The 137,287-nt window shown below is 59.9% G+C and overlaps 4 protein-coding genes across 18 annotated transcripts in view; 2 read left to right on the plus strand and 2 right to left on the minus strand.

The window, feature by feature from the left end:
• Window positions 1-3,402: 3,402 nt before the first annotated feature.
• Window positions 3,403-5,750, plus strand: LOC118897261 (uterocalin-like). Of its 2 annotated transcripts, none has more exons than XM_036856301.1 (6): window positions 3,403-3,525; window positions 3,634-3,767; window positions 4,026-4,099; window positions 4,431-4,541; window positions 4,978-5,194; window positions 5,675-5,750. In XM_036856301.1, the coding sequence occupies exons 1-5, from the start codon at window positions 3,430-3,432 to the stop codon at window positions 5,169-5,171; spliced, it is 609 nt and encodes a 202-aa protein (XP_036712196.1). In that variant the 5' UTR covers window positions 3,403-3,429; the 3' UTR covers window positions 5,172-5,194; window positions 5,675-5,750. The 2 variants fall into 2 exon arrangements, with proteins under 2 accessions (XP_036712196.1, XP_036712197.1); XM_036856302.1 differs by having other exon boundaries at window positions 5,620-5,738.
• Window positions 5,751-12,192: 6,442 nt separating this feature from the next.
• On the minus strand, window positions 12,193-16,444 carry SOHLH1 (spermatogenesis and oogenesis specific basic helix-loop-helix 1). Of its 2 annotated transcripts, none has more exons than XM_036856365.1 (8): window positions 16,324-16,444; window positions 15,862-15,996; window positions 15,278-15,425; window positions 14,689-14,792; window positions 14,557-14,600; window positions 13,703-13,889; window positions 13,139-13,209; window positions 12,193-12,516 (listed from the first exon to the last, which is right to left on the minus strand). In XM_036856365.1, exons 1-8 carry the CDS (start codon window positions 16,386-16,388, stop codon window positions 12,299-12,301), a joined length of 972 nt encoding a protein of 323 aa, XP_036712260.1. In that variant the 5' UTR covers window positions 16,389-16,444; the 3' UTR covers window positions 12,193-12,298. The 2 variants fall into 2 exon arrangements, with proteins under 2 accessions (XP_036712260.1, XP_036712259.1); XM_036856364.1 differs by having other exon boundaries at window positions 15,278-15,467.
• Window positions 16,445-20,354: 3,910 nt separating this feature from the next.
• KCNT1 (potassium sodium-activated channel subfamily T member 1) lies at window positions 20,355-87,568 on the plus strand. 9 transcript variants are annotated; one of them, XM_036855439.1, is made up of 32 exons: window positions 21,069-21,139; window positions 31,390-31,548; window positions 61,028-61,107; window positions 61,603-61,702; window positions 63,927-63,983; window positions 65,342-65,390; window positions 65,470-65,529; window positions 65,662-65,736; window positions 65,805-65,888; window positions 66,625-66,719; window positions 67,660-67,840; window positions 68,235-68,399; window positions 68,664-68,800; window positions 69,701-69,764; window positions 69,894-70,002; window positions 70,435-70,543; window positions 71,341-71,490; window positions 71,812-72,050; window positions 72,348-72,576; window positions 73,688-73,793; window positions 75,431-75,603; window positions 75,987-76,058; window positions 76,163-76,297; window positions 76,554-76,665; window positions 80,025-80,126; window positions 80,532-80,615; window positions 80,723-80,848; window positions 81,182-81,202; window positions 81,967-82,294; window positions 83,669-83,731; window positions 86,303-86,387; window positions 86,500-87,568. In XM_036855439.1, exons 1-32 carry the CDS (start codon window positions 21,111-21,113, stop codon window positions 86,618-86,620), a joined length of 3,699 nt encoding a protein of 1,232 aa, XP_036711334.1. In that variant the 5' UTR covers window positions 21,069-21,110; the 3' UTR covers window positions 86,621-87,568. The 9 variants fall into 9 exon arrangements, 8 of the variants coding, with proteins under 8 accessions (XP_036711330.1, XP_036711334.1, XP_036711333.1 ...); XM_036855438.1 differs by having other exon boundaries at window positions 21,072-21,139; window positions 72,342-72,576; XM_036855436.1 differs by lacking the exons at window positions 21,069-21,139; window positions 31,390-31,548 and adding exons at window positions 49,092-49,250; window positions 54,339-54,380 and having other exon boundaries at window positions 72,342-72,576.
• A 10,604-nt stretch (window positions 87,569-98,172) lies between these two features.
• CAMSAP1 (calmodulin regulated spectrin associated protein 1) overlaps window positions 98,173-137,287 on the minus strand; it is a 54,707-nt gene continuing 15,592 nt past the window's right edge. Inside the window, exons 3-19 of one of the 5 annotated variants that reach the window (XM_036855119.1) lie at window positions 134,327-134,589; window positions 133,345-133,506; window positions 124,544-124,624; window positions 123,573-123,605; window positions 121,185-121,326; window positions 112,622-112,761; window positions 112,438-112,534; window positions 110,786-110,942; window positions 110,237-110,328; window positions 109,613-109,697; window positions 106,605-108,990; window positions 105,569-105,705; window positions 105,240-105,448; window positions 104,856-104,958; window positions 103,294-103,409; window positions 102,725-102,843; window positions 98,173-99,308 (exon numbers count right to left, since the gene is read on the minus strand). In XM_036855119.1, the coding sequence (XP_036711014.1) occupies window positions 99,006-99,308; window positions 102,725-102,843; window positions 103,294-103,409; window positions 104,856-104,958; window positions 105,240-105,448; window positions 105,569-105,705; window positions 106,605-108,990; window positions 109,613-109,697; window positions 110,237-110,328; window positions 110,786-110,942; window positions 112,438-112,534; window positions 112,622-112,761; window positions 121,185-121,326; window positions 123,573-123,605; window positions 124,544-124,624; window positions 133,345-133,506; window positions 134,327-134,589 (4,625 nt within the window). In that variant the 3' untranslated portion in view covers window positions 98,173-99,005. Of the gene's footprint in view, window positions 99,309-102,724; window positions 102,844-103,293; window positions 103,413-104,855; window positions 104,959-105,239; window positions 105,449-105,568; window positions 105,706-106,604; window positions 108,991-109,612; window positions 109,698-110,236; window positions 110,329-110,785; window positions 110,943-112,437; window positions 112,535-112,621; window positions 112,762-121,184; window positions 121,327-123,572; window positions 123,606-124,543; window positions 124,625-133,344; window positions 133,507-134,326; window positions 134,590-137,287 lie in introns of all 5 variants that reach the window. The other 4 variants (XM_036855118.1, XM_036855121.1, XM_036855120.1 and 1 more) reach the window with 4 other exon arrangements.

The following is a 137,287-nucleotide window of genomic DNA, read 5'->3' on the forward strand; positions in this document are numbered from 1 at the left end:
CAGGATACGGCTCAGAGTATTATCCATAGCCCTTGAGGAGGAACTAAAGGTCCTTGACTATGCTTAATGACTAAACTATGATTATTTGGTCTCCTTTGACTGTTTTCCTTTGCTTCTGCATTTTCTTACTTCTCTGATTAAACTTATTCTTTGGCTAAAGTTTTTCCACAGACAAAAGGCAGGCGGAGGACATGGCGGGGAAGGACCAAGGAGTCCTGCTCCATTTCAATCAGGCATTTTACATTTAGTCATTTAGGGCATTGGGGGTGGGGGTGGGTGAAATCTCATTATAACTTTCATTTCTTGGATCACTAATGGGGCTAAAACACTCTCTCATGGTTTTGGTGTCTTTGTCAAATGATAACTGAGGTCTGTTGCCCATTTTCTACAGTTGTGTCTTTTTCTTGTTGATTAGCAGCTGCTCTTTATATATCGTGGACAGGAGCCCTTGGCTACATGAGTAGTTTACCTCTGCCACCCTGGGGCTGAATTTTTCACCCACTTCATTGTGTCTTGCAGGGAATGGGGCTCTAGTCTCTGACAGTGCAGCAGCTGGTGGCTTCCAGCTGGACTCAGCCAAAGGGAGGCTCCCCAGGGAGCAGGATCGAGAGTCTGGGGTACTCACCCCCCCACTGCCCCTCCCTTGGGCTGCACCTCAGCCACGCTCTGTCCTTCTTGGGGGCCCTGCCTACACCTGCAGCCTAGGGTCCACCACCTGCTCCCCGAGGCCCCTGAGCCCAGGGCGGTAACACCTTCCTTGTGGGTTTCTCCTAACCCTTCCCACCACTTCTTTGGGAGCCCTTTCCCCAAACGCTCTTTCATTACCCCTCTGGATGTGCTCACTGCTCCTGCCGGGACCTTGACCACTATCCTGCTGGAAGTGTGTCCTGCGGCTGCTGCACCAAAGGACCACAGACAGGGCTGAGACGGCAGCCTTATCCTCCTGGTGCCAGAATCCCAAGTCAAGGCGTCTGTGGGGCCGGGCTCCTTCCAAAGGCTCGAGGGGAGGATGGGTCGTGGCTACATCCATCCAACCTCCACCTCTGTCAGCACATGGTCGTCTTCTGGTCATTCTCCCTCTGCATGACTGTGTCCACACTTGTCATCTTTACACGGACACGAGTCACATTGGGTCGGGCCTACCCTGTGACCTCACGTTAACCGACTAAATCTGCAAAGACCCTGCCTCTAAGCAGGGTCCCATTCTGAGGTCCCGGGTTAGAACTTCAACCTATCCCCGGGGTGGGGCACATCCAACTCTTAACACTGCTGGAATTTATCTTTGGATTTGATGCAAGGTCAAGGTCAAGGTTCATTCTTGTCCTTATGAGCATCCAGACGACCCAGCACCATGTATGAAAAAGGCTGCCTTTCACCCCATTTCTCTGCAGAGCCATCTTCACCCTCAGAAGTGCCCGTACGTGGACTCGAGGGTCTGTTTCTTGCTCTTTCGGTTCATTTCTTTTTCAGCTTCACACAGATTACACGCTGGCTTCATCACTAAAGCTCATAATGAGAACAGGAGTCTGGGAAAGCAAATCCCACCAAGTTGACCTTCAGGAGAGTCCCGGCTATTTTTAACTCTCGGCATTTTCATACATCTTGGAATCAGCTGGCGAAGTCCCATGAGACATATACCCTATTGCAATTTTGATTGGGAGCCTATTGTTCTTAGGAAAAGAATTGACATTTTTATAGTATTGAGGCTTCTAATCCAAGTACACGGTGTATGAATGTATCTAGTTTATCTTAATTTCTCAATACTAGCTTAAGAGTTTACTGTGCAGAAGCCTTGCACCATTTTTGCATTGGATTTGTTCCTAGCTAATTGATTTTTTTCACTGAATTGTAAATAAAGTTTCTCTAAATTTCATTTTCTAAGTTTGCAGTGCTCACGTATAGAAACAGTTCATTTTCTTGTATAGATCCTGTGGCCAATCGCCCTTCTAAACTCACTAACGAATCTGAACAAGTTACCTGCAGGTTACCTGGACATCCTCCACACGTGGTCATGTCACCTAGGACCATCTCAGGTTGGTCACTTCCTTGCAAATCCTTCTGCCTTCCCTTCTTAGAAGCTTCTGATGCTTCACCAAGAGAGAGGTCAGTTGCCCTAGTATTTTGTAAACCCCTTAATCAGATGAGGAAGCTCCCTTTAATTTCTAGAACGGTATGAGTTTTTGCCACGAATAGTTGTTGACTTTCATCCAGTGCCTTTCCTGCAGCTAATACCATGATCAGAGGATTTTCCCTCCGCTCTATTATGTGATGGAATCCATGGATTGATTCACAATCCCTAAACCAACCTTGCAGTTCTGGAAGGAACCCTACAGGTTGTAACGTACCTTCCTTTCCACAGATGGCTGGATTCGTTGTATAATGTTTACCTGGGCTCCTGAACCTACATTCATGGGTGAGTGTGACGTTCAATTTTTCCTTTCTCGTAATGTCCCTGCCCGCTTTTGACACCAAGGTGTGGCACTGCGATATCAAAGGAGGGACTCTACCTGGGGCACAGTCGGCTGCACAAGGCCACCGCTTCAGTGGGGGACGAGGGAGGGAGATGGGAGACCCCACACGAGCATCTTCAAAGGGTCTTGCAGCCAAGAAACGGGCCGGCAGTCAGCAGGCAGGCAGTGTCGTCACTGCCCCTTCAAAGGTGAGGAACCTGAGGCTTGGAGAGCTAAGGACACAGCCCTGGGGGGTGGGGGGGGGCAGTGTCTGCACTCACGCTGCTCTGCTCTGTGCCCCACGGCCCCGGGGGTCCCTGTGCAGCACGAGGGAGTCAAACTCAGTCAGGCTCCAGCAGGGGAGTCGAGATGGGGCACATCCCGGCTCCCGCTCGCAGCACCCCCATTCCCGCTGTGCCTGGCTCTGCCCAGATGGCCCACTCCAGGGGAAGCGCCCGGCAGCACGGCCCAGGCCGTGTCACGGAGCCACCCCTGTCCCCCAAGCCAGGGTGGTCAGTCAGCCCCCCGGTGAGGCAGGGCATCCGGTGCTGCCACTCCCCCGGGGCCACCCCCCGAGTCCCAGGGCCCCACGACCAAGCCACACAAACGCTTGGGTGGCCGTCAGAAGGGAGACCTCAGGGCTGCCCAGGGCTGCCAGGTCAGCAAGCGGCTCTGTGACTTGATCATCGGTGGGAACACGAGGACCCTGGAAGCCTGCCCAGGCGGACACACCCGCTGTTCTTGGAAACAGCATGACTGCACCACGGACAGGCAGGGGGGCTGCGGACAAGGGCAAAGTGGCCATTGTTGGCCGCAGGCTCAACAAATAGAAGGTAATTGTGGTCAATGGGAGGGGGCTGGTGACAGCCCGCCACGTGGCCAGGAACCTCTCCCAGCAGGAGACAAAAGGGCCACCACCACGGGCTCTGGACACCTGTCCGAGGTGCCGCCGGCCATCCCTCAGCCCCCCTGACTCGCCATGAACCTCCTGCTGCTGGCTGTGGGGCTGACCCTGCTCCGCTGCCCCCAGGCCCTGCACTGGGGGCCCCAGGACCCCAACTTCAACGAGACTCTGGTAGCCAGCCGCGGACGTCGGGCGTGGGATGGAGCGGCGGCTGGGGGCAGCGGCCGCAGGCACAGGGCCAGCCGGCACCAGCGCCCGCCCCCCCCCTCTGCTCCCCAGGTCAGCGGCGAATGGTTCTTGGCAAGGCTGGCCTCCAACCAACCCAAACTCCTGAAGGAGGACGAGGACGCACGGCTGCTCATCCACCGCATCCAGGTGACCCCCAGGGCCCTGCAGCTCCACCTGCGCAGGAAGTAAGTCTGGGGCAGGTGCGGGCGGGGCGGAGCCCAGGTGAGTCGCGCGACCCTGTCCCCCGCCCCCCTCACAGCCTGCTTCCCGGGCTCAGAGGTGATGTGGGGCGGGACGAGGGGCTCGCTGCCTGGAGACGGACACGAGAGTCCAAGGTCCAGGGTGGCCGGGCTCCCCCCAGTCCCCCCGAGGGGCTGCACGGAGAAGGCCGAGCCCTGCCTTCCAGACCCCGGCTTCCCAGGCGACCTGTCACCCCCTCCCAGGGTAAATGGTGCATGTGTCCCGATTACGATGACGGCAAATAAAACGAAAAGGAAATTTCAGTACCTGCTGGAGAGTAAGTATAGACCCGCCATCCTCCAGCCCCATCCGCCCGGCCCCACTCCACCTCCAGTTCGGGGCCGAGTGTGGCCAGGAGCCCAGCTGCCAGGACGCCCACCTTGAGACGGCGTCCCCGGGCCGGGCGCGGCACCCCCCTGGCACCGGCAGCAGTGGCGGGCACGCGTGGGCGGAGGCGTCCGGGAAGGGCCCGAGGCCCACACCCGGTCCTGCCCAGCCCGGGGCCCGGCTGGTCCTCAGGAGCGAGTCATCAAGCCCTGTGACGGGACCAGAGGGGTCCCAGGGTCTGGTTCTTGCCCCGCCTCCCATCCTGACCCCCGGGGTCACAGATGCCGCCCAGAACAGGGTCTTCCTGGGAAAAGCGGACCCCAAGAGCTACATCATCCTCTGCAACCATCGCGAGGGACGTGAGAAGGAGGTGGTGGCAGTGAGCCTCCTCAGTAAGTGCCCAGAAACCCCCGCCTGCCCGTGCCCACACGTGGACCACCTGCCACCCGCAAGGGCAGAGCCAGCCCCTCCCCCCGCCCCCTCCGGGGACACCCAGTGCCCTGCGGGTCCCAGTCCCCAGGGAGGACACTGGGCCACAGCCAGCAAGACACAGGTCGGACCCCGGCCACCTCGAGGCCGTTTGGAGGTGATGTGACACCCTCAGACGTTCCTGGGGCCCCAGCCCTTTATCCCAACGTGGAGTAAACAAAGGACAGGGGACAGCGATGACCAGGACCCAGAGAAGAGGCCTGCCCCCACCCGAACGCTGGTCCTGTCCCCATAGCCACGCCCACATCCCGAGAGGGCAGCCTCCCAGCCCCCAGAACCCCACCGCCCGTTATCCCAAATGACCAGCAAGAGAGATGGCCCCTGTCACTCTGCCCCCAGGCCGGACACCTGAGGCAAGCCCGGACGCCCTGCTCATGTTTACCGACTACTGCAGAAACCACGGGATCCACACGACCAACATCATTAACGTGACCAGAACTGGTGGGTGCCCACCCCTGCCCCAGCCTCGGGGGGCGGAGGGCACAGCCCGGACCTCCACTCAGCTCGCCACAGATCCCTGCCTCTGCGCCTGACAACAGGGAGGCTGCGGGCCCAGGTGGGTGACCTCTGACCCTGCGGACACTGCAGCAGGGGGGCCCCTGGGGGTAGGGGTCGGCAGCAGGTGCTGCTCAGCACACGCGGGGCCTTGACGTCTCGGAGACTCAGGATGCAGTGCTGGGGGGCGTGGGAGGGACCCAAGGTGGGGACGCCCATCGGGCTGACCCAGGCTGACACGGGCAGGGCCAGCGGGGGGCAGAGGGGCCTGTGGACACACTCGGGGTGGGCCTGTAGGTGGAGGGCTGTGGGGGGCAGACCTTGGGGGTCCAGGGCCCGGCACGCGGCTGCCTGTGACAAAAGCCCCTCCCCATCACCTCCTCTGTCCCTCAACAGACACCCCCAGGCCGTGACCCGGGGGAGGGCCCGGGGCAGTGGGGAGCCAGCTGCCCTGGCTCTCAAAACAGTGCCCCGCCCCTCCCGCAGATCTGCCCCGGCCATCCCACACCCCTGAGCCTGCCGCACCCCCTCTTGTTCACAGGGGTGTCTCCCAGGCACCGAAGGACCGGAAGATCTCGGTTAACCCAAGGAGCCCTTCAGCTGCCCCACCCCCTAGGAGCAGCCTCTGCCCTCCTGGAGGCCTGTCCTGCTGTGTCCAATAAACGATTGCCCCGGACCCAGTGTGCTCTGGGGGGCCTCAGCCCGAACACAAGCCCGGCCGGTGCCAGCATGGTGACCGGGAGCTGCCCACTGACACCCCATCCCAGGCCAAGGCTGCTGGGGACGGGGGATGGGGACCCTCCTGGCGACACCAAGATGGCCTTGGACTCACGTCCACGGGGTTTGGAGAAGCTGCTAGGGGTTCACCGGGACGCCGTTCAGAGCGCAAAGCTGGGAGATGGCGCAGGGAGGGGGCGAGGCCAGGCCCCACGGCCACCCTGGTCCCCTCAGGCTCGGGGCTGCGGGCAGTGGCAGCCCCAGGGCTCACCCTGTGGTGGTGCAGTGGGGTGAGACCCCGGCAGTGGGGTCTCCGGGCAGAGAGCACAGCTCCGGTGGGTCAGCTGGCAGAGCGCCTACAGCTTAGGGGCCCCTTCAGATCACACCCTGGTCTCCCCTAAATGACAGTGGCTGAGGCCCTGGGGGCGGACACGGTGGCTGGGCAGGCAGCAGAGGACGTGTCTTACCCTCCTCGAGCCGCCAGAGCCTGGTGGGTACCCCCTGAGGCCCCCTCCGATTCACACAGTGCCCAGCCAGGGCTCCCACCTGGGGCCAGGGCCCAGGAGGCCCACCTGAGTCCCCCATCAGCCAGGGCCCCCTCCACTGGACCCCAGCCTCAGGGAAGCTCCCTGCCCCACAGCCGGTGAGCCCCTTTGCTCCCCCAAGGGCTGTACCCCTGGCCACTGCCGCCCCAGGCCAGGGGGCTCTCTCCGGTGGCCAAGAGTCCCCCGAGGCCATATCTTGGGCCAGGCTCGGCCGTGTAGCACCAAGGCTTGCATCGGCCCAGGACGAGGGAGAGCTGGCTGCAGGGTCCCTCAGTCAGAGGAAGGGACCGCCCACCTCCACAGCTGGGACCAGGCCACACCCCAGCACCCAGGCAGTGTTGCCCCCACCCTCTCTGCCTGCCCTCGCCCTGGGCTCCCCCAGGCGCCCCGCCCCCTCCACCCGAAGCCCGTGTCCCGACCCACGTCCGCTCCCCTTACCTCCTGCACGCCCTCAGCCTCGGGCAGCACCCACCCCCGGTCCACCCCACGGACGCCCTGGGTCCCAGTGGTCCGGGTCATGGTCTGCGGGTCTCCTCGCTCACTCCCACTTCCCCTCAGCACAAGCCACTCTCACCCCTGAGCCGCCGGCCCCCGCCCCCCTACTCTGGGAAAGGCCTAGCACCTCTTGCCTCCAGCTCCGATTCCACCCCCAGCACACTGGGGTGTGGGGGGCCTTTAGGATAAGGGAGGAGGGACCCCATCCCATCACCAGAGCTAAGCCGGCTCCGAAGGTGGTTTCAGAAATCCTGGATCCCAGACACAACTGCAGTGGCGGGGGGTTCTTGCTGAGCCCCGGGGTGTCCCGTCTACTCCCCACCCACCGTCTCCTGCGAAGCAGCAGAAATTACAGGAGTGGCTGAAGCACACCACTCGGCAGCTTCTCATCCAACCCCTGGGGGCACGGCCCACCCGCTTCACGGATGGCCGGGCAGGGGGCTCGGGAGCACCCGCCTTCCCGCCCGGCCCAGCGCTGGAGGGGAGCCCTTCCTTCACTCCGCTGCCAGCGCCTACCACGGCCAGGCCCCCAGCACCCTGGGGCACACATCACAGGCGGGGGTATCAGCCGGCCAACCCCCAGCCCCTGGCACAGCTGAGCCCGCCCACCAGGCTTGGGAAAGTCAAGTGCATTTGGAAAGAGCCCAAGGGGCCATTTGAGCGAAGCCAGGCCTGCCGGGATCCCAAGGGGCTCACCCCGCCATGTGCGCACAAAACACACACGGGCGCACGCACACACACACACACACACACACACGCTCAGACGGGCCAGGCCAAAGGCATCTGGGGCAGAGGTCACAGCCTGCTTTGGGCATCCCAAATATAAAAGGACATGCTGGTGGCAGGGGTGGGGGACAGCCTTCTAAGCCTGGTCTTTGTCCTTTGAGGCTCCGTGATACTCTGATGGGGACGGAGGGGTGAGTGCTGGGCCCTGACACCACGGAGGAAGAAGCACCCCTCCGGGACCCCCTCCGAGGACAGAGCTCCCACACCCTCCCACTCAGGCCCTGAAACCGCACCAGAGACGTGCCTGGGGGCACTGTTAGCCCTGGAACCCCTCCCCCATTTGTAAAGCAAAAGCCGCTAAGGCGCCCGTGGGTTTAAAGGAGAGAAGAAGACTGGGGAATGGGAAGCCGCGTCCTCCAAAGGACCCTGGGGAGTCAGGCTGCGGCTGTGATGTTGCTGGACTCGTCCCCCGGAGCCGCCCTCCACGAGGGGCGGGGACGCTGCAGACCCCAACACTCCTCCCAAGTGTCCTTCTGCGCTGCTTAGAACCCCTTCCACTACCCCACCCCGGGCACCGGGTTCAGGAGCCGCCTGCCCCAGCAGAGGCCGTGTGCCCGGTAGGTATCCTGACCCCTGGCCCCTCACAGACGGAGGAGCTGCATTCTGAATAAGCTGCCCCCCGCCCCGATTTACAAGCCCCCGTGCAGCACAGGCACTGCACCCCTGGGGTTACCGGGGGGCAGCCTGGACAGGGGCTTCCCAGCCACCTGGCATCTGGGCTGCGTGGACCCACTTGGCCGGCTTGGCTGCATGTGACCGCAGGAAGCGCCAGGACAGGACAGCGGCCCAGCTCGGCCCCGCAAAAAGCCCAAGGGCGTTCTCCAGGGTCCAACGCTCCTCCTCCTTGCTGAAGGGTCTGCGTCCTGGTGGCCACTGTGCCATCACCTGGCCTCCGACGTCCATCCCAAACCCAGGAACAGGGCACTTTCGGGACAGTCCCCGAGCAGGCCCAGAGCAGGCTGGGGGGCAAGGGCTCATTGAGGAACGATACCCTGGGAGGACCCACCCAGAGAAACCCCAGCACCGGGAAACAAACCCACCACTGGCTGCCCCAGGCAGCTTCGCGGCCACTGAGGTCAGCCTGGGACAAGCCCTGAAGCTTCTGAGCGAGGTGTCCCCTCCACCTGCCACCCCGCACTTCACCAACAGCTTTCCTTTTTGGGTTAGGATCCCAAGCGTTCCAAATGAATTTGAGTGCATCCAACCTCCACGCTTACGAGGATAAAATGCAATTTCTAAGGGGTGTAATGGGATTGTTTTCTGCGCCGAGAAGGCAGCACACAGCATCCATCCGTTCAGCGAAACCTCCTGGCCTGACTCTCCAGAAGGCAAACGCAGGAACCGGGAACGTCAGCTCGACCCCATCAGCAGAGACGGGGGAAATTCACATTATCCAGAAGCTTCTCTCCCACCGTTCCTCAGAAGCAGAGACAGCCACGTCCCTGGGGCTCGGGGAGGACCCAGAACCCACGCTCCTTAGAACCGGCACCACCGAGGGCAGCCCCTGCAGGAAGGGCTGGCCGGGCCCTGGACAAACCAGACACCAACTCTGGCCTCGCTGGGTGCTCCCTCCCCTGGCACCCAGGCCCCATCCAATGGCAGGGGCTTTGGAGTGCACGGGAGCCCAGGCCCCCCTTGCCATGGCTCTGCACATGCCACCCTCTCCAGCCCCATAAGCAGCAGGTGGGGCGCTGACCCGCTGGCCCACGAGTGGACACTGTGGGCGCCAGGGCCTCCCTGGGCAGCTGCCTCTGCAGGGTCAGCAGCTCCGAGGGCACCAGCTGCCTGCGTCGAGGGGCTGGGGGCCACCTGCAAGTCCCAGAGGGGCAGAGACGGCCGGACAGGGCGGGCGAGGGAAGGGGACCACCTCCGTCTGCACCCCTTCCGACCACCAGCCCCGAAGCTCATTTCTGCCGAGACCCCTTTGGAGGAGAATCAGGATTCACATCCCCGGGACCTCCCTGGACCCCATGCCTCCATCCTGTGGCTCAGCTTCCCTCGCCCTGTCCCCCAGCACTTGGCCAGAACAGTGTCCCCTTCTCCTCTGGAAGAGTCAAAAAGATTCCAGAAGATTCTGGAAAAAGGAGGAGGGACTCATGGTGGGCCCTGGAAGGCAACCAGGTACAGCACCCACAGGTGACACTGGCTCCCGGCCACGGCGTGAGCTGCAGCTCTGACCCCCGCACAGGAAGGCCAGACCAAGGCCCCCCCCCTCCCCAACGTCAGGTACGACCCTGAAGAAAATGATGAAGCCAGGTGGGCCTGGGCATGGCTGCCCTGGGGGACCTTGTCATGCCATGGGCACCCTGCTGTGCCCAGGTGGCAGGCTGTGGCACCCGCTGGGGGATGACGAGGTGTCCTGGGTTTCAAGAGACCAAAGGCGGGGCTGGAGGAAGACTGAGCCTGTTTCTGGCTCTTTCAGGCCTGTAGAGTCCAGCTTCCAGGGCAGGTGGGGCCTGTCCTTTGCCCAGGTGTCCCCGTGTGCGGGGGAGCACACACGGGGGGGCACAGTGAGGGCAGGCTGGTTGGGTGAGGGTCTCAGGAGGGCTGAGACCTGAAGTAAGGGCACCATTTCTCTCACTCAGTGGGCACCTGGGTGGCAGACGGACAGGATGGGCCTGGCCTCGCCAAGAGGTGGTCACAGCCTGGCGGTGGGCAAGGCCCTGGGACCGTGCCCTCCAGACCCCTGAGGATGAGCAGTGGCCAGCCCCTCCCAGGTGGGCAGGGAGGCCCTTGGCTGTGCCAGGCTCCAGGTCAGGACCCGTGACCAGAGGCCGTGTGAGGCTCCTGGGCAGCACTGAGCACCTTGGCCACAACAGCGATGGGTAGTGACCCAAGGTGGCCTCGAAGTTCAAGGAGCAAGACAGGCAGCAGGGAGGGCAGGAGGCGGCAGGGTAAGCGGAAGAGAAAGGCAGGGCTCAGGGGCAGGTGGACGGCGGTGCTGGACAGAGCAGCTGGTCACCTCCCAGCTCAGCCAGCGGACAATCACCAAGGCACAGCCACAGACACTGCCCAGCAACAATGCCCGGGGCTGAGGAGTTGGTGGACCTGGGAGAGGGTGCAGCCTGAGGGTGTCTGGGGTCCTGCCGAGCCCCACGTCCCCCTCTGTGCAAGCAGCACCCACTGTCCAACTTCCGGGAGCCCCTGGGGGTGGGGGGAGGAGAGCAGGTCACCTCGAGAGCTGGGGGTGTTATGCTGAAACCCCCTCACGCCCCAAAACAAGCCTGTAGTCACCACCGTGCTGACTTTCTAAATCCATCCCTGAACACCCAACTGCAGCCAACAGGAGTAATTTGGTTCGAAAAGGGCCAGAGCAGGGGAGGGGTGGAAAGCAAGCTGTTCCCGGGACCCCCAGCTCCTCTTCACTCCAGCAGCCGCGACAGCCCAGCCCCCACCAGGCCCGGGCGGCAGCCCTTTCTTCTCCCCACCTCGGAGGGGGATCAGCTTTCCCTGCACTCCCCCAGGCAGCGAGGGAGGTCTGGCCCCAGACGGCCGCCCGTCCCGTGTGGCGTCCGGAGCGGTGCCGTCTGATGCAGCTTCGTGTGCGTGGTCCCAGGGCCTGCGGGACCGGACCCAGGACCCTGGCACAGGTACAGGGTTGAAGGCTGCTCTCCTCCCACGATGGGGCAGGCGCTGCTCATCCACCCCTGCTCCGGCCCCGCCAGCCTGCCTGGGCCGCTGGACCCTTCTCAACACCAGCTCCGAGCACCCCCCCGCTTCACGGGCTGGAGGCAGCGCAAGTGAGCCCTCCTGCCACCCGGGGTGGGGTCCTGCCCCTCGCCTTCTAAAGGGCTAAGTGGGGAGTTTAAGGGTCAGGGTGGGTCCATCCACCCGCTGGGGGTCTCGGTCAGGCTTCTGAACAAGCTGAGCCCCAGCTCCCAGGCCTCCCTCCCAGGGTGCTGGGGTGAAGATGCCCACGGCTCCAGAAAGGGACAAGCAGGGATCAGGGTGGGCTGAGCCCCTGACCAGCTTGGGTCAGAGACTGGCACCGCCCTCGCTGTGGCTGAAAGGTGATGGGATTCAGGCAGGGTCACTCCTCACAGGAAGCCAGCGCCTCCCCGATCCTTGGGGACGGGAGCAGCCGTGGGTCCAGACGCAAAAGCCAAGCGACCTCTGCCCCACGCCCCCCAACGGGCCCTGCACTGGGAGCACAAAGGCCACCACCTCGAAGGCAGAGGTGGTTCCTTTCCCACCCTGGTCCGGAAAGAGGCCTCCCCAATGGACCTCTGTGGGGCCCCTCAGACCAGCCTCACAGGCGCAGGGAGTTGGGTCCCATGCCTGCCTCTTGGGGAGCAGACCAAGGACACAATTCTCCGTCTGTGGACCCCTCTCCTCCCTAGCCCCAGGGCCGGGATATTTAGGGATCCCACAGGCCAGGAACAAATCCCCAGGCAGGGGTGCCTGCACTTTGAACAGAAGCGGTGCCATCTGCCCAGTGAATCGCGTTAATTACACGAAAGCTACACAAGTTTTGCTTCCTCCAGAAAAACTGCTTTTCCTCTTTAATATTCAGCCTCTGCTCCTCACAGCCCCACCAGCCTCGCTGGAATTAGAGCACAGCTGCAGCCCAAACCCAAAATATAACGCCCAAGCGTGCCCCGCGGCCTGGCACGACCCGGCCCTCAGTAAGCGAAAAAGTCGGGGAAGATGCTGTCTACCTCGTCCCGCAGGGCCGAGCTGGGGCAGCTCACGTCTGAGCTCCATGGCTCCAGGGGCCCGTCTGGGGGATCCTGGGAGCCGGGCTCATGGTCGCCCAGGAAGCTGGGCTCTGCCCTGTCCAGCGGGCTGCTCCTGGCGGGGACCCGAGAAGGGTCACTACTGCCTCTGCCCTCCAGGGACCCTGGAAGCAGACGGGACACGTCAGCAGAGCAGGCAGGTACCCCAGGGCACGCAGAGTGGACACAGCATGCAGAAGGGGCCCCCCCCCGCCCATCTGTCCCACCCAACCAGGAAGCCCTCTGCTCATCCTTGAGGTGGGAGCAGAGGACCCCTGACCAGGTGGGTGGGCCCACTCCCGCCGGCCCAGCTCGAGACCCAGGAGCGCCAGAACCAGGAAGGGGCTCCCCCACCCCGTGACGCCAAATCCTGCAGAGACGGGACTCATCGCACATCCAGACGCCTCTGTGGGGACAAGGTCTCGGGAGAAGGCTCTGAAACTGACGCGCAGCCGTACACAAGCAACCCCGTGTTGCCGTGCACTCACGCTCACAGGTAACTCCCCCCCAACACGCACACACACCACTTGTCATTCCCACCGGTGGTCCCCAAAACCGCCAGCAGAGAAGGAAACGGGAGCTCAGAGACAGACGCTGGGACCTTAGTGTCACACAGCAAGCTGGACCCCATCCCATCTCCCCAACAGTCCCAGCTGCCCGCCCAGCCCGCAACAGGACCAACCCAGACCCCAAAGCCCGTCCCGGGTTAGGGGAGAAGGTGGCACAGGCCGAGCGTCCCCCACTCACCCAGCCACCAGTCAGGACTCGCAGTCAACAGAAAGGACGACCCGTCTTCGGCGTCACATCCCGACACAGACCTGGATCCAACAAGCACACCCTCACCCTGAGTCACCCCACGTGGACCCCACGCCTTGCACCTCGAGAGAAGAGCGTGGGCCCTGAAAGGCAGCTTTGGGTTCAGAGACAGATGGGGTGCTCCCCCCACCCCGGCCGGACCCTGAGCCCACCCTCCTGCCTGCCCGGAGCCAGCCCAGGCCGCTGTTGCTTCCTCTCCAGCCCCAGCAGCTCCCGGCCCACGCCCCAGCTGGTAGAGCTCGCAAAACACAAACTCACTTACTGTCAACCAAAACAGACGACCGTTAAGGAGACAACAGCGTTTCCAGCAACACGTTAGAAAGCCCCATGGCAGCGTCCGGCTGCTCCAGGACTGGGCCAGCAGCCTGGGCCATCCAGGCAGACACCGAGGATGTGGGGAGCAGAAACTTCCCAGGCAGTGGGGTCCAGCCAGAGCTCGGGCAGGGCTGGGAGGAGGCGTGTAGCGGGTCATGCACACACCACTGGGCCACCCACCTGGCATCCAGCGTTATGGCCTTGTCAGTCCCTTGAGCTGGGGACCCAGCCTGGCCCAAGCAGCTCTGAGACTCTTCGCTCACCAGCGGCGAGGGTGGCTGCCGCGAGCGGGGAGACCACAGCGGGGGCGGCCTCAGCGCCTTGGAGGGACTCAGGCCTGGAGACCGGGGGACCAGGCTGGGCGGCTCTGTGAGGGAGGCGAGGCGTGGGTCAGCCTTCCCCACCTGGAGAGCAGCCCTCCCCTGAAGACCCGAGTCCCTGCCCACTCTGTCCTGCATCGGGAACACGTGAGTTTCAGGAGCAAAAAGCCAGCAAGTAATCAGGAGAAGACAGATGCCCGGAGGTGAGGCACCTGACACCTGGGGCCAGGGAGGCTTCCTGGTGGAGATGCCAACTCGGCCTCAGCTCAACCATGGGGAACTCAGACCTGGGGACCCTCGTGCTACTACCTCTCCCTCCATCTCCATGATTCCTGACCAAGGACTCCACCCTCAGACCACCGTGCTGTATGATCCCTGCACCCTCACACCCTGAGCTTGAGTCCCGACCTTCTTTGGGGGGCCCAGCTCTGCTGCCGGCCCTGGCGACAGCAAGACCCCTCCCCGCCTTGATGGGCACACCAGGGGAGGGGGAAGGCACAGTCTCGCCTCCCGTGGCACTCGGGGACCGGCAGCCACGGTCCAAGCAGTGACCAACAGCCGTGGCAGGCATCCAGCATGAGAGGAGCACAGTCGTCACGCTGCCTTGTGGGCCTCGTCGGGGGCGGCACGACGGGAGGACGAGGACCCGCTCACGCTCCCCAGGCAGGGCCGGCAGCCCACCCAGCACTGCGGCCGCCCCCACGGGGGCCTTACCGTCGTCCACACCCGCAGCGGCACAGCTCGGGGAGGCCCACTGCCTGAACCATGCAAAGACAGAAGGAGAGACCTGTGAACGGTCTGTACACACCATGCCCGGGAGTCCCCGGGCCCCCCAGGGACACTAACATGGTCACGCTGGACGTTCCCACGCCGGGGTCCGGGGCACCTGCTGGGGTCTGACTCGCCAGGGCCAGCTGCAACACGTCCTTCTGCCGCGTGTGCCACGTCTCCTTCGAAGAAGCAAGAATCAAAACGGGAAATAAACACAAAAAACGCAACAGAGACCATCAACCGGAAAACCCACCAAAAAAAGCAGGCTGTGCTCCATCACTGACCACCCTGCCTAGGGTCCCAGAGGTCCTCCCTGAGTGCAGACCATGTCCTCAAGACTGGGGGGTGGGGCAGGGAGGGAGGCTGAAGGCCATGCCCGCCCGGGGACCTCACAGCAATGGGCCTTTTACCCATACCGGCCTGGGCACCATGGGCAAGAGTACAAGGAACGTAAATGGAGGCCACAGCTTGTCCCCGGGGCTCCCGGAGGAGGTGCGGTGCACAAACGCAGGCGTGTCTGCCAGAAATGCAGCAGCCCTGGCAGTGCAGGGCGGAGGGCAGAGGGAAGCCAGGCAGCCGGGTGGTCAGAGCTGCCCGGGGGGTGGGGGGGGATGCCCATGGCTCCTCCCCAGAGGGCTGACCGGGCTGCTGCAGGACAACTCACAGCCTGCTTCTCCCAGCCAGGCACCAGGGCGCTGGCGAGCTGGAGGAACTGCACCGACATCTCCAGGACCGAGGCCATGTCCTCCAGCCGGCCGTCGAACTGGGGCAGCAGGGCCCGCAGGCGCTCACAGCTCAAGGAGATCCGCTTCCTGCCTCCAGGGAAGTGACCACCGACCATGGGGCAGTCTGGCCTTGACCGGGAAAAAGCACTGCAGCCACCAGAACCCCCTGAGCCCTTCAGGGATCGTGTCAGGACACACACGGGCCCAGGGCCCTGGACCCCAAGCTGCAGGCTATCCAGGTGTTTGCCGCGGGCTACAGCCAAGCCTGCACCGTCACTGCCTGGGGGTGTCGGCTGCACATGCACAACCTCGAGATGCCCAGGACTTCAGCTCAAAGAAAGGGCTGCAACGGTGGCCCCTGGGCCCCCCACCCCCAAGAGCATATGTTATATTCACCTCAGGGATGTAGTTAAGCGTTCCCTTACCAGGCAGACGGCACGAGCCTGTCCCAGCCACCTGAAACCAGCTCGCTGGCACAAACCTGACCTCCTCTGACCCCCGCCCCCACTGCGCGGCCCCCCACCTGCGCTCCCTCTCGCTGAGCACGTTCCGCGAGAGGCAGGAGACTGGACCCTTCGCCACCGCAGGGGCCTTGGCCTGGCCTGAACCCTGGCCGAGATCCTCGCAGCATAACTGGGTAGCAAACAGGAAAGGGCCGCTGCCGAGAAAAGACAAGAGCGCCGGGCTCCGGGATCCCAGAAAACGCCCCCGGAGCCCCGAGGCGGTGATGGACATCCTGGGAGGCGGGTGTAGGACAAGGCCTGGGTCGCCCAGGAACACGGCCCTGGGCCCTACCTCTTGGCACCCCTCCCTCTTTCCCCGCAAGGGCCGGGGGTCGGGGTTCTGCCCCAGGTGGGCCATGCTGGGTGGGGACGGGGACTCGGTGCATATGAATTGGATAGAAGCGCCAGGTCTAGACACCCCGAGCACCCCCGGGCAGGGGCGTTCCAGCTGACCCCCTCCGGTGCCCCCCCCCAATTCTCACCTGCACCCCTCGGAGCCGGAGACTCCGGGAAGCCCAGCGTCTGACGCAGGACGCCTGGACGCCATGGGCACGCCGCTCGAGCCGGAGGAGAGAGCAACAACACGCCCGGGCCCCCACGTGCGCCGCGCCCCGCCCCGCGCATGCCGTCCTGGAGCCCCTCCCCCTCACGTGCACTCTGCCCACCCCCACGTGCTTCCCTCCCAGGCAGCACCTGGCCCGCCCCCCACCCCCCACCCCCCACCCCGGGCGCGCCCCGCCTCCCGCACATGCGCTCTGCCCCGCCTTTTACCCACGTGCAGTGAAGCTCCTCTCGCCGAGACGTTGCCAGAAAGCAGCCGCGCCTGGGGTAGGTGCTCAAAGTAGGTGGTCCTCTTCCACCCCTTCCGGGTGGTCGGCCCAGCTCCCGCTCAGTGGGGTCTCCCCTCACCTACCCACCGCGGGCGCCCCCAGGTGCCAGCCCCGAGCTGGGCGCTACCCTCAAGGGTCTCACGACTGGGGGGCCAAGTAGACGACGAATCTGTGGAGGGAGGGGCAGGAGGGTGTCCTCAGGGCGAGGTGGTTTTCAGGACCGAGCTGGGCAGCGTCCCAAGCAGGAAACAACACGAGCCCAGGCAGTTCCCTGGGCTGGCACGTGAGCGAGGTGGGCAGGTAGGATCCCCTCTGTGGCAGGAGGAATTGGTCTTACCTGAGAGCAGAGGGGCCGGGGAGCTACAGGTGTGGGAGGAGAAGGTTTCAGGATTAGTGTGGCCCGCGGGGGACATTGAGGCCCAGGTAGGGGAGCTAAGATGGGAGCGGGGAGGCCGGTCAGCCAAGATCTACGGGACTCCGGCTGGTTAAGGATGGGCAGAGGGGCCCCACCTGCCTCTGAGGGCCTGCAGATCCAAGGTTCACTTGTGCCCGTCCCCCAAATGGCATCCTCTTCCAGGGTATGCTCTGCCTAAGCCAGTGCCACCGCCCACTCAGGAGCCAGGAGGCATGCAGATGCCTCGCAGCCCTGTCTCCGATCCCACGCACCCTCTCTGTGCCTTCCCTGGCACCCGGGCTTGCCTGAAGGCTGGCTGGCCTTCCTGCCTCTCCCAGCCCTGCCCTCTGCCTGCCCCCTGCCTGCCCCAGGCCCGGACCTTCATTCTCGGGGCTGAGCCTTCGCTCCTCCTCTTCCTCCCCGCCCCCCCTCCAGCTGCAGACTCACTCCGCGAAGCCCCTGTCTCCAGCAGGTTCTGGGCAGGGGGCTCCCAAAAAACCTCACTCTGCCCGCTTTTAGTGCTCAGTGTGAGTGGTTCCAGATCTGTGCTCACCTCGCCGGATCTCCAGGGGCCGTCCCAGTGCTGGACATGAAGCCCACCGGGGCTTTGTTGGAGGAGTGACGGAAGGAAGGGAGGGAGGAAGGGGAAAGTGGAGACTGGTCGTTTTTCAGGGAGGTGGACCTTTAAGGGGAGGGGAGAGTACTAAAGCTCTATTTCAGTCGGGAGGACTTAAGAGCAGTGCTGTGGGCTGCCGTGGGCGTGGGGGGCAGTTGCTGGGGGAGTTCACGGGGAGGCGAGGCAAGAGGGAGCTGGGGCAGGTGTCACTGCGGTGGTCGAAGTGCGCCCCAGGTGCTGGGCCTGGGATGGAGCCAGGTGACAGAGCAGAGCCCCTGCCCCCGGGGAAGCAGGAAACCTGTCTCCAACCGAGGAGGGGCTCAGGGCTGCGGGTGGGCATCCTGGGGTGGGGCTTTGGGCGGCGGGAGCACCCAGAGATGGGCGAAGTGCAGCCGTGGGAGGTCCTGCCATTTGAGGGCTTGGGCCCACGTCTCCACTCTGCTCAGCCCCGAGTCCTGAAGGCGGCATGGGGGAGGGGCCGGCCAGCCCAGGCTGGGGCCGCAGGTCAGATGCTGGGGGACTGGCGGGGGCAGTAACGTGGGGCACATGGAGTCAGGCCATGCAGGAGAGGCGGCAGGACCCCAGGAGGCCGGGCCTGGGATAAAGGGAGGGCTGGGCAGGGGACAGAAGTCGCGTCGCGATCGAGGGTGACGCTGTGAGGATGGGTGGGCCTGAGGTCAGGTTGGGGAGCAAGGAGGCCAGGGCCCGTGTGCCAGGCCAGCACTCCCGACAGAAGGGGGCGCTGCGGGGCCCCTGCTGCCCAGTCCTGCTCAGCCCACAGCCTGGCTTCTGTGTTGAGTCCAAGAAAGGCTGGGGATGGCCGGTTCTGCCAGCACGTACGGCCCGGCATTTACAGGAGGTGTGAGAAGCCCGGCTCCTTGCCCTGGGAGGGTCCCCAGTGCCCAAGAGAGGGCAGTGCCAGAGCAGACCCCGCAGAGCATGTTGGCCCGGGTGTCCAGGGGCACAGTGGGGAGCTTTGGCGGAGCGATCCCATCTGCCGGCTGCCTTGCTGGGGCAGGTGGACTGGAAGCCGGGGTCTGGGGCTCTCTCACCTTCCTGCTCCTGGTTGGGGAGGGACGGACACGCCGTTGTTCTGGGCTTGGCTCCTCCGTGGTAGAGAGGGGCCAAGTTTTGGTTTCCCTGAAGCTCTCAGGAATGTTACTGGGCTTGCCAGAGTTTCCCGTCACTGACAGCATGCCAGTCATCTCGTTGACCAGCCAGAGGGCACCTCCAAGGGGCCCACAAGATGGACACACCCTAGCAGGAGTCCTGGGGGAGGGCAGAGACCTGCTGGGGGCCAGGGGTGGGTGGCACTCTTGCAGCAGCACCCTTCTCTCAGGAGGAAGTAGGCAAAGTCCCCAAGATGTAAGACTGCTGCTGAGCCTGAGGACAAGCTGCACTCCTTCTGGGGACTTGGGGGCAAGCCATGCCTTTGCCAAGTTCCCCCCCACACACACACACACAAAGTATCTGTGATCAGCTTGCTGTTTTCTGGAAGTAAACAGGGATGGGACTTGAGACTCGCTGCAGATGTCAGGACCACGAAGTACATGCCATGCACCCTCCAAATCGGCTGGCCCAGCTCTGCCCTGACAGCCCCCACACTGACCACCCCGCGGTGGGTGGCTGGATTGGTGCCCCAGGCCGTGAGATGAGCTTCGCGGGTGATGCTGGCTCAGCTCCGCCCCCCCCCACCCCGCCTGACGCCGCAGTCCCTCGCCCTTCTTTGGGAGACGCCTCCCTTCCCTCTCTGTCTATTCCTCTGTGTTTCCGCCACGCTTATGGTTCACTGAGGGTCAGGCCAGCACTGGGGACAGAACAGAGGGTTCTGCCTGCGGGGGCGGGGGGCAGCTGAGCCAGGGTGGCAGTGTGAGCGTGTGGGGCCCTCCAGCGGATCCCCCTGCTTCCTGGATGACTTCCTTTGGGTCGTGGGGTTGCAGCAGGCTGCGGGCCCTCCTCTGCCTGTTTGCCAGGTGCTCCGTGTGGGGCTGGGGCGAGAGCAGAGCAGGGCGGCCGCGCGCGGCAGAGGTGCCGGCGGCGGCAGGTGGCAGCGTGCAGTCACTCCCGCCTCCAGGGGTCCGACCGCCCTTCCCTCTCCGGGCCCAGCGGCCTCCCAGGTGTGCCGCGAGGACGGACAGACGGGGTCTGGGTGCAGGTCTCTGCAGGAGTGACAGGTGCCGTGGGGGGATGGGGGCGGGGCAGGTGCTGATCGGCCGCCCATCCCAGCGGCTCAGAGCGAGGGCAGGATCGAGCAGCGCAGGCGCCATCGCCGATGCTCGCGCTTTAAACAGGAAGCGCCCAGAGGCCCCCAGCCCTCTCGGAGCCCCTCCCACCATGCACCCCTGCCCCCGGGGGCGCTCTTGGGGTTTTCTAGCCTTTAAAGAGCCTCTGTCCTGTTTCCCGGGATTACGGGGGCGCCGAGCGTCGCGATGGAGGCGGGTCCCCGGGGTGGGATGCGGGCGGACCCCCACCCCGTCCCCAGCCTGGTTCCCGACGCGGCCGGCAGGGGGCGCGCCCGCACAGGCGCCGGAACCGACCCTGGAACAGGCTCTTTTTTTCCCACCCCCACCGTAGCCAGAGAAAAGTGTTTCAGGGCAAAGCGGGGGAAGAAGTCGCCAAGCGCTCCCTGACTCGTTTGTTCCTCGGCTCCAAGTCGCAGCCGCCGCCAGCCCAATGCCGCTCCCGGACGGGGCGCGCAGCCCGGGGGGTGTTTACAGGGGGGCGCGCGGCGGGGGCCACACCAACCGGACCTTCGTGTTCGACGACGGCCGATGCGCAGCCAGGTACGGTCTGCAGTGCCCTCCCCCACGTGGAGGGACCCCGGACGGGGCTCGTGCCACCCCAGGGCCCCTCATCCTGAAATCCCCACTTCCCAGGACTACCTGCCCCCCAGGACCCTGGAGCGTGGGGAGCGTGGGGAACAGGGGTGCCCTTCAGAACCCGGTCGCAGTGAGGGGAGCACTTACTCAGATGACCAGCAGGTGGCCGGAGTGTGGCCATTCTTACATGGCGGGGCTGTGAGCATCTCCCAGGCACCACGAGGCGCAGACCCTGCGGGCAGGAAGCTGGAGTGCCCTACGTGCCAGAGGGGCCAGGTGCTGTGCTGGCCTCCCAGCCTGCTCTCTGGTCAAGCCTGGGGGAGGAGCCCGTGGGGGTGGCAGCACTGTACCCAGCGAGACACAGGGGCCAGGGTTCCCCAGGTAGAAGTGGGTTTTCAAGGGCAACTTCTCCTAAGAAGACCCTTGTTTTGGGGTGTGGGGTGCAGGTGGGCTGTCAGATGAAGGGCAGGAGTCCTGGGTTCTAGACGCTTGGTGATTTTCGGCTGGTCACTTGTCTTTCAGGGTCCCTGTTTATTTATCTGTGTGAGGAGAGAATTAACTGACGGGCTTTCAGGTGGCCTGGGAGCCGACCTTCCCTGTGCCGTGTCCCATGATGCCACGAAGCTCCTGCCTGTCCAGGTGACTGGCACAGAGGGCACCGTGCTGGTGGGCGTCCCAGGAAGGGCAGAGCGGTGACAATCCCGATGGGGGTTTGCCCCAGGGCCCCGTCCTCGGGGCCCTCTCCCCACCCCACCAGCCCCAGAGGACAGGCACACACGTCTGCCCCTCACCCTGCGCCAGGAGCCAGACTCCAGGTCACCCACAGCCGCTGCCCTGTGTGACCCTCCCTGGCTGGGCAGAACCTTGGACTCTGGGTCCCGCTCGGTCAGCTGTTCTAAGGCCAGAGAAGGGGTGGATGCCGGGGTTCAAGGCCAGGTGCTACGGCTGTTTCCTTGTGGGACTTGGCTTCCCAGCTTGTCAAGTGGGTGGCGGAGCGAATGGTCTTTAAGGGCCGTTTGTGGTGAGGGACCAGGATCAAGAGGGGACGCTTCCAGCCACACGTCAAGGGTCAGGGTGGTCCCTCTGCAGGGACAGCACCGGCCTGGCACCCGTGGGGTCCTGGGGGCACAGCTTGGGGTGAGAGGCAGGGACCCTGAGAGCAGGCTGTGCAGGTGGTGTCCTTGGGAAGTGGAGTTCACCCCGTGAGGTGGGCACAGCCTGGACCTCCCTCAGGCTGCCCTGAGGGATCAACCAGGTGGCATCTGTCAGGCACAGAATAAGTGACCAGAGAGGGGTCTTGTGACATGATCTGGCTGCCCCTCTGCCCATCTCCCTGCTCGGACAGGTGTCACCCATCTTTCTGGCGACCCATGTCCAGTTCCCCTGCCCCACTTGACTGCCTGCTGCAGGCGAGGTAGGGGCTTGGTCCCCAGACTCCTCCGCGTCCGCCGGGACAGTGTTCCTCTCCCCCCGGTCGGAGCTGACCTCTGTCCCCGCAGTGATTCGCTGTCATGCTTCAGACACATCTGGAGTGGCTGCCGGGGCCAAGGGTATGTCAGGCAGGCTGGGTAGAGACCCCCCGACCAGGAAGGTCAGGCAGGGTAGAGATCCACCCCCCCACCCCACCCAGAGCAGGGGAGACTGGCTGAGAGGGAAGCCTGGCTGGGGTGGGGTGGGGCAGCGGAGGCCAAGACTGGCAGCTCAGGGAGGTGGGCTTTAGCTCGGAGAGGGAAGACCCCTTGTAGGCGGGTGAGGATCCGGGTTGGGAGAGCTCGAGGGGCGGGTTCCTGCACCAGGCTTCACAGCAGGGTCAGCCCTGGAAACCAGAGTCCTAGCTTTGCGCCTTCCCACTGGAACCTCCTGGTCCCCCAACAGCCCTGCCTACCCAGGGCCAGCATGGGACCCTCTGGGCCCCAACGGTGGAAGGCGCAGATCCAGGGCTGGCATCCCGCCAGGTTGCATGTCTGGCTGGAGGTCACGGCCAGCCCTCCCGGCCCATATTAGGGAGCGGTGCCTGCAAGGCAGCAGGAAGTGGCCCAGGCTCCGTGGGAAAAGGTTCACAAGGCCCGAGGTACACGCCAGTCCTGTCCAGCAGGAGGGACAGCTTCCTGGTCTGGAGGCTGGAGGGAACTTGGGGGTCTGCCTTCGGCCCAGCGTGGCTACGGTCACAGCTCGGGAGGACAGAGGTGAGTGAGCAGGGGATGGGGTGGGGGTACCTGCTCGGAGCTCGGCTTGTGTCCAGCGCGGGTCCGTGGGTGTCGTCCGTGCGCTCATGCGGGTTCCGTCCACCGTTCACACGGGTGTCCCAGACTGTCCATGTGTCTGACCGACCCCGAGTTACCTGGCACGACCCTGCTTCGGCAGGGGTCATGCTTTGTTAGAGGGTTTCATGACTGAATCATGAACTCTCCCCTTAGGCGTCTCCTTCGGTCCCCGAGGATGTGGGGATTTGCAAGCTGCGCCCGGGTGTGTGGAGCCTTTGGGTGGAGCCCCGAGACGGGTGCTGGCCCAGGAGCAGCGCCTGATGACGCGGGCGATTTTAAAGGAGTCGTGGGAACTCTGTGGGCTGTGTGTGCGGATGGGCCACCCACGTTCACCAAAACCTCTTCCTCCTACCATGCTTGGGGATGGGGAGGCCTGGCCCGTAGCTGAGGCCCGTGCTAGATGCTGGCAAGTTTAAACCATTTGCAGAGGACGAGGCAGGGTCAGTAGGCCAGCTCCGGGCTGGGGTTCCTGGAAAGGCCTTTCCCAAGAGGTCTGCTCTGCGGTTTAGACTTCCCACAGGGGGTGTGTTCAGGGGTCCCTTGTGCAGTCTCTCTGGCTGTGGCCAGCTTGTCCTGCATGGGGCAGTGAGCCCTGGAGACCACCCTGCAGTGCCAGCCTTGGGGGCCTGGGGTGCTGCCCTGCACGTTGACGATGACGTGACCAGAAACCCCCCTCCTGCCCATAGGACAGCCCCCCACCCCTGGGGTAGAACCCACGCGAGCCTTCAGCGAGCTTCACAGAGACCCTGGATGTCGGGCCAGAGGCCGCTGTTGGATACCTCTTGGCAGGCGTCTGATCTTGGGAAGAGCTCAGAGTCTTAAATCAGGGACAGAGGCCCCAGGTGCCAGGCGAGTGCGGAATTTCACCCCATCTGGCAGACATGGGGCCTCTAGGTTGTTGGGAGAGGTGAGCCTGGAGGTATTGGCAGATGTTACAGGACAAAGGACAGGGAAGCCAGCCAGGGAGTTGGATTCTCCAGGACATGAGGCTCTAAGGAGAGGGATCTGCCGGGTATGAGGCGTGGGCAGGATGTCCCCACCGGGGCCTCAGCTTCCAGACAAGGCCCAGGGCGCCCCTGCAGGCCGTGCCAGCCCTCGGAGCCTGGCGGCTGAGCAGGGACACGGTGGTACCCCAGTCCCACGGCCGTGGGAGTGGGGCGCACAGGGCAGCCTTCCGCCTCAGCCCCCCGCAGCTCGGCCCAGGCCTCCCCCGGCGCCTCCCAGTGGTCACCACGCATCCAGCCAGGGGACGGGCACCCGGGGGGTGAGTGCTGGGTCTGCGATCTGGACGTGGGCTCGCTGCCCGGCACTGAGGGCCCCAGGCACACTGCGTCCCCCGCGGGGGCGTGCAGCAGAGGGCTCTCCCCAGAGGTAGATCCAAGCCCAGGTGGGCGGCCGGGTAGGGTGGGAACTGCAATCCCCGTGGCTTCTGCCTCCCCTGTGTCGGGGGGGTGGGCCCACGGGGCGCCATCACCACCCCTGGCCACGCCCAAGGCCCCGTGTCCACACGGCTACCAGGTCCCTCCTCCCTGTCCTCTGGGCTGGCTTTGTGCCGGGGGTAGCTGCTATGAAGTGTCTGTTTCAGTAGTTCTCCAGCTTGAATTTGGCTCAACGACGTGTTCTGAGCTTTCCCTTTGGGATTTGATGCAGCTCGGAGACGGCGGTGAGCAGCCGTCCACGGCGTTGACTCAAAGGCTCCTCCCCTAGGGAGAGGGTCGTCCTTCCCCAGAGATGCACACCCACCAGCTCTCGGCAGCTTGAGCAGCTCTGGCTTTTTTATTATGGTGGGAAGGAAACACTTAGCTTTCCTGTCGCGGTCAGCAGAGAGATTCGGCGGCTTTCTGCTTGCCTGGGCACCCGGCCCAGCGCTCGACTGACTGCTCCCCGACCCTGGTGATGCCGTGACGTCTGCAGGACTCTCCTGCGGGGCACTGGGCAGGGATGTGTGCGCATGTGCGGGCAAACACACGTGTGTGCGCATGCGTGTGCATTGTGCATACATACATACACGCCTGTGTGCACGCAGGCGCACACAGGTCCATGCGTACCCACACATGTGCGCACTCGTGCACACATCCCCCATCCCTCTGTCAGTCATAGGTCTCCAGTGTCCTTGGAAATTTTGAACCGAGTGTGAGCTATTGGAGAATGCATCTTAGGAGAGGGAGCATGTCTTTGAGCCAAAGGGGGTGTCCCTCAGTCCTCCTCCAGGTTGGCTTGAGCATTGCAAGCAATCTGGACTCCTTTATAAAGGAGCCTTGGGGGGAGAAGGGACATTTTCCCAGGATGTCATATGCCCTTCCTCCCCAGAGACCTCCCCGCGGCTGGGCCCAGGACAAGGGCTGGGGCTGCGGCTGCAGCCTGGTGATGCGTGGGGAGAGGCAGGTCGTCCCTGGCGCTTCTCACGTCCAGTAACTCAAGTCTTGCTCAATACGTCTCCTGGTGTAGCACCAAGGATGAGTCACAGCCCTTAGCCCACCATTTCCCCCCCGCCCGCCGAACTGTCACCGTGCGGTGGGGACATCCTGCACACCTGGTATGAGCCAGGCAGCCAGAGAAAGCCCCGTCTCACTGGGGTCCCCTCCGAGCCGATTGTGTTTAGTTTCTAACCTAAATGGGATCCTTTGAAAGGGCTGTTCTTTTGTGGAGACGTGTCCACTCGGGTCACTGGGACCTGCATGTTCACAGCGCAGCATGTCCTGCGTAGCGGACGTCCGGGCCGTCTGCGGGGTCATCGTGAGGCTAGGGTCTGTGCCCAGCGTCCTAGGCACAGATGAGGGTGTCCCAGCTGGAGGCTCGGGGTCAGAGAGTCCCCCCCCCACATCGTGGTACTTGCTGGGCTGTCTCCCTAATGGCCAGGGAGGCAGGAGGTCCTTCACGTGTGTGCCGGTTGAATTTTTTGTTTTGTTTTCTCTTCTTTGAGCTGCTGTTCGTCCTTTGCCTCCTTCTGCCTGTCTGTCTTTCCTGCGTGGCTAGCAGGCGTCCTTGCACTGACCTGATTTCTTTCACTGTTCTTCCCTTTCATCAGCGTGTCTTTAAACAAGAGTGTCTTGTTCCCACGTGGAAGCATTTATACGTCTGTCCTGCTAAACAAGAGGCCTTCTCGACCCCAAGCATCTTTGCCCTGCGTTCTCTTCCAGGCTCCTCCTCATTTTGGGGTTGTGAGCTGGGGTCTTTCTTTAGCTGACGGAAGGCCCGCGGCTGGATGGCGTAGCCACTGAGAGTACCTGAGCTCCGGCACTGGCCCTGCCCAGGTAGCTGAGTTACTTCAGTTCTGTGGCGTCTGTTTCCCCATCAGCAAACGGGGGGCGGGGGGGGGAGCGCCATTCCCACCACACAGGATGTTGCAAGCATCCCGTGAGAGGCCCTGAGGATGGGTTGGGCTGCTCTCATTCCAACACCAACACTGAATTACTGATGTCCCTCCCGAGGCCTCCTTTCTCTCCTGAATTCCCCTGCTCTGTGTTCTCTCTCATACCCAGCCCTAGAGATCCCGTTGCTGGAGCTGTAAATTAGCCCTGACAGCTGGCAAGGCCCGTCCCTTCTCTGTTTTTCTCTCACACCCGTCCTGGCAGGTCTTGCATATTTATCCTTCAGCGTGAATCTCGGAAACAGGTTCTGAGAAGATGAGCGTTTGCATTGACGGGAGCTGATCAGCTTTGCCCCTTCCTCTGGAGGAGGCTTGTTGAGCTCTGGGAGCACGACCCCCTCCTGCCGTCAGTGAGAGCGCCGGAGAGCGGCGGGCCGTTGCTCCGAGTGGTCCTGGACCCCGGGGGCAAGTGGGGCCCCGGTTTCTGAGTTTGCACGGCTGCCGTGAGCAGGCCCTCCCTCCCGTGATGCTGCCACCACCTTGTCACTCCTGCCTTCGGTTTGTGCGACCCCGTTAGATGCTCTCATTCGTTCTAATAGGTTTCAACTGATTCTCTTGGGTTTTCTTGGCAAACGGTGATGCCTGCTGCAGACAACGAGAGCCCCATCTCTTCCTTCTCTTACTCTTTGCTTCTTCTCAGTGGGAGCCAAGGACGCCCATCGTGGTGGGCAGACTTGTGTTCCCAACTGGAGCGGGAATGCCTCCAGGATTCCACCATTGCCTGGATTTTTTTGGTTGTTGTTAATCAAATTAGGAACGTCTCCCCCTATATCCAATGTATTAATGGATTTGGGGGTCTTAACAAATCTTTTTTCTGTATCTACTCACAAGATCATATGGATTTTCTCCTTTAATTTCTTTCTTTTTTTTTTATAAATTTATTTGTTTATTTATTTTTGGCTGCATTGGGTCTTCGTTGCTGTGCGCGGGCTTTCTCTAGTTGCAGTGGCAGGGGCTACTCTTTGTTGCGGTGCATGGGCTTCTCATTGTGGTGGCTTCTCTTGTTGCAGAGCACGGGCTCTAGGTGCACGGGCTTCAGTAGTTGTGGCTCACGAGCTCTAGAGCGCAGGCTCAGTAGTTGTGGCACACGGGCTTAGTTGCTCTGCGGCATGTGGGATCTTCCCGGACCAGAGATCAAACCCATGTCTCCTGCATTGGCAGGCGGATTCTTAACCACTGCACCACCAGGAAAGCCCTCCTTTAGTTTCTTTGCATAGTGAAGTATATTGCAGTCTTTTTTAGATAAATCCTATTTGGTATTGCTGGTACGGTGTTGTAATGCACTACTGCATTCCATTTAGTAACAGTTTACTTAGGATATTTGCACTTAGAGTATTAAGGGAGATTGCCTCATATATACATTGGTGTTGTCTGCACCTGATTTTGGTGATGGGATTAGGTCAGCTTAGGAAAATAAGCAGAGTCGCTTCTGTTTCCTTCTGTACTTTGGAATGGTTTGAATGAGGTGGCAGAACTTGTGCAACTACTGGGGCCTGGTGCCTTTGGCGGGAGAAGCAGGTTTTTGACCACTTTACCCTCCTCAGTTGTGCTTGACTCCTTGACCGCTAAGGGGGCGGATTTGGGAGGGAAGGGAAGCAGAAGTCCTGGCCCTCAGAGGGGTTCCCCTTGGCCGCCTGTAGGCAGTGCAGCTGCTGGTAAACAGGACGGCTCCACATCAGGCGCACCTGGCTTCCCCACGCCCCGCCTTGTGGGCCTCTTCCTAGGCTGTGTGAGCCCAGAGGTCCTCACCTCCTATCGGAGGGACGGGGAGTCCTGGCTGCATGCGGGGTTCTGAGGACTCTGTGCCACATGCCGCAGTCACAGTGCCTGGCACACGGCTGGCACTGGGTGCTGAGGCCCCGGCTCTCCCTCCCCTGGGCCCGGAGGGTCAGGGCGCGCGAGCACACGTGCACCAAACTGGGAGATGACTTCCCGCCGTGTGTGCCGGGTGCTGGCTTCCCTTCTCCTACTTAGCCTCCCTTGTTGGATCCTGTAGGTTGGCATCCTGAGTCTAAGCCCCCCAAAGGGGCCTCCGGCCAAACTGGGGAGACCGTGATGGGGAGCTGGCCATCCCAGGAACCTGACGCTTGGGGTCAGAGCCTTTGTCTGCTGGAATTTGGCCAAGCTGCTGGCTCACCAGCCCCAGATTAAAAACTGACGTGGATTACGCACCCATGTGCTAGATACCACACTGCACACCTCAACCTTGCTGTCTCCTTACATCTTTACAATCACCTGCTAAAGGTAGAAGGCATCAGGATATTCATTTACAGATGAGGAAACTGAGGCTCAGGGAGGTGAAGTGACTTTCATGGGGCCACCCAGCATGGACTAATGGGGCAGGACCGAGCCCGCTCAGTCATCACGACCCTTGGCGGCTCCCTGGGCCTGCGGGTTTACGCCGACGGGCCCTGAGAGTCCCCAGGGCCTTGCCTGGGAGGGGGCTGCTCTGCCCTGGCTCGGCAGGGGGTTGGTGAGTCCCACAGATGAAGTTCCATGCCTTGTCCTGAGGGCAAGCAAGGGCCGGGAAGATGGACGCCTTCTTTATACCACCGAAGCACTGAGTTCTTATAGAAATCGGCCGTTCTTCCATGTGGCCATCACACAGAACAGAAAGGATAATGGGCATGGTTTGGGGGTCCCAGACTTCCTCCCGGCCCCTCTGGGCACGCAGGGAGGAGGGAGTGGGAAGGGGAGACGAGGAGGCCGAGGTGGGGCCTTGCTTTCGCCCCACCTGGACCATCTCAGCTCCGAGGGGGATGGGACCCCCACCCCCACTCCCGCATGCCCAAGAGCTCTCAGTGACACAAGCCCTTGGGCTTGGAGAGAGGCCTCAACCAGCCCCTCGACACGGGGAGCAGCTGTCCAGCCACATCCCTCCTGCAAGGGGCACCATTCCAGGAGACCTGGGGCCCTGGTTCTCGGCCAGCACAACAAACACTCGGGTTCATGTGGGCTTTCGGCTCCGCCGGTGCCACGAGGCAGGATGCCAGGAGGCCTGTGGGCTACCTGCTCTCCGCCCTGTGCTCACGCCAGCGTCTGGTGTCCCAGCGGCACCGTCAGGGAAGAGGGGCGGCGTTCCCTGTCGTCCTCCCCAGGCCACAGCGTGCGGGCAGGGGCCTGGCCTTCTGACTCCTGGTGCACTTCTTCCCCCCGCTGTGTCCCCCTGAAGCAAACAGAGGCCCTGGGTTCCGAGCGCTTCCACGGGCCCTGCCGTGTCCGGGCCTTGAGGCCGGGAGAGAAAGCCCAAAGCAGGTCAGAGTGGGGAGGGGGTCAGAGGCAGCCATGCCCGGGGAGCTGGCAGTCTCTTGGGGTTCTGCCATTGAAAGAGGCTTTTGGCAAGAAAGGGGCAAAAGCAAGAAGACGCAGCCCCCAACCTCTGGCCATGTGGTTCCCCCGCCCGCTTGCCCCTACCCACGGCCCCACCAGCTTGTGACTAAGGAAAAACATGCAGCCACGCTGATGCAATTAAGGAAATGTTATTTCTCAAATGCTGCCAGATCCTCGGGGTTGACCCCGAGACCCGGGAGGACAGCACGCAGGCGTGTTGGGCCCACGTGGTCGCTCGCAGCCGCGGCCTGGGACGGTCCTTGAGCAGCTCCCGATGGCCGTGGGCTGGGGGGCTGACACCTGCCTGCTGCTCGTCCAGGGGGTCGGGAGGCGTGGGCCAGGCCCTCGGTGGGGGCCCAGGGAATGTGCCTGCCCTTCCCAGGTTGGGGAGGGAGAGGAGGGGTCCATAGTGCCCACCCGCCCGCGTGGACCTCGTGCTCCAGGTGAGTGGCCCTGGGCTCCCAGCCTCTCGTACGGCCTGCCCGTAGTTTTTCAGCGCGGGAGTGAGTGTGGTCAGCAGACCCCTGCACCTGCCCAGAGGCTGAGCTGGGCTCCTCTGTCCTCCTCCACCTCCTGTCCCTTGGGGGGATGGGCCTGACAGGGGGGAGAACCCACCTTCCCCCCCCCCCAGCTCATCTGCCCTGCCTCCTGTGGTGACTGACAAGGGGCCCAGGAGGCCATTCCCGGGTCCACCACTAAAGGGTCACAGCTGATGTGCTGCTCCCCCGACCCCGGGGTCTTGGCTTTTAGAAGAGTGAGTGAGGGCTCAGCCCAGCGGGCAGAGGCTGCGGGGAGATATTATAATTCCTGCCTCTCCACCAGTGTCCCACCGGGCACTGAGGGGCAGCACCTAGGGGTGGCCTGGGGCTGGACTCAACCTGGAAGGTCAGGTGGTTGCCAGAGGGCCGGGAGTCCCCAGGGTCTGACCTGACTCCCACTTGCGCTGGTGGCCCGGGCCCCCGCCCTGCCCACGTGCACCATGGAAATGAGAATCCCCACGGCTCTAGTTAACGATGTGCAGCTGCTCTGCTGCGTCCGGCACCACTGTGTTATGGCGGGGCTCCGGGGGTAGCTAGCGAGCCTCTGACTTGGAGGGCAGAGAGGGCCTGTTGTGATGTCCAGAGGGCCCTGGGGGCTGCTGCCCTGGACGCTGGAAACTGGGAGCCTCGGTGCGTGAGGGTAACTGCAGCCAGAACTCACCTGGGTGTGGGAATGGGGGCAGGAAAGGGGAAGGAGCCCCGGAAGACAAATGTTGGTGCCCCAGAAGGCTGCAGACCTCCAGGGACCCTCCCGGTTTACCGGGTGTGACCCCTGCTCTACCACTGCCAGGTGTTTGGGACAGGGGCCTCTGTGGCCCCAGAATCCTGGTGACGCTGGGCAGAGGGCAGCTGGGGGCTCAGAGGGATCCTGCCCTCCCCTGCTGACACCCCCTCGCAGGCTCTGATCCGACCTGAGCTGCTTGGCCCCAGGGAGGCCACAGATGAGGGCCTCTTCTTAAGCCTCCTGGTCACTTCCCCTGAGCCCAGCCGCCTGAGGGTCTGGAAGGGGGTCTTTGAGGGGGAGCTAGGTGTTCTGGACCCAGAGGAAGGCTGAGCAGCCAACTTTGGCAGAGTCTGTGTGGGGGGAGCTGGGAGGGCTTCCACGGCCCCCGTGGGGTCGGGGGTGATGAGAGTACCTGCCCCTGACATCGGCAGTGGTGAGCCTCCCCAACGCCCTGGAGGTGCTTGCTTTGGAGTGGGCCGCGCAGCCCGGCAGCAGCGGTGGGGCGCAGCGGCGGGGCTGTACTGCGCGGCCAGGCGCGTGGGGGGCGGCGGGGCGGGCGGGGGGCCGGGGGCGGCGGGGCGGGCAGGGGCTGTGCTGGCCGGGGGCCACTCTGCGCGGCGAGCGCGGGCACAGGCTGAGCGGGCGCTGGCGTGTTCCCGCAGGCAGCCCGGCGCCGGGGACGGCGGCCGCGGGGACGGCGCGCTCCTGGACACCGCCAGCCTCAAGATGAGCGACCTGGACGCAGAGCTGGTGCCCCTGCCACCGCGGTACCGCTTCCGGGACCTGCTGCTGGGCGACCAGTCCTTCCAGAACGACGACAGGTAGGGCGGGGGTCGGCGCGCGGAGTTGTCCGCGGTGCTGAAGGCCGCCGCTGCGCCCACGCTGCCCGGGGCCGGCGCCCTTCAACTTTCCCGGGTTTCCGGAACCCGGAGAAGTTGGGGGGTGGGAAGCATTTTCCCGGGAGGAACCTGGAGGATGGGACGGGAGGCTCTGTACTGGGGAGTCTCCGCAGAGACCAATCCCCGGGCCAGCCTCCCCGGCTCTGCCCACAGGCCCCCAGTCCCGCTGGCAGCTCTGCTGATTTTGGGCACGAGCCAGGGCCGGAAGCGCCACGTGGCGGAGCCCCGCAGGCTGGCTGAGGGCTGGCGTCCTCCAGACGCTGGCTATGGTCATTTATTATTAATTAAGGGATGGTGTCCTTCAAGCTCATGTTGTGGTCACTTACCAGGGATGACAATGTCCCCTCACCTCAGATTCTCCTGGGGGGCACAAAGCAAAATAAACTTGAGTCTTTCGGCAAAGGACCAGCAAAATGAGCCCTTGGTAATAATTCATGTGCTGAGGAGGCTGGCAGGAAGCTGGGAGAAATGTTGCTTTTCTCTGCCCTTTCCCCAAATAGCTGTCTCAGTAAACACCCAGCACTATAGCTCTGTCAGCCTCAGGGGAAGTGCTTTTATGCGTGCAGGGACTCACGCTGGAGCCTGTGGGACTTCGGACCAGAACCACTTCCCTTGCAGTGTGTTGGGGGAGGGGCCCTGGTATCTGCGGGTCTCCTTCCCCACCCAGCCCTGAACTGGGCTCATGAATCTGCAGTTGTGCCAACAGTGCAATTATTCAAGTTAGCACATAAAGTCCATGAGGTTGAAATTCGTCAGGGCACAGATCAGTCTCTCAGAATAATCCACTGCTGAAGCTGCAGCTGGGAAAGAAATCGTGCTTGTGAATGAGACCAGTATATAAGGACTGTGTGTGAGGCTTGTGGAAAGTGAGTTTAAAATCCATTCTGCGTGCCGGAAACAATATCCTTCCAGACCTCCCATAGCATTCAGTTGCATTCTCCAGGTAGAATCTGGAGGAGAAATGGAACCCAGGGTCTTCACCCACATAGAACCAAGGGTGCAAGCCCAGCAGAGGGGCACATTAAGGCCGTGTAGTTTTATCTTGTTGGACTGAGTACCGTGGTAATAGGTAAACCCACCCGAAAACACACACCCAGGTGAAGAGTTCATTTAGCTACCTGGGTGGGCAGAGGCAGAGGAGGGCAGTGCTGGGTGCTTCTCTAAGCCAAACGTGAGCTCAGCACCTTCCTAAGTCAGCACCAGCCCCTCACTGCCTGCTCCGCTGGGACTTGATTAATTCTCGATAACAGCAGCCCCAGAGGTTCTTTCAGAGGCGGGCAGGAAACGGCATCCATCTCCCCGAGTGGGCCTGGGGCCTCCAAATGCTCCAGAAATGCCAGTGACTGCAACTGATGTAATTGCAGTGACACATCCCTTAGATTTTAGGAGTGGATGGCAGGTCCTTGCCGTCAGCCAAGGGTGGCGTGTGTCTGCCTGGAGGGAACTGTCCCTGTCCCCTGGGAAATGGGAAGCTGGCACTGAATCCTCCACTGTGCTCTGGACCTTGTGGCTTGGGGTTTTTTTATTGTGGTAAAATATACAAAATCTAAAATATAAAGTGACATTTGGTGCATACACATCATCACCACTATGTAGTTCCAGAGCATTCCATCACCCCCGACGGAAACCTCGTACCCGTGAGCAGTCACTGCCCTGCAGCTCCTGGCAACCCCCAGTCTCTGTTCTCCTCGGCCTTGTTTTCAGGGGGAAAGTCTCCTGTGTGCTGGGCGCAGGGACTTTGTGCTTGTGTGCTCGTGGTGTTCAGAGACGGACTGTGTGTGTGTGTGTGTGTGTGTGGCGGGGGGAGCCCTCCAGAGGACAGGCCCCCTGGTCCCCGGGCAGGCATGGAGACCCTGCGCTGCACGTGCGGAGAGGTGGTAAGGATGTGTGTGTACGTCGGGTGAGGGAAGGGAGCAGGCACTGGGGCTGAGAGGCTGTGGGGCGGCCGGAGGGCCCGGGAGGCTGGAGGCCAAGGTGGCCAGCCTGCCCCACCAGCAGGGCCATGTGCCCTCAGCCAGTGCTTCCGTGTGCCCCAGGGACAGTCCCACAGAGCCCGGGGCCGGGCTGGGGCCGGGGTCCTGGGGCCGCAGCAGGAAGGGCCGGTGGCCTGGGCGAATCAGCACTGCCGAGCGGGCGTCGTGGGTCCGGGGAGAAGAGCTGTGCTTTGCCCTCCCGCCGCGTGCTCCTGGGTCCCTGCTGCCTGGGCTCCTCTCCAGCCCCGCTCACGCGCCCCGGGGCAGCCTCCGTGGGGTGAGCGGGGGCGCTGCTGCCTGACTCCTGGCAGGCTGTGGGTAGGCGGCCAGGGCTGTGGGCTTCCTGTTCTCCAGGGGAATAAAGCCACAGCCATGAGTCACCACAGCTTCACACACCGTGGCCTTGGGGGGTGGGGGCGGGGCTCAGCCCACGTGAGCGAAGGAGACTGCTGGCCAGCCTCTTGCAGGGAGGGCAGCCAGGGTCCTAGGGGACCCTCATCACTGCCTGTGGCCGGGTCTCGGGGCTCCTGGGGAGCCAGGGCTCTAGCCCTAGGCCTGGACCCTGCAAGGCCCGGGGCGCGGGGCTCCCTGCCCTGTCCCGGGTCAGCTCACTGCCCCTTCACCCCAGGAGCCAAGGGGCAGCTCCAGGAGGCCCCTCCCCGTCCGCAGCGGACCCTCCACTGCGCCTGGTGCTCCTGGTCCCGGGGGCTGGACCTGGGGCTCTGAGGGCCGCCTGCGGGGCTCGGGGACTGCAGGCCTGGCCGGGCGGTGAGCCCCCGCGCCCGCTCTTCTTCCTGCAGAGGGCCGATGGTAGCCCGGCCTGGAAGAGGCGGCTGTGAGGAGAGCGGGACAGGGCTTCGCAGACGGGGCTTTGGTCGTTCTAAGTGTTGCTCCCTTTCCTGGTCTGTAACGTGGACACGAGGCTTCAGCCAGCCACCCACCCCCCACCCTCTCTGCACCGCGGGGCGGGGGCCACGGGCTGTCACACCACACGCTCGTCTCCCACGAGGGGCAGATCCAGCCAGAGGCTGGGGTGGGCAGAGCCACAGGTGAAGAGAAGGCCCGGCCAGGTGTTCTCCTGGCCTGCGTGCCGGGGACCAGCTGCTTTCCCCAGCTGCCTGTCCGGCCAGGACCCAGCCCGCAGCGGGAGGTGACGTCAGGGTCCGTGCCCCCCTCGCCCCCAGGCATCTAGTGGAGGACGGGGTGGGGGGTGGGGAGGTGTGTGCGCCCCCCCTGGGGGCTCCGGGGCAGCGCCGGCTGCAGGGAGGTGAGGAGGCCAGGCCTCCAGGGGTTAGAGCACTGCCCAGAAGGGCCCTGTTCGGTGTTTCCCTAAGCTCTTCCAGCAACGGCAGATGGAACCTGACCGTTCCTGTGGGACTGAGCTGCACTCGGTGTTGTTTCACCCAGCAAGCCGAGAAGTGGGGAGGCAGGCCTGCACTGCGGGGGGCTCCCTGAGGACAGACCCCGGCCCCGCCCTGCAGGAGCCACTGTTGGCAGCCACGGCCCCCAGGGCTGGACCCTCCGACCCCTGGACTGGGCTCCAGGAGGGGCAGGCAGGGCTCAGAGAGGTGCCTTTGGAGCAGGCCCAGCCCCCGGGGTCCCCTGGGTTCCTCCTGCGCGGGGGCTGCGTTCAGGCCCCTGGTGTTACACTTAAACTCCTCGGGCCTCCCTTCTGCTCAGCCTCAGTCAGGATGCGGCGAGGTGGGATCCCGGCCCCACCCTGGCCTTCTTGCCCCACCCTGGCCAGGGGCCTGTGTCCATCACAGACCTGAAGGCCTTGGAGGACACGGCCCACCTGGGAAATGGCGGTGGCCCAGGCTGGTGGGGCCCAGGCAGGTTGGGGGTCCCCTGCCACCTTCAGCTCCATGCAGAATAGGACTGGATGGTGCTGGGGTGCGGGGGGCATGTCGTCCAGCACCCCGGAGTGGGGGTCTAAAGCCAGACGCCTCACCTCCCCCCACAGCCCCTCCCCAGCCCAGAGCAGCCACCTGGGTGTTCAGGCCCAAGGCCCGGGGGTGCTCCAGGACCCCCTCCCTGCGTAAGTTGGTCACCCCTGGGGCGGCTGCTTCTGCCCCCTGGACAGCTGCCCGCCCTCACGCCAGCCTCTCCAGTGGGCCCCCAACACCCCCAGCTTCGTCCATCGCCCAGGCCTGAAATTCTTGCACTCACCTCGGCTCCGTCCCACCTGCGCCCAGGGTCCTTCACCTCCTCCCGGGACCCGCCCACGTCCTCCGCAGCTGCAGCTGCGTGCCTTCTCCGATCTGCCTCTGTCTCTGCAGTTTCTGACTTTAAACCATCGACAGAACAGTGGCGAGCGCGCTGGGTGCATGGACATCGGGAGCTGACCCGGACGCCGCCAGGCGGCGCTCTCAGTGTCCCTGTGTCTCTTGGGGACTCACTTTCCTCTGTCTGCATGATTGGACCAAGGGAAGGCTCAGGTCCTGGCTGATTCTGTGTGCTGTGTCCCAAGGGGGTAAGATTTATATCGATCTTTCTAGCACTTTCCGGGCCTGGGGCTCATTTGCCTGCCTCTCTGCCACACCACCGTAGGACTGGGGCCAGGTCTAATTCTGCTCCCCATTGTCACCTGGGGGCCCCCCGCAGAGAGCAGGGGCCTGGGAGGCGGTCAGGGAGGTGGCCGGGGCTCCCAGGGGCAGGCCGCGCCTTCCTCCTACCCTGTGTCCCTCCCTCTGGGTGGGCGTGTGGAGGCTTGGGTCGCCCCCGGTCCTGGGAGGCCAGGAGCAGGCAGGATCGGCAGCGGGCAGATGGAGGATAAAGGAATAAGAACAAACGGGACAGGGAGGGCGTGGGTGATGGAGGGGCGCACACACGTGTGAGCAGCAGTGTGGACACCGAGGCGGGTCGGCGGGGCTCCTGGACCTGAGTCTGCACTTGGAAGACAGCCACGCTCTCAGTGATCCGGGATACACCAGTCAAGGTGTTAGCAGTTCTGTGATGAGAAGGGGCCCTGGCTCCCCTTGCCCACATCCCGAGGATACTGGGGGAGACCCTGAGATGGCGAATTGGGCGCCCCCGGTAGCCGGGTCCCCATCCCGGCCCCTGGTGGTGCACATCTCACTGCATCACTTTGCCTCTAAGCCTGCATCCCGGGGACTTGTGTGCCCGAATCAGAATTAAATTCCTCCCAGTTAGTGCAAAACAGAACACAGACATCCAGCGAGAGGGTGGCCAGCATCCTCCAGTGTCACGGAAACCGTGCTCGGTTCTGTTTCACATTGCGGTTCCCTTCACTCCTGATATGCTTCCCACGATGTGCCATTTGCCGTTGAAAATTCTGTGCATGTGTCATTCGGCTTCATCCACTTGGAGTGAAAGTGGGAGGTGAGAGTGTCCAGGCTGTGTCTCAGGCAGCTCGAGCTGTGTGACAAACACCCCAGCCTAGGGGCTTCACCAGCAGACACTTAATTCTCACAGTTCTGAGGCTGGAAGTCTGAGATCAGATACCAGCCAGGGGTGGGGGTGGGGGGTTCCTGGTGGGACCTCTTCCTGGTGTACAGACTCCTTCTCACTGTGTCCTCATGGGAGACACAGAGAGCACGTGCTCTCATAAGGGCACTAATCCCATCTTGGGGCCCCACTCTCGGGACCTCATCTAACTTTAATCACCTCCCAAGGCCCCACCTTCAAACACCATCACACTGGGGGTTGGGGCTTCAATGTGAGTTTGGGGAGACACACACATTCCATCCACAGCAGGCTTGGGGAAACAAGGTGGACACTACAAAAGAGATGGCCGGGGCTTCCCTGGTGGCGCAGTGGTTAAGAATCCGCCTGCCAAGGCAGAGGACATGGGTTCGAGCCCTGGTCCAGGAAGGATCCCACGTGCCGTGGAGCAACTAAGCCCGTGCGCCACAGCTACTTAGCCTGCGCTCTAGAGCCCGTGAGCCACAGCTACTGAGCCCGCGTTCCACAACTACTGAAGCTTTTGCGCCTAGAGCCGGTGCTCTGCAACAAGAGAAGCCACCGCAACGAGAAGCCCACACTCACCGCAATTAAAGCCTGTGTGCAGCAAAGACCTAACGCAGCCAAAACTAAAATTAATTAATTAAAAAAAAAAAAAAAGATGGCCAGTAACCTTTCACGGGGTTAAGCTCTGCCTTGATTTCAAATTCCTTACGCCCCGAGAACATCCCAGGATTCCTGGAGGGAGAACCTTCCCCTCTCCCCTCACCCACGGGGTGCAGGCACCTGGTGAGTAGAGGCAGATCCCGCAGGAAAAGGACCTGTTCAAGGTTGCATAGCTGATTGGGGGAACTTCAGGCGAGGGGGTCTGCAGGAAAGAACTGCAGACCCCCTGCAGTGCTTTGAATAGTGTCCCCCAAATTCATGTCCACCTGGCACCTGGGAACGTGACTTTTATTTGGCAATAGGGTCTTTGCAGGTGTAATTAAGGTAAAGATCTTGAGATGGGATGATTTTGGATTTAGGGTGGGCCCTAGATCTGCTGACTGGTATCCTTGTAAGAAGAGAAACACACACAGGAGAAGCCTTGTGGAGACGGAGCAGAGACTGGGGTGACGTGGCCACAAGCCAGGGCCGCCTGGGGCCGCCCGGAGCTGGAAGAAGCAGGAAGGACCCTCCCCTGGAGCCTCTGGGGGAGCACAGATTTCGTGTGGCATCTATGGGGCATCTCCTGAGACTCGTGTCTGCACTGGGGGGGCAGGAGGAGAGGAGCCGTCTCCCCTGAGAAGTCGGGGAGCCCCGGGTGGTGCCCATGAGGTGATCAGAGAGCCTGGGGGGAGTGGGTGAGGGCTCCTGGCTCCGGGTCTGCAGCCAGGGTGGAGTCCAGGGAGGAGGCAGCACATACCTGGCTTGGGGAAGACATTTCCCTGGTGGCCCCAACCTGTCCTTCTCGGCTGGTTTGTTTGGTCCAGGAATATTGTGTTGCATCTGGTTATTAGGGTTCACTAACTCCTTTTAATCCAGAGTGGCTCCTATCAGATGTGGCCTCCCCAGGTCCCCCACCCTAATCTCCAAGCTGGTAAAGATGGTGAGATGTCACCCCCAGGATCTCCTTATTTGGAAGTAGGGTCTTTAGAGGTCATTACATGAGCATGAGGTCATTAGGGTGGGCCCTAATCCAACATGACTAGTGACCTTTTTTTTTTTTAACATTTATTTATTATTATTATTATTTTGTTTGGCTGCACCGGCTCTTAGTTGCGGCACGTGGGATCTTCGTTGCTATGTGCAGGATCTTTTAGTTGCAGCATGTGGGATCTAGTTCCCTGACCAGGGATCAAACCCGGACCCCCTGCATTGGGAATGCGGAGTCTTAGCCACTGGACCACCAGGGAAGTCCCTACTGGTGACCTTTTGAAAAAGGGAAATCTGGAGACAGACCTGGAATGATCCTTCCTCACGGCCTCACAAGGAGCCAGCCTTGCTGACACCTTGATCTTGGACTTCTGGCCTCCAGAACTGGGAGAGAACGAATTTCTGTTGTTCAAGCCATCCAGACTGTGGTACTTTGTTACGTCAGCCATAGGAAGCTCATACCCATGGCAATTTTGTGTTATAAGTAAGGTTACTAATCAGTTGGCTGAGTTAATCACCAGGAGGTTGGGCCCTTTCTGGTCACAGGGGCCTTTTGAAAGCAAGAGTGTTTTCCCTGGCTGGAAGTGGAAGAAAAGATTTGGGGCACAGGGAAATCTGACCCACGATTGCCACCTTAAAGGTGGAGGGGCCCAGGGATGAGGGCAGCCTTTAGGGGCTGAGCAGCCAACAGCCAGCAGGAAAGGGGAACCTCAGTCCTACAGCCGCCAGGAGCTGAATCCAGCCAACTGGATGAGCCTGGAGGCGGATTTTCCCCAGGGGTCCAGGTGGAAACCCAGCCCTGCTAATGCTGATTTCAGATGCGTGGGACCCTAAGCAAGACACCAAGCTAAGCTACACCCGGTCTTGTAACCTCGGCACTGTGAGTATATGTTGCTTTAAGCTGTGAAGTTGGTGGCAGTTTGTCACACAGCATAGGTAGCTGATACGCCAGGCCTGCAGAATGTTCTGCCATCTGTGTATCTGGTTGCCTCTTGGTGGGTGGTTCAGCTTGTTGCTCTGCCTCCAATATTCCTGTAAACTGGATGTTGGGTCTGAAGGTCTCATGGATGGAACTCAAATGTTTCAGGCAAGAGAAGGTTTTAAGTGCCACCACGGTCCCCATGTTGCCCCATGTCCTGGTTGTCCCTCCGTTAGAGATGGCCAGGGGGACACGATGGCTTAACAATGACAGCCCAGCCTGTGTACTGGGCAGTTATGCAAGGTGATCCGTCATCATACGACCATGCGTTCCCCCTCCTTGGTGCAGCTAAGGGTGGCAACCCCACCAGACATCCTCCCTGAGCCCCACGTTCTGTGGCGGCTTGGACAAGCTCCTTTCCTGCTCTCCTCCACACTCCTTGAGTATAAGCCACATTCTTCTTTAACTGATGGGTTTCCTACATCAATGGGAGCTAGTTGTACACCCCGAAACGTAATTCCTGCTGAGAAAGCAGGAAAACACGCTCAATCCTTTCCATTTAATTACCAGTTTTCAAAGTGTATTAGCAGCCTCAAAGGATGACAGCTGAAGGTGTTTTTTCTGGACTACTCTTTCTGGGTTTCATGTATTGACCAATGGCGTTACATAGGTTCACCATGTGTGATGGACTGAGCAATGTGCCCCTCCCAAAGATGTACATGTCCTAATGCCTGTGACCTGCAAGTGTCTTAGGTGACGAGAGGGGCTTTGCAGATGTGTTGACGTTAAGGATCTTGAGATGGGGAGACAGTCCTGGGATCATCTGGGTGGACCCCATGGGATCACAGGGCTTTTTGAAGAGGGAGGTGGGAGGACCAGAGTCAGTTTCTGTTTCTGAGTCTGTTTCTGTTATGTTATGTTCATTCATTTGTTTTATTTTTAGAGTCTACGTATAAGTGATAACACAGTATTTGCCTTTCTCTTTCTGAATTATTTCACTAAACATAATACTCTCCAGGTCCATCCACGTTGCTGCAAATGGCAAAATTTCATTCTCTTTTTTTTTAGGGCTGACTAGTATTCCACTGTATTTATACATACGTCTTCTTTGTCTGTTCATTTGTTGATGGACACTTAGGTTGCTTCCATATCGTGGCAATTGTAAGTAATGCTGCTATGAACATTGGGGTGCATGTATCTTTTTGAATTAGTGTTTTCAAGGATTTGGGGGATATGTACCCAGGAGAGTGGGATTGTTGGATCATATGGTAGTTCTATTTTCACCTTCTTGAGGAAGCTCCATACTGTTTTCCAAAGTGGCTGCACCAATTTACATTCCCAACAGCAGTGTTCTAGGGCTCCCTTTTATCCACATCCTCGCCAACATCTTTTATTTGTGGTCTTTTTGATGTTAGCCATTCTGATAGGTGTGAGATGATACCTCATTGTGGTTTTGATTTGCATTTCTCTGATGATTGGTGATGTTGAGCTTTTCATGTACCTGCTGGCCATCTGTATGCCTTCTTTGGAAAAATGTCTGTTCAGGTCTTCTGCCCATTTTTTAATCCAGTTGTTTGTTTTTTTGTTATTGAGTTGTATGAGCTCTTTATGTACTTTGAGTATTAACTCCTTATTGGTCATATCATTTGCAAATATTTTCTCCCATTTGGTAGGTTGTCTTTTCGTTTTGTTGATGGTTTCCTTTGCTGTGCAAAAGCTTTTAGTTTAATTAGGTCTCATTTGTTTACTTTTGTTTTTGTTTACTTTGCCTTGGGAGACAAATCCAAAAATATATTGCTGAGACTTATGTCAGAGAGTGTTCTGCCATTGTTTTCTTCTAGGTTTTATGTTTTCAGGGCTTACATTTAGGTCTTTAATCCATTTTGAGTTTGTTTTTTTTTATATATGGTGTTAGAGAGCATTCTAATTTCATTCTTTTACATGTAGCTGTCCAGTTTTCCCAGCACCACTGGGAAAGAGACTGTCTTTTCTGCATTGTATGTTCTTGCCTCCTCTGTCACAGATTGACTGACCATAAGTGTGTGGGTTTATTTCTGGGCTCTCTATTCTGTTCTGTTGATCTATATTTCTGTTTTTGTGCCAGTACCATACTGTTGTGAGTACAATAGCTTTGTAGTATAGTCTGAAGTCAGGAAGCATGATATCTCCATCTCTGTTCTTCTTTCTCAAGATTGCTTTGGCCAGTTGGGAGCTTTTGAAAAATGCCATTGGTGAAAAACGCCATTGGTATTTTGACAGGGATTGCATTGAATCTGTAGATTGCTTTGAGTAGTATGGTCATTTAAACAGTATTAATTTTTCCAATCCATGAGCATGGTATATCTTTCCCTCTGTGTCATCTTCAGTTCCTTTCATCAGTGTCTTACAGTTTTCTTACAGATCTTTTACTTTCTTAGTTAGATTTATTCCTAGGTTTTGTTTTTTTTTTGATGTGATGGTAAATAGGATTTTTTTAAACTTCTCTTTCTGATAGTTTGTTGTTAGTGTATAGAAGTACAACACATTTCTGTATATTAATTTTGTATCCTGCAATGTTACCAAATTCATTGGTGAGCTCTAGCAGTTTTCTGGTGGCATCTTTAGGATTTTCTTTGTATAGTATCATGTCATCTGCAAACAGTGACAGTTTTACTTCTTCCTTTCCAATTTGGATGTCTTTTTCTTGTCTGAGTGCTGTGGCTAGAACTCCCAATATTGTGTTTAATAGCAGTGGCAAGAATGGACATCCTTGTCTTGTTCCTGATCTTAGAGGAAATGCTTTCAGCTTTTCACCATTGACTATGTTGTTAATTGTGGACTTGTCATACGTGGCCTTTATTATGTTGAGGTTTGTTTCCTGTATACCCACTTTGTTGAGAGTTTTTAACATAAAAATATGTTGAATTTTCTCAAAAGCTTTTTTTGCATCTGTTGAGATGATCATATGATTAGTATTCTTCAATTTGTTAATGTGGTGTATTTGTGGATATTGGACCACCCTTGCATCCCTGGGATGAATCCCACTTGATCATGGTGTGTGATCTGTTTAATGTATTATTAAATTCAGTTTGGTAATATTTTGTTGAGTATTTTTGCATCTTTGTTCGTCAGTGATATTAACCTGGAATTTTCTTTTTTTGTGTTATCTTTGTCTTGTTTTGGTTTCAGGGTGATGCTGGCCTCATAGAATGAGTTTGGAAGCATTCCTTCCTCTGCAGTTTTCTAGAATAGTTTGAGAAGGGTAGGTGTTAACTCTTCTCTAGTAGTTTGGTAGAAGTCACCCGTGAAGCTATCTGGTCCTGGACTTTTGTTTGTGTGAGATTTTTACTACTGATTCAATTTCATTACTGGTAATTGGTCTGTTCCTATTTTCTATTTCTTCCTGGTTCAGTCTTGGGAGACTGTGCATTTCTAGGAATTTGTCCATTTCTTCTAGGTTGTCCATTTTATTGGCATATAATTGTTTGTAGTAATCACTTATGACCCTTTGTGTTTCTGTGGTATCAGCTGTAACTTCTTTTTCATTTCTAATTTTATTGATTTGGACCCTCTCTCTTTTTTTCTTGGTGAACCTGGCTAAAGGTTATCTATCTTCTTTACCCTTTCAAAGAACCAGCTCTCTGTTTCAGTGATCTTTTCTATTGATTTTTTTAGTCTCTACTTCATTTATTTCTGCTTCGATTTCTATGATTTCTTTCCTTCTATTAGCTTTGGGTTTTGTTTGTTCTTCTTTTTCTGGTTCCTTTAGGTGTAAAGTTTGGTTGTTTATTTGAGATTTTTCTTATTTCCTGACATAGGCTTGTATCACTATCACTATAAACTTCCCTCTTAGAACTGCTTTTGTTGCATCCCACAGATTTTGGATCATTGTGCTTCCATTTTCATTTGTCTCCAGGTATGTTTTTATTTTCTTCTTTAATTTCTTCAGTGATCCATTCGTTGTTCAGTAGCATATTGTTTAGCCTCCACGTGTTTGTGGTTTTTGCAGTTTTTTTCCTAGTTTCATAGTGTTGTGGTTGGAAAAGATGTTCGATACGATTTCAATTTTCGTAAATTCACTGAGACTTGTTTTGTGGCCTAGCATGTGATCTATCCTGGAGAATGTTCCATATGCACTTGAAAAGAATGTGTATTCTGCTTTGGGATGAGACGTTCTATGTATATATATCTATTGAGTCCATCTGGTCTAATGTGTCATTTAAGACCAGTGTTTCCTTATTGATTTTCTGTCTGGATTGTCTGATCCATTGATGTAAGTGGGGTGTTAAAGTCCCCTATTATTATTGTGTTACTGTCAATTTCTCCCTTTATGTCTATTAATATTTGTTTTATGTGTTTAGGTGCTCCTTTGTTGAGTGCACATGTATTTATAATTGTTATATATTCTTCTTGTATTGATCCCTTGATCATTATGTAATGTCCTTCTTTGCTTCTTGTTACAGTCTTTGTCTTTAAGTACAGTAAGCATATTCTTAATGTGCAACCATCACCACCATCCATCTCTTTCATCTTCCCAAACCAAAACTCTGTCCCCATTAAACATTCGCTCCCCATCCCCTCCCCCAGCCCCTGAAGCTAGCTTGCTCTACCCTTCACTTGATTTGCTTTGTCTGTCTTATCGCCTGAAGAACTCTTTCTTTATCCTTTAAGCCCAGTAGATTAATGGGATCAATATCTGGGTGTGGCACATCCTGTACCTTATTTTCCTGGAACTCAGCGTGTAGTTCTTTCATCATTATATTTCTCAGTACTTTCTAAATATGTTTTAAATACTTAAAACAGGTTGGGGCCTCTGTCCAGGGCACAAGCAATTCTTTGGGTGAGTGTTCCCACAGCTCTCAGCTCCTGGACACTCTGCTCTGCATCTGCTTCTGTGCCAGCAGGGCCATCCCTCTGTCAGTAACTCCATTTTCAGTCATATCTTTTCTGGACTGGGTTCATTAGTGATCCCGTGTGATTTAGTCATTAGTGATCCCATGTGATTTAGTATTTGGGCTCTCGGTTTGTCTCCAAAATTCTGTGATCTCCCTTTTTTCCCTCACTCTGTTGAGATACCGACGTAGCTCATTTTTGAGCTTGTCCCTGTCCAGTGGGTTTAGTGCTTGAAGCCTTTTTAGGGAATTCCTTCTGCTCCAGGTCATGTTTTATTGTTGGCTGGGTTCTTTGTCTTACGAAGTCCATCCTCTCTTTATCCCCCTTTTTTTCTTCTCTCTCTCCCTTCCTTCCTTCTTTTTAAAAAAATTGTTTATTTGAATTGTGGTAAAATATACCAAAAACATACCATCTTAACCACTTTAAGCACACAGCTCAGTGGCTTTAAGCACATTCACGTTGTTGTGTAACCATCACCACATCCATCTCCAGATCTTTCCCATCTTCCCAAACTGAAGCTCTGTCCCCATTAAGTGCTAACTCCATCTCCCAGCTCCTGGCCCCCACCATCTCCTTTCTGTCTCTATGGATTTGACTATTCTAGGTCCCTCAGATAAATGGATCCTACAGGATTTGTCCTTTTGCGATGGGCTTATTTCTTTTATTTTTTTAATTTAATTTAATTTTTTAATTTATTTATTTCGTTGCACCAGGTCTTAGTTGTGGTAGGTGGGCTCCTTAGTTGTGGCTCACAGGCTCCTTAGTTGTGGCACATGGGCTCCTTAGTTGCAGCCAGTGGGCTCCTTAGCTGCAGCTCGTGGGCTCCTTAATTGCAGCACATGGACTCCTTAGTTGCGGCTCGTGGGCTCCTTAGTTGTGGCATGCGAACTCTTAGTTGTGGCATGCATGTGGGATCTAGTTCCCTGACCAGGGATCGAACCTGGGCCCCCTGCATTGGGAGCGCGGAGTCTTAACCAATCTGCCACCAGGGAAGTCCCACAACTGGCTTATTTCACTCAGCACAATATCTTCAAGATTCATCCATGTTGTAGCCTGTGTCAGAATTACCTTCCTTTTTTTTTTTTTTTAAATTTATTTATTTTATTTTTAGCTGTGTTGGGTCTTCGTTTCTGTGCGAGGGCTTTCTCTAGTTGCAGCGAGCAGGGGCCACTCTTCATCGCGGTGCGCGGGCCTCTCAGTATCGTGGCCTCTCTTGTTGCGGAGCACAGGCTCCAGACGCGCAGGCTCAGCAATTGTGGCTCACGGGCCCAGTTGCTCTGCGGCATGTGGGATCTTCCCAGACCAGGGCTCGAACCCGTGTCCCCTGCATTGGCAGGCAGATTCTCAACCACTGTGCCACCAGGGAAGCCCAGGATTACCTTTCTTTTTAAGGCTGGATAATATTCCACTGCATGCACTATGGTTGTCTTGTGTACTTTGAGAACGTCCAAAACAGGTCTGGGAAGACCCTGCCATCTGCTCCTCTGTCTGCCCCATCTCAGGTGACACCACCCACCCCTTTCCTCACCCCTGATTGAATCCCCCGCCATCCAGTCCTCCAGGAAGCCTGGCTAGTTCCACCCTCAAACACACCTTGGCTTCCACCTGGCTCCCCAACCTCCCACCCACCACCCCTGCCCCACCCCCACCCAGCCAGCAGTCTCCCCCCACAGAATGACACAGGGCTGCCGTGTGGCAGGAATGAAGCCCTCCGGAAGAAGGTGCAAGTGCTTGAGCAAAAGGAGCAGTCAGCCTTTCTGCCTGTCCCCTACCCCACCACACGCAGCCGTGGCATCTGAGTCTGTCTGAGCCCCGTGGGAGCAAGCAGTGCTGGGACTCCTCAGGGCCTGGGGGCGGCTCTGCCTGCCTCGCCTCACGGGAGAGCATCCAGCCTGCCCGCTGGACACTCCCCACAGCGCCCTGGGGAGGCAGAGCCGTGGGGCACTGGTCCACGCAGGAGGGGTGTCTGTCCTCCCCACACAGGAAAATACTACTAGACTTTGGATGATAAAAGTGGACCATTGTTTTCAAAATAAATGAAACCTTACCTAAACGATGCAGCAGCCGGTTGAAAGGCCTCCCCCAGCCCACTCCCAGACGTAACCACCACACATCAGCCTGTATTTGTCATTAGATCCCGCCGCACAAAATGTTGGACATCCTGCCCTTGTCACCTGATCTGACCCTGGACCTCAGACACCATTGGGACCTGCCAACCCACTGCATTCTCAAAACCCAGAATGGGAAAGACACAGCACTCGGGGTGGATGGGCTAGACACGCTGAGCCTTCCCCGTGGGTGGACGTGAGGCGTTTGCCATGCTGTGCCCTTGCAGATGGCGCTCCCACGAGCATTCTGAGATGGGCTGCCACTCGCTGCCTTTGCTCAAGGAAATCAAGTGCTGGTCTCTTTGTGGACCCTAAAGTCCCAAGGAGCCCCTCTCACAGCTTCCTGGGGTGCACAGGTGAACGTCCCTGATGGTCTATTGTGTGTGTGTTACCGACCAGGGTTCTTGGCCTCCTTAATCAATAGAAATTGATGAGGCCACATCAGAAATTCAGGCAAGACTTTATTGGGGGCCCTGCTGCTGCAGTGGGGAGCATGAACAAGTAATAGGTTCCCTTGCTCACTCGCTGAGTGGTGGGGGCAGCTGGTTCCTTATATGGGGTGAGGGTAGGGGTGTGTCCAGGGGTCGGGCCGGAGGGGTGGCTTAGAAGGTCTGCCCACCCCTTGGTGTTGTGTGCAAGGGTCTCACGCAGGACCCTGCTTTTGCTCCCAGCTCTTCAGAAGTGGCAGTTGGGGTTTCTGTCTCTCTGTATCTTGTTGTCCATAATTTGCCCCAACTGTGCATGCACGCAGTTATTTTTAGTCCCTTATAGTTTCTTTGTATTTCGTTGCTCGAAGAGATGTTTGTTTTAGTGCAAGCACTGCAGCAAAGGGTCCCAGGTCCCAGCCTGTCTCGCGTGGACACACATGCAGAGGGGCCTCAGCGTGGCCCCGTGGACGGCACTGCCCGTGCCCGCGGTGCTGCTGGCTTTGTTTTACGGTCATCACCATGCGTCTCGCTCACCAGCAGGCCCGAGGCACTTCCAGCCCTCACTCTTTTGCAGCCGCTCCATGCCTCTCCCTCCACGGGAAGGGTAGGGAATGGCTGACAGAGGCTTGCCCCCCTCTGCCCAGGGCGGGCAGGGGCCTCCCAGTGCTTGGCCAGTACAAACACCTCGGCAGATACAGGACGGGATGGGACGTAGAAGGCAGTCGGGGGAAATGCACGTATGAGTGTTTGCTGAGACCGCCGAATGGCTTTACACGGCTTTATCCTGACAAGGCAATGTCTGGAGAGGGCCCAGGCCAGGGGCTGGGTGTACTGAGGCCCACCTTCCTCTTGCAGACCTCTGTAAGCACCGGGCCCTGGTGGTTTGCTGGGTCACAGGTGGGGTGAAGAAATAGAGGTAGGCAGGCTGGCCAAGCTGGAGGCTCCGGTCTGGCGTCAGGGTTTGGACGCGTCGGCAGGGCCTGGAGCCCCCCGGCAGCCTGGACAGGTGTTGTCTGAGCCCCCCTGCACCCAGCTGGGCTCCAGGGTTGCCAACCCACAGCCTTGGTCCTCCCAGTGCCAACACCTGACGGCCATTACCTAGGCGGGTCACCTGTCCTTCCCAGCCTCAGGCCTCCCTCGTCTGTGAAAATGGAAGGAATTGGGCAGAAAAGCCACACAATGTGGCAACAGGGAGCAGAGGCTCTGTCAGCTGGTCCCGGGGTGGGGGGAGACCTCGCGCCACTGCTTCCTGTCTGGCCTCCTGGGGAAGCCACTTCCCCCGCTCAGCGCCTTGGTTTCCCCACTTTGCAAACGGACAGAAATCTGCACACTTCCTCAAGCTGTCTGTATTCAGTGAGAGGATCCGAGCTCGCCCAGCAGGGCGTCGGGCACAGACTGGGCTCCAGGAAGTAGCTGCCTCATCCACGGCTGGGATCTCAGGCCTGGCACAGAGCTGAGCCTGGCATGCGGGCACCGGTAAATGAGTACCACGTGGACTCCCCGAAAGCTTTGGGGGGAAGGAAGTGGGGGAAGGGGCGGCCCCTGAGTGCCTGCGGTTGGGAGGACAGACAGCGATGTCCCCACCTGACCGAGGGGCTGGACCCACCCAACCTGGGCAGCAGGGGTAGGGGCTGGCAGGTGCGCGTGGCTCTGGGCTGGCCAACTGGAGCCCCACCCGCGTCCCCAGAACCCACAGGCCGGCTGAGGCTCCCCTCGCCAGCAGCCCCCGCCTGCGGAGATGACCGGCCAAGAGCCACCAGCTGTCACCGCGCTACTATTCCTCCCCTCCTCCCAGCGCCGTGACCGTCAGCATGACTATTACTACTACTTCCGTTGTAAGGCAGCCCCTCGAAGCCTGGGGCGCCAAGACCCTCCTCCCACGTGGGGCGTCCTCTGCGCACCCGGCCTCCGGGGTGGGGAGGCGGCCGAGCCTGGGCGCCCCCGGGCCGCGGCGGGAGGGAGCCTGGCCGCCCCCAGTTTCCCAGCCCCCCTCGGCCGTTCCACTGCGGCGGCGGCGCGGGGAACGCGGGGCGGCGCGCGGAGATGGTAGCGCCCGCTCCTCTGCCGCCACCCGCCTACCGCCGCCCGCCGCCGCCGTGCGCTCCGGCAGGATGGCGCGGGCCAAGCTGCCGCGCTCGCCGTCCGAGGGCAAGGCGGGCCCGGGGGGCGCCCCGGCCGGCGCCTCGGCCCCCGAGGAGCCGCACGGGCTCAGCCCGCTGCTGCCGACCCGCGGCGGGGGCTCCGTAGGCAGCGACGTGGGCCAGAGGTAGGGGCGGGGGCGCGGGGCGCCGCCGGGAGGGGCTTTGCATCTCTGCGCTCGCATCCCGCACGGGCTCCGCTCGGCTCGGCTGCACCTGCCGCGCTGCCTGCAGCCCCGGGAAGGGAGGGACGGCCGAGGTCTCCCTCGGGACCCCCAGCCAAGCGCCCCAACCGCTCTGTGTGTCTCCAGCCCGCCTCGGGGAGCCTGTGGGACCCCTGCTCCCTCCTGCTCTGAGAGGCTGAGCACAGAGGGCCTGCAGATACGACCGGAGGGGACAAAGGCAGTGGGGACCTGGGCGCTGTGCCAGGTGGCTTGGTGACCACTGCCCTAGCCCTGTCCCACTGGAGGCCACACTCATGTTGGTTCCAGCAGCCACCTGGGGGGATGCAGGGCCAGCATCTGTGTCCCGCTTCAGAGGTGAGCAGCGTGAGGCCCAGGGAGGCTGCATAGCGGATGGGAGCTGGGTGTATCAGGGCTCAGGCTCGCTGGCGCTGGTGCCTGGAGCCAGTGGCAGCTGAGGTGCAGGAGGCTGGTTCCCCAGCCAGGCAAGGGCAGTGCCAACCCCTGTCCGGCCCCTCCTTGAGCACCGGCGGAGCACGACACCCTTATTTCACAGATGAGGACATTGAGGCTCAGTCTGCAGGACTAATGCTTAACCATCCCCTGCCCTGTGCCAGGAGCCCTTCTAGATGCTGCGGGGGAAACCGAGATGAATCAGACCCATTGGTGTGGGCACATGTGTGGGCATGGAAACCTGTGCCTGGTAGAGGGAGGTGCAGGCTGGGCCGGGGCAAGGAGAGCGGGACTTCCTGGGGCACTGGCCCTTCGGGGGGAGCACGGGGAGATGGGCAGGGGCTTCCAGGCAGAGGGAACAGCCAGGGCCAAAGCCTGGGGCGGTGGGGGGAGGCGCTGTGCCGTGTCAGGGTTGGGGCGAGGGGTTGGCAGAGACTCAGCCTGGCAGATGGCAGACCAAGGGTGCTTGGGGAGCCTCCCCCCACTCCTGCTGGCCACATGCCCTCTGGGCCCCTCCCTACCCTCAAACCCCATTTCCTGCTCCTTGACACGCCCCTGGGGGCCGCTGCCCAGCGGTCACTCCCATTTGCCGGAGGAGACTGCTAAGGCTGGAGATTAAGTGCCTCTAACAGGCACGCCTGGTGGCCTCAAGCAGCTGATGGGCAGCCCCTGGGCAGGAGGGAGGCAAGTGCCAGCCAAGGCCCTGGAGACCAGATTCCTCTCTTCTCCATCCTCTTCCTGGAGGCAGTGGGGGGCAGTGGATCCAGAGGCAGGCTGGCCCCTGCAAATGATTGGCTCCCCACTGTCCCTGTTAGTGCAGGGACAGAGGCATGGCAGGTCCTGTCCAGGCTGCATCTGAACCCACAGTGCAGCATGGGAGGTGCGGTGGCAGGGACACCTCCTCCAGGGAGCCCTCCTCCCATACCCACCCCTGCCGCCCCCAGTCCTGTGCTGATGACCCTTCACGTGAGCAGCGTCACTCAGTCCCCCTGCAGCCCCTGAGGTGCAGGGTCCTCATCAGCCTCCTTCTGCAGAGTAAAGGGCGTGTCTGCAGCTGCAGAGCCGGCCCAGCAGCACCAAGGGCTGGTGCCGGCAGCTTCCTCTCCCCAAGCGTTAGATGCACGCTCTGGAGTTTGCTCTGGACGGGAGCAGTAGGGAGCCATGGCAGGTTTCAGAGCAGAGGAGGACTTGCAGGCTTTGTTCCTTAGGAACACGAGTCTGATAGAGATTGCAGTAAGGCCAGAGCAGGCAGGTGGGAGCCCTGTGCCGGAGGGAGCCTGTGGCCGTAGCTCCTGCATCCTGCACGCACCTTCTGGAGCCAGCGGGGGGCAGGGCTCGCTGGGCCACGAGGCCTCGGCCCTGCCCAGGGCGCCCCCCCACCTGCCCCTGAAGCACTGCACCCCCATCTCCTGGACGCTGTGGGGGGATAGTTAGAAACGTGACCTGGGGGAGGGGGTGATGAGGACCATCGCTTGAGAGCTTTGGAGCTAAAGAGCCAGTGAGGGGAGAGGCTGGCCATGTAATGAGCTCTCCCGGAGGGTCACGGCTGGGCTAGGGCCCCTTCATGCCCCCAGCAACCCTGGGGCTGAGCGGCCTTGCCCCCATGGGTGCTGCCGTGTAGCCTCACATCTGCTGGGGGGCCCCAGCACAACCCCCCACCTCCTGCTGAGTCTTCAGGAGCCCAGCCTCAGGTCAGGGCCAGGGAAGGCAAAGCTGGCCTGCATGGACTGGGGCCCGAGTTCAGGGGTCCCACTGGTGGCAGGGGGGGTGCATTCAGCCCTGGATGTGTGCTGCCCCCTGGCCTTTGAGAGACGAGTCCTTGGGCCCCAACAGCTGTGTGTGGGAGGAGGGGCCCCAGGAGCCAGAATGGGGTGAGGGTGCCAAGGCCCAGAGCTGTCACCCAGGGGCCAGCAGGAGAGCAGGGCAGGGCAGGGCAGTGTGCTGGCTTTGGGGGACACCCCTGCAGAGCCCCAGGCTGGTGGGGACAGAACCACTGGAAGGTGTATGCAGGAGGTTTCCAGGCACAGCTCAGGTCCCAGCTAGGTGTCAGGTGTGCTGACCTGGAAGGAAGAGGGATGCAGAGGGGTGGGACAGCTGGGGCAGGTGAGGCTGGAGAGGAAGGGCCTGCTTACTCAGCAGCCCCCGCCCCCGTGGGTTTGGGTTGTGTCCCAAGCGAGGGGCTCACTGGTGGATTGCTGGAGGGGACATGGGAGTAGCCGGGAAGGCATGGCGGGGGCCCTGGTGAGAAGGAACGGGCTGCAGAAGGATCTAGGAGGTAGAATTCTGGGGTCTGAGAGTTGTGGGGAGTCATGGCAGGGAACGGGGAGTGCTCTGTGGACGGCTGAGTTTGGGGTACCTAGAGGCACGGCCACAGGGAGAAGTCCGGGAGGCAGAGCCCAGGCCGGGGAGTGGGGACCCTTGTGTGGGTGTGGCTTTGGATGGGACCACACGGGCAAGGGGAGGAGCGGGAGGCCAGAGGCCAGAGGCCAGGACGAGCTCTGAGGTCCCGCTGGAGGCCGCTCGCAGAGGTCAAGGGAACTCCAGGGCAGGAAGAGGGTCCCCGGGGGAGGGGAGGCGCAGGAGGACCTGGACGGAGGAGTGGGAGGCCGCCAGGAGGTGAGGCCTATAAGCTGGGCCAGGAGGGTCTCTTCGCCCTCCCCAGGGGTAGTTTCAGGGGCGGGGCTCACCAACCCTGGACCCTCACCCGGAGGGGACATCCAAGGAGGGGCTCGCTCAGAGCTGGGCTGACGGGAAGGTTTGGGGGGAGAGGGGGAGCTCCAGCGGCGGGGTCTTCGTGCAAAGGCTCACAGGTGGGGTGGGGCCTTGGGGCGCGGGGTGCAGTCAGGGGTGGGGCCTGGGCGGGGCCAGTGCAGGTGCTGCAGGGCCTGGGCGGGGGTTGAAATCACCCGGAGACCCGGGTGGCAGCTGCAGAGAGTGGCCGCTGGGGGGCACCCGTACACCCAGGGCCCTGACTCAGGGCGGCCCCTCTGAGCCTGGCTGCCCACCAAGGACGGGAGGTGGGGGGGCGGCGGTCAGGCCCCGCCTCTGCATGCAGAGCCCTGGGGACTTCTGTGGACTGCGGGGGGCCGGGGAGGGCAGGGAAGCAAGGGCTGCAGGGAACACCGGCTTGGCCAGCCCAGGACCAACTGTGCACTTTGCTCTGGGGGCTCGAGCCCGCCCTCCCCGTGTGCTCTGAGCCCAACGCGTGGCCGCCTCGTCCATCTCCCCCTCGGGCGGCTCCAGCGCGGCCCTGCTCTCCTGCTGTTCTCCCCAGGACCCTGGGGCCTCCTCCCCCGCCCCCGCCCCTCCTCCCCTGCAGATCTGCACCTTCATGTGCCCGCCCCCTCCAGGAACACGGCCACTCTCCCTCTCCTGTCCCCGTCCTCTCCTGCCAGCGCCCCTCACCCGCTCTCAGCAAGTTTCTGGTCCGCTGTGACGCTGTGACCGGCTCTGGCCCTGCCAGGTTCCTGCCACCCTGGGTGCAGCTGTCGCCTGACTCAGCAATGGGGGCAGTGCCCAGGCCAAAGGGAACCTGAGCTGGATAAACACGCAGAATCTGCCAGAACCTCCCAGCAACCCCAGGCCCAGTTAAGCCCAGGCTTCCCCTGCTCTCTGAAGCGCCCAGCCCCACCACGCCCGCCCAAGACCTCACCCGCCCGGGGAACTAGGAGCTGTAGGCCGGGGGTCCCACCCAGGGGGCCCCGCACAGGCAGGCTGCTCCCCACTCCCCGCCTGTGGCCTTAGGAAGGCCGTGGTCCTCTCTGAACCTTGGTTTCCCCTTCTGGAAGATGTTTGCTTTAAGGATTGAAGGAGAGGCCCCGTGAAGCCCTCTGCGGAGAAGCAGGCCCCAGGTGGGTGCGTCACCAGCAAAGAGCAGACCCTCTGTGCCCCCCTCCCTACCCTGCCCCGACACAGGCCTCTTCCTCCCCGTCTCCCTCCCAGGTCGGCACAGGCCACGCCCACCTTGGTGTCATCTGGCTGTGGCCAGTCTGGGAGAGCCCTAGGCCAGGCCGCCCAAAGGGCAGCAGGTGTGTGTTGCTGGCCCAGTAGAGGGGTTGCCCCTGGGGGTCCCTGAAAGCGCTGGCCTGTCTTGTCACCAGGAAGCCGAGGGGCAGGGCAGGGGGTGCCCAGGAGAGGTCGTCCAGCCTCTTGCTGCCGTCAGCTTCCTGGGTGTCAAGGGGGGGCTCACAGTGCTGCCTCCTGGACACTGGGGTCACGCAGGGCCTGCGGCAGGCTTAGTGCCGAGCAGGGCGGTGAGCACTCGCCAGGCCTGCTGTCCTGCCGCTCGCTTGGCCACAGGCGGGTGCCCGTCCTGCGTGCGGTCTCCCAGGTCTGGTGGTCACGCCATCCGCCTGGGTCGGGGCGGGGCGCGTGTGCCAGCACTGCCGCGTGCACCGGGCTGCTGCTTGGGCGCCGAGGGCGCCCGGCCCCGTTGGGAGTGTGCGCACGGGCGCACCCCTGCTTCCCTTGGACCCTGCCCGGGTCCTCCCTGGGTGTCCCTGCCCACGCCTGGTCCAGGAGTCCAGGCCCTCTGTCTGTGCATCCGTCCACGTTGATGCGTCCACTCCATTCCGTCCCCAGGCTTCACGTGGAAGATTTCAGCCTGGACTCCTCTCTGTCTCAGTAAGTGCTTGGCTCACAGGTGGCCTCCCAGCCCCTGGCAGGCCCAGGGGGAGGGCGCCTCGGGCCGTGCCAGCCCAGGGGGGAGGGTCCGCTCCGGCCGCACTATCTGCCCTGCAGCCGGGTGAGAGCGGGGACACGGCCGGTGCTGCTGGGCCTTGGGTGGGGCTTCCTGGGGAGGAGCCTGGGAGTAGGAAATGGGGGTGTCCGGAGGCCAATACCCCACAGGTGGTGACCACAGCCCTCGGGAGGGAACAGGGACCCCTGCCGTGGTGCCTATGTGGGGACAGGCATACAGGTGACCACTGGTGACCATTCGGACCCCCAGGCGCCTGGCTCGGCTGCCCCACTGTGAGCCCTGCCAGGCTTTTCCTGGCTTCAGCTAGGATCTAGGTCAAGCAGAGGGTGCCTTGAGGTCGGGGTACCCAAGTGCCCTCAGCAGCCCCATCAGGGGCATTCCTGGGAAAGAGCCCCCCACCTGCTCACACCCATGGCGTCCAGTGTGGCCACCGACTGGGGCCTGGTGTTTAGTCTCGTTAATTAACACCGTCGGCGTTGGCCACCACCGCGCGCTCGGGGCTTCTCCGCGCCGCCCCCTGCAGCCCGAGGCTTTGCGCTGTTACGCCGCAGGCAGGAGCCTGGGAGCTGCCCTGGGCCTCAGTCCCCCAGCGGTGGCGCAGTGGGTAACAGGAGGGGGAAGGCACCTCCGCCACCGTAGGGCTGTCCCAGCCCCACCAGGAGCGGGTCTGAGACCGTGGGAGGATGTGGACGGTTGCAGCCGCCTTAGGGGCCGAGGCTGGGGTCCTGCTGCCCCAGGATTGCATTGTCACGGGCAGAGCAAACATCCCTGGGCCCTGGGAGGCCCAAGGAGGCTCACTGGGGCCCCGACCGAGCCAAGGCTCCAGTACAAGGACGCTCTCGGACGGCGCCGTCTGTTGGTTTGAGAGGTCACCCGGAGCCCTTGCTTTCCTCGGTGTGCCAGGCACCGGGAGGGCTGACTGGCAGAGGGGAGGCACATGGCCGTGGGCTGATGTGGGACGGCGGGCGGCCTGTGCCCCGGCCTGTACCGTGGGAGGAGCTGCAGGAGAGCCTGTGCCCCTGATGCCCCCACAGGCGAGGCTGCAGCTGGGGCAGAGCAGCCCGTCCGCCTGAGGGCCCCACCTCCAAACCCAGAGCAGCCCGGCTCCTTGCCCGCCCACCCTGGGACCTACCACTGCCCGGGGAGCAGGGCGGGCCAGGTGTCCCTCCTTGTCCAGGCCCTTGGGCGGGGTCACAGGCTCTGCCCATTCTCAGAATAGCCGGCCTCAGGGTTGGCAGTTGGGCCCGGGCCCTGCTCTTCCATCTTGCTCGGGGCTCTGTGGCCTCCTGCGTGGAGCTCCCAGGTACCGGCTGGAGAGCCACCGGCACGCAGCGGCAGACCGGGGAGAAGGCCGCCAGACCCCGGCCCCATGTGAGTGCAAGGCTGTCACAGCCGGGCGGGGGGGCCTCCCCACAGCCGTGCGCCTGGTGTCTCGTCACCCTCCCCCCGGGACCGGCCGCCTGGCCCTGCGTTTGCCGCTTCCCGGCACAGGCCATCTGTGCCAGAGCCGCCTGCCAGGAATCCCTGGAAGGCCACTCCCCCAGGCTGCCGGTCATCGGGGAGAGCTGTAGCCCCCTTCCTCTACCTGCCCTCGCCTGGCAGGTCCGGTCCTGGTGTGGGGCGGGTGGAGTTCAAGCTGCTCTGCTGGCACGAGGGGGCCTCCTCTGGTCCACCCCAGCGTGGGCAAGACCCTGCACACCGGCAGCGGGCCTGGGCCCACTCGAACGCAAGCCGAGTGGGGATGGGGCAGAGCCGCCTGCTGGGACCTGACTCCTACGCCCCCGAAGCTCGGGAGACCCAGGCCCCATCGGGAGTCCAGAGGCCTGTCTCCTCTGACCACTGGGTGACCTGAGCCAGCGTCCAGCCCGGGTGGGCCTCAGTTTCCACGTGTGTAGGGACAGGGCTGGCGGGACCCCGCCGAGAGGCCCTGTGGCCGGGCTCGGGGAGATGGCTCTCGAGCTGCCCGGCCTGGATCCCTGTCCTCGCCAGCCTGAGAGCTGCTCACTCCGTGAAGGACAGAAGGGAGCAGGGCTCAGGACTGTCCCGGGACAGGGTGTGGGTTTGGCCTGTCCGGTCCTTGGGGCTCGCGGCCTAGCCCCAGGGGGTACCCCAGGGACCGTCTGAGGCCGGGGCTCTCAGAAGCCTCGGGGCCCTGTGACCAGGGCTGCCCAGGGCTGTAGACCTTCCTGCGCCCCGGGCGTCCTGCCGAAGGAGCGGGTGGATGGATGTGAGGGGGTGCAGACGAAGTGCACCCCTCGCCTGCCCTCGCCCAGGGCTCTTGAGCTGTGTTTGCCGGGCCGTCGCCCTGTGAGCCTTCGGCCGGCTCCTGGCTCCTGGGCCCCCACCCAGCCCTCCCCCGCTCCCCAGAGCAGCTTCCTTGGGCCTGGTCACCGGCTCCACCATGGGGCCACCACAGGGCCTCAAGCCACAGCTGGTGGCCGGCGGCCACGTGCCACCGGCAGCCATACACGTGGGTTTATGGCACGGGGCCGTCTCTTCTGGGTGATGGGAGTGACAGGTGTGGGCCAAAGTCGGACACAGAGCAAGTCCAGCCCCGATCTCTGGCACCGCCAAGCTGGTGGGTGCCAGGGCCCGAGCCACGGGCGTGGGCCGTCTCTCACTTCATCCTCTCTCTGAAAACCAACACTTACCTGGACTTTACAAGGGAGGACCTGAGGCCCCGAGAGGACCGTGTTAACTTGTGCACGGTCGCGGCAGCCCTGCCAGGCTCCCTCAGGATGCCCGTGGCAGGCGGCTCCTGTCACCGTGCGGGCCCCAGGTGAGGCGGCCGAGGCTCAGACAGGCGGGGCTCTGCCAAGCCAGGCGGTCCGTGACCCCGGCGTGGCCACATCCCCCAGGAACTTGTGGAGCCAAGAGCACGTCCTGCCGCTGCATTACACCCGTTGCACCCGCACTTCAGAGTAAATGGAAAGCTTGTAACTTACCTTCTCTGGTGGGAGAGGCAGGCAGACACAGCTCGTGAAAAATTAAAAGTGGAGGCGGCTCCGTGGATTTCCCGGCACCCAGGCTCGACCTCCCGGGGCCGAGTCTCCGCCGGGCTCCGCCGCCCCCACCCCTTTCTCTCCTCCCACGTGGAGAGCGCCCGGGGCCGGGGGCGCCTGTCCAGATGGGTGTCCACAGCCGCCCGGGCAGGGGGCTGACGGGTTCCATGTCTGAGGCGTGACCAGTCCCGGTTGGCAGTCCTGACCCCTGGGCCTGGGCGGGGACTTCCGGGGGCAGCAGGCAGCAGCCGTGAGAGGCATGCGGGCCGGGGGGCGCGGTGCACGGGGGGCAGGTCCCCAGGAGGCTGAGGAGGAAGGAGGGAGACTCGGCCACCAGCCACGCGCACCAGCCACGTGGGCCGAGCTGGGCCTTGCTGGCCAGGTGAGGGCCAGGAGGGGGTACCCGAGTGGAGGGGCACAAGGGGTGGGGACCCCTCCTTGAGGCTTTGCTGTGCGGGGCAGGACGGTGGGGGAGTGGTCCCTCGGGACACATGGGCACTGCCGAGGGGCGTCTGCCCCCTGACGTGGCCCAGGCCCAGCCCGGCTTGTCTGAGCCCCTCCTTCAGAGAGAAGGCGTTTGACTAACTCCCCAAAGGGACCCTCGGGGATTCCCGTGACCCGGCTCCGGGCAGCACCTACAGAGGAGGCTGGGGTTCAGGTCCAGTGGGGTGTGCTGAGGTACAGTGTACAGTGAATGCGTTGGGGTACAGTAGGGTATACTGGGGTGTAGTGTACAGTGGGGTACACAGAGATATACTGGAGTACAGTGGGTGTACCGGGGTACAGCGTACACTGAGATGTGCTGGGGTGCAGTGTACGCCGGGTGCGCTGGGGTACAGTGGTGTGCACAGGGATACACTGGGACACGACGGGGAGTGTGCTGGCCTGCTGTGTACAGTGGGTATGCTGGCGTGCAGTGGGGTACGCAGAGATGTGCTGGAGTACAGCGGGCGTGCTGGGGTGCAGTGGGGTACGCAGAGATGTGCTGGAGTACAGTGGGCATGCTGGGGTGCAGTGGGGTATGCAGAGATGTGCTGGAGTACAGCGGGCGTGCTGGGGTGCAGTGGGGTACGCAGAGATGTGCTGGAGTACAGCGGGCGTGCTGGGGTGCAGTGGGGTACGCAGAGATGTGCTGGAGTACAGCGGGCGTGCTGGGGTGCAGTGGGGTACACAGAGATGTGCTGGAGTACAGCGGGCGTGCTGGGGTGCAGTGGGATACGCAGAGAGGTGCTGGAGTACAGTGGGTGTGCTGGGGTGCCATAGAGCGTGCTGGGGTGCAGTGGGGTACGCAGAGAGGTGCTGGAGTACAGTGGGTGTGCTGGGGTGCCATAGAGCGTGCTGGGGTGCAGTGGGGTACGCAGGGAGGTGCTGGAGTACAGTGGGTGTGCTGGGGTGCCGTAGAGCGTGCTGGGGTGCAGTGGGGTACGCAGAGATGTGCTGGAGTACAGTGGGCGTGCTAGGGTGCAGTGGGGTACGCAGAGATGTGCTGGAGTACAGCGGGCGTGCTGGGGTGCAGTGGGATACGCAGAGATGTGCTGGAGTACAGTGGGTGTGCTGGGGTGCCATAGAGCGTGCTGGGGTGCAGTGGGGTATGCAGAGAGGTGCTGGAGTACAGTGGGAGTGCTGGGGTGCAGTGGGGTACGCAGAGAGGTGCTGGAGTACAGTGGGCGTGCTGGGGTGCCGTAGAGCGTGCTGGGGTGCAGTGGGTATATTGGGGTGCTGTGTGCAGTGGGGTGTGTTGGGTACAGTGTGCAGCGGGGTGTCCTGGGGTGCAGTGGGGTGCACTGACCACTGGCTCTGGGCTTGGACCCCGCCGGTCTGCGGGAGGCCTGTCCTGCCGCCCCGGCTGACCGCCCTGCACCAGGACCTGAGAGTGGGGAAGGGCCCACACCACCAGCTCCTCCCCCTGGGCCCTTCTTGAGCCCTGTGACCAGTGGGGGCCGCTGTGGTCAGGCCAGGGCCCCCGACCTGGCGAAGGTCAGGGAGGTGCTGGGGCTCTGCCCAAGTCCCCTCCCGCGGGCGCATCGCCAGGGCAGGTCCAGACGGCTGCTGCCAACACATCAAGTCTGTGTCACACACTGTGCCCGGAACAGGCCTGGGGAGTGATGAGTATCTTAAACACTTCTTGGAGACGTTGGGGCAGCCAGCCGCAGGCAGAGCAGTGCCATTAAACTTTCAAGGTGACAGCGGCATGAATTTCTGCATCGATAGGAGCTGGAGCCTGGTCAGAAGGGGAGGCGTTCACAGCCCTCCACCCTGGTGGACGACGACAGGGAGGTAGGGGTGGGGAGCAGGGACCTGGGCCAGCGTGCGCCTCACCTCTGCCTGTGGACCACTGTCCTGCATCCCATCTGCTCAACCGCCACCTCCTACATGCAGCCCTCCAAGATTCCTCTGGGTAGCACTACTCTGCCTTCAGGGTGCTCAGTCCCTCTGCCTCCTGTGTCACGGTCTTCACACAGAGCATGGCTGAGCAGCTGCCTCACCTGGACAGTCTTAACGCACCCACAGGACATCCCTGAGGGTGGTGGGGCCGCCTCCACCTGACATCTGGGTGAGGTGAGGCACAGGGCATGGCATCTGGACCAGGCCTTTCTGGTCAAAAGCCCCGCCCCAAATCCCGGGCTCCTGGTGCCTCTGTCTGGTCAGGGGGTGAGGACTGGCCACAGTGATGCCCACAGGCTGCTTGTGGGGTCCTAAGACCCACCTGCCAATGGGGCAGATGCAGCCTGGAACGGAGGCCGTGTGGGAGATGCCAGGTGCCAACCCAGAGCAAGGCAGCCCAGCCCCGGTGCCCCCACCCCGCGAGGGAAGCCTAGACCATTCCCGCCACGGGAACCTGGCTACAGGGTCATTGTCGTCCTGCCTGCTGTCAACACTGGAGTTTCCATTATGGTGGAACATTAAGCCCTCGCCTGGCCAGCATGCCGGCCACAGCGGGCTCGCGGCCGAGGCGGGGGCAGCGGCCCATGGCCTCCGGGTCCCACGTTACCATAGTGACCAGACGGTCCATCCCCACCCCGCCTCCTCATTCGACAGGAAACTCCTGCCGGTCCGTGTGGTCTGTTCCCAGGATGCTGGGAGCCCGGGCAGGGGTCAGGGCCTCTGGGGATCGTCCAGGGAATGGCCTCGGCGGGAGGGGACCCACCGCCGGCCTGTCTGCCTCGACCATCCCGCGGGCTGCAGCGAGTCTCCAGGCACAACCACCAGGGGCCTCCAGACAAAGCAGCTGACCGTTGGCTTCTGGAACATTCTGTACTAATGATATGGCATGTTTTGAGCCAAGGGCCACACAGGCCACATGTAATCCTGGTGGCTGCCGTGACAGCCCAGGCTGGGGGCCTGTGAGCATTCACCTCTGCGGGGCCTGGAGGGCCCTGGGCACTGAGAAGGCGGCAGCCGGTGGGCAGGTCCGCTGGGGGCACGTGGGGATGTGGCACCCAGGGCCTTCTGCCTGAGGTGGCAGCGCTGACCCTGGCTCTGGCAGCAGGGAGGGGCCCGCCGTGTGGGGGGCTTTGGGCTGGAGCCCCCGCTGGCCCCGGGCCCACTCCTTCCTGCCCGCCCTCCAGGGTCCAGGTGGAGTTCTACGTCAACGAGAACACCTTCAAGGAGAGGCTTAAACTGTTCTTCATCAAAAACCAAAGATCCAGTGAGTGGGGCCTTCAGGGTGGGGGGCAGGGGCGGTGGGAGTGCCCCTCACCTCCGGCCCGCACCACGTTCCACCCTGTGGGGACCCGCCGCCCCTGGCAGCCGGGTGGCACCGCCTCAGCCCCTTCACCCCGAGGGGCTCCCTGGCCCCTCCGTGTGGCCCCACCCTCCCGCCGCGGGTACGTTCCACCTGCATCCCAGCAGGAGCTTGGCCCCCTGGGATGCAAGATGGGGTGCGGAGGTGCCCGTGGGTCCTGGTCCGTCAGTCTGTCGGTTGCTCCCCCCACCCCCCGCCACCGGTGCCGGCAGCTCGGGGAGCCCTCTGTACCACGTCCGTGAGGCGGGACAGGGTGAAGCCTGTCAGAGGCCGGCCCAGCAGAGCCACGCTGTCAGTGCTGGCGGGGCAGCCGGTGCGGAGGCCCAGGTGCAGAGCGAGGAGTGCGGGCTGGGACCCCGGCCGGTCCAGGAGCCGTGACCAGCGTCCCGCCCCCCACAGGCCTGAGGATCCGGCTGTTCAACTTCTCCCTGAAGCTGCTGACCTGCCTGCTCTACATCGTCCGCGTCCTGCTGGACGACCCGGCCCTGGGGATCGGATGGTGGGTGACCCGCAGGCCCGGGGCTGGGCCTTCTTGTGGGCCCTCTGCCGTTACAGAGGCCCATGGGGTCCGCACAGGGGTCCGTGCCCGGTGCCCTGTGCCCAGGGCCTTGGGGAGTCAGTCCTTCCTTCCCCCATGGGACCCCACCCAGCATCCCTCCCCAACAGAGCCATGGCCAGGACGCCACCCCCAGGCTCTGCTGACCAGCCGGCTCAGCATGGGCAGAAGGGTGTCCTTGTCGTGGACGGCGGCTGCGTTTGCAGCCACCCCCGGACCTGGACAGAGCTCTCCTTGGGGTTCTGGGATGCCCCCTCCCTGCTCGCCCAGGGGTGCGTGGTGGGGGGGTCTCAGCGAGGGGCTCTGGCTCCCTCAGCTCCTGCTGGGCAGGCAGGGGTGCCAGGCCTCGTGGTGCAGGGAGGGTGTGTGCCTCTTTCTTGGGGCTCCACCCGGTTCCCCTTGCCCCTCCCGGCCCACCTCCCCCTCTGCTCCGGGAGCCTCTCTGGACTCCCTCATACCCGGATGTGGGATTCTGGAAGGTTCTGGAACGGTCCTCTCTCTCCTGCTTCCCTCTTCTGCTCTTTCTGGGGGGTTTCCCCAGCTTTCTCTCCAGCCCTCTAGTTGAGATTTTCACTTCTGCTCTTGTGTTTTCTGATTTCCGAGAACGCTTCATCTCCAAGTGTCGCTCCCCCTGCAGGCGCCCTGCCACCAGCACCTCGGGTTTGTCTGAAATGCTTTCCTTTCTTACAGTTTCCCCTTCTGCTCAGTCTCTGCTCCCCCGAGCTCATGTTGAAGGGACTTCCTCAAGCGTCTGGCCACTCACACTGAGGTTGGGCTCTTGGAGGCCGAGGGCCCTGCGGTCAGGGTGTATGGCCGGTTGGTCACCACCGTCCCCTGGGTCTGCCCGGCTCCTCAGAGCAGATCCTTCCCCTCCTCCCTGCAGGGTAAGGCCTGGCCCCTGGGCTCCTGCCAGCTGAGCTGAGAAGGAGGCCGGGGTCAAAGTTCACAGTGCAAGCTTGTAGTTACCTCCCCGCCATGTGCAGCGGGGCGGGTTCCCCAGGCCAGACCCTCACCCACTCCTGAGAACGGACCTCCTGTCTTCATCGGGGGTGCGGGAGGACAGATCCCACCGTGGTGGTTTGACTCTCAAAGCACTTTCCTGGGTTCATCCCACCTTCTCCCACTCCCAGAGGCGTCTGGGACATCTGGCTTTACATCCCCACAGGGACCGGCTTTGTTGTATTCATTGCATAGCGCCTGGCACATGACGGGTGGGTGGGAGAGCGAATGGATGGGTGAGGGGGCTGGTAGATGTATGGGTGGATGGATGGAGGGATGAATAGATGGATGGACAATGGATGGATGGGTGGATGGATGAGTGGATAGATGGCGGGTGGATGGATGGGTGGATAAATGAGTGGATAGAAGGATGGATGGTGGATGAGCGGGTGGATGGATGGATGATGTAAGGACGGTGGATGGATGGATGGATGGGTGGATGGATGGGAGGGTGGCCGGTGACTTCTATGGGCATTGAGTTTGCAACAACAGGCTCAGGCTTAGGAGGAAGTGGGTCAGTTGAGAAAAAAGGAGGAGGGAGCTGCCCGTCACCATGGGGCTCTGTGAGAGTGAGGTCCTGTTGGCCAGTGACCCTGGCTTTGGTTGTAATCTGGGGCAGAACTAGCATGTCTGCCGGGCCCCTGCCACCTTCCCAGTGATGGGCATCCAGGTGGCTTGGGGAGGCTTGTCCTCGGGAGTGACTTAGGAGCATGCGTCTTGGAGTCGGCACCACGGGGCAGGAGCTCGGCTTTCTCTCCGTGTCTCACGCACATCGTCCAGCCTTGTTTCGGCAGCTCTGGCCTCCAGGAGGCCCTGAGTGCTCCATGGTCCATCTCTGGCCACGCACAGCCCTTTCTCTGCCGGCAGCCCAGGTGGAATCCCCACTCCCTCCTGGGCTCCCCTCTTGTGTTCTCCTCACCCGGCCTGCCCCTCCTCCTGCCCCTCATCCGTTAGAGACCCTCTGAGAGCGTCTGCAGGGTGGGAGCAGGCTGCCTCGTCCCCCAGGTGTTAGAATACAGACGCCTGTCTGAGATGTGGGGGCCTGGCCCTGGCTGGGGAGAGTGTGCCCCCTATACGCCCTAAGCCCGTGGCAACCCTGGGAAGGGTCTGTTCCCTTTGGGGGCGGTGCTGGGAGGGGCCGCGGCCGGCCAGCTGTGTCTCTCCACAGCTGGGGCTGCCCGAAGCAGAATTACACCTTCAATGAGTCGTCTTCCGAGATCAATTGGTGAGTTTGCCACCCAGCTCCCACTCAGAGGCCCAGGGCCGGGGGGGGGGGGGTGGACAGAGGGTGACACTGCCCAGCCCCCCAGGATAGATGCCCAGCCGCAGCCCGTGACCCTTCTGGGATCCCCAGGCCCTGGCCAAGCAGCGGGCAGTGGCAGGGTGGCCCCTCAGTACAGCCCCTGAGGCCCAGGAGCAGTCTAAGAGTGACAGCAGGGGTCACCACCAGCCGGCTTGGCCCAGCCCTCATGGACCGTGGGTGGGAGGAGAGATGCCCCGAGGACCTGCCGGGGGGTCGATCGCTGCCTCTGCACTCATGACCCTTTAGCCAAAGAAGGCAGGCGCCCAGTCAGGCAGCGGGAAGTGAGGCCAGAGCGGCGGGGGGGCCTGGTCCACAGGCTGGGCCGTGTCCCGGGGCCTTGGCCGCCTTCTTGAGGGGGGCTTCTCCCTTCCAGCCTCCCCAGACCCAGAGCCCCCTTTGGCCTTAGCCTGCACCTGCGCCCCTCCCCTGGCACCCCCGGCCCAGCCTTGCAGAGCAGCCCTGGTCCTTTGCAGCAGCAGGACCCAGTGCGGCAGCCCCGCAGCACCCTGTCCCGGGCTCCTCCGCTTCTCCCACTCCGGCCCGGCGCCCGGCCCCCGGAAGGCACGCACAGGTGGGGTGGAAGGGACACGCCAGCCCCTCCCTTCGCACCTGGTCCTGGAGGCCTCTCCTTTCCGGGCCTGTGACTCGGAGTGGCGGCCAGCGCAGCTCCTGAGCCCGGGCCCAACTCTCATCCAAAGCAGCCCGGAAGGCCTGGGGATTTCAGGGTCTGTGTCCCTCGGCCGAGGAAATAACTGCCCAACGCCCCCGCTGCGGCGGGGGCCCTCCCACCCCACAGGGGCCCACGGGGGGCAGGGCCTTGGCCGTCTGGGGTCTGGCTCTGCCTGGGGGAGGTGGGCAGGGTCGGCGCTGAGCTCGGCCACCTGACCCCTCCTGCTGGTCTCACCCCAACCTTTGTCCCGAGGCTGCGTCTGGGCAGGGACCCCCCCCCCAAGTCACTCCCCTCCCCTGCTGGGTCATGGACGAGGAACTGAGGTCGGAAACCGGGGACCGTGATGGCCAGCGCCCCTGCAGGGACCCGCGCAGGAGCCTGTGCCTGGGAGCCCGGCCGAGAAGGGGAGGCCGCCTGGGCCAGCTGCGGGCTCTGAGCCCACGGCCCGTCCCCGGGGCAGCCCGCTTAGGCCCTGGCCTCACGGGCCCCGCCCTGGGGCCTCCTTTCCCCGGGGAGCCTCCCCTTCCCTCCTGCTCTCGGCCCCTCCGTCCAGCCCAAGCAGCAGCCTGCGGTCAGCAGAGGCCCAGGGCTCACCTCCCTCTCTCCCCAGGGCCCCCATCCTGTGGGTGGAGAGGAAGACGGCTCTGTGGGCCATTCAGGTGAGTGGAGGGGGCACGGCTCTGGGGGGCCCCTGCCTGCCCTGGCCCTGCTCAGAGGCTCCGCCCCTGCCCGCCCCAGGTCATCGTGGCCATTATCAGCTTCCTGGAGACCATGCTCCTCATTTACCTCAGCTACAAAGTGAGTGCCCCCCAGGCCTGGCCCTGCCCTCCCCCCGCACCCCTCCCCCAGCCCCACTCCCTGCCCTCCCTGCCCCACCCTGGGCCCCCTCCCCGCCCACCTGCTCTGAAGCCCACCCCCTTGGCTCCCCAGGGCAACATCTGGGAGCAGATCTTCCGCGTGGCCTTCATCCTGGAGATGATCAACACACTGCCCTTCATCATCACGGTGGGTGAACCGCCGGCCGAGGAAGGGGGCCGCCGAGCCCCCCGCCCCCTGACCCGTCTCCTCCGCAGATATTCTGGCCGCCGCTGCGGAACCTGTTCATCCCGGTGTTTCTGAACTGCTGGCTAGCCAAGCACGCCCTGGAGAACATGATCGTGAGCCGTGGGCCGGGCAGCTCTGGACAGAGTGGGCTCCCCCCTGCCCCACCCCTCCCCTCCCGCTTCACCTCTGCGAGGCCCCCAGGACCCCAGGGCACAGCTCGCCGTGCCCTGGCCCTGCAGAGAGCTGGCCCGCTTCCTTCGGTGCCCAGGAGGCCGGGTTGACCGGTGGACATACGTGTCTCTGTCACCACGAGATGCCCTCACACCTCCTTACTGACCAGCCGGAGCCCCAGCCCTGATGCCCAGGGGGGAGAGTCACCCAGGCCTGTCCCTGACCCTGGAATCATGGCTGGAGGAGGGAGAGGGTGAAAGTGCAAGTGAGCGCAGGCGGGGCCCCGAGACCCAGGGCCACGGGCAGACCCGTGCTGAGGTCTGAGCAAGGCCCCTGTCGGCAGGCAGCGCAATGACTCTTTTCTCCCAGGGCACCCTCCCCAGCCCAGGCTCCCTTGGTTCACCCCGTCCCAACTGCAAAGTGAGGCGAGGGTGCTGAGGTCACAGACGGCCTCTGGCCTGTGCCCGGGGTCCTCCCCTGGCATGGCGGAGGCCAGACGGGGAGAGCGAGAGTTGAGGTCAGGTGGAGCCGCGGCCACGCCCTCCCCCCCCACCCCCCCACCCCCGCCCCCGTTCACTCATTCTCGTGCATCTGGGACGTGCGGGGAGGGGGTGGGGGGGAAGGGCCCTGGGCTCCGTCCAGTCCCTGCTCTGCCCCTGATGGCGCCACTTCCCGCAGAACGACTTCCACCGCGCCATCCTGCGCACCCAGTCGGCCATGTTCAACCAGGTCCTCATCCTCTTCTGCACCCTGCTCTGCCTGGTCTTCACGGGGTGAGTCCCTGCCCGGCGGCCGCATAGCCCGGCCCCGGGCAGAGCCAGGCCCTCGCGTCTAAGAAGCTGGGATGGAGGACCGGGAGGCAGCTCGGAGCCCCTCTTCCTAGGCCAGGGCTGCCGAATCCGGCTCCTCTGGGCCCCGGGGAGACGTCGTGGAGGAGGGCGCTGGCTCCTGGCTGGGGGGGCGGGGGGGGCGGGGGGGGACCCGGGGGGGGGGACCCTCGGCTCGAGGTCCAGCTGAGAATAAGGTCTGGGAGCAGCCGGGGGGCTGGAGCGGAGAGCCCGCCACCCCGTGCCCCGAGCGAGGACGCGGGCAGGTCCCAAGGCCGTGTGCCTCCCACCTCCCCTCCGACACACACACACACACTTCAGCGGAGCGGGGCGGGGTGTCCGCGGGGTAGGAAACGCCAGGGTGGTCCAGCCGGCCCCCTGCCCGCAGCCAGCGCGTCCACCCTGGGCAGGGCCCCAGCACCGCTGTGTGCTGCGCCGCGGTGTACGTGGGGTCGGGACGCAGGGCCACGGCGGGGGAAGGACTGTCCAGCTCTAGCTGGGCGGGGGGCTGAGCGTGCCCTGCGCCGTCTGACCTCCTGGGGGAGGACGAGCTCCGAGGTGGGTGGCAGGTAGGGGCTCGCAGCCTGGGTGGCCTCGCCCACCCGCTCTGACCCCAGGCCCACGCTGCACCCACGCAGCGCCGTGTCCGCGCTCCCGGCCAATTTTCCAGGGGCCTCAAAAGCGCCTTGGGGCAGGAAAGGAAGGTCCGGGGGACGTGCTGGTGTGCCAGCTCCGCAGGCCGGGGTCGGAAAGCGCAGAGCTGGACCCAGGCCCAGGCTGGGGGGCCGTGTCGGCGACAGCTGACGTGCTGTCGCGGGCAGGCCCAGCCTCGCCCCAGGAGCCAGGGCGGCCGAGGCCCCGCCACCACCCCCATCCCCGGTTCCAGGACCTGCGGAATCCAGCACCTGGAGCGCGCGGGCGACAACCTGTCCCTCCTGACGTCCTTCTACTTCTGCATCGTCACCTTCTCCACCGTGGGCTACGGAGACGTGACGCCCAAGATCTGGCCGTCCCAGCTGCTGGTGGTCATCATGATCTGCGTGGCCCTCGTGGTGCTCCCGCTGCAGGTGGGCCCTGCCCGGCAGGAGGCGAGAGGGTAGAGGAGGGGCGCCACTCCTGGGAGGGGCTGCAAGGCCAAGACCCCGACGGGGGCACGGGGGGTGTGGACGCCGCTTCACGGGGGGCCTGCCAGGGCCTCCTGGGGGTCCCGTGCAGAGTGTGGAGTCCCACGGCTGCGGAGCTTCTGTCCCTGGGGTGCTCTGGCCCCCACGCTCCTGGCGGGTGCAGGGGCCGCTCAGAGCTGGCGCTTACATCCCAGCACCCAGGCCAGGCTGGCGCCCAAGCCCCAAGGAGAGGGAGGCCGCAGGGCCCGGCAAGTGCTGCCAGCCGCCCGCCCTGCTCTGTGCTGTCGCAGCTCCCGGAGCCCCAGGCCACCTGGAGCTCACACGCTCTTCCCTGCAGTTTGAGGAGCTCGTCTACCTGTGGATGGAGCGGCAGAAGTCCGGGGGCAACTACAGCCGCCACCGGGCCCAGACGGAGAAGCACGTGATCCTGTGCGTCAGTTCCCTCAAGATCGACCTGCTCATGGACTTTCTGAACGAGTTCTACGCCCACCCCCGGCTGCAGGTGAGGCCCCGCCCACGGCCCCACGCCACCCCAGGGCCCCCTGAGCTCCCTGGGCCTGGGTTTCCCTGCCTGTGCGGTGGAGCCCCGGTGGTCTCCCGCACTGTGGGGGTGGGTCTGTGGGGTCCTGCCTTTCCCTCCTGCCAGATACCCCATCACAGAGAAGGCTGGGGCTCCTGAGAGGCGACTGGTGTGGAAACACTAGGAAGGAGGGTGGGCCGGAGCCGAGCGAGCCTGCCAGCGGGGCTGACCCCATCCTACCTGCAGGACTACTACGTCGTCATCCTGTGCCCCACCGAGATGGACATCCAGGTTCGCAGGGTCCTGCAGATCCCCCTGTGGTCCCAGCGGGTCATCTACCTCCAGGGCTCCGCGCTCAAGGACCAGGACCTCATGCGGGCCAAGTGAGCGCCAGCCGGGGGTGAGGGTGCGGTACTGCGCCACGGGCAGGCCAGGGAGGGGCCCTCAGGCGGGCAGCAGCAGCTCCCTCTCTGTGCCTGTCACCTAGCCAGGCGAGCCGGGCCCCCCGCTGACCCCTGCAGAGCCGCCAGGGCAAGCCCACCAGCCTCCTCTCCCACCTGCCTAGCTGTTCATCTGGGGGCTGGGGGGCAGCTGCTGCTCTGAGTCAGGTGGGAAGCCGAGGCTGTGGGCAGGTTTTCTTCTAAAGACAAGGTGACAGGGTGACTTGAGGTAAGGAGGCTGAGTTGTGAACGGAACTTTCCAGAATCTGCTGCAGCACACTGAGACACCCCGGAGGCTCCCCCATCACCCGTCAGAATTTTATTCCAGAGCCTGATGTAACCTTCGAGGTGAAATGTGGGTTGTGTGGAGGCCAAGGGAACAGGAGACCCGGCAGCCGGGTCCCCCCACGCCCACCTCCTGAGCCTTGGGCCCCACAGGCTCGCCCAGGAATCAAGGCCCCCGACAGGGACAAGTTGGGCTGCCGGGTGACGGGGTGGGAGCCGCCAGGCCCCGCAGCCCTGGGGCGGGGAGTTTCTCAGTCACCCTTTGTGCAGCCAGGGGCTCTGGGGGGCATGAGGGGAGCAGAACGGGTCATCCCCAAGCCTCGGGCAGCCTGTTCCGGGAGAGGACAGGCCAGCGGGCAGGGTCCAGCATCTCTGCCACCAAGTGGGCCCTTCATTCCGTGCCCCAGCCCCACCCCGGGTTAGCGGGGGCCCATCCTCAGCCCATCCAGGGCTGGTCAGAGCGAGTTGGGGTCTCAACAAGGCCCAACTCTTCCCCTGACGGCTGAGACGGGAGCACCACGGACGGCCCTGGTGGTGCTCAGGCCCGGTGTTTTGCAGGATGGACAACGGGGAGGCCTGCTTTATCCTCAGCAGCCGGAACGAGGTGGACCGCACCGCAGCGGTGAGTGCCCCCCACTGCCGCCCACCACCTGCCCGCAGGCCGGGGGCGGGAGGGAGGGCGCCTGGGGGCAGAGCACCTCCCCCAGCCTGCTGCTGCCCGTCAGCACCGACCGTGGCCTCCCCGCCCCAGGACCACCAGACCATTCTGCGCGCCTGGGCTGTGAAGGACTTTGCCCCCAACTGCCCTCTCTACGTCCAGATCCTCAAGCCTGAGAACAAGTTTCACGTCAAGTTTGCAGGTATGTTTGGCCGGGAGGGGGCGCCTGTGTGCTCATGGGTGAGCGTGCCGGGGGAGGGGGATAGAGGCAGAGCCCGTGCAGGCCCTGTACCTGGGCCTGGGGGTCAGGGAGGGCAGGAGCGCTGTCTGACGAGCACCTCTGTGGGCACGCCCCAGCTGGGCACCCGTGCCGACCCCTGGAGGGGACAGGCGAGCAGGCCTGTGCTGGACACCTGGGGGGCCAATGAGCAGCCCCCCGGCCCCCAGCCCTGGAGCTCTCGGTCAAGCCCGGAGACAAGCACAGAAGGGCCGAGAGAATGAACAGGCTCCCGGGGGCGGGGCACTGGATGGGGCTGAGCAGAGGAGGGAGGGGTTCTGGGGGGGTGCCGGGCAAGGGGGCATCTGCCGTGGGGCAGCAAGAGCCGTGCGGTGGCCCTGGCGCTCCTGCCCACAGAGCACGTGGTGTGTGAGGAGGAGTGCAAGTACGCCATGCTGGCCCTGAGCTGCATCTGCCCGGCCACGCCCACCCTCATCACCCTGCTGGTGCACACGTCCCGCGGCCAGTGAGTGCTGCCCCCAGGGCCGCGCAGCCAGGGAGACGAGGGGGCTGCTGGGGGAGCGGGAGGCGTTCAGGAGGCCTGTGATGGGAGCGGGGCGAGGCCCGGGGGAAGGGCAAGGATGCCACGGCGGGCAACCGCCGTGGACCCAGCTGAGGAAGCAGTCAGTGCCTCGCCGAGCGAGGGGTCGGAGCTGGGGGGCGGCCTGGGGGCTGCTGGGAATGGCAGGCGGGGCCCACCGTGGAGCAGAGGGCCGTAGCGGGGGCAGCAGGAGAGCCCTGGGATTGAGGCACAGTGACGGGGTCCGGCGGGGCTTGGTTTGTAAGAGAAGGCGCGTTTGGTGTCTGGCACCTGGGCTGGGGTCCCAGGCAGAGCCTGAGGCGAGGGGCTGCCCTGGGACAGAGGAGGGGCGCCATCTTCTCTCTGGGAAGACCAGGCTGGGGTGTGGGGGGCCCCGATGGGTGTCCTCGGCTCCTTGTGGGGCCTGGGCGGCCCTAGGGGAGGGACCAAGCAGGGGAAGAGGACGTGGCCCGGGGCTCCTGGGAGGACCCACAGGCCACAGAGGCCAGTCTTGACTCGGAAACATTTTGACACCCCTAAAAATCAGACCATTGTGTTTACAGCTTTTTAAAACTGGCCAAGGACCCATCAGGCCACCCAGGTCTAGTCTCAGCCAGACGGGGAGGGGCTGGGGTCAGGGGTCACGCTGGCTTCCACCCACACCGGCAGAAGCCACACTGGGGGGGCACCATAGCCCCGCTGGGTGGGGGCACCGTGGGGGTGACATCCTCCCCACGCCCCAGGGAAGGCCAGGACTCACCAGAGCAGTGGCAGCGCATGTACGGACGCTGCTCGGGCAACGAGGTCTACCACATCCGCATGGGCGACAGCAAGTTCTTCCGCGAGTACGAGGGCAAGAGCTTCACCTACGCTGCCTTCCACGCGCACAAGAAGTACGGCCCCCCGGCCCGGTCTGGGCCAGGGTGGGAGGAGTGCGGGGCGGGGCCCGGAGGCTGAAATGGGCGTGGCCCGTGCCCGCTGCAGGGTGGACCAGCGGGGCCTCAGGGTCAGACATCACGCCCTCTCAGCCGTGAGACCCGCGCGGGGCCTCTCTCTCTCTCTCTCTGAGGCTCCCTCGAGGCTGCCCTCGGTGGGTCTTTGGGTCAAGTGGGAAGGGATCCCGACACCCACGAGGGGAGGGCTGCACCGTCAGCCCCCAAGGAGCCCAGGAGGGGCAGCTTTGGGCCCATCGAGCCCCCGCCCTGCCCACTCAGGTACGGCGTGTGTCTCATTGGCCTGAAGCGGGAGGAGAACAAGAGCATCCTGCTGAACCCGGGGCCCCGGCACATCCTGGCCGCCTCCGACACCTGCTTCTACATCAACATCACCAAGGAGGAGAACTCGGCCTTCATCTTCAAGCAGGAGGAGAAGCAGAAGAAGAAGGGCTCCGCGGGGCAGGGGCTGTACGAGGGCTCGTCCCGCCTGCCCGTGCACAGTATCATCGCCTCCATGGGTGAGGCCGGGCCCAGCTCCCGGCGGGGCGGGCGGGGCGGGCGGGGGACCGTCCCAGAAGACCCAGGTGCTCAGGCCTGCAGCGCAACCCTGGGCAAGTCCCGTCTCTCTGGCCTCAGTTTGCACATCTGTCCCATGGGGGCATCCTGCCTTCCTGTGGGGACCTTTGTCGGCATCGACGTCGAAGTGCCTGCCCGGGTGAGACCGCCCTGCGTCAAGGGTCACTGGGAACTCCTGCCCCCAGGACAGACAGGGGAGGGGCTTCCAGCCAAGTTCAGCCGCTCTGTTCCAGGGACAGTGGCCATGGACCTCCAGAACACGGAGTGCCGGCCAACACAGAGCGGCGGAGGCAGCGGGGGCAGCAAGCTGGCACTCCCCACGGAGAACGGCTCGGGCAGCCGGCGGCCCAGCATCGCGCCCGTGCTGGAGGTGGCCGACAGCTCGACCCTGCTGCCCTGCGACCTGCTGAGTGACCAGTCGGAGGACGAGATGACGCCGTCGGACGAGGAGGGGCTGTCTGTGGCGGAGTGAGTGCCGCCGGGGCTGGAGGGGGAACAGAAAGAAGCCTTCCACGGGAGAGGGGAGGTGCAGCACGTGAGTGCCCGGCGCCCAGGAAGAGGCGGGCCGGCGGCGCTGGTCCTGGATCTGCCCCATGCTCTGAACAAGGCTTCCAAACAGTTTCCCCGGAGACCTTGTTTGGCAAGTGGAATCTTCTGGGGACCCAGCTCGTGGACGGGAAGGCCAGGCGGTGCCCGCCCTCACCCCTCGTCCTCCCCTATCATGCCCTGGGTGGCCAGGCCTCAGTGCCACAGCCCGCTTGGCAGGGTGGCCGCCCTCTGAGCGTGGTCTGCAGAGGTCACTGACGGGAGCCCTGGGTGAGGTGCTGTCCGGGCCTGGAGGCCACTGGCCCATCCTGAGCCGTCATGCTGCCCTGGGTTTGGGCCCAGGTCTTCCTCTGAGATTACGAGACAGAAGAGACCCCAGTGTGTCCCCAGGTCTTGGCCACTTGGCCTCGTCCGGGACAGACAGGCGGCGCCTGACCCCAGGGCCACGGCCAGCTGCCAGCCTGCACGGCCGATGCTTCCCAGCTGGGCTGTCACTGCGGCCGCTCTCTCCTCCTGCCTTTGCCCAGTGGTGGAGTAAACGTGCTTTAAACACAGGCTGCCAGGGACCGGCTCTGAGATCGAGGGGCCCAGCAGGACTCCTGCACACCTGGGGCAGGTGGCGGGCTGGCCTCGGACGCCACGTCCCTTAAGCCAACCGGAGGTGGAGCAGGAGGCCAGCCCCTCTCCAGGCGGCCTGGGGGGACAACCACGGCAGGGCGACCACCCCGTGTGTGTGCGCGGGACAGCAGGGGGAGTACAGCCTGTGGGGCGACCAGCCTGGCCCAGGGAAACCAGTGGAGCGGGGACCACGGGCCAGCGTCTGCCCCAGCGTTGGGGTGCTGGGGGCTCCAGGGGGTGATGGGCCATCAGAGCCCCTTAAGGTTCTTTCGTGGCCTGTGTAAGCTCGTGTGTGTGTGCGCGCGCGCGTTGCATGCAATCTCACCCGGCCCAGTCAGGTCTGCGGGCGTCTGGCACCCCCGTGTGGCAGCCTAGGGCCCGAGGGCCGGGCTAAGGCTCCCGCCTGTCCCCCCAGGTACGTGAAGGGCTACCCCCCCAACTCGCCCTACATTGGCAGCTCCCCTACCCTGTGCCACCTCCTGCCCGTGAGAGCCCCCTTCTGCTGCCTGCGGCTGGACAAGGTAGGTCACGGCAAAGTTGGGGAAGTGGCAAGGACGCGCCGAGGACGTCCTGGACCCTGTCTGCCCTCCCCGACGTCTGTGTCTGTTGTAGGGGCGTGTTCTCCCCCTCCTGTATCCACGTGCGCTTGCTGAAGCGAGGGTGCCCCTCTCGTAACCACCGTCCACTCACCACAACCGGCCCGGCCCGCAGCCCACACTCCACTCGCCCTGGTTGTCCCAGGGGCCCTCGCTGCCCTTCCCGGCCAGAGCCACAGCTTGTCTCCCTCCATCTGGACGCTCCCTGCCCCCACCCCTCCCCAGGGTCTCTGGGCCTCCGTGTTTTGGGCTTGGTGGAGCGTCCCTGGCGGGGGGCCAGGGGTGACTCGGCCCATGCGCTGGGGGCTGGACCCCCCAGAGGTGCCACGTCCTCCTGGAGGCCTCCCCGTGATGCTGCCTTAGAGCGCGTGGTACGGGTGCCTCGCCCACCCAGTCTCTCTGCTGGAGGAGCTACTGTTCTGCCTTTGCAGTTAGGACGTCATTTGTGGGGAGACGCATGGGGACCAGGTACATAAGCCGGTCTTGACCGAGCTCCCCTGATGCACTTCCGGCACAGCCGATGGTTTGCTGATTCCACTTCCTTCTGTGTTTATGTCAGCTTTTCACTGGGAGAAAGTGCTTCCCCTTTCTTAGCCATTTGTGTACATCAGCGTGGCCTCACTTTCACTCAGAGGGTAAACCAGTTGGTCATGACTGCTACATCGGCATTCCACATGGATCACACTGGTTTTGACACGCGGACTTTTGCCGGTGGGCCCTCAGGCTGGCCTCCTGGTCCTTCCAACGTGTCCCCTCATCTTTGAACACGTCCATGCCTTTGAACCCACGGTGCCCCCCCCGCACCTTGTTCCTGCCTTGCTCAAGTCCTGGAACCAACTGTTCCTCCGAGAAACCTGATTCCTTTTAGTGGAAACCACGTTTAGAAATAAGGTCTGGGCACTTGGCGTGCTCACTGCTGCTTTGTGTCTGAGCCTCTCCACGCAGAGAGCTAGAAAGTGTGTGTACACACAAGCACACACAACAAAATGTGTACACATGTGCATGCATGACCAAATGTGTGCACACATGCACACATGACCAAATGTATATGCACACGACCAAATGTGTACACACATGCACACACAACCAAATGTGTACACACGTGCATGCATGACCAAATGTGTATGCACACGACCAAACGTGTGCACACATGCACACACGACCAAATGTATATGCACACGACCAAATGTGCACACACAACCAAATTTGTACATGCACAAGCAAATGTATGCACACAAGACAATGTGTACGCACATGACCAAATGTGTGCACATGTGCACGCACGACAGTGTGTACGCATACGACCAAATGTGTGCACACACACAATTCATCTGTCCGTATCTGCATCTGCTAAGACCATGTGCTTGCACAGATACCTCCCTTCCGTCCCGGACGTGACCTCTCCGGCGCTGGCCCCAGCTCACACTCGCTCTGTGCGGCGGGCTGGTGGCCTGTAGCCCCGTGAGGCCAGGTGGCTGGCGACCAGGCGCCATTTGGCCGAGGACTCCTGCACAGCACCCTCTCTCCCTCCCTGGTGGTTGATTCTGGCGTCTCCCCCGCAGGGCTGCAAGCACAACAGCTATGAAGACGCCAAGGCCTACGGCTTCAAGAATAAGCTGATCATCGTGTCGGCGGAGACGGCGGGCAACGGGCTGTACAACTTCATCGTGCCGCTCCGGGCCTACTACCGGCCCCGCAGAGAGCTCAACCCCATCGTGCTGCTGCTGGACAACAAGTGAGGGGCAGAGGGCGCCCCAGACCTTCGGGAGGGAGGGGAGCAGCCCCTGGCCCTCGGCAGTGCTCTGTCGTCCTCCCGCAGGGCTTCTCCTGGCCCTACTGGGTCCCCACGACCGTGAGCCCCCAGGGGCCAACCTCCAGCACTGCTGCCCCCAGAGGCCTGGCAGCCCAGAGGCCGAGGTCCAGCCTCGGCTGTCCTGACCCCTGGGGCCTCGGTTTCCCCGCGGGTACATAAAGAGCAGCCCCATGGGCCTCTGAAGGCCCCGCTGGTCCCACGTGCTGCGGTCCTGGGGCCCCTGCTCGCCCAGGTCAGGGCTGGGCTGGCCGTGGGGGCTGGCGGCAGAGCAGCGTGGGCGCCTCCAGGACCTGCTGTGCCCACAGGCCTGACCACCACTTCCTGGAGGCCATCTGCTGCTTCCCCATGGTCTACTACATGGAGGGCTCCGTGGACAAGTAAGGCGCCGCTCCGCGGGAGGAGCCCTGCCCACGCCCCTCCTCCCCGGGCGGCCAGGGCGGAGCGGGAGGGACAGGACGCACCCAAGGGCGCCTCCCCGCAGCCTGGACAGCCTGCTGCAGTGCGGCATCATCTACGCCGACAACCTGGTGGTGGTGGACAAGGAGAGCACCATGAGCGCCGAGGAGGACTACATGGCCGACGCGAAGACCATCGTCAGCGTGCAGACCATGTTCCGGTGAGACGCGTGGCTGCCCGGAGCCCCGCCCGTGCCCGTGACCGGGGCCCGCCCTGAGCCCCCCGCCCGCGCCCGTGACCGGGACCTGCCCCCCGCCCCCCGCCCGCGCCCATGACCGGGGCCCGCCCCCCGCCCCCCGCCCGCGCCCGTGACCGGGGCCCGCCCCTCGCCCCCCGCCCGCGCCCGTGACCGGGGCCCGCCCCCCGCCCCCCCGCCCGCGCCCGTGACCGGGGCCCGCCCCCCGCCCCCCGCCCAGGCTCTTCCCCAGCCTCAGCATCACCACGGAGCTCACCCACCCGTCCAACATGCGGTTCATGCAGTTCCGCGCCAAGGACAGCTATTCGCTGGCTCTCTCCAGGCTGGAGAAGGTAAGCAGCCCCGCGCGACCTGCCGAGCTGAGGGCTGCGGCGCCTGCGCCACAGCCTGGAGGGAGTGGGCGACTGGGGCCACGGGAGGCCAGGGTGCCTGCCCTCCTCCGGCCAGGGGGCTCAGAGACCTGGGCTCAGCCCCAGCGTGAGGCTCTTGAGTGACCTCAGGGTCATCGGCCAGGAGTGGACGTCGTCCCCGTAAGGCAGGGCCTGGGCCGGCCTTGTGTGGGGCAGAGGTTGCCCATCACGCCAGAAATTACTAGCCCAGGTGACACCGGCCCCGACACCGCGCCCAAACCTGAACCGTGCCCGTTCTGTCGATTGCCCGGCAGGGACGTGTTCGTCCCGGTACAGACGGGGCGGGGGGTAAGGGGGCGCAACTTGCCTCAGGTCGCACAGCAGTGCGGTGGGACGGCTGAAGTCAGCTCTCTGCTTCTCGGGCTCCAGGAAGGGCATCAGCTGGGCTCAGGTGTGGAGCCCAGGGACACGGGCGGCGCGGGCCTGGTGGTGCCGCCCTGGCACGTCTGTGGGCCCCAGACCCCTGCCCGGGTCAGTGCAGCACTACCCCCCACCAAGGGGCAGGGCCGCGCTCAGGCTGCCTTGGGTGAAACCAGGAGGCAGGTGGGCTGCCACGGAGGAGACCCTGGGCGCTGTGGTCGGCAGCAGTGACCGTTCCCCGTGAGCCTGGGCTGAGGTCCTTGTCAGGGGACGGCTTGCACTTGCGTGGCTACCCTGTGCCACACCGGGGAGGACCCCCGAACGGCTGCTCACCCAGGCCTGGCCTGGCCACCGACAGCAGACAGAGGGACAGCACGGGAGCTCTGAACCCGGACAGACAACAGAAGTGAGTTCCCCCAGGAGGCCCGTGGTGGCAGCTGGGGCCTCAGTCAGCGGCCCGGGAGCTCGGGCCGTCCTGCTGTCGGAGGAGGCTTGGCCTGCACCCCACGCGACGGCCCACTGGCCCCCCCTCAACGCCCCCTTGCAGTGACCCGTGAGCTGAGCCTCCCTCCGCTCAAGGCCGGGGCCGTGGGCTTTGGAAGTCGGCCTCAGCAGCCCCAGCCGGACCGTATCCAGGCGCTCGGGCCAGCCTGATCCAAGCACGGGCGGGAATGACCGGCACAGAATTGGGGTCAAGGCTGACATCCTGGTGCTGGTCCTCACTTTCCGCCTTCCCTCGAGCAAACCCAATTCCCCACAGGCCTTGCACCCTGACCTGTTCCGGAGGTAGGCGTGAAGTAGGTCCGTCAGCCAACACGCAGCGAACGTCCTCCCGCGCCCCTTTCCTTGCACGGCAGACGTCGCAAATCCCCCTCCCACGCCCCTCCCTCTGTGGCAGGCACCACCACTCGCCACTCGATCCGCCTTCCCCTGCAGCCCTGCAGCGTCGCCTCCAGGGGCGGGGCCGGGCAGAGCCACGTGATGCCACCCAGTCTCGGGAGATGGAGCTGGCGCGCCCACCCCGCGCAGAGAGGATTCCGCGGAGGATGGGGAGGGAAGATGGGATCGCGCTGTGCATAAGACAAGTCCTGTTTAATGACTAGAAACTGAAGGAACGCTGGAAATGTTTCCGGCATTCAGGTCAACGTGCTTCCAAGAGGTCGCACTGGCACTGGGGGCTGATTCAGGCGCAGAGGGTGACATCCGTGTCTCCCTGGAGGTTGTTCTCAGGAAGATCTCCCAGAGTCGGGGCTCCCCACCGCATCCCAGGACGCAGGCTCCCAGTGGCCTCATCGTTCTAACAGTCTCCGCGCCTGTGACAGTGACCTCGGCCGGGAGCCCGTTCAGACCGGCTCCTCCTTGGCAGGGCCCCGGATGCCCGTCCACTCCTGCGCCTGCTTCCCTCCGGCCGCGTGGTTCTCAGAAGGGCTCGTCCTCGTGTGTTACCCACGTTTCACTGTCGCGTGTGACCTCGGAGCTCAGGCTAAAGCCTCTGGACCCTCCGCGGCCGGTACAGAGCAGACAGCGTGAAACCAGGGCCCTCGTTCAGAAAGCAGGAAAGTCCTGTGAAGCCACTAAAACGTCAAGTCTCTTCCTTCCTCCTCCATTTCCCGACCCATTCTCGTTCTTTTCTTCTCAAACCATTCATTGTTCTGAGTGAAGGGAAACTGACAACTTTAATGATTTCGGGACTCTCTCCGTTCGTCCTCATAACGTGCGACCTGGGCTCTGAATGCTGCTGTGGGAAGACGCAGCCTGGAGTCACCACGCCACACAGCTCTGGTTCTGCGGCTCTTACGTGATAACGCACTGTTTCCCTCCTGGATGCCCGCGTGCCGTCCAGCGCGCCCTTGGGCTCCGTGCTGGTGGGGAGGGACAGAGGCGAGGCCTCCTGCCCGGGCGTCTGTCTGTCCCGCCGTGCAACTTTGCAGCAAGGAGCCTGCCAAGGCAAGGAGCAGCCCCAGTGAGAAGGGCCACGAGAGGGCTCTTGTGGTCTACGCGGCCCACCTTCTGTCTGTCTGAAGCGTGTCTGGTCCAGCAGGAAGGACAGTGTCTCGGGCTCAGAGCCACCTCTCAGCCATAGGCCGACCTGGTGCAGCGGGGACAATGCCCCCAGAAGCCCCCACCCTAGCCCCGGAACCAGCACAGGGTGGGGAACACGATTCCATGAAGCATCCTGAGATGGAGGGGGCCCTGGTTCACCCAGGGGCCACACGCCATCACCAGGGGCCTCGCGAGACGGAGGCCGGAGGTCAGCGTGGAGGGGGAGGAAGGGCTAGAGGCCGGGAGGCCGGGGACGTGGTCAGCCTCTGGAAACGGGGAGGAGGGAGGAAAGAGTCGTCCTCTGGGGCCGCCGGCCGGAGCACAGCACTGTGATGCCTGATTCCAGCCCCTGAAATCCGTTCGGACTTGCAACGTCCAGAACCAACAGAGAGTAAACGGGTGTGGTTTTGAGCTTCGGGGTTTGTGGTCGTCTGTTCCGCAGCCACGGGAGACGCACACAGCGGGTCTAAGGGACCCGCGTGGAGCCTCGCGACGCCACGCACGCAGCAGAGGCACACACGTCTGTCTCTGCTCACGCGCACGCCCTGCCGTCCCCTCCATCTTGCTCACGGACTCGTGCTCCGGGGTGAAATTACCGCAAGGGTTAGGGTTCCGCGATGGCAACGGCAGGGCATTAAACCAAGCACAGGCCCCCGTTTCTTCCCAGCAGGGCCCCGAATCCTTACCCCCGCCTCTGGCCCCCAGTGTGTCTGGGGGGACGCGTAGCTGGGTGCTCGGCCGTCTGCTGTGTGTGTTCGCACACTCACCCTGCACACGCGTGCACACAGCCCACGCACGCAGAGGCCCCTGGGCTGCCTGCCCCGCGCGGCCGCGGCCGTGGCTGTGGGCAGCAGCCAGTCTGAGCCCTTGTCCTGCAGAGGGAGCGGGAGAACGGCTCCAACCTGGCCTTCATGTTCCGCCTGCCCTTCGCCGCCGGCCGCGTCTTCAGCATCAGCATGTTGGACACGCTCCTGTACCAGGTCAGCAGGGGCGGGGGCCGGTGCCCGGCATCCGGTCCCAGTTCTGAGCCACGGGCCCCCCTCTGAGCACCCACCCCGGGGTGCCCAGGAGGCCGGCCAGGACTGGGAGGCTCTGGGCCCCATCCCTGCCGGGGAGCAGCAGGGGTTCACCCGAGTGCCCCCTGTCCTTTCCTCCCAGGAGAGCGCTGCCCTGGGGTCGGCTCCCGGCAGCCTCTGGGTTTCTGATCCCTTTTGACCTAGTGCACTCGGCCTAGTGAGCGACCACGGCCAGGAAAGGCCGCCCAGCTCTGTCTGCCTGCTGGGCGCACCGCATGGGAGGCTGTGGGTGCCCGGCGGGCGTGTCCAGGGGATGTGGAGGCAGATCTGCCCGCACCGCCCGGCCTCACTGCGGCCCCTCCTCTCCAGTCCTTCGTGAAGGACTACATGATCCCCATCACCAGGCTGCTCCTGGGGCTGGACACCACGCCGGGCTCGGGCTACCTCTGTGCTGTAAGTGCCTGGGCCAGGCGGGCGGGGCGGGCAGGCAGGGCGGGCGGGCCCTGCTGGGGAGGGTCCTCCCGCCCGAGGCCGGCCCAGCCCAGGCTCCCTTGTTCCAGATGAAGGTCACAGAGGACGACCTGTGGATCCGCACCTACGGCCGCCTCTTCCAGAAGCTGTGCTCCTCCAGCGCCGAGATCCCCATCGGCATCTACAGGACCGAGTGCCACGTCTTCTCCTCGGAGGTGCGGGGAAGGAGAGGAGCAGGGCTCCCCGAGGCGGCCCCGTTTCTCTGTGACTCGGGCCACCCCATTTCTAGTTTGGGGATCTGGGCCTTTGCTGTCAGGCCCTTTTGGGGTCAGGCCCTCATACCTCCGTACGTGGGCATCCCCTGGGTGGCTGTGACCCCCCCCCGTGGGGGAGGGGCGGCTCGAGAGCACTGTGGGGCCCCTGTGCCGCCCGCTGGAACCGCAGAGGGTGGCCTGCCCACGGGTCCCGAGTCCACGAGGGCTCAGGCAGCCTTGGGGGTCAGGGCAGGAGCCCCACAGGTACCCAGGCTGCCCTGGTTTCCTTTGCAGCCTCACAACCTCAGGGCCCAGGTGAGTGGTCCCTTCAGGCCCACAGGGGTGCACTTAACACGCACGAGTCCCGCCTGGCAGGGGCACAGGGCCCTGGGCTGTGGGTGACAGGTCAGGGAGCAAGGCCCCAGGATGCGCCAGCCAAGGTGCAGCTCAGAGAGGGCTCCTGGCATCACCCCAGCCCCCATACAGACGGGGAAACTGAGGCCCAGGACGGGAAGCCCAGGCTCCCCCAGCCCCCATGACATCTGCTTTTCGTGCCACGGCCCCTGTCCTGGCGGGTACCCCTTCCTCCCTGCTGTCCATCCCAACCTCCACACCCCCAGAGCCCCACACCCCGACTGAGCCACGCAAGGCCCTGGCACTTCCCAGCCCACCATGCGCCCCGCCCCCGCTCTCTCCTGCCCCCCAAGATGAGGAAACCGAGTAGCACAAAGGAGGTGCCCCCGCCCCCATGGCAAAGTCAGGACATGCAGGGCCCGGAGAGGTTGAGGGAGGTGCCCCCTCTCCCCAGCAAGTCAGAGACAGACCTAGAGCCAGCAGCTTGGACGGCTGAGCGGTTTGGGGCTCTGGCCCGGCACCCCCTCCCCAGCTGCAGAGGCTGAGGTGCCCCCAGGGGCTGTGATTATCCTCCTCCCCGTCACCCCAGCTGCTCCGTGGGTCACCCCATCCTCTGCCCGGCACCCCTCCCGACCCGTCCCGTCCCCTCCCCCGTCCCCCATCCCCCGCCCCCAGTCCCCGGGTCCCCCTCCTCTCCTGGGCCCTCACCCCTCCTCCCCGGCCAGTCCCAGGTCTCGGTGAGCATGGGGGACCGCGAGGACGCCCGGGAGGCGAAGGGGCCCTGGGGCTCACGGGCAGGCCCGGGCAGCGGCGGCGGCGCCCACGGCCGGCACGCGGTGGGCGGCGACTCGGCAGAGCCCCCGCTCCTGCGGCGCAAGAGCCTGCCGTGGGCACGGAGGCTGAGCCGCAAGGGCGCCGGGCACACGGGGAAGGCGGCGGCCGAGTGGATCAGGCAGCAGCGGCTCAGCCGGTACCAGCGATCCGAGCGGCAGGAGCTCTCCGAGCTGGTCAAGAACCGCATGAAGCACCTGGGGCTGCCCACCACCGGCTACGGTAAGGCCGGCAGGGCCGTCTGTCCGTCCGCCTTCCTGGCTGCGCTCTGCCCGCCAGGGCACCCGCCCCGCGGCCCGTCGGAGCTCCCCATGTGGAGCTTCCCCATGAGGAAGGGCTCACCCCTCCGCTCTGGGGCCTCAGTTTCCCCATCTGTAAAATAAAGGCCCAGGCCGGCTGAGCCCAGCAGGCAGCTCTCCTGCAGGAGGCAGCTTGGGGTGGGGAGGGCTGGGTCGGGCTCCCCGAAAGCCAAGGGCACAGGCCTCGGTCGGGGACAGACTGGCCACCTGCAGCCGGTCCTGCTGGGGTCAGAAACACAGGGGCCCGCTGCGTACCGTGAGAGCAAGAACAGGGTGTGGCAGGGAGACCCCAGAGCCCCCGGCCACCCGTCCCCCTGCCCTCCCAGCAGCTGGAGCTCGGGGTTACGGGGGCAGATCTGGGGGCCGTCGGTCGAATGGCCGAGCACCAAAACACACTTCCCGGGCCACGGGGGCCCCACCGTTGCTCCTGGCGCACGGCCACCCCATCCCTGCGACTTCAGGGCGACACCGCCAGGGCGTTTGTCTTCATCGGCAGATTTTCTCCATAGCTTGTTTTGGGGAGAAGTTTGTGACGTGACCGTGAACAGGCCGGGGGTACCCTGGCTGGGCCAGAGGAGAGAAGCCCGTCCCCTCCCCTCACTCCAGAGTTGCTGCCTCCGTTGATGGGGCCGAAAGGGGCCCAAGCCCCCCACCGCCGCCCGGCCTGGTGAAGGCTCTGGCCTCCGCTGGGTTCCGTCTCGGGGACTCTGCCCACTTCCCAGGCCTGGCTCTGTCCTCGGGCGCCCACCTCCTGGGTCAGGGGCCCCTGAGTCCCCTCCAAGTGGGATGAGGCAGCTCGGGCTTCACCCAGGAGCTGCCCAAGGGTCACCTGGCCCTGGCCGTCTGCTGGGTCCAAGGTGGACGGCCGCCCAAGAGAGCTGCCCAGCCCCTCCGGCCACACCCCAGCCGCACGATTTACCTTTGTCCCCTCTCGGTGTCCCTTCCCTGGGAGGGTGCTGTCACCCCCCTTCCGGGTGGCACACTGACCGCCGAGGCTCCGAGCGGGGTGTCCCGTGTTCTCGGCCCCTTGTTGCGCACTGGCAGGGACTCCAGCCCGGCTGAGCCCCAGAGCGGGCGCCCCTGGGTGGGCACTCGGCGCTCCCCTGGGCCTCCTCGCCCCCCGCCCCCCCACCAGAGCTTGGCAGATGAGGGGCCGACTTCTGTTCAGGGACAGACGGGCCTCCCGCCTTGCAGCCGCCCCCTGCCCCCGTCCCCGCTGTGCGGCCACCTCCTCTGCGCTGCTTGCTGACCTGTCTCTCTCTGTTTCTGTCTGTCCCTCTTCCTGTGTGTTCCGTAGAGGATGTAGCAAATTTAACAGCCAGTGATGTCATGAATCGGGTAAACCTGGGATATTTGCAAGGTAATTCTGCTCCGGTGGCCGGAGTCTGGCAGAGGGGCAGGCCAACCCTTCGCCGACGGTCCACCTGGTGGCCGCCCGCCCCGGCCAGGCAGGCAGACAGGACAAGACACGAGAGAGGGTCCCTGCAGGCAGGGGCCCACGAGGTCCCAGGCCGCCCCACCGCAGGAACCTTAACCTTCCTCCTTCATTTGCTGACTTCGGTACTGACCCTGGTTCCCCAGTCCTTCTGCCCCGTCTGTTGTCGGAGATAAGCCCCGCCCTGAGCACGCAGGTGGCCGTCGGCCTGCAGCCAGCCCCTGGGAGCCCACCCAGCTCTCGGGAAGCACCCAGATGGAGGGTCCCAGGCCAGGGTGCCCGTGCCCCTGTGTGGTGGAGCACGGTGAGGCCTGGGCTGGCACCTGAGGCCCTGGGGTCTGCTGCGCCCTGAGCCTTTGGAGGGCCACCCAAGCCCGGTGGACGGTTGACCTCCACGCCCCCGCTGGGGCTTCGAGAGGGGGTTCCCTCTCCAGTTGAGGCAAAGCCCGTTTGTACCCCATTCTCATCCGGAGGCTCAGGTGCTGCGTGGGCCCCCTGTGTCTTCCAAGAAGACACCCCACGGCCCTCAGACGTGCCCCCAGACCCCAGCAGAGGTCAGAGCAGAGTCCAGGCCCCAGGCCTCACTGCCGAGGCCCCTTCGCTCCCTGGGGGTTCCTCACGATCCCGGGAAGCTCAGAGCCCGCACGCCCCAGCCCCCTGGGGTTAGGGGTGACCCGAGTGCACGGAGGAGAGTGAGGCTGTGGTCAGGGTGGGGCTCCAGAGGAACGCGTGGACGCCCAGGGCCGGGCCGGGCACCTGGTCTGCGGGCTGAAGGAGGTGGGCCCGCACAGAGGCTTGAGGTGCCAGGTAGGGGGTGCGACGGGGATCGCAGCAGCACTGCCCTTGGTCACTGGCCAGGAGTGCCATCGCCAGCCCCCGGCCGCACCCCGGGCCCTCACCAGAGCACAGCAGGCACGGCGAGGCCGCCCTGTCCCAGGGAAGTCGGGGTCTGGGCCTCGCGACCGAGCACACCCAGCCCCGGGCGCCACAGCCGGGCCCCCGTAAGCACGGAGCTGGGCCTGCCTCGGGCCGGGAGCGCCGTGATCCGTGCCCCCCCGGGGGCGAAGCAGGGTCCAGGCCGGAGGGAGGCCCAGCGAGGCAGGCGCGGCTCCCCCTCTCCCCGGCCGCACAGAGGGGCCCGGCCCGGCACCGGCCTCTCCGTTTCCTTGTTCTGACCGTGCGCCTGTCCCCGTGGAGCCGCCCTGGCTGTGGTCAGGGGTGCGGGGTCCCTGAGAGCCTTCGGGAGCCTCCCCGCTCCCACCTGCGCCACTCGCTGCCCCCACCGCCCGGCTCCGTGCTGCCCACCCTGGAGGCACGCAGCCTCCAGCGTGAGCCAACTTGGCTCGTGACCCCGCGCGGGGGGCGGGCGAGGGGGTCAGGCTGTCCCCTTCCCGGGCGTGGACGCGAGGTTGGCACCAGCTGATGCCCGTCAGGGTCTGCGCATGCCCATCAGCTCCCGGGTCCCAGCCTGTGCCCCGACCTGTCCCCAGGAAGCACGCCGCGCTCCGCCTGCCACCGTGCGGGTCCCGAATGCACCGCCAGATGCGGCCCTGAACTCATCAGTTCAGAGGAGCGAGCTGTAGCCCCCCCGCCCGCCCGGCTAGTCAGCGGGCAGCTGCCCCAGCTTCGCAGAGAATCCCGCCCCTCAGTGGACCGAACGGGAGGGACGGTGCCGAGAGAAGGGAACGGGACGGGCTGGGGGCAGAGGCCACCCAGGGCCTGGTCCCCCTGGAGGGCCGTCCCCTTGATGCCCGGTCCTGGGTCAGGAGGCGCCTTTAGGCATCACCAGATGGGTAAACTGAGGCTGCCAGCCATTCGTTTCCTGCCAGTGAGCTTGGGGTCACTGCCAGACAGTGGCCAGCCCTGTCCCTGTATCTGGCCGGAGAGGCACCTGTGAGGTGAGCAGGGTTCCTCCAGAATCCACAGCCACCCCGTGAGCGGGACACCAGGCTGTCTCTATGACGGGCAGCTCGGACCCCGAGTGTGCCCAAGGGCCCCTCTGGAAGACTGAGCTGGGCGGACCCTGGGCTGGTGCCCCGGGAGCAGGTCTTGGGAAAGAGAGGCCAAGTCCAAAGTGGAGGGTTGAGGAGGGGGTCAGGGGTGGCCTGTATGGGGTGGGGATGCAGGGCGCTGGGGGGCGGGGGAGGGAGTGAGTCTGAGGGCTGCACTAGGTGTGAGTGCGGGTGTGTGGGTGTGTGCACACGTGTCGGTGTGCACAGGTGTGCTCCGTGTTCAGGGCCAGCGCATCCTAAGATGCTGATGACTCAGTGCCCGCTGCCCTCGTGGCCGCCCCCATGCCCGTGCGCACGGGGGCCGAGGCCAGCGTCGGTCAGGGAGGACCGGCCCCGCTGGGCTCGCCAGGACGAGGGCTCAGGCAGGACGGCTGAAGGGCCGGGAGGGTTCTGCAGCTGGAGCAGAGCCGCCAGCTCCTCGGGGCCCCCCAGAGCGGAGGTGGGGGGGGCTGAGAGGTGACCGCACTGGGCCCTGTCTCCGCAGACGAGATGAACGACCACCAGAACACCCTGTCCTATGTGCTCATCAACCCCCCACCGGACACGCGGCTGGAGCCCAACGACATCGTGTGAGTACCGGGTCCCCGGGCAAGTGCAGACACCTGCCCATCTGACACGTGGGCGTCCAGCCCAGCCTCCCAGGCGCAGGGCGACATCAGGGACCTCCCGCCCTCCCCGCAGGTACCTCATCCGCTCCGACCCCCTGGCCCACGTGGCCAGCAGCTCCCAGAGCCGGAAGAGCAGCTGCGGCAACAAGCTGGCTTCCTGCAGCCCCGAGACGCGGGACGAGACGCAGTTCTGAGCACCGTGTGGAGCCCTCCGGGCTGACCTCGTCCTGCCAGGGTCCGTGAGCCGCGTGATGCATGAGCGCAGGGCCCCGACCCCCGCCTGCCGCCCAGCCCAGAGCTGCTCCCGGGACTGGACCCGGTGAGGGCCGAGGCTGCCCCGGGCACTGCCAGACGCTGGTGGGAAGCCTTTTTAACCTGTTTTTACAAATCTATACAATCCCTGGCCCTTTGCACAAACGCACCGCAACTCGTGACCGGGTCTGGCCGCAGTGCAGCGACAGGAGCTGGGCTGGACCGCAGAGGCCCGGGCCGGAGGCTCGCACCGGAGCAGGAGAGCACACTGCAGCCCCTGAACTGCCCGTTTCCACGGCCACGGCTGGTATTGATTCCTGGGCCTTGCCCACCGCTCTCAGCCAAGCCACGGGGCCGTGGGCCACCCTTGTCTGCCCTGTGGGTCCCCTGTGGTCTCACTTGTGAGGGTCTGGCCCAGAGTCGGGCCGCTGAGGCAGGCAAGCGAAGGGAGCCTTTTCCAGAAGGAAATGGAAAGCAAGAGGGTCTGCAGCGCAGCCGAGCCCCTGGCAGAGGCGGGGCGGGCTCTGGAGAGGTGCCAGCAGCCTGGGCTCGTTAGGAGGGAGGCGGGGCTGCTGTGAGACCCCACAGCGGCCCTGCGAGTCACCGGGGCTCCCGCGGCCCTTGACTTTGTGGAAGAGAATCAGATGACGGCCTTTTCCTCTGTTTTTACGCTGAACTTTCACAGCCGCGCCATCTGACCTCCTTTTAACACCAGACCTGAAGCACAATTCAGCCGCTGGGCTACTGGCCCAGGCCTCGGCGAGGGAGATTTCTCCTTATGAGGGAGGGACTCGGGGCACCACCGCGGTTCCTGTGTGACTGTTTCTGACAGGTTTTGCACGCTCAGTGCTGGAAACTTCTATTAAATGGATGCATCCTGCAGACAAGAGGATTGCTCGTGAGGCCTCCCCTCCGTGGCTTCAAGCTCTGGGCCTGGGTCTGCCCCGGCCACCCAGTTTCAAGGGTTAGAAACACTTGCTCTGGTCCCCAACCCACCGGACCCCACAGGGAAGCCCCTACCCCAAGGAGATGCTGCTGGCCCGAGCCTTCTCCAAAAGCAGGAAGCAACTCAGGTGGCGGCGGGGACAGGGTCCCGGAGCGCTCCCTGGCGAGCTGCCCGGCCCTGGAGCCCGGCCGTGCCCAGGAGGGGTGTGTGCCCCTCGCCAGCACAAGGCAGCCGGGTCTGTCTTGGGGTGGGGCTCCGCTCCCACAGAGCACTCCCAGAGGCTGGCGGAGGAGGAGCCATCGCAGCCCCCCCGGGGGGGGGGGGGGCGGGACCACACAGCTGCTGGAGGGGCCTGCCCTGAGGGAGGGACACGCGTGCGGCTCCTCTCCCCCACGCTGGCCGCCCGGGACGCTCCCTCCTGCCCAGAGAGCGTCTACGTGCCCAGGGGATGGTGTGGGCTGTGGGCGGTCAGGAAGGGCACTGACCGGGCTTGGGAGACCCCAGGGCCCTTGATGGAGCGACAGGCCGCCAACGTGGGGTAGGGTGGCCTCTGGGGCCAGGGCCCGTCCCAGCGGGGTCCGTGGCTCCCGGGGTCCTGCCAGCGAGCGTCCTCTCCTGCACCCACCGCCTCTCCTGGCACCCACGCTCCAACTCCCTGAGGGGAGGGGACCCTGCTTGGCCGCTGGACCGGGGGCTCCAACCAGGTGGGGCTGCAGCCCCTGGAACCCCACACGGGGAAGATGGCATCCAACACGGATCCTCGGGAGTTGCCTGACTTGAGTGTGGGGTGCACAGGACAGGCGGTGAGAAGTGGGGTTCATCTCCAGACCGGGATGCACACTCACACCCACCGCCAAGTGCAGACAGAGGGCCCCGCGGAGGCTGGAGACCTGCATCCAGGCGCCCTGACCGGGCGAGTGGAGAACATTTCTCAATGTTTTGCCAAGTTTTTCAAACATGACACAATCAGAGAAAACCCTCTGGGTGTTTTATTCCCATAGAAAGCTGGTCAAAACGGTAACGCCAGCAGCGTGCTGGCCATTCCGGCTGGTCAGGGGCGCAGGGCCTGGGAACACCGGCTTAAGGTGCCCGCTCGCCCCACCCGGAACCGAGCGTTCACAGGCAGACAGGCAGCAGGTGCGAGTGGGCGCCCGGCTCGGGGCAGCCACCCAGAGTCTCAAAGCACGACTGGCATCGGGGGGACGGAAGGAGGTGGGACACCAGCAGATGCTTACTGAAGCCAGAGGAGGCAGGACAACGGAGGGAGGGACAAAGGACAGGGCGTGCACGGCACAGCCCTTCGCCCACGTCCACCCGTCAAGAGAGGAAGGGGGCCCCGCCTCGGGACGGCGCTGGCCCGCCCCGCACCCCGCGGATGCGTGTTCGGCCTCTGCGGGACCACAAGGCAGGCACCCCACGACGCTCTCAGACCTCATCTCGACCCCGGTCCACACCCAGTGGTCTCAGAGGTGCCTCTTCCTTTTGGGGGCAGCTGTGTGCCCTGATGGGTGGGTCTCAGAAGAGTCGCAGCATTTTCCTGTGAGATTGGAGAGCTACGGCTTCCTGCGTCCCGGGCAGGGCCGCGTCCCGGGGTCCCCCGACAGGCGTGCAGGCTGGGGTCTGCCCTCCAGGATGGGGTCTGCTGTCCAGGACCTTAGTCCGCCCGCCCTGAAGGCAGCCCCGCCCACCTGGGGCTTGGGGGGCTCGGCTGGGGCCTCCAGGGGCAGGGGCTGGGGGAGCACCCCTGGCATTCCAGGCCCCCAGGGGCGGCCAGATGGCCAGAGCCATCTTCGTCCTCAGTGATATCAGCAGGAGCTTGGGGGCCTAGCAGGGTGGTCTCAGGGAACTCAGGGATGCCCAGAGCAGGCCCTCCAGGCGGGACTGTCCGAGACAGTCTGCAGCACGTCCCATGGCCCTGGTCACAGAGCGCAGAGCTGGGAATGACCATCAGGTCCTCCATACCCCGGGCACCCTGCATGGGCACCTCCAGGTACCCTCAAGGGCCTGCCTGGGGGGGCGGGGGGGGCACATGGCACTGACCCACACCCTCTGCAGCCCTTTTGCAGCAGGGGGACCTCCTGGCCCCCAGCCTGGCACGTCACTGCAGGCTCCAAGAGGCCCGCTGGACCTGGAAGTGTGGGCCAGGCTTGGCTGCACCTTCCTCTCTCCAGGGAGACACCCTTCCTGGCAGCCCGGCCTCCATCAGGGACCTGACTGTGGCTGTGAGTTCCCAGCAGACCCGAGGCCCCACCTGTCAGGGCCAGACAGCTTCTCTCCCAGGTCCTGAACTCAGGCCGCTGCCTGGAAGATGGAGAAGCAGCAGACCATCCGTCCTTCAGGGAGGGGCCTCGGTCAGGACTCTGCCTCGCCCTCCTCTTGGGCACCTGGGCAGCCTCGGGGGCCGGGCAGCCAGGAGGTGGAGGTTCAGGGGCACGAGGTTTGCACTGGGGATGCGGTGTGAGCATGTGGAATGGGGGGGCAGTGCAGGGAGCCCGTGTCCACCCCTGAGGGTCTCGTCGTGGCACTCTTAAGACCCCTGCCTGGGCTGGCTGTGGGGTCCCTGTCACCCCAGGGCCTGTCCCCTCTCACGGGGACTTGGGCAGCAGGTGCAGCATCACGCCGTGGGCTGAGACCTGCCTCCCCGCCATCCCCAGGCAGGCTTGGGGCTCTGAGGCTGCAGACCGTACCTGGTCCCACTGTGGGCCCTGCTCTCCCACCAGGGAGGGGACCCTCAGGCTTGAGTCTCATCCTTTAGGAGATTGTGGTACGGGGGGCGAGGGGTGCGAGATGAGTCTTGGATAGAAAAAGCACCTCTACCCAGGGCTACTCCACACCAGCCTCCCCCAAGTTCCGCGTGACTGAGGCCCAAGCTAACAACGCGGGCTCACAGCGGACCTCCACCCTGGCCCTGGTCACCTGCAGGGAGACCCCCCCGGCCCCTGCAGGTCCCTTCTCTGGCTGGGACCCCTGTCACCTCAGAGCGGCTCCTCGTCAGGGGGGGAGGGTCCTGGAAGGTGTTCAGGGAACCTGGCCCCGAGGCGGGGGTCCTCGAAGCCAAGCATCACACCTCCAGGGCCCCTCTGGGGTCGTGCTGGGGAGGACAGCTCAGCCAGGCCGCCTTCCTGCTGCCCCGCACCGTCCCAGGGACCCGGGCCACAGCCCCCGGGACGTCAGGGGCTCCACACTCGCTCTGGGCATCTGCCACAGCCCCTCCTCCTGACCATCTCGGGGCTGGCCCTTCAGGCCAGCAGCCCCAAGAGTCCGGACGGAGGGGGGCCATGGGGAGCTCAATGCCCACCTTGGCTCTGAGGTGATCCCTGTGGCTGCTTCCCGGCTGCCCTGCTGCACAGCGGGGTTCAGGGGTCTTCCCAGGGTAACTCCTCCCCCAGGGCCTCCCCCAAGAGCTGGTGCTGAGCCTGGGTCCTCACTGAGGCTGGACGGGGAACCAAATAAGTCTTTAGAAACGCTGCTTATCACAACACCAAAAAGAGAGTGAAGAAGTGCTGAACGGGTAAGATAACATACAGAAGATAACATAAATATGTTTCAAAAACTTATCTTCTGTATATTGTTTAGAAAAAGACAGACGACCCAGCAGGAAAATAGGCAAACAACTTGAAGAGACATTTCACAAAAGAAGAAAATCAAAAAGACCAACAAAGAGATGGAAATATGCTCTACTCATCTGTAACCAGGGAAACGCCAATTAAAAACACTAAGAGGGGCTTCCCTGGTGGCGCAGTGGTTAAGAATCCGCCTGCCAATGCAGGGGACATGGGTTCGAGCCCTGGTCCGGGAAGATTCCACATGCCGCAGAGCAACTAAGCCCGTGCGCCACAACTACGGAGCCTGCGCTCTAGAGCCCGTGAGCCACAACTACTGAGCCCACGTGCCGCTACTACTGAAGCCCGCGCACCTACAGCCCGTGCTCCGCAACAAGAGAAGCCACCGCGGTGAGAAGCCCGCACACCACAACGAAGAGTAGCCCCTGCTCGCCGCAACTAGAGAAGGCCCACACGTGGCAACGAAGACTCAACGCAGCCAAAAATAAATAAATAAATAAATAACACTAAGAGAAGGGGTTATATTCCAAACACCAACAGTTTAAAAAAAAAAAAAAAAAAGGCCACGCTTTGGCATATATGCTGCTCCCATAATGAAAGAATCCTGTCTAGATTATTTAAAAATCTTCTATGAATACGTAAGAAAAAGAACCACCCAGTTAAAGAGGCCCAATTGAAAGTGGGCAAAGGAAATGACCAGGAATCTCCCAGAAAGGGAAGCGTGAATTTGCTCTGCAGACATCTGAGAAGATGCCTCACCCTCATGTCGGGACGCCCAGTGACACCAGCAGGACAGCCGTGGGCTTCCGCGTGAGCCCGCCGTGCACCCGCCGTGCCGGCCCGAGCAGAGCCCCGCACCCCCCGACCTGCTCTGAGACCCCCAGGGCTCGTGGGCTCAGTCGCGCAGGACGGACTCCCCGCCAGGCCAGCCGCAGCGGGACTGCACCCCGCGTGGAGGCACATGGCCCTGCTCACCCGCTGGGGCCCAGCCCCTCCCAAGCCCACACGACAGGGCGACGGCAGGCACCCAAGTCAGGGCTCCTTGTCCTGGGTCCCCAGAGCCAAACCCCGAATCAGCAGATGACACCCCATGGAGAGTCCTCTGGGGATTGTGTGTGCGGTGGCGGCCCATCTGCAGACCCGGTGCGAGGGGTCAGCACCTGGTGACTTTGAACCTCGGGCTTAGTCACACCTCCGGGACGCCCTAAGTGACCGTAAGCGGCTGTCCGGGGGGTCAGCAGTGGGCTTCACTTCCCGTGACCGCCCTGCTCGGTGCACGTGCTGGTCACGAGCGGGTCTGGAAACGCTTCAGTTTGCACGCTGGTCGCTGCACTTCTAACACTCACCACCTGTTCCTGTGCTTTTCTAGGAGGACTTTCATATCTCTGCCAATAAAGACGGTTTGGGCTTTTCTTTTCCTACCTTTAAACCTCCTGTTTCCCCGTCTTAGTACAATGGCTCAGACGTCCAGGAAAGCCCTGGCTACTCACTGTGACCACAGGCAAACTGGCCTCCACCCTGACTTAACAGTGAAACACTGCAAGTGTCCCCAGTTAAGTGTGGGGCTCGCTGGAGGTCTCTGGCGGGTATTACCAAATTACGAGAATTCTACTGGCAACGTTTTTCATCGTGAATAATACATATTGAACGTCATCAACTTTTTTTTACGTGGTTTCCCTCTTACACTCAACGTAAATTACACTTTCTCATGTTGAATCTTTATTCCCATTCAAACACTGCTGAGCATAATGTCTCAGTCTGCGTTCATTTCAGTATTTTATATTCACCAGCAGGAACTGGACCATGATTTTCTGTCCCTGCGCCTCTGGCCGGGTTTTGATGCAGAGAAACCTAGTTTTAAGCGTCACTCCACTGTGTGTCCTTGCACAGCACCCCTACCTGAGCCTCCTCGTGCCTGAGATGTGCCCTCTGCCCCGCCCCCACGCACACCTGAACACCTCTGAGGTGGGGGCATCTCCTGATCAACGACACGGCATAGTCTCCATGGCAGCACTTCCCCTTCTTGGTGGCACAAAATAGTGGCACATCTTAAAATTAAGGACATCTTAGACCAGCAAACACGGGTCCTCCTAGTCACCCGTCTCAGAGGCTCCACGAGGACAGGGCACCCAGGGGCCGCTTGCTGACGCCACCTGCCCCGCGTGTGTGTGACGTCCGAGTCGGCGGATGCCCGGGAGGGTCTGGAAGCGTGGACAGCGGTGACCCCCTGGGCACTGGCACCAGGGGTAGGCAGCCTTCAGCTTCCCCTGGTGTGATTCTCAACTGTTTATCACATTTGATGCTTTCAAGGAGTATGTTATTTTATAAATAAACAAAAGTAACATAAAACAGAATTGTCCGGAAAGCAGGGCTTGTTTGTTCATTTGATCCATTTCTAGTCCAAGGAAAGCATCTCCAAGTAGGAAGCACGACCCAGTGTTTCCTCAAGGGCGGCGCCTTTGGGCAGGGTGGGTTCCGGGCAGCGGGAGGCCTGGCAGGGGCGGGGGGGTTGCCCTCACCGAGGGCTGCCCGCCCTGCATGAAACCCCCCTTCCCCCTGCCCCAAGTTCCAGGGCGAGGCCTTCCCCCTGTACCTAGCTCTATGCAGCTGAGGTGCCACCTCCCCGGGGCTTCTAGAACGAGGTCTGCAGCGCCAGTGTGTACGCGAGGGCCTGGGCGCTCAGAAAGCCAGACCAGACGCCCCGGTCCCAGCACCCAAATCACCCATAGGTCTGTCTCTAACAGATGATCCTGCCCGACTTCAGGGTGGCCGTCCACTCCTGCCCTTCCCATGGGACCACACCTGGCACCGGACGGTGAGCAGGGCTCCAGGTGAGACGGGCCCCGCCCCGTTCCCCAGTCCACGTGTGACCAGGCAGTGGCCTCCACATCCCCGTCACTGGGCTCTGGGCCCCACCCTACGCCCCATGGGTCCCCGGGATTTGTGACTCAAACATCCCGTGAGATCATTCCACATCCAGGTACAAGAGCAAGGGCTTGGTGTCCCCCAGCTCCAACCCAGCAGCAAGTTTAAACAACTTCCACCAAATGTCCAGCTGGTGCCAGCAACATGGTCCGAGGGCTGAGAACAAATAAAGGGAGACGCCCCCGCTGCCCCCAAGAAGCCCCGTGCCCGCCCCACGTGCCCTCACCTGGCTGGTCATCTCCCCCCGACCCTCCCCCACACGCACACCCTCCCAAAGCAGCCACGTCGTCCTAAGCAGGTGACACCTAATGCCTGACCCCCGTGGATCCCGCCCGGGAGGGCTGCCCATCTGGCGCAGCAAGCACTCCTTGGATGAGGAATCTTAGCACCCATAAAACACAGGGCGCTCGCGAGCTGAACAAAAGTCCGATGTGAAGAAATAACACACAAAGATAACATGTTTTCCACCCCGCAAACGGTGGCTTGCAACGATGCTTCTCCAGCTGATCGACTCCTACCGGCAGTTCCACGCCTACTACGAAAACCGGACAAAGTAACCATTAATAAACATACTTTAGACGCAAAAAACTCTAGGGAGAACTTTGGTGACAAATACTGAGAACCACTCATTTAAAAAATGAGAATAAACACTTGGTCAAATTTTATCAAGCTCTGTACTTGGGATCCGTTTGCTTTTCTGTAGGTACGTTCTACTTCAATTTAAAAAAAAGAGCAAGGGTTGTACTGTGATGAAAACAACAAAAAACTCACCACCTAGAATTAAAAGGGCAAAAAACCAAATTGTTTCTTGCAAAAATGGAGACTAGAGGGGTTTATCAGTTCAACTGAAAATAACTGCTTTAAAAAAAAAAACAAGCAAACGCTTTAAATTCAAGCCCTGATGCTTCAGCCTGCCTAGCAGTGCTGTTGACGCCTTCTGGATGCTCAGAAACTCCCATCACAGGATCCTGACCTGGATTAGCAAAGAGCACGCATGGTCCAAGGCCATCTGAGCCCCCATCTCAATGCCTGGTCCTTGGAGCTGCAGGCTTGTCGATTTAACCCATCACATCACACAGCATTTCAAACTGTAAACGTGGAGCGTGTGCGCAGCCGAGGCCCAGAGTAAAGGTACCTCAGAGTTCCCAGTTCCAGACAGTCAGTCACCAAATGAAAACACAGGCCCAGAGACGTGACTCCAAGGCCAAGATTGCTAGCTTCTGACCTTCATAATGGCACCAGCCTAGACTTCACTTTTATGGGAAAGTCGGTTTTTATGCTGTCGCTATTTCTTTGCACCAGCGGCGACCCCAAATTCTCACTGCCAAGAAAGGGTTCCCGTGAAACAAATCTTTCACAAATTACATCCGGGCTTGACGACGTGGAGTTCAGGCTATAATTTTTACTACGCTTTGTTCAATTATTCATTCCCACTGTAAGTGGCTTTTCCTCGCTATTTAGGAAATCACTTGGATACGGTAACTTGCTCTTTCTAAAGAACAGAGAACAAGGTAAGGAGTGGAGATCACCCCCTCCTAGATGAGCACAGGGAGGGGCAGGGAGACAGAGGAGCCTTGCTTCTTCCCAGGGCAAGTTCTGCCCCCGAGATCTCTAATGGTCCCACAGCTCGGGCCTTCGCATGGAGATGCCGTCAGGGACAGCCCAGAGAAGGTTCCAGACCACAGCAAGGTGCCCCCAACCCCTGCGAGAGACGGCCTGGCGGGATGCCACCCGGACGCGTTCTGCTCCCCACCAACGCTGGCGGACTTGGCCATGACCGTGACGCAGAAGCACAGCCCATCCTCCCCACACGCAGAGCCCCCACCAGAAACTAGGGCCACGAACTGGGAGGGGGCTGCCTAAAGCCGCTCACTCCCACTTCTCAAAGGCCAAACTGCGTCTCACAGAGTAGGTCAGCATCAGTTAGGAAAGGCTGTCCAAGTTCATCTTAAGAGGAAATTTTATTTCAGGTACTTTTCCCCCCAAGTAAGAACAACAGTTTCAAGAAATAAAAGTATAACCTAGGGACTTCCCTGGCGGTCCAGTGGTTAGGATTCCATGCTTCCACTGCAGGGGGCGCGTGCTCGATCTCTGGTCGGGGAACTAAGATCCCACAAGCTGCGCAGTGCAGCCAAAAATAAATAATAAGTAAAAGAAGACAACACACACAAAAAAAGCATAACCTAGACATAACTTTGGAATTATTCTATTTTTCAATTTGCCAGAGCAAAGAACATAGTTTGGGTCCAAACAGCCTGATCAGACACTGCTCTGGAGTGACGTGCAAAGTCAAGTCAAAGGACACACGGGAAAGACAGTCCACCTCTGGTGTGTGCGAGCGTCCAAACCCGCCCCCCGCCACGTACGCACACTCACGCACACGCGTGTGGGGATAAGTTAATACATCTGCACATATATCTGTAAAATATGGGGCTCACTCACCGCAGTTTTATTTGGGCTCCTGGGACCCCAGCTCACCACCAAGGACTCACACGTGAGCCTCATCGTGTGCTCAACCGTTTGGGCAACACTTTCTTCACCAAGTTAAATGCTAAATGGGTAGACAGGTGGCTGGTCAGAGTGCTGAGAAGCAAGGAAAGACGTACAACCCTCCACCGTAAGAACACGACACAAATACGCAGGTGCCCTGGAAGGCGTAACAGTTACAGACAGACCTACAAGGCAATTCACGACTTTACCACCACCAAAGCCAGAGAGGACGGAAACCTCCACCACGAAAGGGAATCCTGCGTCTGAAACTCCCTGCGACGCACAGGGGGCCCGAGGGGGGCATCCGTCCCCACGTCCCGAGCACAGGGGGCCCGAGGGGGGCATCCGTCCCCACGTCCCGAGCACTGGCCGGGGTGGCGTAGCTGCCACCGGTCCTCACTGGCTTAACCAAGGGCACAACGCTCCACATGCAACCACCTTCACAACGCTCCACAGGCTGACTGACTGCATCAGAAAACCCAGAGTTTACCCAGAACTTTGGAAGGAACGAGATTTCCAGCACTGGGCCGGGAGTGCCTCTAAATCTTCACTGAAAACAATCACATTCCGCTGACTTCAACAGGACTGTGTTATAAAATGACAGAGACGTTGTCACACGTCTTGAGCGCATGAAAGAAGAAGTTGGAAGGCATCCCTTCTCTAGAAGAAGGATGTGATTCTCTAATAAAAGGGACGCTAGTTAACTAGAAACCACGTGAAGTTTCTCTGCAGCAAGGAGCTGGGCACACTGGCCAGCAGAGCGAGTCAGGACAGCCTCAGGCAAACGTGACCATCCAAAGCAAGTCAGTCAATTACTTTATTACACTGTAGTGCTTTCTCAAAATAAATATAATAATATCATATCAAACATACAGTGAGAAATAAAGCACACGTGTGAACGGCACGGTAACAGGAAAGTTCACTCAGGACTGTTTAATACTCAGCACTGGAGAAACCACACAGCTTCGTTACCTATTTACAGACAGAGCTGCTGGCTACCGATATATACAAACCCAACCGGGAGAGGGCAAGGCCCTGCCGTTTCTGCACCACGTTCCCTCCACCCTCATGGACACGGTCCCCTCACCTTTTCATCTACAATGACCAGTATACTTGTCTTAACTGTTTCTCTCCACTGATCTTTAGTTTTTTTCTGCAGTTTGAGATAGATTCAAGTAACACTCCCAAGAAAATATATGCAAAACTAACACATGTGACTCCAGAATCTTCCGGCAGTCGGGTCAGCTGGTCAGTTGCACAGGTGTCGGCAGACTTCCGGTGCCGTGTGGAGGCCGGGCGGGAACGTCTGGTCCGGAGAAGCACTAGTGACTGTCAGGACCACCGTGGAGAGAACCCAGAGCATTCCGCTGACATGGAGTTCCGAGACAGCTGCAAATAACCCCTTTATAATTGTCTTTAAGTAGGCGACACAACAAAATGGTCAATCTAAACCGAGAACCGCACGCTTACTGCTCTTCCAGAAGCAAGAATCAGGACGGGTGAGTGATGACATGATAAAAACACTAAAAGAACTGTCAGCGTAAGAGAAACATGCTCAGAGTGAAAAAGATTCTACTTTACCAAACTCTGTCTTTATTAAAGTGAACAAATCATTAGCGCACTATCCCAAACGTAATGAACGAGGGCTGTAATTGGCTCAGCTTCCTATTTTCAACTAGGCAAGCACCAGCAAGAGTACCATTCACCATCCTCATGATTGCATGTCGGCGAGAACCCCTCCGTACTTGTAAACGTTATTTTAGCAGAAGACAGACTTTGCAGATTTCAGTGCTTTTAGTGAACTGGTATTTTCAGTAAACTTTTTCTGAGCAGCAAGGAACAAGAATTTTTTTCAGAAATCTTAGAATTGGATATAAACGTTGGCAGTAGACACAATCAATAAATATACAATTTCTCAAATGAAAACGATTTCCCCAACACGAGCTCCTTTCCTACAGACATTCAAAAACCCTGACCCAAGATCGAGTCTCAGTCCTATAATCTCACGAGATTACAGCTGGCCAACAAGAGGGGTGTCAGGTCATGTGCAAAAGGGGGTGAGTTGAGAGGCAAGAAAGCAAAGGAAATCACTTTTAATTTATACCGAAGGAGAACTTCAAGTAAAAGGAATCCGCTGCCTGGAGCTCCTGGGCACGCACCCCTCGTCTGGGAGCCTCCGCGCAGCGGTGACCACGGCGGCCGCGAGCCGCTGGGAACGGGGCTGAGTCCTCACTCCGGCTCCACCTGCCGTCCTGTGTGCTGGGACCTAAGGGAGGGTTTTCTCGTGTTGTCTAGAAGCCTCTTTGAAAAAGGTCTGTGACTTTGCACACTTCGTACCCAAAAGGAGGAAAATAATAAATATCGAGCCGGCCGGCGCGTCCTCAGGCTCCTGCCGCACCGGGGTCATTTCCGAGTCTGCGTCTTCTTTGGCACCGAGGGCCGCTTGGGCTGCCACAAGTGGTTATGAATGGTGAGCGCGTCCACACTGACGGACATGGTTTTGGCCGGGATCAGGTTGAACTGTTTTCGGTCTGAGCTGTATTTATACAGTTTGTCGATCATCTTCTTGGTGATGCTCTTTGGCCCCGTGCCAGTCAGTTTGTAGATTTCTTCAGTGTCGGGATAGTAGCAATAAAGTGCCCTGAACTGGCAGCCAGCGTCACGAAACAGTATGATGTAGTGATTCGCGTCACACTTCTCCAGCTCCTGTGTGGAGGGAGTGAAGGAGAAGAGACAGGGAACGTGAGTCCCTCCCGCAGTCACACCGCAGCATCCACCGTCCTGACCAGGAGGCCCGCGGCCAGCTGACCGCCCACCCCGGGGCAAGCTTTCTAGGACACAAAGCTATGGGTTAGCCATTCAGTGGAGCACCATCTACCATTGAGGTTTTACTTCAGTCCAGGTATCCAAGGAAAAAAATGCTTTTAACATGAAGTGAAAAATCACATGAAAAGACGCTCAACATCATTAGCCATCAGGGAAATACCAATCAAAACCACAATGGGGGACTTCCCTGGTGGCGCAGTGGTTAAGAATCTGCCTGCCAATGCAGGGGACACGGGTTTCAGCCCTGGTCTGGGAAGATCCCACATGCCTTGGAGCAACTAAGCCCGTGCGCCACAACTACTGAGCCCGCATGCCACAACTGCTGAAGCCCGTGCACCCAGAGCCCGTGCTCTGCAACAAGAGAAACCACCACAGTGAGAAGCCTGTGCACCACAACGAAGAGTAGCCCCCACTCCCCGCAACTAGAGAAAGCCCGTGTGCAGCAATGAAGACCCAATGCAGCCAAAAATAAGTAAATAAAATAAATAAACTAAAAAAAAAAAAAAAAAAGACAAAGTTCCATTAAAAAAAAAAACAAACCACAATGGGGGTTACTTCCCTGGTGGCACAGTGGCTAAGACTCTGCACTCCCAATGCAAGGGGCCTGGGTTCGATCCCTGGTCAGGGAGGGAACTAGATCCCACATGCATGCCGCAACTACGACCCAGCACAACCAAACACATAAATATTAAAAAAAAAAAAAATAGCCACAAGGGGATAGCACCTCATGCCCACTAAGCTAGAGTCAGACAGACAATAACAAGCGCAGGTGCTGGTGCGAAGAAGCAAGCGCTCATTTTCCACCGGTGGAGGGAAGGTGACACAGCCTCTGTGTTGGCCAGTCAGTCGGCCAGTGGTTCAGAATGTCACACAGAGTTACCACACGACCCAGCCATTCTTCTCTCAGTTAGATACTCAAGAGAAGTTAAAACACGCATCCACGTAAAACCTGCGCACAAACTTTTACATTCATAACAGTCAAAAGTAGAAACAATCCAAATGTCCATCAACAGATGAAAGGATAAACAAAATGGTCTAGACGTACAACGGGAAGCTAGCTGTTCAGTCGTAAAAAGGAAGGAAGCGCCACACTCGCTGCAACTCGGAGGAGCCTCGGCAACACCACGCGGAGCGAAAGAAGCCGCCCCAAAAGGCCGCCCCAGGTGTGAGTCCCTGCACGGGAAGTGTCCAGAAGAGGCAAACACACAGAGGGGACCGCAGGCCTGTGGGGCCGGGGGTTGGGGGACGAGCACGGCGAGCGGCCTCGGTACAGGAGCCTTCTGCGGGGGGCAGGTGCTGGGATCAACTGGTGATGGCCGCACCCCCGGGGAACAGACCGAACAGCCCTGAGCTAGCACTGAAGGGGGATCTCACGCTGCGTGGGTGATCTCTCGATAACGCTGCCGCAAAAGAACCTGAAGCAGGCACGACCGTCAGTACTTGTTACAGCGTCTGCCGTACCGTGTTCTCAACTTTAAGAAATCACTAATACGAAAACATTTTAAAACAGATTCTCCTCGTGCTTGAAAATGTCTAGTTTCGTTTTCTACCCCTGCAGCTCTCTGAGCATGGGCCAGGGTTCCTGACACCCTCTCCGGGTCTCTGCTTACTACGGAGACCCCTCCCACAGTATCCTGAGACGTTATCTGCCTCTTCATCCACCCCTCAGGGTACACTGCCATTGTCCAGTGGCCACGGGACACGTGGTCTGTAACAGATGGACTCGGAAGCGGGTCACACCCAGCTGTCTTCTACGTAGCCAGGAGCTAAAAAGATTCGTATGATGTAAAACAATGCCACTCTTCTCACTCTGTTTTTGTTTTAGAAAACTATAATTTTTCACAAATGGATACTATTCTTTTCAGAATCTAACAGGCTTGTTATTTTTTTAAAATAAATTAATAAACCAATACATTTATAAAATTAAGAAGAAAAAGCAAAATTTAAAGCTGCAAGTATAATACTGATTTCAACGACATAAAAACTGTTTAAACGTGAACAGAACTAGAGACGCAGACACATCCAGGCCTCTGGGCCCCGCCCTCCGCAGGCTGATCACGGCCCCGCCTCCACCCTCACGCGGCTCGCGCCTGTCCCGGCCGGCAGCCAACGTGGCGCTCAGGAGGCCGTGGCTCACGGCTGTCCTCTGCCCACAGCGGCATTCACCCTCTCACCCAAGGCAAAGCCGGGTCCCTTCGGCCCACAGAGGCCCGACTGGAGCTGCCCCGTGACCTCTGACCCCCAGCTCCCCGGCTCCAGCCCCAACCTGGGGATCAGTCCCACCCGGAGCCCGTGCGCCTCCCCAGATCTGCGGGGCACCCTCCCCGCTCCAGGCCTCTGCTCAAATGACACCTTCGAGTAAGACCCACTGACCGGCCAGCCTACTGACCACTGCAGCCACCCTCGGGCCCGCATCCTGCTCCCCTCTCACTCTTTCCAGACCGCGGCCAGAATCAGCACCACCCACTTTTGTAAACAGGGTCTTGGGGGCCGAGCCGCCCTCTGGTCAGTCCGTGGCTGTCCTCACGCTGTGACAGCACAGCCGAGCAGACCCGCCGGCCGCCAGTGTTTCTCGTGCGACCGCTCTGTCGCGGGGCTGCCTCGTGCCTGGGACCGCCGGCTCCACAGCCAGGCCTTTGCGTCTGCTCCTGGACCAGCCCAGAGGCTGGAGCAGCCCGGTGACACGTGAGTGGAGAGGAGCCCCGCGCCCCGCACGGTGCCCCTAGCCGGAGCGTCAGCCAGGTCACGGCACGCGGTCCTGACCTGGACCCTCCTTCCACATCTTCCACCTGCTGAGGCCACCGACACTCACCATTAGTGACCGAGGGCTGCTGCCCCCGGGGAGCAAACAAGTCGACCCAACGGGACAGAAACGACCAGCATTCTGCCCCAAACTCCCACTTCTCCAGTGGCCCCAGCTCAGAGCTGGGGTCCCTCCTGTCTCCATCCGACACCTCCTCCGACCCCCGCAGACACCCTACCCTCAACGCCAAACTAACTCAAGAAATCTCACCCACTTCCCGTGCCCCACCCCGGAGGGCCTGCCCTGGACCCCCAGCCCCGACCCCAGTGCAGCCCCCTCCGTCTCGCTGGTCTGAATCCTGCTCTTCCGCGGAGCCGTCCCAACCGCAAGGGCCTGGGACACGAGTGTCCTGCGTGTCCTCACACACGAGTCACACACATGCAGGACGGCAGCCTCACGTGTCAACAATCAGGATGCTCTCCTCTAGAAAGAAACCTCATTTATAAACACCCTTATCCTACATAAAAAACTGGAGGTGAAATTTGATACTTGCCTCTAATATTGAATTCTTGTGAGGTTCATTCACCTTTCCGGCCAGACAGCAATGGGATATAGCATTGTGAATAATCGGTTTGTTTGATTTGCTGCTAGGCTCCTTAAACAGCTTGGGACCTATGAAAAGCAGGCCAAGATTTGCAAAATTAATATTTACAGCATATACACACACACACACACACACACACAAAAGAAAGGCAACAATTTTGTAGAAGCAAGCAGCAGCTAGGCTGAATTAGGGATGTTCATTAATTTTTTGAAAATGGTAAGTAATAGCCACTTCAAATCTATGACAGAACTCTAAGTTACAGATTTTAAATAAAGTAAGGAAAAGACTAAAGTAAGTAATAATTTATTCCCTTTCTAATTTTGGTTTCTTTGATTCAAAAAAAAAAAAGAAACCAAGAAACAGTAATTTTTAAAAGCCTAAGGTTCCAAAGTGCCCAAGACGCCATAGTGAGCCGTGAGCTGTGCAGACATAAGGGCACGTCACCCACTGCGCCCGGGCCCCGCCCCCCACCAGGACGCGGCCGTGTGCCCGTGCCCCACAGAGAGCGAGGCCGTCACCTGTGTACTCGGCCACCGAGGCAAGGGAGGACGCGGCGGACGCCGTCTCCCAGTCTCTGTCGGTGCTCCTGCTGGGGTTGCGGCTCAGGATGGGCAAGGCTTCCAGGGACTCGACTCTGCTGGGGAAGAGGGACGGGGGCGGGGCTGGGAGGGCGGCGGGCATGCCTCCTCTCGCCCGCAACTGGCACCGGCTGGCGGGATCCCACCCTGAAACGGGCCAGGCTGCACCATCGGCACATGAAGGGCCATCGGCCGCGGCAGGAGGCTGGCAGCAACAGTGGGGAGCGCAGCCGGTCCGCTCCCCGGAGAACACGATGACAGACTCGGGGCAAGACACAAAGACACCACCCGCCTCGGGCACCAGAGTGACCTCATCACGGAAGGTTCGCCCTCACGCTCAGCCCTAATGGCGTGGGAACCAGAGGACCCGGTTTGGGCCAGCTGCGCCGCTGCCAGACAACGGACGGGACCCCGGGAAGGAAGGATGGGCAGAGCGGGCCGAGTCCCAAACCCCGGCAGGTCTCAAACGACTCTCCGATCCCTGGCAGGCCTGAGCCGCGTCCCTGCAGGGCCGTCTCCGCTGAGCGGGACACAGACGCTCACGCAAGAGAGGCAGGTGCAGGCGAAGTCCGAATCCAATGCTGGTACCCGACCGCCTGGACAAAATTCCAACCAGAATCCAGAATCCCTGGGAGGTGTCCTCCACAAAGCCCCGGCGACGAGAAGCCACCGGACGTGTGGAGAGGCAGGACAACACTCATGATAAAGGGCAGGCGGGGACCCTGCCTACCAGGAGGCCAGCCCCACCCGTGAAGGTGGCTGCTGAGGCCCGTGGGCAGACGTTCAGTGCCATCGACAGGGTCCCCAGGCCTCCGCCCAAATTACTCCTTAATCACAAAGGGAAATCCTCCAGCACCCGTGGGAAAACAGCACCTTAACCCAAGTCAAAGTGACACACACAACTGGCTGCACTGAGAAAGACACAGCCTCCTCTCTGGGGTGTTCCCGCCAAAAACGCACAGCCTGGACCTAATCCTGGGAAACCCACTGGGGGGCGGGCAACAAAATAACTGGCCCATACTCAGCAGAAGCGTCAAGGCCCAGGAGGACAAAGGAGGGTGAGGGCCTGTTCCGGACAGAAGGGACACAGTGACTCAGGGCGACCGTGGTCCCGCACGGGCCTGGGCTCTCAAGGACACTCTGACAATCGGCCACGGCGGGCATGGACTGGGGACCTAACGGCAGCGCTGGTTTGATGACTGTGGTGACACAAGACAACGTCCTTGTTCAGAGAACGTACGCTCCAAAGTGTTTAAGGATAAAGAGAATGTCACCAACTTACTCGTAAATGATTAAAAACGAAAACGCATACAGGGCTGGGAGGACAAGGGGACAGAGGACAAAAATGTCGAAACATTTCACTAATTGGTGAACCTCGGTGAAGGGCAAGTAGCTCCTGTGACATTACCGCCATGGCTCGGGACGTCTGAAATTGCACCAAACTCACAGCGACAGAACCACTGCCCACATGGCGTCCCGCTGCACGGCACCCGGCCGCTTACCGCTGGGAAGGCGTGCGCCCCGAATGCACACTCTCGGGCTCTGTGGTCGTCGCGGAGGCCAAGGACAGGCTGGAGCCCGACTGGGCCCGGCTCAGGTCACCCGCTGCCAGAGACAAGACAAGACAAGCGTTCATGACACGCGTGTTTGGCCCGCCAGCCATCTATGCAGCAGGAGAAAGAGCCGGGGGCCTGACGCCAGCGGGACGCGGGCCCCAGGCTGGGACCCTCCCCATGTCCACGGCTCTCACCACCTGAGGACCCAGCGCTCAGTCTCAACCTTCCCTTCTGTGAAACGGGAGAGCCCCCTCCAGCCCAGCCTCGCGGCTCCGGGAGAACTGGAGTGAGTCAGGGCCGCGAAGGGGGGGCCCCGCGCCGCCTGCTCACGTGGGGGGGTGCTCTTGGGTCCCGAATCGCTGCTGGGCTCCTCCCGATGCACGGACTTGGGCCGCGGCTTCCGGGGCCTGGACTTGGGTTTCCCCAGGCCCTGCTCCTCCAGAATCTGCTGCTGCTTCCGCCGCAGGTACTCCTGCTTGATGAGCTCCCGCCGCGCCTTCTCCTCCTCCTTGCGGATCCGATCTTCCTCCGCTTTACGCCTGCGGAAAGGAGCGGCCAGGACGTCCTGGTCACGCCAGCGCCGCGCCATGGGAGCGGACGACAGACACGGCGGCCAGGCCGACTGCGCGCGGTGCCTGCCGGGCCCCCAGGCCACCTACCGTGCCTCGTCTCTCCTGAGCTCGACCTCCACCTCCAGCTGCTGCCGCCGCATGCGGGCCTCCTCGGCCTTGCGCTGCTGCTTCAGAAGGAAGGCTGCCCGCTTCCTGGCGAGCTCGTCGTCCGCCTTCTGTTCGTCCTGCAGGGCAGATGCCACCTACAGCGCGGCCGGGCACGACCCCCGCGGGTCCCCAGCACTGCCGCCCCCGGCCCTCAACGCACCCCAAGAACGTGAAACGTTTCCTACTCCTCGTAACTGATGGGTGAGCGAGCGTCTCTCTACAGACGCTAAAATACAAACGGGAGTCAAACCACGCCCTTAGAGAAGCATTTAGCCTGCTGGCACTGAATTCCATTCGCCTTAAAAACTGCGCTTGTATCTCCACAACAGGAGCCAAAACCCAGATGGGTCATTTGTCCGTTTCCAATTTAAGAGCACAAACGTCAGGCAAGGGCCGTGCACGTCTCCTGAGAAGTCGGCCCTCACAGCTCCGGGGTGTGTCAGCCGCCTCCTAAGCGCCAGGACAAAGGGAGCCGCGATCAAGACAGAAGGGATCTCACAACTCACTGCTCTCTCCTCAAGGAAACGCTGCAAGAAGGGCGCTGATAGAAACAAACACGTTTCCTGAAGTTTCTACACCCGCCCGCACTCTAACAGGGGGAAGCACACCTCGGCCAAAAGGCCAAGTGCAGCCCGTGGCCTGTTCTGCAGAGCCTGCGAGCTAAGAGTGTTTCTTCATTCTTAAACGGTTGGAAAACCATCAAAAGAAAAACATTTCGTGACACAGAAGGACAAGTGAGAACTCCCGTTTCAGGGCCCAAGGTCAAGCTCTGCTGGTGCCCAGCCAGGCTCCTGCAAGCAGGTGCTCCCGGCTGCTTAGGGCGAGGTGGGTCCTTGCGGCGACCACGTAGCCCCGAAGCCGCACGCGCCTCTCCCCAGCCTCCACAGAAGAGGTTAGGTTCTCTGTGACACCCTCGCGACTAGGCCAGAGTGGCGTGCCCGCCCACCACGTGACACAGATGCCACCAGCGCTTTACCTTGAAGAAGAAGCCGACCCCCGGCTTCTGGTCGCCCTCGCTGGCGAGGTCCGCGGAGCTGTGGCGGCCTTCCGTCCCCCCATCATCATCGGGGGCCTTCAGGTCGGAGAGGTCCACCTCGATGAGGCTAGCCTTGCTCTTCGGGGGCCCATCATCCAGGGGCGCGCCCCCGTTTCCTGGCCCGCTGAGGGCACCGAGCCCCGCCCCCCTCACGCCGTCTTCCAGAACCTCCCTGAAGCTCATCTGTTCCGAGGTGACACTGGCATCCCTGGAGGAGGGCAAGACAAATGTCCGCTGGTTGCTCTCATCGTGGAGCCTGTAACCTGCGAAGCAGCACTCCTCGTGGGGGTCACTCCCAGGGTCGGCGACCCCGTCCCAGCCCGGGTCAGAGGGCGTCCGGGCGGGGATGGACCGTAAGCGAGGGGCGGCCTCGACACCAGGTGTGAGGGCCTTGCTTCGGGAGGAGCCCTGCGGCCGCTCTTTCGGCACCTTCAGCTCAGTCGGTCTTCCCGAACGGGAATTCCGACCCGGACCGAGACGGGGGGGCTTGCGGTGGCCGGCCAGTGCGGTCGGAGAGAGCGGCTCAACAAAGTGGACGGCCCCCTTGACCTTGGGGTCCTGGGAGTTGCTCCTGGGGCCCGGCGTGGGCACCGCGGGGGACGTGAGCAGCAGCTGCTCCTGCTGCTGGGAGATCCTGAGGATGGCCTGCTGCAGCGTGCTGATGGTCTCGTTCAGCTTCTCGATGGACAGGTCGCACTCGCCCACGTCCACGCCCACGTCCACGCCCTCGACGGCCTCCAGGAGCACCGCCGACAGCGCCTTGCTCCGCTCCAGCTCGGGGAGGGCGGCGGGGTCCTTCCGTTGATGCTGCTGGACCAGAGCCAGGTCCTCTCCGTCCACGTCGGGAGGCCCCAGGAGGTCTCCCCTCCCCTCCTCCTTGCCAAGGAAGTCTCCCACGCGGGACACGCCACCGTCGAAGTCGTCCCCGTTGTGCTGGGAATGCTCTCCCGCCGAGGCCCCCGCTCTCAGCGGCCGGGGGGCGGCGTCGGCCCGGCCCCTCCTGACCACGTGCAGAAAGGCCGCCTTGCCCAGCTTCAGGCGCTGCCGGGCCGAGAGCGCCTCCACCTTCTTCTTCTGCGCCTCGATGGCCCGGCGCTTCTCCTCCAGCTGCATGTGCAGCTGCACCAGCTCGGAAGCCAGCAGGCTGGCCTGGTCGCCGCCCTGCCAGCTCGGGCTCTGCTCGCCCCTCTGCTTCCACGTGGTCAGCGGGGCCGGGCAGCTCTCCGAGGTGTCGGGCGTGGTCTTCTGGGAGCTGCTCGTGCTCGACTTGGTCTCACAGCTGTTGAGCCTGTGAAGCTTCCTCTCGGCAAAGCTGGTCATCTTCACGCTCCCGCTGGCCACGGAGACGCTGCTGAGCTGGCTGAGACACGGGCTGGAGCGGCCACTGGCGGCGTCCTTGTCCTCGTGCTCCTTCACTTCCAGGTCCGCCTGCAGCTTCGCCGACTCCTCCTCCCCCCCGTACCCGGCCCCCGCCGCGGGGCGCTCCTCACCGGCGAAGTCCTGCTCGGCTCCTTCCAGGTCCGCGACGTCGGAGTCAGAGTCCTGCCTCAGGATGGCCCAGGCCTCCGGGCCAAGGGTGCTGGGGCTCTGCGCACAGCTCGTGGACAGCCTGCCCTCCCCGTCCTCGTCAGCTCTGCCCGCGTGAAGGAAGAAGCCGTCGGCTGGCTGTCCCTGAGATGGCAGACTGAAAGCGCCGCCGGCCAGGGGCCCGCCACGGGCGTCCCCCACTGCCTGCGGCCCCGCCTCAGTGGGCGTGGGGTCGAAGCCCGTGGGAAGCTCTGAACAGGAGATCGGGGTGAAAGTCCTATTTAAGTCTCGACTGACGTGACTGCCGGGCGCCTTCTTCCGCCCAGGAGGCTGGTGGCCCTCGCCGGACCTCCTGGACGTGAAGCCCCTCGGCCGCCCCTCTCCGCACTCATCCTCCTTGGTGACCGCCTGCTTCTCCTTGGCTGGCCTGAGCACGGCCGGCATCAGTGGCTCCAGGAAGAAACTGTCGGGCTGACTTTCTAAGGCGTCTGCCAGCCTCTGGGGAGACCTGGCACTTGCCATCAGGCCGGGGTCAGCGCCCTGGTGAGCCACATCCGTCCTAACGATGGCCAGGAGCTCCTCATCCTCGTCCTCAATATCGACATTGTTCAGGAGGCTTTTTCCATCCGTCCTGAGGGCTGCGGGCTGGGGCTGGTTCTGCGGGGTCAGATGAATGACACTGGACGCCAAGCTGTCCTTGCTGATGGAGCGGGCCAGGCTGACACTGTCGCCAGAGCCTGGGTCCACGTCGCAGCTCACAGCGTGATGGAGAGCAAAGGGCGCTGGCTGAGACACAGGCCTGCAACATGGGGAAAGAAGCCATTGCACACGCCACGTCCCCACGAGAGGCTACACAAGCTCGTGAGTGACAAGAACGTGAGTTACGAAGAGAGAATCCAAATCTTACACACGGGAGACTTAAAGAAACCCTCTCCTGGGCAAAAGAAAACCAGAGAGCCTTTCAGTTCAGCAATTCTCAGACACCCTGGCCCAGCTCCCCTTAAAGATGCTGAGGATCCCAAAGAGTTTTTATTTATTCATCAATATTTATCACTTTAGAAATTCAAGCTAAGATGTTTTTAAAATGATTAAAACTTTCAGTGAGAAATCTATCACATGAGCAGTGGCCATATTTTCTCAAACAGACAAGTGCAGAGTGTAAAGAGTGGTATCATTCACATTTTTGCAGACCTGACATCTGGTTGGATTCTTGCATCTGATCTGATTCAACCTGCTGTGATCCCACACTTCGCGAGGCCCTCAGAATGGGAAAAGCAGTGACATCCCAGCGTTGTTACGGATATAATTCTGCCTCCAAGGGACACCGTGGGCCCCAGGGGTCCCTGCACCACATCTGGGGCACTGCTCTGAGACTAACGAACACTTCAAGGAGAAATGTATTTGACGCGCGGACACGTCACCTGTTTTTTTTTTCTGTCCATGCTATTGATGCTCCTCGGGGCTGACCGTCGACTCGGGTTAAGGAATTAGATCGGTGTCGCTGGTCTGCAGTTTGGAGAAAACAGTTTATGTTCAGCATTAAGTAAATGATTTTATATCATTTGAAATTCTTTCACTATAATAACCATTTCTCAAGGAAATGCACCATAACTCAGTACACCAAAACTGCTAAGGAAAGCAAATAATCACAATACAATTTTTAACAGTTTCGATAATAGGCAGTGTGTAATTCAACAGTGATCACGGTCATGAAAATAATCAGTGTTAATTACACGTCGATATCAATTAAATGATGTCAACGCCCATTGAGATAATGAGTGGATGTCAATGTATAAGCTCTTGCCGCAAGACAACGGTAATTTTCTGTGTGCTCCATGTGATTCATTACGTCTCAGGAATATTTTCACTGTAAAGACTATAAATTCTAAGGTACACCAATAAAAACCAGAACAAATTCTGCCACAGTCTTCTCAACTAACATTACTACATCATGATGAGTCCATTTATTTTGAGAGCCACGATATTAATGAACTCCAGTGAGAGGGATGAGAAACCGCAGGCCAAGGGGAGACGGCGCTTCTTACCAGGGGGGTCCTCTCCCTGCACTGTCTTTTGCTGTTTCTGTCTCAGTGGCAACAACGGATGCGATGGGCTAAAGGCAGAGGGCCCTTTCCCCCTAAACAGAGAAAGGATGGGAGAGAAAAATCACTACCTCACCAATCTTCAAGTTCAAAAACAAATGTGTAAGAAGCTACGGAGACCATCATGAATTCACACCAACCTGGAAGAAGTTCACAGATTCCTTGGGAAAATTAATTATTATAAAAATGAACCAAAAATGTGCCAAGAACTTCAAACTTGGGATAAACATCCAAACTGCAGCTAGGGGACATACTGACCTCTGGTTATGGCCTGTAATACAACAGGTTTCAACTTTTCACAGTAAATTCAAGTTCTCATTCAGGCTACCCTGCTCGCCTCCAGGGGAGCAGGGGCCAGAGGGGGCCCTCTCACTACCTACTCCGCACAGGCTTGCCATCACCCCTGAGAAAAGGTCATTCCCACGGGAACTGTAAACCAGCAAGAAAAGGGAGGCAGGATGGCGGCCCTGTCCCGAGAGCAGACAGACTTACAGGAGCTCAGGCTCTTCGAGGTGCAGGTGGTGCAGCTGGGTGGGGGGCTGTGAATCGGCTGGGCTCGCCGCCGCGGGGCTGCCCAGGAAGCTGCGCTTGGTGGCGTTGGAGATGGGAACAGGAGGCCGAGTGCTTCTGGGGTGCGATACTGATTTAGCTGCAGAAATAATTTTATAGAAATATATTATTTACAGTTACAACATTAGCAAGAAGACTCTAAAAAAAAATCCGTTTTTATAAGCACTACAAACCCAACTTTTACCTGAAACCAGAACTTCTCCAAAAAAATAAAATGGTTTCAAGGTCAACAAGTGTATTCTGCAGAGAATACGATAAATATTATACCAACGTGAGTACTAAGATCAAAAGAGCCGACACAGCGGAAGAGCGAGCACTGGGACTGCAGGCGGCGTCCGGGCGACTAACAAGCGGCCTCGTCGCCGGGGCCCTGCGGGGGGGGCCGCCACGCCGCCTGCCGGCCAAACCCTCAAGGAGGCGGCTGCTCAGCCGCAGAGACCCGGTCGTCTGAGCCCAGCACGTGACTGACCACCTCAGTGGCCACTTCGGCTCAGGCCCCCGTGGGGTCAGGGGAGGAGATCAGGCCCAGCCCGAAGCTCCAGTCTGAACAGGAACCTCATCTCTGAGGCTGCTCCCCAGAACGCTGGCCCAAGACGGTGCCAGGGACAGTCCCGGCAGCAGGAGCCAGACTCCGGAGCTGGACCGCGCACCGCCCGGGGGAGCCGCCGCGGTCCTCAGGGGCAGGGCGCATGCCTTGGCCACCGCCCCGAGCCCTGGCCCTGTCTGGGCGTCTGCTCTGCCGGCATGGCGGGGGTGTCTCTGTGTGTCACTTCTGGTTTAATCCCTGATGAGGCTGAGCACCTTTTCATAACGTTATTAGGCACCCGGAGTCCTGCTTTCACGAAGCACCTGTTCAAGTCTTTTGCTCTTTTTTTTATTGGTTTGTCTTTTTCGTCTTTGGATATGTTCTGGACACTGTATCTGCTGTAGGTATACGACAAGGATCTTCTACCCCTGGTAGCTACTTGATTTCCTTTTTTTTTTTGTTTGTTTTTACTCTTTTCATCATCTTTTAATGAAAAAAAGGTCTACATTTTAATGTGGCCAATTATCAATCTTTTCCTCTGTGGCTAAAATTTTTATATTCTTTGTAAGAAATCACAAGGACATGAAAACATTCTCCCATATCATCTTCTTAAAGTTTTGTAGATTCTCAAGGCTGGCAGATCATTTTACTCTGTGGTAAAACAGATTTTTTTCTGCCTTGTTTTAGGGGCAAAAAAGTCAGAGCTGCGGAGGGTGAGGACTGGCATCACAGACCAGAGCACTTCCTGCCGGAAGTTTGTCAGAATCACCTGGAACCTTCTCTCCAACGTCTCCTGCTCGCCCTTGGATTCTGACGCCGTGGGGCCAGGACGGACCCCGAGCTCACCGTCTGGAGGAGCTCTGTGCGCGACCACCACGGCGCACCAGACAGGGGCCCAGACTGTGACAGCGCCCTGTCCTCCCAAAAGAAACCACTTAAACACCACTGTCGTACAAAAACCAGGAACCAGCTTAGTACACCTTCTGAGTGCTGGGCCACGACTCCCTGAGAGGAAACAGCTGCCACTTATGGAAAGTTTGTCACTCACCATCTTTCAGCTCCTGAACATCCCTGGGCTGAACAAAGTCTGGTTTGACATTCTCAAACCACCAGAAGAGCTCGGCAATAAAAACCATAACGTTTGGCTAAAAGGAAAACAAGAAATCAAGGACACAGTGAGGAGCTTATTCACACAGCGTTTTAAAAATGTGTTTTTAATAATTCATTATTACCTTCAACACTAAGGGAGCATACAGCATATCTTCTAGAGTGAGATAAAAGCACTTGTTAAGATATTCATTTGAGAATTCTCTCAGAAGCCGAATATTATACAGACTGTCCGCCACCGACGTTACCTCTTTCAAGCATATATCTAATAGATAAAAAGAAAACTACAGTTTATTAGAAAGATATTCTGCTTCATAAGTGTGTGTGTGCACATATATTTGTGTGCGTGTGTGTACATATACATGCAATTTTCAACTGAAAAACAATTTAAATAAAGGTAGAGGTGATATTTAAAAAGGTAATAACATTAACAGATTTAAACATCACAACAAGTATTATAAATAATGTTATAGAAAGAAAACACTCAAGAAAAAGACAGGAGAAATCGCCAGGACCTGAATTTAATTGTTAACGTCTAAAAAGTATACAATCATTACCTGAACTTTTAAGACTGGGCCTCCAATAGGAACAGTAACAATCACCTTCCAGTTTATAAAGGACCTGGCGGCATAAGGCCACTTAACGTTTAACCAAGTTCCTTTCCCCCGTCCTTCCAGTGAGGTTACCTCCGTGGTTGGGGGAGGGGAGCATACAACAGGAAACGTCAGGCTTCTCCACAGAGAAGCACAGGAACTGCTAACCACACAACGCAGGCACTGTGCAGAGCCCAAGTCCTCCTCTGCTGCCTGTCTGCACCTGTAGCAGGACAACCGTCCATTTCACGCTGCCCTGCAGGATGCCAGCCCCTCACCCAGAAAATTCCAGCGCAGACACCCACACTGGGTACCGGGCAGGCTCCGTGGGGGGAGGTGGGCCCGCCCTCAGACAGGAGCCTCTAGAACACCTAGGTACCACTCAAGACTGAATCGGAGGTAGCTATACTGACGACTTAACTTTGCCTCTAAATAAATAAACAGGATTGAGAAACATAACTTATTTTAAAATAACTTTACTCCTAAGAAGAAATCATTTTTAATGATTTAGAAATCTCATGCACACATGGGATTCACAGCATCCGGGATCTACGTATGAATTCTGTCCTATGCGGCGATGCCCTAGCACTACGAATTCTCAAGAGAAAACTTCTATAAGCTGAGTAACTGTGCACATTTATATTGCTAAGAAATGTTTCTTTTTTACAATTTAGATTATGAAGTATCACAAATGTAAAGAACAGACTCCCATGTACTCTCTACCCAGATGGCACGGATATTAACATCCTGCCTTCTCTGATCCAGATCTCATTTTCTTTCAGTAACAAAGCATCACAGTGCTGAAGCCCGCCTCCCCACAAGGCAACCACCCTCCTCAAGCCCCGTGACCTGTCTCATGCGGGTGTCTTTACCACATGTGGTCTCTGCCCATAAATCATATAAACAGTGCACTGCTGACCTGGCTGTCTTCAATTTACATTCATGACAACAAACTGCCTATCATGTTGCAGCCTGTTATTTTCCCCAAACTCGGAATTACGTTTCCAAATAGTTCTACACTGCCGTGGGCAGATTTCAGTCACTCATTTTAACAGCTATTTAGGATTCCACAATTTTCACTATTACGTAAAATGCCAGAAAAACCAAACTTGCATGCTCTTTGCACCGGCACCCTCCCGGAAGGGGCCGCAAGCTGCGCTGTCCACACCTGACCATCGCCGGGCCACGTCCCACCCCGCCCGTACCATCGGGCCTCTCACCTGTGCCACCCCGCTGGGCCTGCTCTGCCTTCCTGCAATGGTGCACCCGCCACTGCTGTGGGCTCGCCCCGACCTCGTCTTCTGTGAAAAAGCTGTTCTTGTTTTGCCTCTGGGTTGTTCATCTTTTTCCTACTGATTTGTAGGAATTCTTTTTGTATTATGGTTACAAAACAATTGTGTGACAATCCTTTGTCAATTTATATTTGTTGCAAATACTTTACTTTTTCATGGGTACAGCTTTTATCACTTAATTTTATCTATGATGTTCCTCTGTCACCACAGTGAATTTTAATATGGTTAAATACAGGAATTTTTTCTATTACTTGGCTATTTTGTAATTTAAATAATCCATCCCAACACCAATGTCATAAAAATATTTTCCTTGATTTTCTTTTCAAAGTTTTTAAATTCTGCTTTTCCGGTTTATGTCTTTCATCCAAGGAAGAGTGTTTGCCTCATGTGGGGTGCAGTCTCACTGCATTTCCCCCCTACAGATGGCGCTTTGCCCCACATTCTGCGCTGGCCAGTCCCCCTTGCCCTACAAGCTGTGGGCCACCCCAGGCACTGGGGTCCCACAGAGAGTCACTGTTCAGACCTCTCTGCATGGCTCCCCTGCATTTAGCGGATGTAAAGTTAAACAAAACTTGGTCTTTGCAGAGCAAGTACCCCATGCTCCTCTTCTTCAAAATCACAACTTGTCTGAAATCTGGGACAAAGCAAGAGAACAATGAATGTCATGGATCATAATCCGTTGAGTAAAGTAAGAATCCACGAGGCCATCTTGATACAAATCACCGCGTGGATAAATAACGAGAGAGCAGAGGAGAGCAGCCCCCTGCACAGGAGTGCTGACCCACCAGAGAACAAGAAGCAGAGCTACAAACTCCCGACAGATGACAATGCTGGGGTGAAAGCGCGACGAGAGACCGAAGCCACTCCCCAGTCACTAGTCGGTCATAAAGCAAAGAGCAGTGACCTCAGAGTGTAGGAAGCCAGCGCACGCCACCTGAACCCAGGGACCATCCCTGTGGCATCATTCCTGCTGGAAACACAGGCCCTGAAGGCCACCAGGAGGGAACGCCAGGCAAAGCCAGACAAGGGACAGTCAACCAACTAAGCAACCTGCGTGCCTGGAAAACGTCAAGGGCAAGAAGGGCTGAGAAAGGCTGGGACTCAGCTCCAAGTACAGGGAAGCAGAGATGTGACCCTCAACAGGGTGGTGATGCTGGGCCAGAGCCTGGATTGCACAGAAGAAAACAACACCAGGGACTTCCCTGGTGGCGCAGTGGTTAGGACTCCACGCTCCCAATGCAGGGGCCCAGGTTCAACCCCTGGTCAGGGAACTAGATCCCACACGCATGCCGCCAACTAAGAATTCACAGGCCACAACTAAGGAGCCCGCCTGCCGCGACTAAGAGCTGGCACAACCAAATAAAAATAAATAAATAAATGATGATAAATAAATATAAAAAACAAAAAAGAAAGAAAGAAGACCACACCAAGCCCCACACCAAGTCTTCACACGGACCCAAACGTGTGACATGAGACATGTGAAGGCCGCCACCCTGGGACAAGATCCACAGCGTGGACCCCATCAAGCTCACGGGTTCCGCTTCAGTGTTCAGAGACCTGGCCCAGCCCCGCGCAGTCTGGAAAACACTTATAAAGAGCTGTCTGCACACACGATGGTTTTGTTCATCCTGGTCACGGAGGTTTACTAGACGGGCCAGCGAGGTGCTCTCCAGCTCACTGCTGCCCTCACCGCCCAGCATATCAGGCCAGTTCTCAAACAAGCTGGGAGCACCTCACCGGCGCGGCTGCGTCCTGGCTCAATCCAACCGCGAGAGGCCCTGTCTCCGGCTCTGGGGCTCCTACATTCAGGAGAAAGGCAGTGCCACAGACCGCGCATCCCTCCCCGCTGTCGGTGCACACAGGGCTCCTTGGGTGCAGACAGTTCTCTAAAATCAACGTGCTGCTGCCCAAGGCCAGCAAAGGGCCCGTCAACTGGAAGGATCTGTGGCCGTGACCTCGGGGGAAGTCCTCTGAGCAGTTTTCTAGAAGTTGCTATCCAAGTATCCGTCAGTGACAAAGTCAAATTGAAAACATAATTTCCCTGGTAATTCTTTTTTTTTTAATGCTTATTTTATCTATTTATTTATTTATTTGGTTGTGCTGGGTCTTAGTTGCAGCAGGCGAGCTCCTTAGTTGTGGCACATGTGTTCCTTAGTTGCGGCTGACGGGCTCCTTAGTTGCGGCTTGCCAGCTCTTTAGTTGTGGCATGCGAACTCTTGGTTGTGCTATGCATGTGGGATCTAGTTCCCTGACCAGGGATCGAACCCGGGCCCCCTGCATTGGCAGCGTGGAGTCTTAACCACTGTGCCACCAGGGAAGTCCCCTCCCTGGTAATTCTTAAGCACCCTGCACAAGGGAACACAGCGTCCACGGAGCAGCCATGAGCCAGGCTGCCAGGAGCGGCCAGAAATGGCAAAGCTCCCCTGCGACCTCGGCCTGGAGTACACCGCCCATGGCTCCAAGTTCCTGGCAGGGACATGAGGTCAAACACTCTGGACTCTCCTCTTCGTTACTACTTTTATGGGTAAAGCAGGGAGACCAGCACTCTTTGGGTAGGGCCAGCTGCTACTAGTTTTCACCTGGTAGGTTAAACTTCAGATTTGAAGGTGTCGGGTGTCTTCATTTGGAAAGGCCCCCTTCGCCCAGCCTGCATTCCCATCTCGGTCAGGGTACACTGACCCGCGATCTTTCACGGAGCCCCCAGGAAGCCTGAGGACATTTTGCAAGTTCTCAGAAATTAGGGGTCAATTTCCTGACTGTAGTCGAGGTGACAATCGCTACGGAACAGTCCTTGGTGGGAACCTCCAGCGACAGGCAGAGGCTGGGGAGTGTGACTGGGGCCTGTTCGTGCAGTCACTGGGTATTTCCAGGAATAAGCTGTGCAAGCTGAACAGGAAGAAGGAGATAGGTGGATTTCTTTTTTAAGAGGAAATGCTTTTCTCCTAGGTGCATCCTGAGTTGAGGTTTCTGAGCCAGCACAGACTGCCATGCTGGATTTTGGTTTTTTTGGATTGAAATCACTTGGGGATTTTTTTTTTTACAAGACTGGTGAATTTTGCTTTTTTAAAAAATACTTATTCAAGTGTGTGTATTTTTTTTTTATTCTTTTTTTTAACAGACAATCTTTATTAGGTGTGCACCTCCATCTTAGATCCTGTTGGAGACGCTGTTTTGCTGTTAGGTGGGTTAAAGGGTTAACCCTGCGTGAGTTTGGTAATAAAAGGTTGTTGAAGTTTAAAAAAAAAAAAAAGAATGTATTTGTTCTCCAGTTATTCCCAACTAGCTCAGGGAGAAAGAGCACAAATGTGACAAGATGTAACGGCTGGAAAGTCTGGGGACAAGTACGCACCAATTCCTGCACCTTCTCTGTAAAAGTAAACTCACATCGAAATAAAGTCTCCAGGACTTCACTGGTGGCACAGTGGTTAAGAATCCACCTGTCAATGCAAGGGACATGGGTTTGAGCGCTGGTCTGGGAAGATCCCACATGCTGCGGAGCCACTAAGCCTGCAAGCCACAACTACTGAACCCCGCGCGCCTAGAGCCCGTGCTCCGCAACAAGAGAAGCCACCGCAATGAGAAGCCCGCGCACCGCAACGAAGAGTAGCCCCCACTCGCCGCGACTAGAGAAAGCCTGCGCACAGCAACAAAGACCCAACGCAGCCAAAAATAAATAAAAATAAAGTATCCAAATCATCCATTTTGTCCCTTTGGCCTCCAGTCTTCCACATGAATGCTCACATTCCCTTGTCAATTTCTGTAGCAAGCACTCGCAACAACTGCATGAACAATCAGGGGAAACCACAATTTTTATACTGCTTCTTGGCATCTAAGAATATAGTTTAAGTCCCACCCTACAGCAGAGTTCACGATTTTTCCCACGGTCTCACATCTTTTGGTTGAGTTTATTCCCCAGCACTACAGACAGGTCTTCTGTGGGTCCCAACACTCACAAGGAGCTGGCACCACGCGCAGGGCAGGTGGACAGAGCCACCCTGCCAGGGCTGGGGCTACGTACGGCACACCCTCCCGTCCCCCTGACTGCAACAGTCTGGGGTCGAGAACCTCTGTGGGGTCAGAGCACGTCAGCGGCAGGCCAAGGGCGTCCATCACAAACGGGCAGTGGCTTCTAACAGATCTTGGTCTGTGCCTCCTCAGATGACTGCACAGAACACGCCCAGGCATTCAATTCTTGTTTTCTAGGACTTTACACAGGATTTTCAACCCACGTTAAGAAGGAAAGAAAGCCTATGCCCTTCCTCCCAGGCTCTGCTCCTGGTGCCGGAATAACCCCGACAAAGACGACCTGCACGCCCGTTCCGGAGCCCTCCCGGGACCCTCAGCCCGGCCACCTCTGCACCCCTCTACTCCGCTCCTTCACCAGGCGGCTTGTCCAGAGCCCAGGCGGGCCGTCCTCTTCAGGACGGAACCTGCAATTCAGCCTGCCTCCTCCATGTGCTGGGCTGATTTCTGACCAGAGGAGAAACACTACTCTCTATTTTTCTTCCTTCAGCTTTTTTGGGTTTATTTCTATGTTCTTTTCGAATGCGCTGGGATCAACCTGGTCCATTAATTCTTAAATTCCTTACTGTCCAGACTAGGCACTGAGGCGACGTTTCCCTTCACCTGTCACTCTGAGCTGCGTCCTGTGAGCTCTGGCATGTACGTCATTCATTCATTTAATTCAACAAATACCTGACCAAACGCCAATTTGTCCCAGACGCTATTTTAGACGAATGCGATGTATCAGTGAACAAACAGATAAAAACGCCTGCCCTTATAGAGCTCCCACTAGAAAATTCCACTATGATTTCTACTTCGATCCATGAACTATTTTGAAGTATCTTCTCTGGTTTCTAAGCATTATCAATTTTAAAGGTTTGGAGAAAAGACGCTGCACGTTTGTTACTGACTTCTCGTTTTACTGTGTTGTGAGGAACTATCAATTCTCTGCAATCTGTCGAGGTTTCTTCCGTGGCCTGAATCAAGCCCATTTTTGTAAAGGCCTCCAGGCTTCCTCATTTTAAAAGAGCACGACCCCTACGAGCTGGTGCACTGGGCCCAGCCTGCGTCCGCGTGTTCACGTCCCCTCCGGCCTCACTCTGCTCTCACCTGGTCCCGCAAGTCAAGTCATGAGTCTGGCTCTGGTCCCTCCACCCTGTGGTTCTGTCGTTTTTAAAGCCCCGTTTTGACGTTCTGCTATTAGGCGCAATGAGCTTTGACACTCACATCCTGCCGTGGGTTTTCCCTTCTCGGTAGCAGAGGCTCTCTGTCCCTTGTAGCTGTTTTTGTCTCGAGACCCCGGAGGACAGGTTAGAGACAGGCTGAACAAAGCTCGAGCCGGGACTGCCCACCCACACACGCAGCGGGCGGAGGGCCGAGGGGAGGGAGCCCCGCGCGCTTGAGCACCCCGGACACTGGCATTTTCAACACCCTGCGCTCGCATCCAGGCACTCTTGCTCAGCCAGGTCTGTCCGCGGCGCCTGCCAGCCTGGCGGTGGCGGGGCCCTTCTCTGCGGGTCTGGCAGGCCTGGCGGCGGCTGGGTCCTTCCCCACGGCCCTGGAGGCAGCGGGGTCCTTCCCTGCGGGTCTGGCGGCCCTGGCGGCGGCGGGGCCCTTCCCTGCGGGTCTGGCGGCCCTGGCGGCGGCGGAGCCCTTCTCTGCGGGTCTGGCGGCCCTGGCGGCGTTGGGCCCCTTCTCTGCAGGTCTGGCGGCCCTGGCGGCGGCAGGGCCCTTCTCTGCGGGTCTGGCGGCCCTGGTGGTGGCGGGCCCCTTCTCTGCGGGTCTGGCGGGCCTGGCGGCGGCCGCGCTCCCACACAGCAACACTCTGCTCTGACTCCCGACAAACGAGTCCTGGACCAAACAAACTCGCCTGGGACGCAGCCTGGCAGCTCACTTCCTCAGCAACGACCTCCGCCTCCGGCCCGAGACGAGCCTCCTGGGTCCTCCCTGGCCACGGGGGAGCCTCCCCAGTCCTTCCCAGGGCCCCGGTTACAGGTCTCAGCGGCACACGGCCCAGGCCGCCCGGGGACAGAGGCCTGATGGGCCCGGGGCCACCACGCACCAATTTGGGGGTTTTCAATCACAGATGGAGACCCCCTCCTGGAACCTGAGCCCCCCTCTCTTTCAAGGTCAGCCATGTGCTTCAGAAACTACAAAACCCAGCACTTCCGCATTCGGATCAGAAGCACGACCGACGTCAGCTCAGCGCCGGCAGTGAGTCTGACAGACGCTCCACGTGCGGCCAGCGGTCGGGGCATCCGTGGGCCCCACACCGCCCTCCCCCAGAAAGAAGAGGACTCAGCAAAACCTACACCAGGGTTCCTGTCCGCACGGCCCTGGAGGGGGGCCCGGCGCCACGCTGCTCTCGGCATCTCCCACACCTCTCCCCGTGGCCAGGCGTGAGCACCTCAGAGACACACGACACGGTGGTACCGCCAACACCAAGCCCACGTGGGTCACTCACGGTTTGGCAACAGATGGGTCTGCACTCATTTTCCTAAACCACATTCTAGATGTTTCAATCAACTGGAGTAGGGCTGACGAGCTGTCAACCGTTCTGAGACTGAAGTACAGTCACCAGTATTTAACACGTTGCCCAAATATTTCAAAGTCCCATTTCTCCACCAGAGAAAACGCAGGCTAAAGACAAACACATCATCGTCAGAGCTGTCCGTCTCTGCGCTGCCCCAGTCGGCACTAAGGACTCAGGGTGACTCTCTGGTGTTTTCATTGTCTGGATCAGAGCATCCTAACAGCCTCCTGCGCCTCAGGTCCGTTCCAGAGGCACGTGCTCCACTCACCGTCCAGCTTCATCTGCTCCGGGCAGTAGTAGTGGACCACGGCCAAGAGAGCAGCCCCGTGGCTGCCGTCCCGCATCAGGTCCTCCAACAGCGGGAAGTAGGGCGGCTGCCTCGTTGACAGGTGCTCTCGGCGGTAGCGCACCTGCGGCGGAGAAAAGGGAAAGGGTCACTACGCACGAGGTGCCGTCACTGCCGCCTACGTCACAGGCAGGCCGTCAAATCTCGAGTTAACAGAAGTCCTGCAGGACGATGTTTAGAACAGCGGCAATCACATGGGAAAGCCCCAAATGTCTGGACTGCCTACTCTGCCTGGAACGTATGTCAAGATCCAGGGAACTGGGCTTCGTGGCCACACTGGGTGACAGCAATTAGCTGCTAATGACGCCGGGCCGTCTCACTCTAAAGGGCCGGGCACACCCAGGGGAAGGAAGCAGGACACACGTCTACACTGCCAGAGGCCGCGCACCACCAGCGGATGAGAAACAAGTTAAACGGTGAACGCCCTACGCTGGCAAGACCCACGTTACTGTTACTTTTCTCAGGATTAGCAGCATTAACCTTGGCCATTATGAAAAACACAAAGCAGCATTAACATAGAGTGTGCGAAATTCCCCAAACCAGGTTAGACGAAGTGTCGTCTAATCCGTCAACCAGCCCCTCCGTAAGTGCACGGAAGCGCCAGGAACCTGAGTGCTATAAAAATTAAGCATTTTTCAAGGTTTCTGTGCTTCTGCCTTCACAGGAAACCACGTGCACGGTGATCTGAGCCTCCCCGCGGCCCTGGGCACTGCCCCTGTAACTGGGCCTCGCTCACGAGCACAGACACACAGGCCGCCAGGCCACCACGTCCTGTGGCACAGGTGAGCCTGGCATTTCCTGCAGCCGCGCTTTCTCCAGGGGAGGAGAACACAGTGCCAGCTCGAGGGAGAAAACCTGCCACCCGTGCCGCCCGCTACGGATCTCCGCGAGCCGTGCAGGAGAGCCAACCCGAAGGAAGGCGCCGCAGCAAGAACGCAGCGCGTGCACAGCGCAGGGCGGTCAGCACTGGCATCTGCACAGAACACGCCCCACCCGTGCGTGCGCAACGCACGCCACTAACACTGGTCTCAACGTGGGCTTTAACTTGTTTCTCGGGCCGCCGCGCCCAGGGGCCAGCCTTGGCGCTCCCGCATGCAGAGCCCGAGGCACACGCCGGGCCAGGTCTCCACACACACAGACAGCACGCGGGCCGAGCACGGCATGCAGGGAAGCAGATGGTTTCGCGGCCGAGGATGGATGCTGTGCGTCTGCATCAGGGAAAGCGCTGAAGCCCGGGGTCGGGGGAGCCGGTGCCGCCCCTCGAGGGGGCCCTGCTCCAAACCCCCAGCAGCCTGCTCGCGCTCAGCCCGCTCCCGACGAGCCAGACGTGCGCTCAGGCAGCCGTGGCGACCAACTGCTAGGAGGAAACCTACAGGCGCTCTGCTCTCGGCCACATTTTCCCGTTTTTATGCAAGTCTCATCTGAAACCCCACTTCCTGGAGGACACCTGCATTTCTGACTGTGTCCTCACTACACCTCGTAACTGCTTTTAATAGTTCTCTCTCTGGCCTTCAGTTTTCGAGAAGTTAAGAGATACGTAAATATGCATAAAAATGCTTACCCCCTCTTTGTTATTAATATATTTCAAAGAGAAGCAAAATTATCCATCAGCTACAAAGCAGACTATATCACTGCTCACGCGGATCGCACTGAGTTTATATCCGCGGTATCTCCTTTATGATGGAATTCTAAGGATCATTTAATCCAAATAATTAAACTAAAGGATCAGGCAAATAAAGGAGTCTTCAAAAAGATTTGTTCTCCAAAACTTCATTTTAAAATGCACCACTTGGAGCGCCAGGTACTTTTCCGTGGGAAACAGTGTAACAAACCGGTTCTGCTTCCAGAACAGGTCACCAGGTGAAGCACAGCTAGAGCTGCAGACCAAACCCCCATGCACCGTAACACCAGGAAGGACAAATCCGAAGGGTGACTCGGCAAATTGGATGATTTGTCATTCCTGCTGGTACCTATTAGAAAGGAGAATACAGCCTGTCACTGACCTTGAAGATCATCATATAAAAAAGTTAACTATGTGTACAAAGAAGAAACTGTCTGCAAGTCTACCTAAGGAACTGGGCAAAACCACAGTCTGGGTGTTGGCTACAAAATGCACCTTAGGGCTCCAGAGGGCCTTGTTACGGTCTACTGTGCCCAGAACCGGGCCATCACTGCCCCGCAGGAAATGCAACAACACCACCAAGGAGGACATTCAGACAAACAGTCACGAGCAATCTGTAATGGAAGCAAGTGGTTGCGGCGGGATGGCCCACTGGACGGCAGCTGGGCGCACACGCGGAGCTCACTTACAGGCACTAACTTCCAGTACCACTTGGAGGGAGACTGCTCGGGAAGCAAGGGAAGGAAGGCAGGAGAGGAGGTCAGCAGGGCAGGTCCACGTGTGGACAGACGAGACACACACTTGCACACCACGTTCACACGAGAGGCGGGACGTCCTCTGAGAGGTAAGATCTGTCCAGCGCACGGGACCCTCTGCACTAGCAGATGACCGCGGGGGAAGCTCACAGGCACCTCTACGACACTGGCCTCTGCGGGAGCAAAGGCTACTCTGGAAACTCCGCACGGGCCGGGCACCAAAAAGGACAGGTGCCAACCACCATTCGGGGAGGGGCTCAGCGAGCCGTCCATGCCCACCTGAGGAAGGGGGGGGGCTCACAGAAGCGTGGCCGAGGTGAGGTGCCCACGGACAGCATCCCTGGGGTCCAGGGTAAGAGAGGGAGCAAGGGGACGGTCGCTCACCCCGCAGCCCAGGGGCCCGCAGCCCAGGCCGGGCCGTGTCGTACACGCGTTTGAGGAACATGGATTCAGTCACACACGTGCTTGGTCAAAAAATAATAATAATAATAATCAGGTCACACAGGACGTTAGTGGGTCATTTCACTGGAAACGTGACATTTACCGCCTGAATCCCACACTGGACTCAGCCCGTGAGGGCTCCAAGGGGACCTCTGGCTGCAGGCAACCCCCCCCCACCCCCCATGCTGACTTCAACCCGGGTGACCCTACGTCCCTTCCTCCGGAGCTTCCGACACCTCCCACCTCTCCCCCACCCTCCCAAGTTCAACACTAGGCTGCCCCTGCCTGGGAGAAAGGGCAGTGGGCCACCGCGCCCTCGCCACCAGGGCCGGGGCCCAGGGCACTCACTCCCTGCTTGGTGAGTAAGAACAAAGAACAAGCACGGAGCACACACAGACACAGTTCTTTAAAACGGGAGCAACGTTAACTTGGTGCGTTCCAGAGAAGTGAAATTTACCCTTTACCTTTTGATGAGCTGGACTTTCCAATAACTGCTGTTTTAACTTAACTTCTTTCTCTGTTATCTCTCTCATTTTAAGATTTACCTAAAGTAGAAGAAATTAAACGCATTAAAAAGGCAACTGAAATTGATTTCCAACAGTGGTGTGTACATCTTTCCAGAACCCATCTTACTTGTTTGAACTCAGGCTCTTAGATGCAGGTAATATTTAGACCCATTACACACATGCAGAAATACATGGATTCCCTGTGACCTGTGATTCGACACGGAGAGCAAGGAAGGCCCTCACGCCCCACGGCGCCCGCGTGATGCTTTCCGCCTCACGACAGGATCGACAGCCTCAGCGCTGAGTGTCCCCCGTGCACGGGCAGCCCAAGTTCGCTGCCACCATCAGCGAACGCTGCTGATAACATGGTCAGGCTGAAACCCCCCGAAGCCTAACAGGTGCTCGCACATTCCCTGACCACCAAAATAGCGCTAAGAACTGTCATGAGACACTCGTAAGCAATTAATACAACTGCTCAGAAATAAAAGTATCCTCTTCTGGAATTATTAACTCAAAGATAAAATCAAAATTGCAATTATAAAGTAATACCGTAGAGAAAAACACTCATCAATGCTAACAGGGACATGGTCAAAGCTATAATCAGATGAAATGCCACAGAACTGAATGTCTTCTCATTAAACAAGAATACAGATAAGTGAACTCATGCACATCAAATCAAGAACGTAGAAAAATTGTGTTTTTTTTTTTTTTAGAAAAATTGTTTTTTAAAAGAGAAAAACAAAAGAAAAATCAATGTTGATAAGTTTTAAAATAAATGAATTAGGGCTTCCCTGGTGGCACAGTGGTTAAGAATCCGCCTGCCAATGCATGGGAGACAGGTTCGATCCCTGGTCCGGGAAGATCCCACATGCCGCAGAGCAACTAAGCCCGTGCGTCACAACTACTGAGTCTGCGCTCTAGAGCCCGCGAGCCACAACTACTGAGCCTGCACGCCACAACTTACTGAAGCCCACGTGCCTAGAGTCCGTACTCCGCAACAAGAGAAGCCACCGCAATGAGAAGCCCGCGCACTGCAAAGAAGAGTAGCCCCCGCTCGCCACAAATAGAGAAAGCCCGTGTGCAGCAACAAAGACCCAACGCAGCCAAAAAAAAAAAGAAAAGAAAAGTTCACTGGGCTAGTATCTAGGTTATATAAAAGAATCCTTGCAACAATAAAAAGAGAAATAATCCAATTTTAAAATGGGCAAAGGATGTGAATAGACATTTCTCCAAAAAAGATCTACAAATAGCCAATAAACACATGAAAAAAGGTTTCCCATCATTACTATCAGGGAAATGTGAATCTAAACCACAATGAGATACCATCTCACACCCTCCAGAATGACTAGAATCAAAAAACCAGAAAATGAGTGTTAGCAAGGACGTGGAAAACCGGAAACCTCTGGTGTTGCTGGGGGAACATAAACGGTGCAGCAGCCGTGGAGACAGTCTGCCAGCTCTTCACAGAGTTAAACACAGAGTTCCTATACGACCCAGCAATTCCACCGCTAGATATAAACCCAAGAGAAGTGAAAACACAGCCACACAAACACTCGTACTTGAATGTTCATAGCAGGAGTCACGATAGCCAAAAAGTGGAAAACACACATGCCCACCAGCTGAGGAATGGCTAAACAAAACTCAGCATATCTATACGACTGAGCATTACTCAACCATAAAAGGAATGTGGTACTGATAAGTGCTACAACACGCATGAGACGTGAAAATATGCTACATGAATAAAGTCAGAGACAACAGGCCACGTACTGTAGATTTCACTTAAATGAAATGTTCAGAACAGGCAAATCCAGAGAGACAGAAAGCAGAGGAGTGGCTGCCAGGGGCTGACAGGGAAGGACTGCTGATGGCACCAGCGTCTCTTTCTGGGTATGATAAAAATGTGTGCAATTGGTGGTGACAGCTGCACAACCTGGTGAATATCTTAAAAACCACTGAACCATACACTTTAAAATAGTGAATTTTACAGCATGTGAATTATATCTCAACTTTTTAAAAAAGTTAATTGGTAAACAGTTTCAAATTCCACATTTCAGTTAACCTTCAAGAAACTACCACTTGGGGCTTCCCTGGTGGCGCAGCAGTTGAGAATCTGCCTGCCAATGCAGGGGACACGGGTTCGAGCCCTGGTCTAGGAAGATCCCACATGCCACGGAGCAACTAGGCCCGTGAGCCACAACTACTGAGCCTGCGCATCTGGAGCTTGTGCTCCGCAACAAGAGAGGCTGCAACAGTGAGAGGCCCGCGCACCGCGATGAAGAGTGGGCCCCGCTCGCCGCAACTAGAGAAAACCCTCGCACAGAAACGAAGACCCAACACAGCCATAAAAAAAAAAAAAAAAAAAAAATTCAGCAACATTTAAAAAAAAAAAAAAGAAAGAAACTACCACTAGTCAAGTTTTGGTATAGAATCAAAAAGAGATGTGCATAATTATCTGAAAAGATTATGAAAGCACTGTCCCTTCTTCAACTACGTATCCACACGAAACCGACTTTCTTCCTTTACATCAATAAAAACAACATATTGAAGCAGATGAAATGCAACGGCAGGTAAGAATCCAGCTGTCTTCTGATAAGCCAGACATTAAAGAAACTTAGAAAACTGTAAAATATCACCACTTGTTTCATTTTTGAGAATATAGTTATTTTTCATTAAAAACACATCGCTTACATTAACATGGCATGAGCTGTTACTTTTAAGTGAATTAATAAATATTTTTAAATTTTCCTGTTTTTAATTTCTAATACAGTAAATATTGATAGATTTTTTAAAAATTCTTTGAGGGCCACGGTATTTAAGAGTATAAAGGGGTTCTGAGACCAAAAGGTTTGAGAACTCTTTATCTATACAAGGGAATGAAGAGCAATAAAAATGGAAAATATGTGGATAAATATTGCTAACCATTTTTAATTACTTTAAAAGATAAGTGGCTGTTGAAGGTGAAAGTAACTTATCTGGGGCTGTAATGAAATGAATGACAACAGTGGCACAAAGGCCAAAAGGGGAAAAGACATTTCTGATCCTATTTGTGAAATGGTATCACTTTATTTGAAGGCAGACTATGAAAACCTGAAGATGAAATTTGTAAACCCTAAAGCAGCCCCCCCAAAATATATTGGAGATAAAACGTAGTAGTAAAAATGCCCAATCCAAAATAAGCCAGAAAAGAAGGAAGACAAAGAAAAGATATAGAAGGCAGACAAGATGTAAAACCCAGACGTCTCCATAATCACATGAAATGCAATTAAATTAAACACTACGATGATAAGGCCCACATTGCCTATAGGGTACCCATAAGAAACTCACTTTAAACAGAAAGACAACGAGGAGTTAAAAATAAGAGGAAGGGAAGGGATAAGTCGTGTACACACTAGTCATGCCAAGGCCGGAGGCAAGGATTGTCACCTGTGATAAAGAGACATCTCACGACCACAAAAGGACAGAAAAATCCTAAACGTGTATCCATGTAACAACAGACTAAAAATACACAAAGCAAAAACTGACACAACCAAAAGGTAAAATAGACAAAATTACTGCTGGAGATTTCAACTCTCCTCTCTGGGTGGGTGACTGATGGGGCCTAAGACTCCAGCGATGCAAGCACACCCAAACCACCCTGACCTGACACTTACGAAGTACTCCACTGACAACAGCAGAACACACAGGCTCTTTTCAAGTGCGCACGGGAACACTCTGCAAGGCCATGCAGTGGACCACAAAACAAGTCTCGATAAATCCAGAGGGACGGAAATGAAACCACACAGACTACGCTCTCTGACCACAACAGAATTAGAAACCAAAACACTAAGATACCTAGAACCACCTCACCTCCACACATATGAAAACTAAACTACAAACTTCTAGATAATCCATTGATAAAACGAGAATTCGCAACTAAAACAAAATATTTTAAAGGGAAGAAAACCACAACATATAAAAATGTGTACAGTGCAGCTAAAGCACTACTTAAAGAGGAATTATCAACTTTAAATGTTTATATTAAAATGTAGAAAGGTGTAAAAGAACTAATCTTCTACTATAACAAACTAGAAAAGAGAGAAAAATAAATTCAAAATAAACAGAAAGAAAAATAATAAAAGCAAGAGGAGGAATTATATAGAAAATTGGAGAAATCAATAAAAACCAAAAGCAGGTTTTTTAGAAGATTAATAAAGTTGATAAACAAAACCAACAAAGGGAAGAAAAAAAGACAGAAATTACAGAGCAGGAAACAAGAGGGGACATCACTACAGATCATAATACACTAAAAGGATGATAAAGAAATATGAATACGCCAATAAAGTCAAAAATTTAAATAAAATTCACAAATTCCTTAAAAGTCACAAAATTAAATAGAAATCCTAAATACCTTATATGTACACTAAAGACACTGAATTCATAATTAAAACCTTCCAAGAAAACTCCAGGCCCAGATGGCTTCACCAGTGACTCCATCAAAGATTTAAGGACAAAATAATACTAGTAATACTAATAATACAAAGAGTGTTTCACAAAATGAAGGAGGGAATACTTCCCAACTCTTTTTTTGACACCCGCATTATCCTGACACCAAAACAATAAAAACACATTACAAGAATATATACCTTGGGGGCTTCCCTGGTGGCGCAGTGGTTGAGAGTCTGCCTGCCAATGCAGGGGACACGGGTTCGAGCCCTGGTCTGGGAAGATCCCACATGCCGCAGAGCAACTAGGCCCGTGAGCCACAACTACTGAGCCTGCGCGTCTGGAGCCTGTGCTCCGCAATGGGAGAGGCCACGACAGTGAGAGGCCTGCGCACAGCGATGAAGAGTGGCCCCCACTTGCCGCAACCAGAGAGAGCCCTCGCACAGAAAGAAAGACCCAACACAGCCATAAATAAATAAATAAATAAATAAATTTTTAAAAAAAAAGAATATATACCTTGGAAAGCACTGGATCCCTAAATCTTTATACACATAAAATATTCTTGAAACTCATTAAGACAAACAACCTCATTAAAAATTGGGCAAAATATGTGAACAGACACCTAACAAGATACACAGAAACATCTTTAGTCATTAAAGAACTGCAAATTAAAACCATGACATACCTCTACACATCCACCCAAACAGCTGAAACCGAAAGACTGACGATACCAAGTGTCAGCAGAACGTGGACACTGGAATTCTCCTGTCCTGCTGGTGGGAGTCTAAGACGGCACAGTCACTTCAGAAAACACTCTGACAGTTTCTTCTAGAGGTAAACTGATCGTCACGTGACCCAGCAACTCACTCCTAAGTATCTACTCAAAGAAATGAAAATACATCTGCACATAAAGACTTGTGCACAAATGTTCCCAGAAGCTCTATGTGTAACAGACAAAACTAGAAACCGAGTGCCCATCAACAGGTGAACGGATAAACAAACGGTAGTGCATTCGTGCAGTGGAATCCTACCGAGTTTCCAAAGCACCAAACTACTGATGGACACAATGGCGTGGATCAACTTCAACAACACTGTAGTCAGTGAAAGACACAAAAAGAGCACATACCACGTGACTCCATCTCTACCAGGACCTAGAAGAGAGACAACTAATCCGTAGTGAAGAAAGCAGATCAGTAGTTATTTGGGCCAGGCAGGAGATTAACTGCAAACGAGCACAAAGGAACTTTTTTTGGATGACGGAAGTGTTACCTTGATTGCGAATGCTGAACTTATGCAGCCACTTGTCAACACTCAAGGAACTGGGTCCATTTATTGCATATAAAACATGTTTGGGCAAAGCTGGGGAGTTTTTTAGTAAAAGACTCAAGCTACTGGCCGGGCGTCAATAAAAAATAAAAAGAGCCACAGCAAGACGGTTCGTGGGAAAACTCCCGGAACAGAGAGGAGATCACCCAGTCACACTCACATGGGACAGGGAAGCCGGCGGATGGCTCGGCGGCGCCCCCAGGCCCAGGGAGCAATTCTGGCCCCAGGGTGACTGATCACCCGCGGAGGGGGGGCTGCTCCAGAGGGCGTGCTGCGGGAAGGGTCAGCCGCAGCCTTCCTGAGCAGGGCCAGGGGCGCACTGCAAGGGCGCGCTCCCCACACGGCGCAGGGGCAGCAGCGGGGCTGGCCCGGCGCCAGGCGGAGGGGTCTCTGAACGCCTCAGGTGGTGGGCGTGCAGAAGGCCTGTCAGCAACCGTCCAGTCTGCGGCAGGACGGTCCCCAAAACGATGCCACACGGCAAGAGAAACTCAGAGGCCACTTGACAGGCCTGCCCTGTGGATCCAGAGATGCCGACGGGGATGAGGGCACCCGCACGCGGAGCCAAACGTGAGACGCGACCCCCTGGAAAGACCCCACAGGAGAAAGGCAGGCCGGGGCGGGTGCGAGGGGAGCTCACACCTGCCTCAGGTGTGCGCACACAGCCGCAATCCTGGGAACACGGAACCTAGGAACAGAGTTTCCAAGAGACTTCAGATCTTGTTAGACATCTAAGATTGATGCTGAAGAGAAAACTCACCGATGTCAAACCTCCCCAGAGCCCAAACCTCATTAAACATGCAGCAATTTTCTGTGGAGAGAAAACACATCAGCGTGAGGAAGGAGGGAAGGTCTCCAGGCCCGGCTGGAAGCCTGTCAGGCGACAGCGTCCACAGTGGAGAGGCCGCGGGGAGCTAAGGTCCCGTCACAGTTCAGGGAAGGCACGTGAGCAGACACCCTCCGAAGGCACAGAAGGCGGGAGCACATCTCACCCTGCACCAGAGGATCCGCCCCTGAGAGGAGCCCCAGGAAGGCAGCGACTGCGGGAACCGCCCCCCCAGATGGGACACTGGGGAGAACCTGCAGGACGGCAGCGGGTGTGGAGGTCAGAGAACTCACCTGAGGGAAAAACCTCCCAACTGAGAAACTGAAATTCACACGGATGCTAAGGAAACAGCAAAACATGGAGCACGTGGAATAAAAACATAAATACTGGGCAAGGGAAAAAGGATCATGAAAAGCTGAAGCCAGCATTAACTCCTGGGAGAACAGAGCGCGGCACGAGAAGGGGCTTGAGCTGTGACAAACCCACACACAGTCAGCACAGCGTCAGGTGCGACTGCGGACCTGGCCAAGGCGGCCACGTGACCACGCCGAGCAGTGGGGACACCTGTCACAACAGCAAGTCAGGAAGCGGTGTCCACACGGCGGGGACACCACATGGAGGGAGAAGCCACAGCGGTGCTGCTGGGCCGGCCACCAAGTCCCAGGCAAACAGGCCACGAGCACCCGGGAAGCGCCGATGAACACACGGCAAACACCCTGGAAACAGGAGGGTCCTGGGCAGGAAGCGGAAGGCACGTTCCCCCACCCCTACCCAAAGAACCCTGGCCAAAACAAGTTACCCAAAAGGGAGAAAAACAGCCAGACGACATACACTCTCTTCCTTAAACTTCAACTTTATCAGTGAGTGAAGAAATAAAAGTAAAAGGTGCTATTTTTCACCTTTCAACTCAGCAGGTATTTTTTAATAATATCCAATATATGAGAAGACACAGGGGAAAAAAACACTTACACAGACTAAACAGTATGAGAAAAACGGTACAATCTTTATGGTCAGAATTTGGCAACAACTAATCAAAAGTCTTTAAAAATGCACCTCAGCTTAATCTCAACCACTGCCCACCAGGAACACGTGGGCGGAAGTCATCGAGATGCTCAGGGAGACGGCTGCTTATGGCGGGAGGGGACAGCCCTCAGGGGAGGCCCGGGCTCCCGTGGAAACAGCACTCCAGAACATCGTTTTTTAACCAAATCCCTGTGGGCCGCCTCCCGCGTGTACTACTACGTGAAGCCAGGGGACGGGGACGAGGACGAGGAGGTGCCGTCGCCGAGAAGCGACCTCGTGGGCACTGGGCAGCTCCCGAGTCCCACCAGGACCAGAGGTTCCACAGGAGTCCTAGAAAAGCCCTCCACCCCACTGCGGGGTCAGAGGGTGGAGGCGGTGCGCTCATCCACTTGACGCCCCAGACCCACACGCGGGAGGAAACCAAGTAAAGAGCAGGGCGGCATCACCGCGATGAGGCGGCCGTCCAAGGGAGCAGTACGCAGACTCTGCCAGGCTCTGCTGCGTTCTTCAACTAACCCCACGGCCACGGACTTTCTCCTCGGCTCTGATAAAGCCCTTACGCGACAGGGAATACACGTGCAAACTGTGTAACGAAATAACTCCAAATTCCCTGCATATGATACAACTCTGCAAGGAGCTGCTCAATCTTCCATTTCCTCTGCTTAATAAAGTGTCCCTAATTGAATGCCTTTTGGCAAATGAGGAGGCTTAATAACCAAAAGCCTTCGGTAAGGTAATCCTACAATCACACACCGTGAAAAATGAACATTCTTTATGAAGACTGTATAGACAGACACACTGTAAGCTTCTAAACATAAAAGGAAAAAAACAGCACTTAGGAAGGTACCATTTTTCTCTTAATCAAAATGCCTTCTAAATTGAGATCTCCATGAATGCACATAGGTGCTTGAGATAAAAATAAAACGAATTTATTAACTTGAACCGCCAACACACCTGTGCTTCCTACAGGCCCGTGCTGCTCTCCTCTGCGGCACCTGTCTGTCTGAACCACAGTGGACACACTTCTGAGGCCGCTGCTGGGCCAGGGTCGCAGCAGGACACACAGGAGGGTGCTGCTCTCAGGGGGAAGAGGACCCACACCCAAGGAGCACCCCGGCCACTCACGCTGCTCGCCCCCATTCCGGGCAGGGCCCCCAGCGCTCACCTTGTTGACCCAGAAGACCATGGCGTCCTCAAGGTCGTAGGGAAGCTCTTTCGAGGCACTGAACGTGGAGAAGCGCTGGACGCTGGCCACCACCTTCTCAATGCTGATCATCTCCACGGTGTAGGCCATCATGAGCGCGTCCACCATCGCCATGTGGGCGCTCTGGGGGCAGAAGCGGCAGTCAGTCACCCACACTTGCCTTTCCGCCCCGGGTCAACGCGGAGACCCTCCCTAGACCCACAGCTGAACGCCTCCGTTGTCTGTCTTCCTCTGCATCTAAGGAGGCACTCAGATCTCTACTTGTACGTGACTCCCCCTTCCTCATCTCTGACGACCCTGTGAGAGCCCAGGGCTTCCCTACTGCTCAGCTGTGGGCAAAGGTACAAGGGACCGAGAGACGTGCCTGAGGCCCCACGACCACCACAGGCCCCTGGGGCCAGTCAGGGGCCCTGCACACTGAACTCACGCCAGGCCTTCGAGCCCTTTCTTCCCAGAACCAGTAACATCCTCTCGATCCACAACACACATCCACAAAGGCCAAGAGTGAGAAACCACAGAACGCAGAACGTCTGAGAATGGCCTAAGCTTAAAGCCACGTGAGAGGTGCCACAAGCGGCTTAGACCTGCAGCAGCCTGGAAAAGTCACTCTGGTGGGATGGCGTTCCGGGAAAGATGCAGGGAGACACTCGGGGAGGAAAAGTGTATTTCTTTCTTTATTTTGGCACAAAAATACTTAGAAGATACACGTGAAACAACCTAATAGGGTGGGCTCAACAATTCTATGGCACAACACGTGCAAGGAGTTTGCTCCCCGTGAGAAAAAGCCGACAGGAAGCTGTTCCCTCCCCCTTTTCCAAATCAGCCACTGGCCCGCAGAGAGAAGGTGGTCTCAAACCCTGAACTTTTGGGGTGGCTCTGCTGTGCTGCAGGGGGACAGCGGCAGCCCACCAGCCGCCCCCGCCCCGCCGCCCCAGCCACTCACCATCTTTATGGGCGCGCGGCTGAGCTCGGGCTCCGTCACGGGCGTGTCGTCGCCCTCCATCACGTAAATCCCTCTCCGGGACAGGGCCTGGACGACAGACTGGTGCCCCTGCAGAGCGGCCACCTGGTCCCCTCTGAGGATGAGGCTGCAGACGCGGCAGTACAGCTCGCTGGACAGCAGGAGCTTGATGACCGGAGGCTTGATGTGCTCCTGCTCGTACTGGTCGACGTAGAAGGGGTCCCTGAGGTCCTCCGGGATGTCATCTGCATGGGGGAGAGACCGCCGCGTGAGCACGGCGGCATCCCCACTCTCTCCGGACACGGCTCAGGGCCGACGGCACACAGACGACGGACAGGGGGGCTGTGAACGACGACAGGCGACTAACAACGTGGGGACCCCGGCCACTCGGCAAGCCCCGCTCTCCTCCGCCAGCAGAGGCAAGCAAGCCACGCACAGCGCTGAGCGACACCACCGCCCGACCCCCACGAGCATCTCTCCTGACGCAGGAGAGCGAGGAGCCGGGGTGGGAGCTGGAGGGGGAGCTGGAGGGGCTCGTGGGCCGAAGGGAGGCCAGGACCGCGCACAGCCAGGCCGCACCGAGCACCCAGCACCAGCCCTGGGGAGGGAGCCAGGCGCATCCCCGGTCTGCTGCCAAATCAGGTGACGACAAGGCCAGACGCCAGGTCTTTAGAGGAAAGCACCAGGCCTGCCGCTGCTGCGACCACCAGGCCGGAACTGCAGCCGTGAGCCTCTGCGCATCTTTGGACCGGGCGGCACAGAACGATAATGAGCCATGTTACCAAGCATCCCCTCGATCCCCTCAAATCAAGACTTCTGTCCCTACATCACCAATGAGGAAACCGAGGCACAGAGAAAGTCAGCAACGTGCCCAAGGCCACAAGAGTCAGAAACCAACTATGAACCCAGCGTGGTCCACGGCATCTACACCGCTTCCCATACACACACACCCGCCGTGCGTGCAAAGCTTTCCTGGTGGCTGCGACAGTCTCCCCACCCGCTGTCCTTCACGCTTGCTCTGCAAGCTGTCAGCCACTGTCCCCCAAAGGGGGGACTCCGAAGTCCAGTCCAGCTGCACCTCACTTTGCTGTGCTCTGCGGACACCGTGCTTTCTCCAGGTTGAAGGTCTGGGGGAACCCTGCGTCTAGCCAGTCACTAGCTCCATTTTTCCAACAGCATTTGCTCACTTTGTGTCTGTGCGCCATTTTAGTAACTCTTGCAGTTTTCAAACTTTGTCATTACTATTATTTTTGTTAAGGTGATCTGCAGTCTATTGTAACTGGAATTTCGTAGCAAGAGTGTTTTTTTTTTCTTTCTTTTTTTGGCTGCATTGGGTCTTCGTTGCTGCGCGCGGGATTTCTCTAGTTGCGGCGCGCGGGATTTCTCTAGTTGCGGCGAGCGGGGGCTACTCTTCATTGCGGTGCGCGGGCTTCTCATTGCAGTGGCTTCTCCTGTGGAGCACAGGCTCTAGGCGCGCAGGCTTCAGTAGTTGTGGCACGCGGGCTCAGTAGTTGTGGCTTACGGGCTCTAGAGCGCAGGCTCAGTAGTTGTGGCGCACGGGCTAAGTTGCTCCCCGGCATGTGGGATCTTCCTGCACCAGGGCTGGAACCCGTGTCCCTGCATTGGCAGGCGGATTCTTAACCACGGCGCCACTAGGGAAGTCCCCAACAGAGTGTTTTTAACGAAGCCGTGTAGGTTGTCTTTTAGACATAACGCTGCTGCACACTTGATCGACTACAGTCCAGTGTAAACGTCAGGTTCAGATGCACCGGGAAACCAGACCTCCGTGCAACTCGCTCAGCCTGGGGCTGAGCCCGGGTCTCTGGTCTCTCACGCCCACCCCCCCGCCGCCCCCTTGGCACCCAGGCCTCGCGGGCAGCGCCGTCGCGCATGCGCAGTGACCCCCCCCAGGAGCACAGACAGCGCTCGCTCAGCACAGGGGGCCACCTTCTCCGCCAGCGAGGAGCGGGGTCGGGGGACCCACGCTGGGAGTCAGGGCAGGACCCGGCCGCAGCCCCGCGACGCCGCCCACCTGCAGCTCACACGGCTGGCTGGGAAGTGAGCCTGGGAGGGAGGCAGGGTCACCTCCGGGGGCAGCGCCAGGACCCGCCCCTCCCCGCTCGGCCGCCAGCTCGCTCGCCCTCCCGTCTCCCGACACGGGCGGGGACATGGCCACCCCACTGCCCAGGGGCCCTCGGTCAGCAGCCGCGACGGCGTAAGGACCCGTGTGGGCGTCACCGCCAAGCGCACAGCCGGACAGAGCTGGTGGGACAGCGGCCTGAGGACACTGCCCTGGGGACACAGGTGTGAGGCACGGCTGTCTGAGGGACGCTGTCATTCACCAGAAACATCAGGAGCCAAAGCAAGCGCGGTTCTGCAGCTGGCCGCAGCGATCTAGGCTCAGGACTCTGAAGTGGGCTGCTGGAGAAGGGTTAGAGGATGCGGACAAGACCACGGTTAAACCGGGGTCGGAGCTCCATGCAGAAGGAGGAACAGGGCGCCAGCGGGTCGGGCGGACAGAGGACCAGAGCTCGAGGACAGCACGTGCGCTGAGAGCAGGAGCTGAGCACGTCAGCCTGGCCTTGACCGGGCGCGCCTCTCACCTGGCCGGTCAGAGTCCCGGCCTCAAGTGCAAACCACGGACACTACGAAGGCCTGTCTCCGGGGTTGGGAGAGGACTGAATCAAAACGTACGTGTAAGTCACCACGCTACGAGCGGAGCCTGGAGCTCAACAAAACTCACGCAAGTATCAGTTATCAATTTTACTATCAATCAGGCTAAAAAGACTGCCAAGGAAGCACTCTTCCTGTTGCTGTCTGTCACACTTTGTCCCATCCTGTCTACCAAGGCCACATCACTCACCGGGGGGGGGCGGGGAGGGGGGCAACGGAGACGTGGCAGCACACGGGGTGTGGGCAAGGACCCCCAGGTAGGCGCCCACC

The sequence above is a fragment of the Balaenoptera musculus genome, chromosome 6 (genome assembly GCF_009873245.2).
Source record: "Balaenoptera musculus isolate JJ_BM4_2016_0621 chromosome 6, mBalMus1.pri.v3, whole genome shotgun sequence".
NCBI classification, from domain to species: Eukaryota; Metazoa; Chordata; class Mammalia; order Artiodactyla; family Balaenopteridae; genus Balaenoptera; species Balaenoptera musculus.

Coding starts and splice junctions, on each gene's coding strand:
- LOC118897261 (XM_036856301.1), top strand. CDS start 3,430: ATGAACCTCCTGCTGCTGGCTGTGGGGCTGACCCTGCTCCGCTGCCCC. Junction 3,526..3,633: donor CCAACTTCAACGAGACTCTG/GTAGCCAGCCGC, acceptor TCTGCTCCCCAG/GTCAGCGGCGAATGGTTCTT. Junction 3,768..4,025: donor CAGCTCCACCTGCGCAGGAA/GTAAGTCTGGGG, acceptor ACCCCCTCCCAG/GGTAAATGGTGCATGTGTCC.
- SOHLH1 (XM_036856364.1), bottom strand. CDS start 16,388: ATGGCGTCCAGGCGTCCTGCGTCAGACGCTGGGCTTCCCGGAGTCTCC. Junction 15,468..15,861: donor CTCAGCGAGAGGGAGCGCAG/GTGGGGGGCCGC, acceptor TTCCCGGTCAAG/GCCAGACTGCCCCATGGTCG. Junction 13,890..14,556: donor CGCTGCGGGTGTGGACGACG/GTAAGGCCCCCG, acceptor CCTCCCTCACAG/AGCCGCCCAGCCTGGTCCCC.
- KCNT1 (XM_036855435.1), top strand. CDS start 20,355: ATGCCGCTCCCGGACGGGGCGCGCAGCCCGGGGGGTGTTTACAGGGGG. Junction 70,544..71,340: donor GTGCACACGTCCCGCGGCCA/GTGAGTGCTGCC, acceptor CCCACGCCCCAG/GGAAGGCCAGGACTCACCAG. Junction 82,295..86,302: donor GCTGCCCACCACCGGCTACG/GTAAGGCCGGCA, acceptor CTGTCTCCGCAG/ACGAGATGAACGACCACCAG.